Raw genomic sequence first — 144,179 nt, 5'->3', positions numbered from 1 at the left:
AGTTTGCTTTTTTTTTTTTAACCATTTATTATTTTTATTTTATGCATCTGTGTTTTGCCTGCGTGTATGTCTGCACGAGGGTGTCAGATCCCCTGGAACTGGAGTTACAGACAGTTGTGAGCTGCTATGTGGGTGCCAGGAAATGAACCCGGGTCCTGTGGAGGAGCAGCTAGCTCTTAACCACCGGGCTCCTCCATTTCCAATCTGTATAAAACCTGGAATGGGACTCCTCAGAGGTCCAGGGTCATCTCACCTTGAAGTGGGCAGGGAAGCCAGGCATGGGATGGTGGTGTGCATTCCTAATCGGAGCACTTGGGGAGTGGAGGGAGGAAGATCAGGAGTTCAAGATCATCTTTGGCTACATAGCAAGGCCAGTCTGGGTAACATGAGACCCTGTTGAGGAGAGGGAGCGGGAAGGGAAGGGGAGCAGGGGGAGGGGAGAGGGCAGGGAGGGGAGGGGGAAGGGAGGGGAGGGGGCAGGGAGGGGAGGAGGCAAGAAAGATTTGAGTCATGTTTTTTTTTTCCCCCTTTCTTTTTATACCTTCTTTTAAAAAGTCTTCTTTTACTGATACCTCTTTTTGGCTTGTCATGTATGTCCTACCTTGGTAACTCTGTGAGAATGTCTTATTTAATATTCTGAAATGTGTCATATAGAAAATAACTAGCTAAAAGCTTTTAGAGTTTTCTTGAGAAGTAACTGATTATGACAACTATCTGAGGACATATATAGCAATGAAATGAGGACATTTTAGATAAAATTTGAAAATATTTCAAAGAGAAAAATTACTTTCAAAGAGATGCAAATTTTTATCTCTGCTCTGCCAGAGACTCCTAAATCCCTCCATTTTGTCAGAGCCTCATTCTGTCATCTATGATATAAAGGGTTTAGCCTAAATAAACCTTCAGGTCCTTTCCAAACTCTTACCATGAATGTGTAAGACCTGGAAAGAAGCAGGGGTCTGTTTCTGTCAACAACAGGATAAGACTGGCGATATGGTCAGGAAGACAACAGTGCTTGACCCCACTAACATGCAGGAACACGGACCTTCGTCCACACCACCTGCTAAGCCACTCGGTTAAGGGATGTGTGTTTGTATAGTAAGAAGTACCTGAGTACATGAGTGGTAACTTACAGATATGAAGAAGGTAGACACCATAAATATTGCTATTGCTAACTAAGCAGAATGTTTAACTTACCCAACAAACATTTGGGAAGGTCTCCCATTCTGTGTACAAATCATTGTGGAAGGGCCACAGGAATTGGGCCTGGAGTGGGGTGGGTATAGCGTTCTCTCTGAGCCCTGTGGCTACAAGTATGGGACAGTTCTAAAGAGAACTCACCAGGAAGAGGGTGGACAGCACAGAGGATACTGTGTGACAGTCAACAGTACCAAAGAGGGCCTTGCATCCTGGTCCTGGGAGTCTGGGAGCAACGGGCATTGCAGTTGAAAAATGATGGTTCTGTTTTTCTTCCATTTTCCTTCTTTCCTTTTTTTTTTTTTTAAAGGCGCTATTATCCATCAGGATTCATTGTTTATAGTTTGAGTGGTTCATAGAAAAACGTGTCTATAACACACCTGGTAGTTGTAAAAAGCTTGAGGAAGGCCCAGAGAGCCAGATAAATAAATATATGGTATTTATTCAGCTGTCCCAAGTCATTGCCAATTTCCTTACACCAAGGTCTGTCTGTCTGTCCTCTCTTAAATTCTGTATCTCCCATCATTCCTACAAGGTTAGCAACGAAAACAAGCGGAAAATCAAAGCCCTGCCCTCATGAAAATTATTCTCAAATATGAACATGCTCCTTGGCATCGAGGACATACTTTACGCTGTGCTAGAGATGGCTGTAAGTGCACTGACCAAGTGTGAATGTTATCTGCCAAAACAGGCCCACAAGCACCACCCGACACCCACGGTGCCCCTGTATACCTGCACTTAGTGGCATCTTAGAAAATACCCGTGATGCTGGCACATTCTCTGCTCTTGGCCTCAGAACCACAGTAACAGTGAGTTTACCCCTGAGCTCTGAAGTTCATCTTCACACTTCTCTGTTCTCGCAGGCTGAACCTAACCTGCCCTCTTCTCTTCAGGTACTTCCCCAAGACAAGCTCAGTCATAACTGCTTTATGATCATGGACATTTCATTCACTCAGAATTCTGATCAGGTAGCTTTTCATAAGGAGTTTGACTCCTGGCTTACTTCGTCTAATTTGAATATCTAATATTGACTAAGTTGAAATCCCTTCTCAGCAGGATCCCTGAAGAGGCGGTCTTTCTACTGAAGACACATGGGGAACTTTACCTGTAGGACTTAGGAGATGGGATGCCTCCTACAGAGATTATCAAAACGATGAGCATGTGGGGGAACCCTCCAAGGGAGCAGAGAAGTTGGGAGTCTCGGTGCTATAACCATTGTGATCAGACTTTCCTAATGAGACTCCAGGGCAGATGGTCTGACCCACGGTTTGACAATAGGGCGGATCGTTTGATATCTGGGGTTTATGATCACCATCTTCACAGTGAATGAAGCCAGCAAGAGCCAGTAACTGTTCAGAGTGAAAGTCATGAACAATGAATCTTTGTGAGGGAGCAACAGGGTGGGTGGGAGCCTCGCTGACGTCATCCGTTTATGAGCCAGTGTTTCCTCGCCCCACACAAAGAGGGTTTGTCTCCAGGGGTTTCCTGGAACCAGCGCTGTCATCACCCTGCTATCTGCAGGGACAAAGGTGTCATCCACTGACCACAGCACAATGAAGCCTTGCTTCCAGACAGCTCAGTCCAGGAAGGCAAAACTCCACAAACTAGAGCAAGAACGGGCAGATCGCCAGCTGTCCTAGACACGTTTGACTCTATGACTGCTTTTAGATTTCAAACATCATGCCAGACACAGACAGACAGGCAGGCAGGCAGGCACACAGGCGCGCACACACACAACTCATACATGCACAGGCACACATATGGCATCCAAAGGCTCCACCGCTGAGCTTCATCCACAGCCCACACCACGTTCTTTTTAATTTAGTCTTCATTTCTCAATGACTCTTGAACATTCAGTTCAAAACTCAGGCTGTTTCATTACAAGGGAGGAGACTCAGAAATTCCAATTCGCCTACTCAATGAGAATATTTGTCCAGCCGAATGCAATAGGAGAGAGTTTTTCTTACCAACACTCAAAATCAGCTCTATTATGTACTTGGAGAATAATTCTTGAAAAATATTTTGGTTCCAATACTTACTGCCAACATAGATAAACGATACTAAGCTGCCATCTCTGCTTGAGCTCGTGTGCATTTGGAAATCTGTATTCTACTCAGAGCTGATTTTATTAATATGAACACCACAAGGTTAATTTTGATGATTCAATGCTTTAGATTCTATTAGAATAGGAAACATTCTTATTTTTCCATATGTGTGTGTTAGTGGTATGCATCTATGTGGGTGCTCTATGTGCGTTCTTTTTTTTTTTGAGACAGGATTTCTCCGTGTAGTTTTGGTGCCTGTCCTGGATCTCACTCTGTAGACCAAGTTTGGCCTTGAACTCACAGAGATCCACCTACCTCTGCCTCCCGCATGCTGGGATTAAAGGCGTGGGCCACCGCCACCTGGCATGTGTGTTCTTTCAGTGGACATGTACAGTATGCATGCAACAGTACATGCACATACAGGTGGAGGCCTACGATTGATATGAAGAATCTCTTCGTCACTCTTCCGTCTTATTCTTGGAGGCAGGGCCTCTCAACCAAACCTAGAGCTCACCGATATGACCAGTCTCGCTAGGCAGCTTGCTCTGGGTAGATGGTTTCCACCTTCTAAGGCTGGATTACAGGTAGGTGCCGCACTTACACAGCATTTATGTGGGTTCTAAACCACAGTCTTCTTGCTTGTGCGGCAAACACTTTAACCGCTGAGCCATCTCCCAGGCCTTCTGGCTTCTTTTTGCAGAGTGGGTGAATGTCCCATAGCCTTGGGTATGCTAAGCAAATGCTCTCCCAGTCAGTTATTCAAAACCCCCAAAGAAAGATCCGTAGACTTCCTCTCCACGTAGTCAGGTTTTAAATAGCAAACATTAACATTAAAGAGATATAGTTGAGCTGGGCAGTGGGGGGGCACGCCTTTAATCCCCGCACTCGGGAGGTAGAGGCAGGCGGACCTCTGAGTTCAAGGCCAGCCTGGTCTACAGAGCAAATTCCAAGACATCAGGGATACACAGAGAAACTCTGTCTCGGGAAAGAGAGAGAGAGAGAGAGAGAGAGAGAGAGAGAGAGAGAGAGATTTGAATATCCCTAATGTGTTTGTGTCTGTAAATGATCACCTAGAAATGAATTAAACTCATAGTATTCTTCAATACGAAGAGGTAAGGTGTTTGCAGGTTGATGATACCTGGTAATCTTGTAAAAGCAATTTGAAATTTGGAGACTGTTTTTTCACAAAGGGGATTTGGATCCAGAAGTCTGAACAATTTTAGTTTGAGTTTTTGTTTGTTTGGGGCGGGGGTTCATTTGTTCGTTTCTTTGTTTTTTCTAGACAGGGTTTCTATAGCCTTGGTTGTCCTAGAACTCACTCTGTAGACCAGGCCAGCTTTGAACTCAGAGATCCACCTGCCTCTGCCTCTGGAGTGCTGGGATTAAAGTATGCACCACCACCACCACCACCAGGTCCAAACAATCTTAGTTAATAATTCCATCTTTTCACATCATCATCCTGACACATTGTTTTTTTTTTTTTAATTTTTTCTTAATTTTACATACCAACCACAGTTCCCCCTCCCATCCACTCCCTGGAAAGGGTAAGGCTCCCAGGGGAATCAACAGAGCCTGGCATATCAAGTTGAGGCAGGACCAAGCCCCTCCACCCTGCATCAAGGCTGGGCAAGGCATCCACCATAAAGAATAGGTTCCAAAAAGCCAGCTCATGCACTAGGGAAAAATCCTAGTCCCACTGCCAGGAGCCCCACAAACAGACAAAGCCACACACCTGTCACCCACATTCAGAGGGCCTAGTTCAATCCCCTGCAGGCTCCCCAGCTGTCAGTTCAAAGTCTGTGAGCTCCCACTAGCTGGGGTCAGCTGCCTCTGTGGGTTCCCTCATCATGATCTTGACCTTCCTTGCTCGTATAATCCCTCCTCCCTCTCTTTGACTGGTCTCCTGGAGCTGGGCCCAGTGCTTGGCTGTGGATCTCTGCATCTGCTTCCATCAGTTACTAGTGAAGGCTCTATGATGACAATTAGGATAGTCACCAATCTGATGACAGACAGGGAAGGGCCAGTTCAGGCACCCTCTCCACTATTGCTAGGAGGAGTCTTGGCTTGTGGATTCCCGGGAATTTCCCTAGCACCAGGTTTCTCCCTAACTCCATAATGGCTTCCTCTATCAAGATAACTCTTTTATTGCTTTCCCGCTCAGTCCCTCCCCCAACTTGACCATCAGGTTCCCTCAAGTTCTCATCCTCCATCCACTCCTCTCTTCCCCGCCCCTAGTTTTCCCAGGAGATCTTATCTCTTTCCCCTTCCTAGGGCAATCCATGCATGTCCCTCTTAGGGTCCTCCTTGTTACCTAGCTTTTCTGGGACTGTGGATTGTAGCATGGTTATCCTTTGCTTTAAATCTAATATCCACTTACAAGTGAGTAGATATCATATTTGTCTATCTGGGCCGGGGTTACCTCACTCAGGATGTTTTTTTCCAGTTCTGTCCATTTGCCTGCAAATTTCATGATGTCATTATTTTTTTACCGATGAGTAGTACTCCATCATGTAAATGTACCACATTTTCTATACCCATTCTTCGGTTAAGGGGCGTGTAGGTTGCTTCAAGGTTCTGGCTATTACGAAAAATGCTGCTATGAACATAGTTGAGCATGTGTCATCGTGGTATGTATGATTGAGCATCATTTGGGTCTATGTCCAAAAGTGGTATAGCTGGGTCTTGAGGCAGATTGATTTCCAAAGTGGCTGTACAAGTTTGCACTCCCACCAGCAGTGGAGGAGTGTTCTCCTTATTCCACATCCTCTCCAACATAAGCTGTCATCAGTGTTTTTGATCTTAGTCATTTTGACATTCAAATCATTTTGATTTGCATTTCCCTGATGACTGAGGATGTTGAGTAATTCCTTAAATGTCTTTCGGCCATTTGAGATTCTTCTGTTGAGAATTCTGTTTAGATCTGCACCCCATTTTTTAATTGGCTTATGTGGTATTTTGATGCCTAGTTTCTTGAGTTCTTTATATATTTTGGAGACCAGCCTTCTGTCAGAGAGGAGGTTGGTGAAGCTCTTTTCCCATTCCGTAGGCTGCTGTTCAGTCTGATTTACTGCTGACACGTTGATTTCAATCCTCAAGCTTGCCCTCTGTGGTCAACATGGCTGCTGCACCTCCAAATGTTCCCCACAGACCATCTACACTACATGGACAAGATGTGAATACTCCTGATAACAACAGGGGAGGCCTCCTAGAAACCATCAGAGCATCAAGGAGTGAGAGCTGCTGGGCCATCCTGGGAAGTGGGCTTTTCCAGAAAACAAAACAAAACAAAACTAAACAAAACAAAACAAAACAAAACAAAACAAAACAAAACAAAAAACAACAACCAACAACCGGGGGATGGGCGCAGTTAAATAAACACCACTAACAACATCTACCTGGAGTAGGAACTTAGACAAACTCTGCTTAGGTAAATGAAAGGTTAGAGAAGCCTTCTTACTGTTTTCCAATGAGACTATCTGGAAGATGAGTTTATAACCCAGGAACCATCTTCTCCTGTTACAACAATACAAGAAGAAGGAGTGTGAGAAAAGACAGGAAGGGGGCGGGGTCTGTAATTCTATGATCAGACCCAGGGTGGTCATCAGTAGAGAACGAATACACGATGCTAATTAGTTGCTGCAAACATCACGAAAGGGAAGTATGCAAGCATCATGGGCTTTCACGTGAAAGCCCAACATGTCACCTGTGATGGACTCCTAAGAGCCAAGTCTCACCGCACCCCAAATCAGATGAAACTTCTAGATCTTGTGAAAGCCAGTTAGAGGCAGCATAGGAAACAAGGAACTTACTAAATAGCATCACGGAGACGGTGAGCAAGCTTCCACCTCCACAGGAGTCGCACCTGGCAGAGCCCATCATGTCTCTCTTCCCAGACCCCCATCCAGGTCAGGTGTTTGCTGGTCTCCAGAAGCAGGTGAAGTGAAAACGGGAAACACACCAGTTAGGATTCTAAGCGTGGCAAACAGCTAGCTTTGTTTACTATTCCCAGCATCCCTATAAGGCTGGCAGCAGGTCTGGGCTGAACTGGCTAGAGAAGCGATTCTTGAACTCCTTGTGGTCTCCCCACGGTGATGTCATAGAGTGCGCTGTGGGCTCCACCACCCGGGACAGGGCCAGTCACTGGTGTCCCTGTTTTTGTTCTATGGGAAACTTACTGATAGGAAGAGAAACATGATGTCCTCTTCTTTTTCTTACTGGAAAGAAGCCTGTCTTGACTCCCTCATGTGCTTAGGTGGGGGAGTTTCAGGAGTGTCTGTGCTCCGAGAACTATCTTGAAAAAGCCTAAACTAGGAATTATAAGAGTTCTTGGATCTTCTAAAAAAAAAAAGATGATCCTAAGAAGGAAAACACAGAAGTCACTACAATGCTTCCAATGGGGGGGGGGGGGTCGACGGACAAGAAACAGACACACTCCAGAAATGGGATCCCCAAATGTGGGGGAGGCGTGGACTTCCTGTACCCACTTTGTAAGGCAACCCTGAGTGTTCCTGCCAACGGTGAGGAATGAGCCACCCTCGGCTCAACCCCAGTGGTCACCCCAGCTTACCATCTGACTCATGGGAACTACAGCAAGGCAAAAGGTACACCCAATCCCTGCACACCTGTAATGTTCCGAGACTGCTTTCCCTGGGGCCTGGGAGTCCCCAGAACCTCTGGGGTGTCAAGCAGATGACAGCCCTGCCCAGTCTGGTTTCTCTCCCAGTCTCCATCTCTCACTCACTGTCAAGAGGCGCTTGAGTCCAGTGCCTTTGGGCTTGGTCATCTGTCAACACATGGCTGGCCTGTTGGGCCCTGTTAGGTAAGAAAACAGAACAAACCAGGATGAGTGAATGAAACCAAACAGGAAGCAGCATAAACTCCGTTCCAGGTACACAGCAAGTCTGAAAACCAACTAAACTTGGGGCTGGAGGGACGGCTCAACAGTGAAGAGAACTTGTTATTCTTGCAGAGGACCTGGGTTCAATTCCCAGCGCCCACAGGACAGTTCACAGCCATCTGTAATGGCAATTCCGGGGGATTCAATACCCTCTTCTGGCCTCTAGGACACCGAGCATGCTAATAGTACACATACATACATGCAGCCAAAACACACATAAAATAACATGACTATGTCTTAAAAAAAAACAAAACAAACAAACAAAACCCTAAATTCACCTGTGAAAATCAAGATTAAGCCGGGCAGTGGTGGCGCACGCCTTTAATCCCAGCACTCAGGAGGCAGAGGCAGGAGGATCTCTGTGAGTTTGAGGCCATCCCGGGCTACAAAGTGAGTTCCAGAAAAGGTGTAAAGCTACACAGAGAAACCCTGTCTCGAAAAACAAAACAAAACAAAAGAAAATTGAGGTTAATAGAAAAGTTATCTTTGCCCAGGTATTGACTGGGAGCTGGCACAAGGGAGCCTTGCCTTGAGGTAAGTTGTATCTCATGACTGTGTTAGCAGGCCAGGTGTCCTTAGGGCACTACCTGGGAAAATCCCATCCTGGTCTTGTCAGCTTTCAGGGAGAAAAAAAAGGGGGGACATTTTTTAATTCACTAGGAAACCAAGCTTAAGGAGACAGAAGCCCAAGACTGAATCCCTTCCCCACAGAGTCTAGGGGTGTTTATGGGATGGAGTAAACAAAGTGGTCTGAGGTGTGAGAAAGGTAATTAGCGGTGAGGTGACGTCTGTCAGGTATAAACAACTGGCTCTTCACTTTCAGACAACAGCAGCCCTGATTTGATCCGACCAGCTTATTCTTGCCCCTCTGACATCAAAATGGGACCCACAGAACACTCTCTCTGCAGATGTTTCTGAAGACTGTGGTTTCAGCCCGTTTGAACCATTCCAAGGCCTCATTCTCTAGGTTGCTTTCAAAAGGCCTAAGACAGTCTCAGACTACAAGCCTGCAGTCACAGCTGAGGCAGGAGGATGACTTGAGCTGGAGGGTGCACAGGCCTCCTGGGGAGCATGTTCAGACTGCGACTGAGAAAGCAAACAGCCCTATCCAGCTGAGCACACTTCTGAGTTAGCAGGGTCCCCTCAGGTACTTCGCGGGTTGGTGTTCTTTGTGTTTCTTTGAGCCAGAGTCTTGGTAGGCTGACTTTGAACTCCAATCCTTCTGCCACAGAACTTCCAAATTCTGGGGTTCCAGGCACGGGCCGCCATGCCAACTCCCTGACTGAGTTTTAAAAGCAAGGATGTGCAATGAAAAATATTTTTAACTAGGAGGGGAGAATGACTGAAGCCTCTTAAAAGAGGAAAAAAAGTGAGGCTGGAGAGACGGCTCAGGGGTTAAGAGCACTGCGCTGGATCCTCTTCCAGAGGACCCGGGTTCAATTCCCAGCTCCCACAAAGGAGGATCTGACACCTTCACACAGATATACATGAGGGCAAAATACCAAAATGCACATAAAATAAAAATAAGTTGAAAAAAAGAAGAAAAGAAAATGTAAACTTCATTATGGGGACTAGGTGACCGTCACACAGGGGTGAGGATCCACTGGGCGCCATCCACACTTATGACCCGTATGCCTCAGTGTTATGGAAATGCTACCTTCACTAAAGCAAACACACTGTAAAAGAAAGCAAAACAATAAACAGACTCCGATTCTAAGTAGTAATAAACCTGCTGGCTCCAACTTGCCTATTACTGGGGCCACTTATCCCCCTCTGCTGACTCAATTGCATTGCAGCTCTGAAAATGAATCTAACGACGTACCGCAAAACTGCGTGGGAAATCCAAAAGGCGAGAGGAGTGCCATCAGCAGGAGAGGGCTCCTATGGACTCCTGCCGAGGGAGGGGAGCAGACGGCACGGCGTTGGTGTGCAGACATGGCAGCGCCGGGCTCCTGAGGTTCAAGTTCCTGCCTTGCCACTTCCAGTCATAATCCTAAGCAGCTTACTTCAGCTCTCCATTCCTGAGCTGTGTAATAGGATTAATGATGGGGATTAAACAAGATGAGTCCATGTACGTGCCCTCGGGAAATATCCAAAAGCAATGTACGCCAAGCTGGTGTGGCACTTGCTGGTATTTGCCCTATCCTCCTTGCAGGTGACCTGAGACACGCTCTCACCCCATCCCACAGGTGGGTGACCTGAGACACGCTCTCACCCCATCCCACAGGTGGGTGGCCTGAGACACGCTCTCACCCCATCCCACAGGTGGGTAGCCTGAGACATGCTCTCACCCCATCCCACAGGTGGAGAAACTGAAGCTCAGAGACCAGATGTACATAGTTGGCAATGGGCAAAAATCAGGATTTGAACTCAGACCCATCTTGCCTTTTCCTATTGAAAGGCTTCCCTGGTACTATCCAGGTGGCTCCGTTGGCAAAATGCTTGTCACAAAAGCATGAGGACCTGAGTTCAGAGGCCCCCCCCAATCCATGTAAGAGCCAAGTATGGTAGTTTGTACCTGTAATCCCGGCGCTGGAGACAGGAGGGTCCTTGAGGTTTGCTGGCTGCCTGTCTAGCTGAGTCGATGAGCTCTGGGTCAGTGAGAAACCTTGTCTCAAAAACTGAAGGGGAGCAAGACTGAGAGAGGCACTGGACATCCACCTCTAGCCTCCATGCACACATGCACATGTACACATGCACACAACACTCACACACACACATGCACATGGACACATGCATATGACACTCACACACACATGGACACATGCATACAACACTTACACACACATGCACATGGACACATGCATACAACACTCACACACACACATGCACATGGACACATGCATACAACACACACACACACATGCACATGGACACATGCATACAACACTCACACACACACACACACACACACACAAAGGCTTCCCTAAGAATAACTCAGATCCTCCCAAACCTCTGCTTTCTTTGATTGCCCTAGTGATAGTCCACTGACTGAGACTAGGTCACATGGCCCACTCTAGTGACAATGGTCTATTCCTTCGCATCTGTACGAGAACAACCAGTTTGAATAACAAACAATTGCCTCAAGATGGTGAGCCAAGGTTGTGTCCCTTTCCATCCTCATTTTTTAAAAAATAATAATAATAATAATATGGGGGAAAGAGCTGTTTTTAAATCCTAGCACTGGAGAACAGGAAAGAGTATCACGACCAGAAAAATTTGAAGTATCTGGTAGATAGACGTTAAATGCAATCAACATCAACCAGAGTGGAAGGGAAGAAACCTACATCCTAGACTCAATAGAAGAAAATATGTCTCATGAATGATTACCATAACCCCAGCACTCAGGAGGCTGAGGCAGGATTGTGAATTTGAAGCCACCCTGAACTACATAGTGAGACTCTGTCTTTTTTTTTTTTTTTTCTTTGGTTTTTCGAGACAGGGTTTCTCTGTGTAGCTTTGCGCCTTTCCTGGAACTCACTTGGTAGCCCAGGCTGGCCTCGAACTCACAAAGATCCGCCTGCCTCTGCCTCCCGAGTGCTGGGATTAAAGGCGTGCGCCACCACCGCCCGGCTGAGACTCTGTCTTTAAAAGTAAAATAAAAGAAAAAAGACAAAGAAATGATTAAACTAAAGGGAAGCAAAAACAAATCCAGAGAGGATCCAAACTCAGAAAGTCATTTCTGGTGACACCAAAGAAGAGTCTGGATGAGCCAGCAGAGTGTTAGTAGGAGGAGTTTGTGTATCCAGGATCTCCTAAACTTGCTAGATGAAGTCTGGGCGGGGAGAGACCTTGGGAGGCAAAGCTCAAACAAATGGCAAGTGTAGGAGCTTTCAACAACACACATTTGTTTTCTTAGAGACCTATGGTCAGAAGCACGACACAAGCCCGGGAGGCTAGATCGGTGTCAGAAAGAACTTTCTTCTCTGATGTTTCGAGGAAGCTTTTCTGGCCACCTGGTGCCCACCCACACTTAACTCACTTCTCCTTTTCCAGCTCCAAACCCAGCAGTGCTGTGGCTCTCTGACGCTTTTCTGTAGCCACATCTGTCCCTGGTCAGCTGGGAAAGAGCCTCTGTCCTTGCAAAAACCACGGATGCTTTCTTGTTCTCAAATTCCTCAACAGTCACATCTTCAAAGTCCCTTCTGCCAAGTACAGGGATGCATTTCCAGGCTTATGGGCTTAGGAGCATTGTCTTGCCCAGCTTATGTGACTGCGGGTGCCTGACAGAGGCTTCCACATCCTGGCTTGATGACTGTTTCTTGACAGCAGCCTGGACTGTGGCTCTTGTTCAGTGGTTCTCAACCTGTGGTTTTCAACCTCTTTGGGGTTCGCATATCAGATATTTACATTCTGGTTCATAACAGTAGTAAATTAGAGTTATGAAGTAGCAATGAAATATTTTTCTTGTTGTTGTTTCACTTTTTTAAAATTTATTTTTCTATTATCAGCTTGATACAGTATAAATTCTTAGCCTAATTGTGAAATGTTTCATTGAGGCTTGCCCAGTAATTGAGTGAGACCAAAACTTATTATAAGCCACAGTCATCCTAGGGTCCCCCTGCTATGTAGCCCCCCCTGGTTCTGTGGGTTGCAGTCTGATTGTTCTTTGCTTTATATCTAGAATCCACTTATGACAATGAAATAATTTTATGGTTGGGGATCACCACAACATGAGGAACTCTACCAAATGGTCGCAGCGTTAGAAAGATCGAGAACCACTGCTCTTATTGGTTTTCCAAGCTGGGTTCTCAACCTTCTGGCCAATTTTGTGAGCAGCCCCAAACCTGCCAATAAATTGTCTCCATAAACTAATAGGAATCAGTTTCTGTTGCTTATTGACAAGAATTCCGACTAATCTTTTGTTTGTTTCATACCTATTTATCTGTACATAAATGCTTCCTGTGGGCATCCCCATATACTCTCTACTGGAAACTTACTTTGCATCTGTAAGAAGAAGGCTATTAGGTACACACCCACACAAGAGATAAAAGGCCTTCCACACTGATGTCTAATCTTCAGGCTGTTTATTTGCAAATCTAGCTCTTCATTTGCAGTCAGGATTACCAGATAGTGTGGATGACAAAACCAAAATCCATAAGCAGCTCCGTGAGCATCATGGGACAGAGAACCTGACTTGGGAGAAAAAAAGAAATCAAACTAAAAATCTTGTCTCAACAACAAAGAACCCAGGTACAATAAGCATATTTTGCCCACGTACAAGAACACTTAGGTCATAAGAAAGTTCTGTAGCTCAGTGAGAGAGCAGTTGCGGAGCAAGTGAAGCCCTGGGAAAATAAAACCCCAATAAGAAATCTTTGTTCACCAACAAATACCCAACATTAGCATTGCGCCCGGTGTGTCCCGTATCAGAAAATCACTGGATGTCTGATGAATGATGAGTGGATCTTATACAACTGAAAGCTCAATTGGAGATCTGAAGAAATAAAGGTAAGAAACTCACAAAACTTAAGGGAAAAGCAAATGGGAAATATAAGGAAAACCTTGAGTAAAGTGGGGAATCAACCCAGATAATCAAACACATATCTCATGGCAGCTCAAGAAGGAATGTACAGAACGTTGAAGGTGGAATCGACAAGAAAGGCTTTAGATAAAACTTCCTGGAGCTGAAGAAATTGTGCATTTCATTTTATTTTATTGACTCGTTTCTTTGAGAGAGGGTCTTAAGTAGTCCAAACTGATCTCAAACTCACTGTGTAGCCAAAGATGACCTTGAACTTCTGATTCTCCTGTCTCCCCTTTCTAGTGCTAGGATTGCAGGTGAGTATCACACAGCCAGTTTATTCAGTGCTGGAGATCCAATTCAGGATTTTGAGTATACTAGGCAAGCACTCTACCAAACAAATACATCTCCTCTGAAAGCAAAAAAATTTAGATTGAAAGGGTCCTTTGACATATCCTGCTGAAACTTAAGAAATCTAACCCTTGAAGGAAGACAAGGAACAAACTCAAATTCATCAATTAAAAAAAAAAATAAAGGGCTGGAGAGATGGCTCAGAGGTTAAGAGCACTGGCTGTTCTTCCAGAGGTCCTGAGTTTAATTCCTATCACCCACATGGTGGCTCACAGCCATCTGTAATGAGATCTGGTGCCCTCTTCCAGCATACAGTCAGGACACTAAAATAAAATAAAAATAAATAAATATTTAAAAGAAGAAGAAGAGAAAAAAGAAACAAGAAAAAAATTGAATGGAAAAAATGTATCAACAAAAATATATTTAAACATACTCAGTAAAAACAATACAATAAATTAAGTTCCCATATTTAAAAACCTAGTCCTAATTTGAGTTTAAAATTACTATGTGTTGCTAAGTAAATAGGCACCTAAAACGTCAAAAGGAAAGCTGGCTATTTCCAAATGATAAAACCAGTCACAAGTCACCAAGACATGAAAATCAAGAGCCATACTGAATGCAATGGCGCATATCTACACATAGCCACACACAGTGGCACACGCCTATACATTCCTGTAATTCCAGCAGTCAAGGGGTCGATGTAGTCTGATTTTTCTTTGGGCCGCCAGCTCACAAATAATGACATAGAGACTTATTAATTATGAAAGTTTGGCCTTAGCTTAGGCTTGTTTTTAATTAGCTTTTATACCTTAAATTAATCCGTTTCTATTAATCTACATTCTGTCACATACCACCTATCCTGCTTCCTGTGTCTCCTCGAATGCCTAGATTCTTCCTCCTACTTGCTCTCTCTTCCCCAGAAGTCCCGTCTACACCTCCTGCCTAGCTATTGGCCATACAGCTTTTTACCACACCGATCACAACAATACACCTTCACACAGTATACAAATGTACAAATGTCCCACAACAGGCAGAAGCAGGAAGATCATGAGTTTCAAGCCAATCTGAGCCACAAGATTGTCTCAAAACAATTGTGTAGCTTGGTCTATTTAAGGCGCCCCTGGCAGTAGGATCAGGATCCATCCCTGGTGCATGAGCTGGCTTTTTGGAGCCCACCACCTATGGAAGGACACTTTGCACAGACTTGATGCAGGGGGAGGGGCTTGGACCTGCTTCAGCTGAATGTACCAATCTTTGCTGACTCCCCATGGGAGGCCTTATCTTTTCGGAGGAAGGAATGAGGAGTAGGTTAGGGGGAATGTTGGCGGGGGCGGGGGGGGGGGGGGGGGGAGATGAGGGAAGATCTGTGGTTGGTACGGAAAATTAATAAAAAATTTCTTAATAAAGAAAAAAATGTCTCAAAAGACAAAGAGGGAGCCAGGCAGACAGCTCAGCAGGTGAAGCACTGCCCTTCAGCTGGAGTTCAGTCTCCCACATCCATATAAAAAGACTGATCTGAAATCCCAGCTCTCCTACAGCAAGATGGGAGATGGAGACAGGAAAATTTGCCAAAATCTTTTTGGATGGCCAGTCTGGAATGTGTAGTGCAGATAAGGGAGTCAGCTGGGCCTTTAGTCCCGGCACTCAGAGAGCTGAGGCAAATGGATCTCTGTCAGCTTGAGACTGGGCCAGTCTATACAGTGAGTACCAAGGCTAGCTAAGGCTACACACTAAGATTCTGTCTCAAAACAAACACACAGCAAAAGCAAAACAAACTACAAAATCCAAGAGAGACCTTGCCTCAAAAAACAGGGTAGAAAGAGAGAACCAACTCTCCAAAATGTTGTCCTTCCCTCTTAATGCCACAGGTGTATATTCTCTCTCTCTCTCTCTCTCTCTCTCTCTCTCTCTCTCTCTCTCTCTCTCTCTTTCTCTCTCTCCCCCCTCTCTCTCTCTCTCTCACACACACACATACATGATAAAAACTTATTACCCACCTAATAGAGAACCTCAAATATTTTTAAAGTCAGAGATAAAACAAAAGGGTTTATCTATCTACAGTGATGATAGAAGACAGAAGTACAACTGATTCTGAAATTTTTGTATTAAAAATATTGCTTTCAGTCAACAAGTGTGTTTGAATAGTGAATTTAATTAAGCATGTTAAAGTGATAAATAGCTTTTGAGGATTGCAGGGACCTTTGTTGAACAAAATGCAACTATTTTGTATGTCTCATAAGATTAACTGCGTTTTGAGATTGTTCTGCCGCAGTTTTTTTGCAAGATTGAAACATTCTATTAGGAAGAGAAACTCCTTAAGCCAGAAGGTAAACAACTCAAAATAGATTCAGGAAGTCCCTGAAACAGACCAGATTCACTAGGCCCCTCCCTCCCAGAGTAAATTAGCCAAGCTACAAAGAAGACTCTGAGACCAGACCAGCTGCCCGGATTCAGAAACCAGCTGAGTTTGTGGACTTTGTGGAAGGGGTTTAACCCAACTGAAGCACCTGGGAAGGACACTCTCCAGCCTGTTGAGCTGCCTGCGTGCTTCGTGGTTTGCTCCAGGTTCCCAGATTTTGTAGGGTGTCACCATGCTGCGGTGGGTCTTGGTGATGCAGCTGTCTTGTGTCATTTCTGCCCCTATAAGTAACCCCTTACCTATATGCCTGTAAGTAACCCCTTACCTATATTCCTGTAGGTAACCCCTTACCTATATGCCTGTAGGTAACCCCAATAAAACTCATGGTTCACCAAGTTAGACTTTGGTGGTATTCATACTGTGGGATGTGTGTATAGTTTCTGCCCAGGAAAAGTTTTTCACACAACAGAGGTTATTACTCTGGTCCATAGTGATGAAGCAACCATGTACCTGTGTGGAAACATAAACAGCACAGGACTCTGAAGTGCTTTGTTGTGCCAAGGACTCTTACACCTTTGTTTGTCCATTATGTAAATGGAGAGGAGAGAGAGCCAAGATCCTGCTCTGATGTGACTGCACAACACTGCCCTATTGATAGCGCTTGGAAACCGCCGAGGTAGCTCCAACATCGCTGCCAGGCAACAAGTCAGCAACGTAAGTCAGAATTGCAGGTGTCACTGAGGGTTGCGCTCACACAACACCACAACAGTTTCTAAAACCGCCATCGTCTGAGAGCCTCTTTTGTTCCAGGCTTTTTCTTTTGGGCCCCCAATTTGCTCCCAAGTCATGACGCAGAGAGTTTTTATTAGTTATGAATGCTCAGCCTTAGCTTAGGCTTGTTTCTTGCTAGTTCTTATTGTTGTACCCAGAGTCCCCCAAAGACCATCAAGAGACCAAATTCGATGCAAAAGCAAAGAGTCTTTTTATTGTTGTGAGTTAACTCAGGCCGCTCCATCAGTCAGATGCAGCAGCAGAGCAGGAGAGATCCCGGGTAGCAATGGAGCAGGGTTTTTATAGGGGGTAAAGCAAGGGGGAGGTTCTTGGGGTCTACAGACTACATAGGAACAGACTCAGGATTGGTTTATGCAAGTGGCAATCATTTTAGTAATTTTTAATTGGCTAGGGTTAGTTGGGGTTACAGTTATTCTTTTTTGGGCTGGCATGGAGCTGCTATGGAGGCTGGCTGGCCTAGCACATACTGACTGTGGGGGCTGGCTCAGTGGCCCATCTTCCTGTCCTGGCTTGATGTGTCCTATCTTCCTGTCCCTGCTGACAGAGGCATCAGTGCTTAATTGTCTTTTGTTCATGGCCCTCTCAGAAACTGCTTTCTCAGTCTCAGGAAACTGATCTTGAGGCCTGATCTCTGAGAGAAGACTGAGTAGCCTGTTACAGTGTCTGCTTGGTCCTTTTATTATAGCCTAACCTGTTTATCTTTATCTATATTTTGCCTCAGGGCTTTTTACCTTTCTTTCCTTCTGTATATCTTACTTTCACTGCTTCCTTCTGTATATGTTCACTTCCTTCTGTATATGTTCACTTCCTTCTGTATATGCTCACTTCCTTCTGTATATGCTCACTTCCTTCTGTATATGCTCACTTCCTTCTGTATATGCTCACTTCCTTCTGTATATGCTCACTTCCTTCTGTATATGCTCACTTCCTTCTGTATATGCTCACTTCCCTCTGTATATGCTCACTTCCTTCTGTATATGCTCACTTCCTTCTGTATATGCTCACTTCCTTCTGTATATGCTCACTTCCTTCTGTATATGCTCACTTCCTTCTGTATATGCTCACTTCATTCTGTATATGATTACTTCTTCCTTCTGTATATGATCACTTCCTTATGTATATGATGATCACTTACTTCTGTATATGATCACTTCTTCCTTCTGTATATGCTCACTTCCTTCTGTATATGCTCACTTCCTTCTGTATATGCTCACTTCCTTCTGTATATGGATGCTTTCACTGGCTGACTGGCAGCTGCCCCAGGTATGTCTCTCTGTGTTGTTTGTTCTCTCCTTCTTGTCTCTCATTCTCTTCTTTCCTCCTACTTATTCTTTCTGCCTGTCAACCCCACCTATCCCTCTCCTGCCTAGCTATTGGCCATTCAGCTTTTTATTAGACCAATCAGGTGCCTTAGGAAGGCAAGGTGAAACAAATGCAACACATCTTTACATAATTCAACACACATCCTTACATCATTAAACAAATTTAGCATAAACAAATAAATGTAACACATCTTTACATAGTTAAAATAATTTCCACAACATTTCTTTGTTCAAATAATCATCTCACTGGTGGACACACAGACTAGAAGGAGCTGGTATCAGCTGTGAATATTTGCACAAGACTTCCTATTCCTGGGGAAATAAGGCCAGTGGGGGTGAGGGGTGGTGAACCTTCATACCTGATTTCACTGGATCCTTTTCTGAGTCTGAAGATGCAGAAGGAACTCTCTCCCTTTGCACATTCTGTGGAGAGGAAACTCCCCCTCCTCCGCCTCTTTATTAGACTTTAAAAAAATAACGAAGTTCTGTATTTTCAGAGCCAGGTTCTGAAATGTCATTCATTAACATTAAAAATAGAATGCCAAGGGGTGGGGCTTAATTTTAGAAACAGAAAATGGAGTGTTTGGATTTGACTTGGTAAAATGGAAATCGTCTGCTGTCTCCCAAAAAGGCAGTCTGATGGCGACAAGACTTCTACCAGAGCCGAGTGGCGGACCCCTCAACTGTTGTACAGCCTGCTGATGAGCCAGAACAGTCTCTGGATAAAGGGCTTCCGACGCATGCCCATTTGATGGTGAAGATGTTTGAAGGTGTTGTGCAGCAAAACAAAAGAAAACCCAGAAAAGGGGAGAGAAATGAGCCAGCAAACAGCCAAGCAAAGCCACAAAGCAAGAAGTTTGGGTCTGATTTAGTTTGTGGAGAGATGAAAGGTCGCCAGTGGAGACTGGTGGCAATTGGGATGCCCCTAGGTAAGAAAGGAAGCCTGGAGAAGGATGGCAGGGACAGAATGATGCAAAGAAACATCTGGAAAGTGGTAGAAATGTTATAAAGGGAAATGACCCAAAGATACAATAAAACAGGAAAAAAAAAATACCACACAAAACAAAGTTTTAAAACCACCAGAAGAAGCCCAGAGGTGGTAGCAGAGGCAGGTGGATCTCTATGAGTTTGAGGCCAGCCTGGTCTACAGAGTGAATTTCAAGACAGCGAGGAATGTTACAAAGAGAAACCTTGTCTCACAAAAACAAAAACAAAAACAAAAACAAAAACCCACCGCCAACAAAACAACAAGAAGGAAATCCCTACCATTTAAGACAGAAATGGAAGCTCAGTGCCCCTGTCTCTAGTGTGAGGTTTAGTCTTGGGGGGGGGGGGTTGATGTGGTGAGAGACCTGGGGCATGAACAGTTTGCATGGTTGAGGAAGTTTCTGGGAGCCAGACTCAGGTCCCTAGTCATTGTCTGATGAGCTCTGAGAACTCGCAGGTTCTCCAGGAAAAGGAAGGCAAGCTGAAGGCAGCTAGCTTTACAGAAAGCCTGCAGGGTAAGAGTGCAGCTGCTGCGATTCTCCTGGGAGGAGGAGAAGCTGACCCCACACCAGTCCTGGAGGCACCTGCAGAAGGTGGGGATGTGCCCAAAGCCTGCGTGAAGATGTATCTGGTCCCTTCACAGCAGAGAGACTAAAGCTCGTGCGCGTTTCCTCCACAGCAGCGCGCACCGCCTAGTGCTGGTGAGTGATAATTTTTTTGCCACCTGAAGGCCTCTCCATGGATGCAACAATCCAAATCAGACCAAATTAGGAAAAGGCCCTGTTTAATGGGTAAAGCATTCCGGGTGATTCCCCAGCCTCGCGGAGAGGAGACAGGGACGAGAGACCGGAAGAACCACACGTCTGTTTTCTGGGATGCAGCTTAATAACCCTGTGGGAGTGGTCTTGAGCCTCTCTGGGGGAGGAGCTGTGTTTGGCGGGCTTTGAAGGGGTAAGCTTGGGGAGGAGCTGTGATTGGTGGGCTTTGAACAGGCGGGTTTAGGAAAAGAGATAGGGAAGGGGAGTTGAGGTGAATCTTCCATCAGACCCCTTCCAAACATTCCAGACTGTTTGGTTATAGGGATGCCAGGGTGCCAGGGGTTTGGTAAAGATGCGGAGTCCCAACACAAGACGGTGATGGAGCTCGTGTGCTGGAAGAAATTCTGAAAAGGATGCTGCCACCCCTCCACCAAACACCTTGAAGTGTTCTTCCTTCAACATCCTCTCTATACAGCTCTTTACACTTATGTAGACCCCGGTAGTTCTGGGAGAGCTGAGTGGACTCAAGGGAAACCACACCTACATTTGGGTCAAAAGCTTCTTTGACAGGAAACAAACAGACCCACTTTTGGAAATGACTGCTCATTCCCTCTCTGGTCTGGGAGTGTTGAGCATCTTGAGTGTTCGACTTCCTGAAGGGGGAAAATGTTATTTTCAAAGAAAGCACTAGATGGCACTTTTGATGTGTTCAATAGTTGCCTTAGCTCCTTTTTGGAAAATGTTTGATGTGGGGGGGGGGATGCAATAAATATTAAAATGGGAAAATCATCATTACAATAATGAAGATCAGTATCTTATGATTGTGTTTACTGTGTTACTATGTATGAGCGATATCTTTATGCAGTGTTTGCATTTAAAATCTCGGCTTCACTTTACGAGAACTGCAAGAGGGAACTAACATCTCTATAATATATGGAGACCCTTCATCACTAAAATAATAAAATGAAAATAATGTTTGATTTATAAGCAGATTCACTACAGGGTTGTTGTGTTTTTAATGGCTGCCCTCCTCCACTCTCAATATTTCAATTTGCAAAAATGAGGTACAAAATATGTTTCCAATGCCCATCTACCATATAAAGCAAAATAAGTTATCATTAATTTAAAATAAAGCATTGCACCTTAAAGGATGTCTGGGTACTATTAACCAAAAAAAGAGGGGGAAAGAGGAGAGGAGGAGAGGGGAAGGGAAGAGAAGGGAAACAGCAGATGTCTCCTGAGTTTCACCATTTCAGCACTAACAAAGACTTGAGGCAGATATATCCTTTTGTGTAGTTCAGTAGTCAATTCACTAGGCCAGTTGCTTAATGATCTCACGGTCCCACTTTAATGTCGGGACTGTAAGCCTTTAACACAAACGCAGGTTGAAACAGTTCCTATTTAAAGTACAAAATGTTGCCAGATACCATGGCAACAAGTAGAGCCTGCAGCCCGCATTGTGGCGTCTTGCCTCTACCTGTCAGGGAGCCTTCAGAGTAAGAGTCACGGCCGCGTTAGAGACTCCAGTGGCTCTCGCTTTCCTCGCCTTATTTTCCCTGTGTCTCATTTTGTGGTGTTTGTTCCCTATTTTAAATGTACTTTTCTGGCCGTAGCTTTGTAGGCTGATTCAACACAATGGAATTCTTTGGGAACAAGACGGGTTATAAATACATTAACAATTGTGCTAATATGGTGGTTTGTGATTGCGTTCATTTGTAGGTCTGGGATGACATGGACATCCTGAAAGCCGTGTCTCGTGTAATAGTAAACTCAAGGTGTCAGAACTCGGAGCTAAATAGCAAAACAGCGACAATGAAACCGTCTTAGATTTGAGTAAGTCCATAGTCTGGATACAGGTGATAGAAATGAGTTCTGGATAACTTAAGCACAAAGGGACTTCAGGGATGCACTAGCCGGGAAGTCACAGGAGAGATAGGAGCCTGGGGCCAAGGCTGGACACCCCTGAATTCCAGACAGCAAGAGCAGCTCCAGGATCCTGTCTAGGCACTGCTTTCCCGTGTCCTCACCTTGTGTGCCTCTCCTCAGGAGGAAGGCTTTGGCCGTCCAGATTCTTCTGAAAAATCCTCAGAAAGACCAATTGGCCCTGACTCTGTGGGACTTTTCTTACACTAAATAGTGAAGTCACTTCAGTGTGTTCTGTTTATTCACAGATTTAGAGTCCTCCAATTATGGGGAATTTATTATGAAATAAAAGGGCATTGTAACACGAATTCTAACAGGTCTTTTAATTAAAAACAAAAACAGAAAACAAAAAATGGGGCCAGATATTGGGGTAAATGCTGAAAGATCAGAGAGACAAAGGAACAAGGCAACTCCACGAATCCTCTGACTGAAATTCTGAGTCCTCACCCGAAAGGCTCTCCAGCCGAAAAGCTTCAGTTCCTGTCTCCTCACGCCTTATATACCTTCCTCTGCCCAGCCATATCACTTCCTTCTTAGTGCTGGGATTAAAGGCGTGTGTGCTTCTCAAGCAAAAGCATGAGATCTCAAGTGCTGGGATTAAAGATGTGGGCCACCACTGCCTGGCTCTGTTTCTCTCCTGGACTGAGTCAATCTCATGTAGTCTAGGGTGGCTTTGAACTCACAGAGATCCAGATCTGCCTCCTGAGTGCTAGGATTAAAGGTGCACGCCACCACTGTCTGGCCTCTAAGTTCAATCTAGTGGTTTGTTCTGTTCTCTGATCTTCAGGCCAATTTTATTAGGGTACACAATCTATCACCACAAGGCATCTCTTGAAAGGTTGCCAAACTTAAGTAAACCAAATTATAAAAAGGAACAACCCAGAAGTTCCACTGTCTTAAGTTGTGTAAGATGCAACTCTGTAACTGTAGGGTGAGAAATCCCAATTTACATACTCATCCAGTCTACCTGTAGAGGCGGAGGGGAATTGAAAGCCACTGAAAGACGTTTTGGGAGTTCTATCACCCTAAAAACAGCCACGGGCACCAGAACACCAAGGGTAGGTTGCATGCTTCTGGGTTGTACTGCCAGACCCACACCCTGAAAAGACTCAGAACTTCGATGTGGTTTTGTTTGGCAAGAGTTACCACAGATGTACTTAGTCAAGGTTCAAGACGAGCTCTTGCCATGTCAAGTGAGGGGGGACCTGCAAATCCAGTGTGTGTCTAGGAAGAGACAACAGTACACACAGAGACACACAGGGCTACATGAAGATGGGAGCAGGGACTGGAGCATGTCCTTAGCTTATGTCTAAGCTAAGGAGTACCAAGGATGGCGGGCAGCCACTGGAAGCTAGGAGGAATGTGCGTTGCTATTCCCCTAAGAGTCTCCAGAGTAACGCACCCTGTTCACACTTTGGTTTTGGACTTCCGGCCTCCTGGGTGGTAAGAGAATATGTAACTTTTAAGCTACTCAGTCTGTGGATCTTTGTTATTGTCGTCCTTGGAAACAACTGTTAAGAGGTTTCCTTGTGTAACCTCTAACTGGTAAAGCCATGCAAGCAGGCACTTGGGGCCTTAGTAGGTTTTATGTTGCTATAACCAAACACTTGAATCTTGGGGAAGTCTGTCTGGAGTGAGAGGTAAAATAGAGAGGAGAGAGATGAGCTCTGAGTCATGAGGAGACATTCATGACCTGGGGGAAGAACATTCCAAGTAGTGGAAACTCAGAGGACCAGAGTGAAGCCTGAGAAGGGAAGGAGCCAAGCTGAGATTTAAAGAGAGACAGGTTATCGTGTGCAGGCAGAGGATGATGAGTAAGAGAGCAGACATCTTATCTAGTTAAACATGATGTCAGTAATGTTGTTCAGGCAAAAGGCGAAGTGGGGTACAGGGTGCTTCAGCAAGATGACAGGAGATGAGATGCATCTTGTGGGGCTGTGGAGAAGTGGGTAGTTCTGGCTATGTGTGAGGCAGGACTAGTAAGTGTTAGACATGCACCCTCTCTTGGTTCATTGTTATTCAAGATTTTATTAAAGCAACACACACAGGCGCGCACACATACCCTTCTTGCTTAGGTCCATGAGCCTCGCACTGGACAGAGAAACTGCCGTCATGTGCTTCTAACACAGACTCACAGTGCCTCCTAATGCAGATAGGAAATGTAGGAAAGGAAGACCCAGTGCAGTGAACGCGGGATGTGAGCTGGAGGTGGGTCTTTGAAGATGGGGTTGAAGAGTCGAATTCCAGGTTGGATAAAGAAAGCCTGAATGAAACAGAAAGGTGGATGAGGAATGTGCAATATTTAGACGAAGGAGCTCATCTGCATGGATTATAGCATGAATGTAAAGTGAAAATGCCAATGAAGTTAGCTCAGCAAAATGAAGGTGGATGATAGAGGGCTTTGAAATCCAAGGTTGTTTGTTTGTCTTCTGAGACAGGGTCTTCCTGTGTAACCTAGGCTAGCTTTGAACACACAGGGATCCGCCTACCTGTGCTTCCTGAGTGCTGGGATTAAAGGCACGAACCACAGGCCAGCAAACATTTTCGGGATGGGTGAGAAAGTTTAAGGGTTTTGTTCTGTTCTGTTCTATTGAGACAAAGTCTCACCCTCGCCCTAGAAGTCACTGTGGAGCCTAGGCTGGCACCCAGCTACGGCAATTCTTCTGCCTCCGTGGAGCATTAGGATTATAGGTGTGCACTACCACTCTGGCTGTAAAATGTTTTACAGACTGTACACATTCTCAAGTTGTCCATTGTATCATGAAAGCAGCCATAGATAATACTCTTAGGAATGAGCATGCTTGTTTCATTTAAACTTTATAAGATAATGATTTGGGCCTTAGGCTAGACAAGTGAGGCAACCCAATCAACGTGTCGCTAGGGTTATGAAGAAGCCCTGGACAGGCAGTGTGCTTTGTGTGACTCCTTAGTCCATCCCCACGTTCCTTTTCTGCCTCCTTCCTGATTTCCAGGCTTTCCATCTCACACCTACTTCTCTCATCTGAGCAGGGAGGAGAAGGACTCCCAGACCCAGGAGTCATCTCTGAGCCATCAGGCTCTCAGATTCTTCGCACAGCAACTGCTTGCTCAACCCGGTCTCCACAGCTACTACATGGTGCTTCTCAGGCATATATGTTGATTCAGGGAAGGTGCATGGTCTGATTCGGGTCCTACGTTCACTGGAGTGTCTGGGAAAGAGGTTTTCTCACTTTCTAGAACAATCAAATGGGATACTTCCTTGCCTTTGAGGGCTGGTGTACAGCTGTATGATCTGGGTTTCTGGATTTGTTTTTACTGTTCCTAGAGAAGCCATGTTCAGAATGAAGCTTGTTTTTGTTTTTTGTTTTGTTTTGTTTGGTGTGTGTGTGTGTGTGTGTGTGTGTGTGTGTGTGTATTTCCCTGAGACAGGGTTTCTCTGTAGCTTTGGAGCCTGACCTGGACTCACTCTGCAGACCAGGCTGGCCTCGAACTCACAGAGATCCGCCTGGCTCTGCCTCCCGAGTGCTGGGATTAAAGGCGTGCACCACCACCGCCCTTCTCAGAATGAAGCTTGTAAGACTGAAGGCAGAGCAGAAAATGGCAAAGCTGACAGATTTTTTTTGCTTGAGCTATTGACTCAAACCAACATACGATGGTCTTTTTATTTTGATTTATTTATTTGACTTTATGTGTGTGAATGTTTTGCCTGCATTTATGTGTACCACACTTGTGCCTGGTGTCCACCGAGGTCAATAGAGGGCAGTGGACTCTCTGGAACTGAAGTTAAGGTTGGTTGTGAGCTGCCATGTAGATGCTGAGAATCGAACCTTGGTCTTCTGTGAGAGCAACAAGTGCTCTAAACCCCAGAGCCACCTCTCCAGCCCTAAGATGTTTAGCTTTAATTATTTAACACAATTAAATTAAATATTTAATTATTTAACACAATCTATAATCACCTGAGAAGAGGATCTTAATGAGGGATTGCCTAGATGGGATTGGCCATGGATATGTCTGTGGGGACCTATCTTGATTATGTTAATTGATGTGGGAAAACCCAGTCCACTGTAGGCGTCACCATTCCCCAGGTTTGCGTCCTGAAATATTATGAATGGAGAAAGTGAGCTGAGTAGTATGCATACATGCATTAATTCTATCTCTGCTCTTGATTATTGGATGTGACTGGCTGTTCCAAGTTCCTGCCTTGATTTCCCTTTAGGGGTGGACTACAACCCCTATCTTTCTCTCTTAATGTTGCCTTTACCAGAGTATTTCATCACAGCAACAGAAACAAGACTGAAACACAACGTCAGGGCTGAGCTGCTTCAGTGGTTAAAGTGATCACCGTACAAGCGCGAGGACTGGAGTGAGTGGTTGTGGTGGCCTGTCTGTCATCCCAGCCTCTGAAGGCAGAGACGGGGGATCCCTAGAGCGAGCTGGCTAGCGAGACTAGACATATTGGCAATCTTTGTATTTGACGGAGGGGCCTTAGTTTAGTGAATGAGGCAAAAGAGTAATGGAGGTTTATTCCTAATATCAAGTGCAGCCGAAACATGCACACGGACACACATGCACAAAAACATGCATAAACACACACACACAAAAGGAAAACAAGCATAACCCTAACATCTATCCTACCTTGGACTTCCAGTTCTGTTAAGAGTTTTCTATTACTTCAAAATTAAATATTCCACTATCCCTGCAAAATAATACAGAGTGAGCAGACGGGGAGCTGGTGAAGACTAACTAGGTCTGAAGCGATAAAGGCTGACAGTGAGAAGAGAAAGAGTCGGACGGTCTGGATCATCAGAAAAGGTGACTTCATGTGGGCGGCTGCCCTGCATCACTCTGGCCAGCATTTCCACCCTGAAAATGAAAGGAACAGGGAAGTTGAGTCCACCCACAAGCAAATCTGTGTAAGAGTCAACCCAAAATGTCAAAAACAAAACAAACAGTTCCTTGGGGCTTATGCAATCCTAGCCCAACAGATGACCTCACACTTGCAAGGAAAGACGTGGACTAGCTCACCACAAAGTCTATAACCAAGTCCAGAAAACACCCCGTAAAACTGGAAGAGTACGGAAAAGGGAAAGAATAAATGTCTGTGAGGATAGGATGAGTGGGGAGAACTTGCTGCGTGTAGCTTGGCATGGAGGCGGGAATAGATTAAGAATAGAAAGGGAGAGGGAGGGCACCTAGATGATGGACCGTCAAGCTCTTCTTAGAGGCCAAGGTAGGACCAACTGACGTGAGCCAGTCCATTGATGTGAAACTTCTGAGAATCCCGGGGGGGGGGGGGCAACCCTGCAGGGGTCATAGATGAGAGCTGCTGGCGGAAAGGCCAGCCAGAGTTCGTGCAGACTCGCTGAGGTTCCTCAAACTGCACTGATCGGGAAGATGAGGACTATTGGAAAGAAGAGTGAAAATAGAAAAGGAGAGGTGTTGGGAAGAAGGAAGGGGCAACTGTGGAAAGGAAGAAGTCCGGGACCGTGAGAAGAAAGCCAAGTGTGATTTCCAAAGGAAGTGAGGAAGATTCACATGCAAAGGAAGGCCATTTCTCAGGGATGCAGGGGTCGGTGGGGGCACCATGATGGAGAGGACCTAATTTTCTGCATGTTTGTCTTTAGCATTCAGGCATCTGTACTGGCCTGTCCTTAGGGTCCTGACAGAATACGTCCTCAGCTGCACCACTAAGAGCACCCCCTGTGCGCCTTCCCTACATTCCCGCGTCTCTTTCTCTTCCACAGCACTTGTCCCCAGGAACCGGTCTCTGCTCCCTTCTCTGCCTCCTTCTCGGCCTCTTCTCTTCTTCCTCTTCTTCTCCCCTCAGCTCTTGTCTCCCCCAATAAACCATCCACGTGAGTTCTGTTGTATGGTGTAACTTTCTGCGGCCCCTTGGCTCCAACAAGCCAAGATCACCTTCCAGGGTTTTTAAATATATTGTAACACTGTCTCCATTATATATCCAATTAAACAAAGTGTTACTTTTAAATTATCTCAACCAGGTGATAGGCTATTATTGTTATCTTCAAGTTAAGAAACAGGAGGTAACACGGAGTTTCCGGAGTTTCGTAAGTTTAGAGTATCTCAAATGTCATAATGAAGAACTGTGGACAGAAAATGATGAAAACAAGAAAATTTCAAATGTGAAAAAGTTAGGAAGAACAAAGGTGGCTGGCAGTAAGCTTGACATAACTTCCTGCTTTGAACTTCTGAGCGCAAAGCAATGAGAGGTGAGACATTAAAAAGGGCAGCTGGAGACACCTGGTTCCTTTCAACAAATAAGGGAGGAGCTTGGAGGGTTCGAGGGCGGGGCGGGTGGGGGGATGAATAGACCCAAAAAATCAACAACTTCACTAGATCCATCAGAGAAGCAGAGTCTCGGAGTAGTGCTGCCCCTGAAACAGAAGAGACAGACAGGCGGAGACAGAAAACAGCTTACAAGGACAGAAACCCTTGATGTGTGTGATACGTCTCCAGAGCTTGTGAACTTACAGGGCAATGTGTCTCAGAAGAAACACTCAAAGCGGATGTGTGATGAAATCAGTACCTTGAGATGGAGAGTGTTTGGGATCACCCAGGTGAACCCAACCTAATCAGTGAAAGCGGAGAAAAGGTCCAGACTGCGGTCACAGGAACATGATTCCGGGGAAGCAAAGCCACGGAGGCGCAGCATGGCTGGTTTTGAAAATTGAGGAAGAGGGTCACAGGCCAAGGACTGTGGGTGGCCCCAACCCTGGGCTGCAATGCTTCCCAAAACCTTGGGAAGAAACAAGCCCTGCTCGCACTTTGTCTTTAACCCAGATGTGGGGCTGCTAACTTCCAGAGTTGCAAAACCGTAAGTTCATACGGCAATCCATCACGTCAATCACAGAAGTTAAACGAACACAATACACAGTATGCCGTAAGATTTTTCTCAGTCCCCCTCATCCCCCAATGCCTACCAAAGAGTCCAGCAGTCCTGAGGAATATATGCGGGCTACCTGAAGTCAGGATCTCTGGAGGATATACATCATCTAGGAATCCTCAGTGGATACTCCACTAGAACTGATCAGTTTTCCAGTAGGCAGATGGCCTGTTCACCTGGGTCAGGGGCACATCCTGGCTCCTGGCATAAGATGCGTAAAACTACTGAAGAAGTCCTCAGACTGAGTTTGCCACCCAGGATACATTGCCTAAGGAATGCAGTGTGTATGCTCAGGATGGAACTGCAACCTGCCACTGCAGTGTCTCACGAGGCTTGCAGGGAAACAGCTTGGGCTGACTGGGTCCAGGTTTACCTGAAAAGAGGAAAGACTGAGCAGTCCGCCTGTGGCTGTGAAGAAAGCGGAAGAAAACTCCTGACCCACAATTAAATCTCCTTCCCTCCCTCCCTCCCTCCCTCCCTCCCTCCCTCCCTCTCTCCCTCCCTCCCCTCTCTCTTTTTCCCTCCCTTCCTTCCTTTCAAAGACAAGGTCTTATAGTTGCTCCATAGCCAATGATGACCCTTGAACTTCTAATCTTCCCGCCTTTACTTCCCAATGGATGAGGTTGTAGGTATATACCACTACACCCGATTTATGCAGTCCTGGGGATAGACCCCATAGCTTCACGCATGTGAGGCCAGCATTCTAGCAGATGAGCTACATCCGCAGCCGCTCAATTCTCAATGCTGCTCCAGGCACTTCTGTGGTGGCCAGCACTCTGTGGCAGGTGGGATCTAGATGGCCTGAGATCTTTCAGATCATAAACTGTGCCTCCATGCAGAATGATGCTGCAAAGGGTTTCCAAGGACTCAGGGGTCTGGAATCCACGATCTTAGGGCAGTGGATTCCTGGGCTATTCCCTTGTGGCTAGATTGGCAGGAATATGTATTTTTTTTTCTTTTTTCTGCAGAAGCTGACTTGGAGAAACAGGTTACTGAGGCAAGGAAGAGTCACCTGCCGTTTGCCAGCAGCCAAGGCAGCCCTTTCCACCCCTCATTCAGGCCTCTTCCCATCCCCTTCCTCTGGGAGGGGTGGAATGGAGCTTCTTATAGTGGGGAGAAGGGAAGGGTGCTGGGAAGAAGTCATCACTTGGTCCTACCCAGCTACCAGTCACTTGGAAAGAGGAAAACAGGCCCAACACAAGGCTGGGTATTGAGTACAGGTGGTCTCGCTTTCAAGGAGATGGCTCTTTTGCTAAGATGACTGTGGGTCAGATGGTTGGAGCAGCTGGAGAGAGAGTACTGTAAGCCTGGCAGTGCTGGTCTGGGATGGTCTCCAGAAGGCAGCAGCTGGAAACTTATGGCTGGCAGCTGATTTTTGCCTGCTTGAGATGGGGCTGAGGAGCTGACACAGAGGCCTTCTGATTCTGATGGGTTAGAGCACAGTGCACAATCGAGCCAAGTCAATAGCAGATGGACACAACAGGGGACCTGAAGCGACCCTTGGGGGCAGGTAAAAGATGGCAGGGTTAAATGATCACAAAGCTTTTTAAGACCTGGAGCCCCAAATCCAACGACTAGCTCCAAATTTGAGCCAAGAACTGGGGAGAGCAGGTGGATATGAGAAGCTATGGAAACACCTTCCAGGAATTTCATCCAAAGATTTCTTTCTGTGAGACAGTTGGTTCTCCATTAGACCTAAAATGGAACTGTGGAGTGACGTGTACAAGAGCATCTTCAAGGCCCTGACAGACATTATAAGCACTGTACTAGACATTTGACAAACATGTAAGTCACCTACCCATAGTGGAAGCCTTTGGGTCACACATGCTATCGGCCTTGTCTTTCCAGTACGGGAGAAAATATGTTGACTTTAAGATAACGTGTATTTCCACTCTATTACCTTCCTTGAATACCTTTTGTTGGTTTTTAAATCTCTTTGTACTTGATTTTCTGTTGTGGGCCTTTGATGTTGATTATATCAGGAGTCCCTGAAGTGGCCCCGGGGTCTAGAATGGGCTAGAGTGACAGATGGGAATTTGAACAATGGCACCAAGTATAACAATTTTAAAAGGCACAACTTCTAAGGGACAGATGGGAATTTGAACAACAACATCAAGTATAACAATTTTAAAAGGCACAACTTTTAAGGGGAAAAAATGTAAGTGAAGGCTGTCATACACACCATACAGAAAGGATTTCTTACATAAAACAACAAAAACACAAGCCACAAAGGAGAAGATTAGCCAAGAGCCATATTTTAGAAGAAAAAAAAAATCTCTGGGGAAAAATAAGCGGAATTATAACTATTTCTTAGAAGCCAACGTTTTAAGAAATGGTGAAATGATTGCACTGGAGTCTGCTGCATAACCCACAGTACACCCCACGGATCAGAAAATCACTCCACCCAGTTGTGCCTATAACATGCACTTTCGGAGTGGGATGTAGAAATGGCACCACACTGAAGACATGCTCTAGACCCTGCAAAAAGTATGGACAATAGTTGTTTTGTTTTGCTTTTCCACACAAAGGAGAAGCCAAAAAGAACTAGCAACAGCCACTGATAAAGAGTTCTGAAGGAAGACACTAGATTCAGTGTGCCCTCTTCCTATCCTGACAATATGTTTCTCCCCCAGAGAGTCTGATGTCCTAGAAAAACCTTCTGCCTTCTTCTTATACAAATAGTCCTGCTTGCTCATGAGCATGTTTGTAATTTCTAGAATCTGCATTAGAACCATCTGTAGAGGCTGAAGTATACTGTATAAAACTATATACGTGTACATAATATGTATGTATATACACATATCACATCCTAGACATGATGTCAATGACATTAATTTAGAAAGTCTGCCTGGGGCCCTGGCATGTATATTTTTTGGGGAATTATGTTCTACAAGTGATCTTGGTCTGAAGGCTTGGATGAGAACCAGCAGGGCAGATTTTAGATTTCTGGCTGTGATTACAGAGTGCTCAATCCTATGATTGCTCACCACCACCACTATGTTCTTCTTTATCTTCATTCATTTGACTTTTCTAGGTGTTAATTAAACCAACACACTGGAAATGTTCTGAACAAGTCATGTGGGGAACGGGTAACCTGGTTGTACCAAATTACTACCAGCATGTAACAATAAAGAAATAAGAAAACTGAGATGCTGGGAACAAAGGGAGCCCTGAGTGAGTGAAGTTCTGAGTGTATTGTAGACATGGGCACAGCCACAACAAGGGCCCATGAGAAATTGACAAAGCCTTTCCCCATATGGGTCAAGCTCAAAATTGGTAAAGCTGCCTTCTTCTAGACCAAGTATGAGTGTTTATGAACAATTGATCAATGTATGCGAAGACTAGCAACTGCAGCTTCTTCCTGCCAGATGTTTATAGTCTGAGACTGCGGGTCTACAGACATCTCCTATGGAGACCGACCACACCGGCTATAAGTAATAAACACCATGAAGCTCCAGGTTGCCTGCCACAGTGGGTTCTCTCCCTCAGAGTGCACACACCCAACCTGACCCCGGCTTTTCTGTCTGTGTACCTGTGTGTCTATAATCTCTTCATTCCCTCAATGTCCCTAGTCAGGGTTCCAGACCCAAGCCTTGGGCGTCACAGCATTGAGACATATGAAAAGACGCCGAGAAAGAAAACAATGATAGAAAAACTGCAAGCTCACCAGGGCTGAGATGTATGGAGGAAACAACGGAAGTGCTGTTTGTTTGCTAAAGCCGTCCCCACAAGCGTGATCTAAGCCCCGCCCCAGCGATCTGTTCACAGCAGCTTCCTGTGAGTAGATTAGCTCCAGTGAGACTGTCCCAACGCCCTTCTTTCCCTTTCCAAAAGCTGAGGAGACAGGCTTCTCTTGAGTTGTTCTGTAATTATTTTCAGTGATGTGCCCTACCACTTGAAGTGTCTAGCTAGTTCCATGAAAACACTCTCTTCTCCTGTCTCCTCATAGGCTAGGCACCCTGTAGTGGAAGTCATGTTCTGCTCCTTCCTGGCTTCGCACTTCCAACAGGAGCAGAGGGATGGTAGATAGACTAGGAAAGTGGCAGTTCTCTCTGAACTCAGAAACCTCACACTGAACAGGTAAAGGGAAAGAGGACATCTCCATTTTATGTTATGTTATTTTTGCAGTCTCTGCTTGTGGTTTGAAGACAAATAGTTCCCCAATTCTCACCATAACATGAGTGACAAACTTCCAAAATATGCACGGATGGAATGCCCCCTTCCAGTTGCCGGTCTACCTCAAGCCTCTAGCACCTTTCTCAGACTGTATGTAGAGTTGCATAAGATTATATGCAACTAGAGGTTGAGGTGAGTTCCAGGACAGGAGGCGTGGCTGTGATCTCAGATGAGGGTCAGTGACCCTTCCCCTCCCTCCTTCCACCAGCTCAACATTGTGAGGGGTTGGGTAATCACATCTTCTCTGATTTTGAGACAGCCATGTCATACCCAGAGAACAGATTTGTTCATCATATACTTTCTGTGTCACAGCCCATGATGAGTTCTCATTCGTTGTTTCAGCTATTGTGAGTTCCAAAAAACATCTGGTTACTCTTCTGCCAAACCGAGAGTCAAGTCTGGATAACTCCCACTCTGCCACTTTCGTTTACAGTCAAGGAGGCAGCCATGAAAGAGCAGGTGTTTCCGTTCCTAAGTGACTCTAAATACAGAGCATTCACGGTCTTGTCTAGGTTGGATCTAGCCCACGAGTCAGAATGCAGCAAGTATTTATCAAGTGCCTATTGGATGGCAAGTGTTGTCATGGTGAGAGCGATGTGGATACATCTACCTGAAAGAGAAGGACCTGCCCCTTCTAGCAGAGGAGACGGACCCCCTAAAATATATTCTTGACATTCTGGTTTTATTTATTTTTTGTTTGGTTGGGTTTTGTTTTTTTCAAGACAAGGTTTCTCTATGTGTGGCCTTGGCTGTCCTGGACCTCACTCTGTAGATCAGGCTGGCTTCAAACTCACAGAGATATGTCTGCTTCTGCCTCCCGAGTTCTGGGATTAAAGGTATGTGCCACCACTGCCCATCGACATTGACGTCTTAATTAGGTGATTCTGGGGCTTAAGTAAGGTGAGCTGAGGTTTGAAATCTCCCTCTCTCCCTCCTTCATTCCCCGTGCTATTTACCACCTAGAGCAGTTCTACCTAGAAGCTGCCAAATAAAAACTAAAAAACAATCTCGCTCCAAAGTAAAGGTTAAACCTGAAGTTTCCTCCACTGCTGCTTACTGGCTAGTTTTAGTATTTGACCTTGGACACCATATAAATTTAAATATGCTTTTCAGATCCTTTTAAAACTGCCCGTTTAACTAGTCAGTAAGCCCCCTTGCAGGCTAGAAGAGGAGACAAGTGCATTTCTTTCTTTTTCATAGTCTTTCAAAATAAAGTGGTCAAAAGAAAACCACAAATATGGAGAAGCTAAATCTTGAAACAGATCATCTGTGCCCCCAAGGTTCTATTTTATGGTTTCTGCATCCTGTCTTATCTGATTCACTGATTTTACTTGTAATTTCACAATGCAGCTTTGTTTTTATAGTTTTTCTGCTCGACTTCTTCAATTCTGGTCCAGACAATGGCCCCTGTTTATTTATCCATATTTGAACCTTACCTTTGCTCAATAACAAAATCAGTAGCCAGGTGAGATGGTCAGGCTCTGCCTCCTCTCACTGCTTTTGTGTGAATATTTCAGTACCAGCTTGAAAGGGAGAGGGGGAAATAACCTCTTAGGTGCGTGTCAAAGCACACACACCTGTAAGCATAGGCAAAGATAATTTTCAGGGCCTTAAAATGCCCTGAAATTAAGTTGAGTTACAGTATTTACACCAAAGAAGTAAGCCATTTAGATGAATATTAAAATTGGCTACAAAATTAAGCCAAGTGGAAAGCAGGGAAAAATAAAAAACCGGTTACTGAAATGAAACAGCCACATGACAGTTCTTTATAGCAATGAACTCACAATGAATAGAACACTTCAACCTTCTGGCTAGCTGGTAGGCAAGGTAGGCAATTATAATTTATCCAGCCATCCCAAAGCCTTTTATAGGATGCCTATCAGATGCCACAGAAAGCACTAGTCTAAGCTCTAAGGATAAGAGATTAACAAACATAGGCCTTTGCCTTCTCTACGTTTATGTACTCCACTGTGCCAATGCTCTTACATTGTTCTAGTTTATGGTGGGTTTTTCACACTTACCTGTTTTTAACAAATAGTAGTTGAATACAAGAGTTATGATTGAGTCTTGTTCACCATTTCCTTATAACCAAAATATGTACCTTACAACTTATTGTAGATTTTTGCTCTTTTTTTAATTTTCAAAGTCTAATTTTTATTCAGACCGAATGTACAAGCAGAAAAGTGAGAACTAGCGATAAGCAGACACTGATGTATCAAATTCAAAGTGATGGACTGTTAACATATCCTTTTACATTCATATGTACGTGTGCTGATGCCTTCTGGAGAATTGTCAGCTCACAGGATAGTGAAGGATTTTTCATTCTTTCATCCAGGAGTGGCATATGGGAGTTTTAAAACCAAATATCTAGGCCGGGCGTTGGTGGCGCACGCCTTTAATCCCAGCACTCGGGAGGCAGAGGCAGGCGGATCTCTGTGAGTTCGAGGCCAGCCTGGGCTACCAAGTGAGCTCCAGGAAAGGCGCAAAGCTACACAGAGAAACCCTGTCTCGAAAAACAAAAAAAAAAAAAAAAAAAAAAAAAAAAAAAAAAAAAAAAAAAAAACCAAATATCTAAACTCCCGGGGCCTCAGCTGGAAAGAATAACTTCAAGAAGACCATTTCAGATAATGCCTCAAGATTTCAGTTTTAGGTCTAGAACCAATTCACTCCTTGTACCTTCTTCCTCCTTTGAGATAGTTCTTCCTTTCACTTCCAGGTAACGGAAGTTGAGAGCTGGGAAATGCATGAGAGACTCTCTATTCTGATTCCTTCTCTTTATTGCAGTGGATGAGGAAATACTTAACGTTCACTGTCTGCTCTTCTTTACCTTACCAGCAATCAAGTGCTACAGTTCTTCTGAACTGCCTCTCCAGCTTACTTCATCTGTACTGCCATCAGCCCAGAGCGGGTTATCTCCTTTTGTCTTGACTGGTCCCAAAGTCACCATACGGTTGTTCTTACCTTTCTCTTCTAACTTCTCCGGAGAAAATCCATAGAGCAGATCACATAGCATTAAATACGCTGACATGTTCCCGTGTGGGGAAAAATGTACCAATCTTGCTGTGTGGTCAAAGGATAAGGTTCAAAACCCAGATAACGTGAGAAATTCCTACAGGTTGGCCCTAACTTACCTTTCTAGACTTATCTTTCAGTAGTCGTCTAATGGTCAAAGTTCATTAAATATTTAGTTTAACTAATCTTCATATTTTCTAAGCAGAAATCTAGCCTTGAGATAACTGAGGTATTATTTATTTATTTATTTTTAGTAGCTAGGTTCATGGTTAAAAGTGAAAAAGACAAAGAATAAACCAAAAAGAAGTGAGTAGGCTGCATTTAAAAAAAAAAAAGTTTCAATTCTGTTCACCTTCTCTTAAGTTTCATATCCTTAAACCTACTCTTGGCTCATTATGATTTTTCTTAGTAAACTGTATAGTATTGTACTTGTGCACTAAAGTTGCATAGACAGAACAGTTAAATTGGCAAAGCAAGATTTTTTTTTGAAAAAAGAAATGCTTATAAAGACACTGAGATCAGGCTTTAAATTTGAAATAATTTGGCTCCAGAAAGTTGATTTAATTACAAAGCCTCTTTAGTTTCATACTTCGACTTCAAGACGCCTCGGTAGATTCCTACGAATACTAGTAGATTCCTAAGAGAATATATATGCCCAGGGTTTCCTCCACAGTAGAAAGAGAAGCAGTCGTCGCTGACCGTTTATTCTAAATCAAGCACACAACTTGAAGCTTACATTTTAATCTCTTTTGATTTAGGAGGGTCAAGGTCAGTGCCACTTTGGGAAAGGTAGAAGGCAGGGTTTGGACTCACATCCTTAAGTCCTCGCTTTTTGTACTCTATACTATCAAATGACGAGGCTGACCCAGAGAGGAACTGACAGGATTCCTGGAGGCTGGGGTTAACCGAAAGGATGATAGGCATCCCTGATTCTGAGCAGGGAAAAAACACTGGCAAGCCCCAGCCGGGAAGCCATCTTGTGGGAGGAGGAAAGCCGGAAGTACTCAGCCTGGACGAGGCCTGAGGGCGGGAAAGGGGCTGCGTGGGAGGGCTGGGGGGGGGGGGGGACCTGGGGTGCGGGAGCAGGGCGGAGCCGTGTCTCCTGGGCTTGGGGGCGGGGCCTGACGGCGGGGTGGAGACCGACAGCTGGGCTCTCCAGGCTAGGGGCGGGGCCTTAGGGTGGGGCCCTAGGGTTGGACGGGGTGTGTCACTGGAGCTTGGGGGCGGGGCCTGGGGCGGGGCGGAGCCGGGTCGCGCGCTTTCGGGGCGGGGTCTCGCGGCAGGGCGGAGACCCGCATCTCCGACCTTCAGGCCAGGGGCGGGGCCTGAGGGCGGGGCGGAGGCGGGGAGGAGGTACCCGGGCCGCAGACGGCCGAGGTAGCTGACAGGGCCGCAGCGGCTCACCCCTCCCTTTCTCGGAACGTGGTTAGGCAGCTGGCGCTGGCACACGCCGCTGGGAAGAGAGGGCTGGGGGCGGGAGATGACGGTGGAGTGCTCGCTGCCTGGCCCTCTGCGAGCACCGGCTTCCTTCTCCTCGTAGCCCGGGCTGCGGACCTAGCAGGTGAGATGAGCGCCGGGAGCGTGGACCTGCTGGGTTTTACTCCTGTCCCTGCCCCTGGGGTCCGGATCAGTGGGCAGCGCCAGGCTCTGGTGTGTGTCCCCGGCCTCGGCCCGTTGCTGCGCCTGTCTGCCTCTGCCCCGCAGCGCCTACGCCTGAAACCTGCGGGAACACTTGGGACGGTCCGCGCAGAAAGGGGCGATTTGTCCCCTGGGTGCCAGAGCTGCATCCCCAGGGTGCAGAGCGCCCCGTTGCACGTGCGCCTGCCTACCCTGTCATCTGGGACTTCTCACTTTATCCCAAGGTGGCCTCAGTTATCTGCCCTTTCTGAGCGCCTCTGCCCAGGTACCTGGTGCTTTGCGCCAAATTTTCTCCCTTCTTTACGGAGCACCTAACGTGACTCCCATGCCCTGACTTTATACTTCCACAGATGCCAGTTGCCCTCGGGGCCATCTATTCGCTTAGGGACTCTGCACTCTTTATCTTGGCGGGCCAAAGTCTGTCCCTTGCAGACAGACAAGGGAAAAAGTCGGTGAATGGGGTGCCTGTTGATGTTTAAGTGTTCTTTTATAGTGAGTGCCACACGGCATTAGGTTTTTCTCATGGAGAAAGGATATTGGGTGTTTGAGAAAAGAACAGCCTAAGAGTTTAAAGCCTTCTCTTTCAAGTTAACACTGCACCACGTTTTAACTTAATAGCAATTACCCTACAATTCCAGTGCTTTGGTGATGTTATCTAAGTCAAATATAAAGTGACTAGACCGTTTGATCACTTCATTTTCTGGTGTCTGCCCCAGTGAAGTCACGTTTACAGTGGCGCATCAACTTGTTTGTTCTGTAACAAGCCTTGTTTTTGTAGATTAAAAGGCTGGATGTCATTTTTTAAAAACTTCCTTTCTTGTGGTGCTTGCTCATCTTAAAATGTGCTTTGGAAGCGGTTTTTTTTTTTTTCCACGTTTAAAATGGTATGAGATAAAACTTCAGGTTTGTTTTTATTTTTTTCCCTTCCTTATTTTAAAACAACCGCTAGTGTAAGTCCCGACTGGCTTTACTTTGTGGCTGAGGCTGAGTTTGAACTCATCATCTTCCCACCTTTGCCTGCCTAGTGCTGGGATTACAGGTGTGTGATATGATGTCAGGCTAGAAGTCGTTTTAATTTTCATTTGCCTTAGGAACTGTTGCTTGTATAACGCTGGAAAAATTAAAGGGGGAAGGGCAGATTATTTTTTAAAGTTTTTTTTTAAATTTTCAATTAATTGAAAGTTGAACCTGGGTGTTGCTTTACCTATTGGCCATCCCCTTGATGAAGAGGTCTTTGTTCACTGTCAATAGCCACTTAAAACCAAACCAAATTCAACTCTTCTTAGTTGGTGGGTATAAAACAGAGCCTGGTAACTTTAAAACACATCCCAAACTGGTAACTTTACAGAGGATCTAGTGCTTCTGTTACTGGGGATCTGTAATGGCAGGTGTGTTTGTAGAGCTACTTAGGACAGGGAATGCTCTTTGCTCTGTTACCATTCTAGACATTACCAGTAGGTCCGCAGTCTCTCTGCTCCCACCCCTCACCTCACCCTCCGGTTTATTCCTTGACCGTTAGGTTTGTGTTTGTTTCTCTGTCTGTTGAGGCAGGGTCTCAGTGTGTAGCCCCAGCTAGCTTTGAACTTGTGACCGTGGTGCCTCTGTCTTCCAGGGCTGTCTTCCAGCATGGCACACCACCCTTGGTGCTAGGACGGTTGCTGCCATTTCTTGAAGGCCTATTCTGTGATACGCTGTGCATGAAATGCCCTTTCTGTACAGTATCGCTCCAAGGAGGTTTCTCCACTCATTTTACACAGTTAGGCATGATTAAAGAAACCGACCGAGGGAGGCAAGGTACTTGGCCCAAAGAGAGTTGATAAAGGTGAAGCCTCGAAGTCGTCTCTTTTCACTTAACTGTTGCTAATTAAGATTGTTGTTTTAAAAAAATATACAACTACGCTGTTGTTCTTATGTTGTCCAAATAAGAGGTTGTGAGTTATCCAAGTAATGAAATATAGGGAACTTTGAAAAAGCATCAGAAGTCTGGGCCAGTTTCTTACCTCCTTTCCCACTCATTACCTTTCTAAGAGCACTTTTCTTAGGGGCTCCAGAGTTTAATACTCATGTCTGATTGTTGATCAGATCCTTCAAGGATGGCCATGTGTAGGTCCAGAACCTGGCTATGTGTCCAGACCAGAATCTAGCTATATGTCCCGACCAGAACCTCTCTGTGTGTACCAACAGAATCTGGCTATGTATCCCAACCAGAACTTCCTATGTGTCCCAACCAGAACCTTTCTATGTGTTCCAACCAGAATCTGGCTATGTGTCCCAACCAGAACCTTTCTATGTGTCCCAACCAGAATCTAGCTATGTGTCCCAACCAGAACTTCTCTATGTGTACCAACATAACCTGGCTATGTGTCCCAACCAATACCTGGCTATGTGTCCCAACCAGAACTTCTTGGTGTACCTTTCAGCATAATTTGGCGCTTATTTGGTAAAACTCAAGTATGTGAACATTGTGGGATTGGTTTCTATTGGCCACTCCTGTTTAATCCTGGTAGAAAAAAAAGAAATACTTGTCTTAATCCCAATTAAATATAGGTTTTTTTTTTTTAAAGGGTTTGGTTTATAGAGAGCAGCACAGGGACTATTCTCTTATACAACCCCGTGTGTCAGCTGGTGACCTTTGGCTTGTCACCTGGGTCTTTTGAATGTGATGTAGGTATTTGAGAATTTAACCAAGCTTTGCAAATTGCAGGAAACACCAGATTTTTCCCCCTGTTTTAGGTAAGGTCACTTTAGATGGTAAACCTAGGATGATCACTTACTTAGAAACTGGCATGCTATTATATTAATTCCAAATTGCTAATAAAAACTGATCCATCTCGGAATTATCTAAAGTTTGTGCTGATTGCGTCTCTGGCAGCAGGAGGAGGGGCCTGTCAGTTGCCACCTTAGCACACAGAGCGTGCTCCTCAAAACTTCTTGAACATCTTTATAACGCTTTAGGATGCAGTTTGTGTGTGAGGGGCTGTTACTGCTGTGAGAAATGTTTCTCATTTAGAAAGAGGGATCATCCACTCACGAACTAGATAATACCTAAGAGAGAACTGACCGCGAGAGAAGAGGCTGATTTAAGAACAGGTTGTTATTTGATGAATTTGGTGAAAATTTTAATGAATCAAGTTTTTTTTTTTCTCAGTGCTTCCTATGTGCTAGATGTTAGGGACACAGGAGTGTGTAAAGACATGCATGGTCTTTGCTTTTGTGACATTTAACGTCTGGGAAAGGAGTCGGGCATAAGGCAGTCATTTCAAGGCATTGGGATAAACAAACGGAGAAAAGCAGACTAAAGGAAAGGATCATGATTTTCTCTGAGGAAGAATCATGCCTAACTCTGTGATTAAAGAACCCTCACCTGATGAAATGATTCCTGAACCTTATGGTTGAGTTTGGAGAATGGGTAAGTGCTAATTATGTGGGTAGCGCAGACGGCAGAGAAAATGTTAGCGTGAAGTACACGTGTAAAGGGGCTGAGGAACTGTAGGCCAGTGCGTGTGCTTACGTAAAAGGAACCAGGAGGAGGCTGGTGGAATGCCACTTCTAAAAATCACTTTTTTCTTTCCTAGGTTTCCTTATACTCCACCAAAAGCTTTATTTTGCCTTGGTTAGGTGGTTACTGTGTGCTGGGTGTGATTAGAGCGTAAGGACTCCACTGAGCTTGCCACTTCACAGACGATAAAGTGAAGCATAAAAAGTTAAGTTTTGGGTTCAAGTTGGTAAGTGACACCCTGTTATGATTCTCCCTTATGCTCAAGCATGGCCACAGGCTAGAAGGGACCTCTGGTTCCAGTGTGGCTCCTTAAACTGTCCCTGAGGACCTCTGAAGTTTCTAGAGAATCTGGGTGCAAGCCAGTCCTTTGCAGACACTGGGCCTCCTCCTCTTGTCCACTAGATGGAGGTGGATTGTGGATCCCTGGAGAGAACCACAGGGCGTCACTGCTGCTGTGACATCTGTGGATCTTATTTTCCTCATGTCTGACACTAAAATAGAATGGGAACATAAATATTTGGAGCTGGCCCACCTTTGAGAGTGAAACACCTCCCCCACCTCCTCTCCATTGCATTTCCCCCTGGTGGACGTTGAAGAGAGTATGAACATTTATTTGGTCATTTAGTATGTAAATAAGTCCAGGTTTGCAGCGTTCCATTTCAATCTGAACCCTGGCTGGTCGTAACACTGAATTTTCTTTTCTTTTTTCTTTCTTCCTTTTTTTCCCCCCAGAGGCCTTGCTGGAGGGGGAAGAAGATAGAAAATGGATTCTTATATTTCAGCAAAGAACTCAACTCTTGCCGTTAGTGTGAATGAGACTTGGTCTGCAACCGTAACTCATGGATTTAATTCCACCAATGACCCTCCTTCAATGTCAATAACAAGGCTCTTCCCGGCCTTGCTAGAATGCTTTGGCATTGTCCTTTGTGGCTACATAGCAGGAAGGGCCAATATCATCACATCAACACAGGCCAAGGGACTGGGGAATTTCGTCTCCAGATTTGCCCTTCCAGCTTTACTCTTCAAAAATATGGTTGTGCTTAATTTTTCCAATGTGGATTGGGCTTTCCTATATAGTATCTTAATTGGCAAAGCCTCTGTGTTTTTCATTGTATGTGTATTAACCTTATTGGTTGCCAGTCCCGAGAGTCGATTTAGCAAAGCTGGACTGTTCCCTATTTTTGCTACACAAAGTAATGACTTTGCATTGGGATATCCTATAGGTAAGTTATTTTTATTCTTCAACTTTAAAAAAACTCAAGCGTTTTATGTGGTAACATAAGCTTTTGATTTATCTAAGCATTTGTTAGTGACATTCTTATTCTTGTCTCTAGGAAATCATTCATTATTTGTTTACTTGAAATTTTTTTTCACACAATATATTCTGATCACAATTTTCCCCTGCTCCAACTCCTCCTGGACCCTCCCCACCAACCCATCATTTTTTTCTTAAGGCTGTCTGAAATTAGAATATTTTTTCTTTGATTTCAGAGTTTTAAGGATTATTAAATTACCTACCTAAAATAAATGGCCATATTCTAATACCTTTAGGGGATAATCTTTCTCATAGTATTCTATTTCTTCTCAATTATCTCATATAAAGAAATCTAATTTCTAGAAGGGATCATATTCTGATTTAAATTATGTTTAAAAAATCCTTATGTCCCTCTGAAAGTACTCACCATCTCATGCCTGCAGTGGGGATTTATGGCATTAATAGCTTTCCCACACCATCCTTGTTCGTATGCTCTAGAATATTTAGATTATTTTACATTGAAATTTGTTTATGAGCTTGTTATTTGAATTTTCAGTGTATTTATGTTGAAGTGAAATCCTTGTTTAAGGACAGCAGTGGAGAGGAAACTATTGCTTCTGCAGTTCTGTACACAGCCTGATTTTACATTTTCTGGTAAAACAATAAACACACTAATTTGGGATGCTGTGGTTTCTTGAGAGGAAATATGTTTTGTTTTTCAGAATATACCACCATTCCTAGAAACTACTTTTTAATATTTAAAAATGCAGGTTGTGTGTATTTTAACCACACACCACAGCATGGGGACTGTTGTGTCTGTGCCTTTTCATTCACTTATTGGAAAGTGCTATGTGCCAGTGCTGGGAAGAGACCTGGGAACAAAGTTCCCAAACATACTGAGTTCATATTTTAATGAAGAAATACAGTTATGACTGAAACTAAAATCCTATCAGACCTTGTCAGAAGAGTAAGGAAGGGCCGGATGTGAGGAGACAGCCCTGTGGCAGAGGGGTGGGTTGAGGCCTCTCTGATGATGTATCGTTAGAGCAGAGATTCAGTGGAGCATTACATTGTACAGTGGAAACCTGTCAGGAACTCTCAGGCCTCAGTCGTTTTATCCCATCCTCTTCCCACAAGCCATTTCACCACCGGCACCAAAAAGATTGTGGAGAGTCACACTTTTCACCTTTCCTTACTTTAGCCGTGGAAAACTACCAAGGAAATCAAATCGCTCTGAGTAGAGCAGGAGAGTGAAGAGGTCAGCGAGGTTCCCAGCCGAGCGCTCTGTAGGGAGACCGGACTGTAGGGAGACCGTCTGTAGGTATTCCTTTACGGCCACTAAACTTTAAGGTGACATTACAGAGCAGAAGTTAGTGTTTGTCCATGTCCTTAAGAGATCTGAGAATGTAGTCTGGTCAAGGATATGTAGGGTAAAGACTCCAGAAGTGTCTTTGTCACCATAGTGTTAAGTATTAAATAAATATTGTTTTTATTTTAGACACGAACTAGATATATAGTGTCAGACTTTTATAGACTAGTGAGCTCATAAAGGGAACTAACATTTGTAACTTTATAGTTTACCGGGGATTTTATTATTTCAATAGGGCAGATGTTATCACTTTCAAATAAGGAGACAGGGTTACAGGATTGTTTTAACCTGGGTCACGCAGCTGCCATGTGCCTGAGACCCAACTCTAGGCTTTCTGGTTCTAAATCCCAGGCACTCTCTTATGCCACATGCTTGCATAACAGGCTAAGTAAGTCTGTTTTAGAAGACCTGACCACCCTCTGTAATTTAGCAGTTTCAGAACAGAATCAGTTGTTTTCATCTTTAAATTATGTTGGGGGGGCAGGGGCGGGGCTAGAGAGGTGGCTTAGTAAGAGTGTGCTGATAAAGCAAGAGGACCTGAGTTCAAACCCCCAGCATCCACGTAAAGACCAGGCGTGAGGGCTTTAGCTTCCTGAGGCCCCCTCTGCCTTGTGAAAGGTCTTCCACTCTGTGTGCTTGCTTTATGTGTGTGTTCCCTCGCCCTCAATAAAAGCCATTTTTTACCAGCTTGAAGGAAAAAAAAGAAAGTCAGGGACAGGCTTTTCCTACCTCTAACCCCAGTGCTGGGAGGTAGGGACAGCTGGACCCTGGAACTCACTGGCCAGTCAGCCTAACTGAAACGAGCTTCGGGTTCAGTGGGAGAGCCATCTCTAAAATATGGTGGAGAGATGGAGAAAGACTCCAGGCCTCCTCCTCTTGTCTCTGGATGCACACACAGATGCATGAACCCACAAAGGGGATGAAAGGGCAGGTACGGAAAACAGCTATTGGATGAATTACTTTTCCTACTAAGACACTTTCCAAATTTAAAGTATATATACCCAGCCATTTCATCACCGTTTTTCTTACATCCACATTATGTCAGTAAATGTGGTAATAATCAAGCTCCTTAGTGGTATAGCAACCTGAATTTCCTTGATGAATGTGTTGTGCAATTTGGGGTTATAATTTCTGTTGTTTGTTTTACTCATAGACAATAACTCTCGTAATACCAGGCTGTAGACTATAGCTTTATTAGAAACCGGTCCTATAGACGGCCTTCTCATCTACTTGTAAAATGGAAGATGTGTTCAGAACATTATGTCATGTGTCTGCTCCCTAGTGGGTTACTCGTTAGTGCAGTATCCATCTGTCCTCCACTCTTGTGCATGGTGAGCAGAGAAGACAGTCTCTGGGAAGACCTTTCTTTTGGGTTTTTCACAACTTCTCCTAGGAATTCCCACTGTCGTTCAGAGGGAAGTATTGATAATGAATTAGAAGAAACATCCTTCTTAGGGCTGCATGTGCTCCTCATCTGCCCAGTTTACAGGTGACTTGGGAAATGCTGGCATGGAGAGAAGACAGATAAGTTAGTGAATGAAGAAAAAGATAGCTATGTATCTTTTCTGTATACTATGACTGTGGTATATAGAAAATAAATCATGTTATGTTACTATGTAGCTTTTACATTAAAGTCAAGTGAATTACAGACTAAAAAGAGTCTCCTGTCTTTTAGAACAATTCTCTTCAAAGGTGCTTTTAAAAAATCCAGGTGTGAGAAGAAACCAAGAGTCTATCTACCAAGGTGACATGCCAATTCCAGCAGATCAGAATGCCTCCCTGCCTCTGTCATTAAAAGATACTAATAGGGCATAGTTAAGTCCTATAATTTATTCTTCAAACAATGCTGATAGCATAAGTGCCCTGACTAATCATAATTATGCTCCAGTGCTTGAGCTGTAAACACAATGGAGATGAAGCCATTTAACTAGATGCCATTAAATAATGGAATGGTCTTGTCAGGGTCTGTGTGTTCCTCGCTAGAGATTGAAACCCTGCAGGAATCAAAATAGGAGTCACAGCGGGTGGCTAATTTTATCTTAGTTCTTCCAAGCTATATAATAACTCCTCATAATGGGATTCCCCCTCCCTCTAAGAGCCTTATTTATAATCATTAATTAATTAGGACTTAATAGTTGATGTAGTGATTATAAATCTAATTTTAGTTGCTATAGGTCACTGTATTCATGTGTATTTTCCTTTCCAATTTGAAAGACTGTCTTCAAGTTGCTAACTGCCAGTTTATAAAGAGGGACTGTTAAGTAATTATGGAAGTGAGTGGCAAAAGAGACTAAAATCCGCGTGTTGAACCCCTTTCTACTGGTATTTACTAAGTATTTATTTGATCGCGATTATTTGCTCTCCCACTAGTCGTAACTTCTTTTGCCCTTATGCACTTGTTCAGCTGAGTTAAAAGTCTCCAATTGTAACCTGCTTTATAAATATTCACAATGTGTGAAAAGGAAAAAAAACCATGAAATTTCAGTCAGATAGGAGGACTAAGTTCAAGAGAGCTATTGTACAACATAGTGAATACAGTTAATAACAATGTAAGTATTCACATCATTAAAAGTACATAAGAAATATGTATACTGGTGAGCTTAATTTAACCATTCTAAAACATGTAAATTTCAAAATAACATGTATATAACACATGTGATTTTTTATTGGCCAATTTAAAATAAATTGTTAAACCTGTTATTCAGGAGGCCTAAGCAGAAGGGCTGCTGGGAGTTCAAAGCCAGCCTAGGCTACAGTGTGAGATACTGCATCAAAAACCAAAATGAAGGGCTAGGTTCGTGAAGAGCTTGATTTGTAAGTACGAGCCCCGTGTGGACTTAAAATCCCTGTGCTGGGGGCGGCGTAGAGAAAAGATGCCTGCAGTGTGCTGGTAGCCAGGCTAGTCCAATCGGTGAGCTCGGGTCCAATGAGAGGCCCTTCAAAGAGTAAGGTAGAGAGTGCTTGAGAAAGACGTTCAGCATCACCTCCGGCCTCCATACACAAGTGCACACACACACATGCATCAAAAACCGCTAATGAAAGTGGTAATTTTAAAAGTAAAATATAGATCCAAAAAAGCTAGATTGACCAATAGCAGATATAAATTGTGGTATGATACAAAATACATTTTCACTATATCTGAAACCCTTAGCATTAGTTGATGAAGTAGTTCATTCTGTCCATCAGATCTGGTCAGTACTGTGTTGGGTGGGGTCTGTGGGTTCCACAATGACTCCTTCAGGGGACTTAGAATTTCTTGAAGTGGCATTGCTATAAGACAGAGTATCACAGTATTCCAGAGAGGGAGAGATTTACGGACGCAGGTTGGAGACTTGGTAGAGTGAGTCCAGAGACTGGCCTTAGATATTAGGCAGGCTTGAGAAAGGGACAAATTCAAGAGGTCAGAGCATGAAGTCACGATCAGCAAGTGGAGCTCGTGGTTCTGAATGTAGTGTTTGTCTGCCGCGGCGGCGACATGGATCTGGCAGAGGGAGTCTGCTTTATAGTGTGGTGAAAGATGTCTTCGATAAATAGGAGGACAATCGCGGGGACTGGCTGTGCTCATTAAAAGAAAGCCACGAGAGCTGTTCCAGTAAGTGGTGGAAACGGTAGAAAAATATTAATTTTGGAAAGTTTTGACTCTGTGTAGTTGTGATTTAGATGGCACTCTTTGGAGATGATGATGTGGATGGAAGGGGTGGTGGGGAAAACACAGAAGGAGACTGGTTAGTGGGTATACCAGATAACCTAATTTCCAGACTTTTAACTAATAGGAGTAAGCATCAAGAGGAGAGAATACAAAAGCCCCTGTAAAGGGGGGAGGGAGGGAGGGAGGGAGGGAGGGAGGAAGGAAGGAAGGAAGGAAGGAAGGAAGGAAGGAAGGAAGGAAGGAAGGAAGGAAGGAAGGAAGGAAGGAAGGACAGTAGTCATTCATATTTGACAAGAGCGTGTGTCTTTTCTGACTCCTATAAATAGTAGACCGTGAACTCCCAGCAGCAGTTAGTTCTTGCCTCAGCATCCTGAGTGATGAGATTCTCAATTATGCATCTATACAATAAATGTTGTCTAATCCATATCTACCTAGGATCAGGTTTAATGTATAAATTTGGTACCCTGAGAGCTTGACAATAGCCAGGAAGACAGAACAGTAAGACACTGTAAAAATGATGGGGTGGAAGTCCTCCCAGGCCGTCCCCTGCACTATGTTTACTGTTCTCGTTACCCGTGGATAACTGGGCACGTAGGAAGCCAAAGGAAGGATGGGGCTGTTGCCTAGCAATGGCAATGGAAAACTGCTGCTCGGACTTGCATTGAATCCTTGAGAAAGAGAGGGAGGGAGAGGCAGACTTCATTATGTGGTAGTGATCAATGATGTGCCAGGAATGGATATTTCTGGACACAAGTGATCGATTGGTATAAGGGGCTTTGAGGAGAGTGTGGAGTTGGAGATGAAGGTTGCCACAGAAAACACTTTTGCATTGCCTTGTGGCCAATTAGGAAAAATTCTTAAAACCAGGCTGAAAATGTAAGACATTCCCCAAATATATACTCCATTCAAGGAACTGAAGTGATAGGTAGGTATGGATACCCTTTCCTAGAGGTGAAATACCTAAGAAGTGTAGCTGCCTAAGAATGATTATCAAGATGGGCTTTTACTTAAACAAGTAAAGCGGGAGAAAACATGGAAGCCATAGAGCCCACACATCTAATTTGGAAATCAGTGAAGGGAACTGATCAAGTTTTATGCAATCAGATGCTTTTAACCTCTGCTCTATTTTGGAGATATTACAGACCTATGTGTGTGCTTAACTGGGAGAGAAATGATTTGAATCTTATAAAAAAGTAAGAGTAGCTAATGAGATCAAGGTGAAGTTCTGAGGTTATATAACCTATTACATAACTTTAACGGGACACGTGTCTGACATTAACTGAACTTATGAATCCCGAGTAGGTAAACAACTGTATTTTCCTGTCTGGATCACTTTATCTTAGTGTAAATGTAACTCAATCTACGTTCCTTTCACATGATTGCCTCTCTCTTTGGAATGATTGTGGCAGTTCATTTTATTTCTCAACTTCCATTATGAATGAGAGCTTTTGTATACTTCCAGTTGGATAGGTTCAAGTTCTGTGTCCAGAACGAGCCCAAGGACCAAGTTGTGTATTTGGCGGCTTTAAGTTGCCTTGTTCCACCCCGGGTCAGTTCCCCAGTCTTCACCTTCTAGAACTGCTAGAAGTGTGATCCCAACCACTTAGGAAGGTCTTCTGTAGCATTAGCTTCTCAAGCCATTGTGTCTTCTAAGCTCTCGAAAAACTTCTTCCATCACCCACAAAATATAGCGTGTGTGCTGCGTAACGCGCCATTTCTTGTTAACCTCGCGGCATGTTTTGTTTTTGTTTTTTGTTTTATCCAGCCTCATTCTTCAGTAAGTAACAGGCTCTTTGGGGGGCATGCTGAGGAAAAGTGATTGCTTTATTTTCTTAAGAAAGTGTAGTTACAGCCGGGCGGCAGTGGCGTATACCTTTAATCCCAGGTGGATCTCTTTGAGTTCGAGGCCAGCCTGGTCTACAGAGTGAGATCCAGGACAGGCACCAAAGCTACACAGAGAAACCCTGTCTTGAAAAATGAAAAAAAAAAAAAAAAGACTGTGCAGTTACTAGTCAGGTGGTGGTGGCACAGTGGCACACTCCTTTAATCCCAGCATTCAGGAGGCAGAGGCAGGCGGATCTCTGTGAGTTTGAGGCCAGCCTGGTCTACAGAGTGAGTTCCAGGACAGCTCAGACTACACTGAGAAACCCTGTCTCAAACAACAAAAACAAACAAACAAAAACAGGTAGTTATATTTGCAAGAGTTAAATACACTGTGTGTCTCCATGCTATTCTCCTCTGAAATGCTTTCCAGGTCCTTCCTTGAGCATCTTCTCTGGTCTTGCCTGGAAGCATCCATTGCTTTCATTTCCTCATAGCCCATGTGCCCCCTAAGCAAGGGTAGGGATGACTGGCGCCCTCTTCCTCATAGTTACCTGGTGCTATCATGACGTTGCTCGCTGCTTTCTTGCTGACAGCTGTTACAGGTGATGTTTTCTGGCTCAGTCACTCCTCTCCATTCTCGTCATTTCCTCCCGTCCACTGCAGACCTCAATGGCTGACTCTCACCTTCTTTTTCATGTGACCTTAGCATCCTCCTCAGCTACCCACTGAGTTCTCTGCCCTTTCAGTTCCGTGACCTCCTCATCTCCAGGGAAGCCTCTCCTCCCTGTCAGCTGACAGACATGTGGGCCACATCCTAGACCACATCTGGAAAATACTAACTTGATAGCTCACAGTCTGACGAGAACTTAATTCATAAGTGCCTCTGGTCCTGACCTGCTTCCTGTCAGCTGTCTCTCGTCGCTCCATCTTTCCCTGTGGAGTGTGGTCTCCATCAGGGCAGTGCTGTTGAGCTCCTGACTCCACCCTCCCCGATCTGCTGCTACCTGACTCCTGCCTAGCCTTCGGTAGCACCAATGAAGATGTTTACTCCATGAGCTCGAGCAAATATCTTCTTGCTATCATTACTTATACAGATTATACTTAATTGCTCCTTTAAAAACTTTACTGCTCTGCCCTCTTCTTAGAGATTCATTTTTAAGCACCTTTATGGGAAAATAGGTAGTTTTATTTTATAAAAAATAATTTAAAGTTGATTGATATTTTATAAACTGGATGGTACTTAATATAGTAAGTTTTTCTTCCTTGTCAGTTTTATTACTAAAATTTGCCTTTCTAAAAATAAGTGAATGGGGTTATGCATCACTATTTAGAGTAATTTTCAATGGAATAAACAAGCACAGAAAACGTTATACACATATTTGTATAATTCTGTGGAAATACTTTAAACCAGTATTCTTGTTTTACAGTTGAAGCTCTGTATGAAACCACATACCCAGAATACCTCCAGTACATTTATTTGGTGGCACCAATATCTCTTATGATGTTAAACCCTATAGGGTTTATCTTCTGTGAAATCCAGAAGTCGAAAGACACTCAAAATGCTTCTCAAAATAAAGTAAAAATTGTGGGACTTGGATTTCTGCGTGTGTTACAGAACCCGATAGTATTTATGGTCTTCGTTGGCATTGCCTTCAATTTTATTCTTGATAAAAAGATCCCTGTGTACATGGAAAATTTCCTGGATGGACTCGCGAATTCCTTCTCTGGGTCGGCCCTGTTTTACCTCGGCCTGACAATGGTGGGGAAGATAAAGCGCCTGAAGAAGTCGGCCTTCGTGGTGCTCACACTTCTCATCACCGCTAAACTGTGAGTTTCGCTTATCTGATTTGGGAATGGTAGTTTGGGGGAAAAGCCTATTTAACCAATTCATTGGGTTGTATTGCACCTACTTTTTTCCCTTTAAACATTAATTTTTACTTATATGGTTGTGATTTTAAGGAAAACAGGCTATTTGTATATTGTAAAAAAGTTATTTCGTATTCCCCCCCCCCCCCTCGAAGCTGAGGACTGAACCCAGGGCCTTGCGCTTGCTAGGCAAACACTCTACCACCAAGCTAAATCCCCAACCCCAAAAGTTATTTCCTTACTAAGGCATGCAGGTTATTTTTTCTACTTTACAGTCAGAATACAAAGATGATTGGTTTTACTTCAGGCTCTCTTTTTTCCATTTGACTTTTGTGTAAGGTTTACTTAATATTTTCAATGTCTGAGTAAAATCATACTTAGTTAATCAATTTTTATAGTTCTAGGCATCAAACTCAGGACCTTGTACATGCTAGGTAACTGTTCTATCACTGAGCTATACCGCACCCCTAGATCATGTTTTTAAAATAAATTTTGCAAAATCTCTAAGTCCATTAAAAATCATAAAGTAAAAGCATATTATTGTTTAATAATAATAATTCTTAATATGCACTATTTTTAAGAATTTTGGAAACTATTCAGTGACAGTGAGTTTGGTTGAATGTTCAAAACATAGGTAAGCCAATATAAACATTTTTAGATTATCATTATTGGAACAGCATTGCAGTGGAAATGCTTTTTAGTTAATAGTCCTTCGGCTTAGTGGCTTGTGAGCCATTGAGTTAATTTTACTGCAATATTACCCAAAATACTTAGGGAATCCTTAAATGTGGAATTCAACTCTTATATAAGAGTTAAATTCGCCGGGCGGTGGTGGCGCACACCTTTAATCCCGGCACTCGGGAGGCAGAGGTAGGCAGATCTCTGTGAGTTTGAGGCCAGCCTGGGCTACCAAGTGAGTTCCAGGAAAGGCGCAAAACTACACATGGAGAAACCCTGTCTCGAAAAACAAAACAAAACAAAACAAAAAAAAAAAAAAAAAGAGTTAAATTCATGGGACTAGGACAATGCTATATGTTTATATTTCCAAAATAAATAAAAATAAATTCTGAAAAATATTTTTGGTGGTAATATGTTTTTCAGAATGCATGAGTTAGTATTTCCACCGTAGTGTTGTTTCAATAATGATAATATTGTAATTTCAATGTTAGTTAAATTTTTTCAAGGTCTTTTATTCTTATTAGATATTTGATTTTTTTTTTAATTAAAAAAATATGTCTCAGCATTGACTCTTGTTTCAGACAACCAGGGTTTGATTCCCAGGACCCACATGGTAGCTGACAACCGTCTGTTAACTCCAATTCCAGGGAGATCTACCTCCCTCTTCTGGCCTCTGTGGGCACTGCAAGCACATGATGCACAGGAATACAAGCAGGCACCACACCCCCACTCATAAAATAAACATGTACATACATAAATGTGTAAAGGAATTGCAGTGCCTTAGCTGCATGAATTCTCTGTTAAAACTAATAGCCAAGGGTGACTCCTGGCTGGGGAGGCGGTTCCGTATGCACAGCGCTTGTTGCACAAGCTGGAGAACATGAGTTTGGTTCCGCAGCAGACATGTAAAAAGCCAGACATCGTGGCGCTTGTCTATAATTTCAACACTGGGAGGGCGGAGACCGGAAGATTCCCTGGGGCTTCCTGGCCAGCCAGCCGCGCCCAAGTGGTGAACTGCAGGTTCAGTGGGCGGTCTTGTCTCAAAAGATAAGGTAGAGAGAGCAATGGAGGAGGGCATCCACTGTCAGCCTTTGGCCTTGGATGTGTGCATGGACACACACTCACAACCCTAGTGTACCTCCCTAGGCGCTGCTGTGACAGGGTGTCAGCTTGTTCATTCTGAAGGCGAGCCTGCGGGCTTGGTGACTGTGCTCTGTTCTTTCCGCAGAGTTGTGAAGACTCTAATAATAGATTCCTCACCAGACCCGGCTTCCCTTTGTTTTTCCGGTTCCACGTGGGTGTTTCAGTTCCCTCTGCTGAACCTTTTTTTTTTTTTTTTTTTCAATTTACAAATACCAAGAACTAATGATTAAGATGCCGACTTTTCTAGTTTTTAGAATTTTATTAGGCTGCATTGTTACTATTAATTGAACCATTTAAATACTTAATCACAAAGTTCAGCTTTTTTTCCAAAAAGTTTAGAAATTTTCTTGAAAGAAGTGACTAAGATTTTCAACCTCTTTTTCATTTAACGTTTCAATTCACCAATAGAAGAAGCAAGAAAGCAGCTATAATTATAATGTTCACTTCTTTTTTTGCAAAAAATATTTGTGAAAATCTATTTTCCCCTTTATATTCCCTAATGTTTGAAATATTCCAGGACATTGATCTTAAAATGGCTCCTAGCTGAATTCCTGACTTTCAACAAAATGTCCAGCAGAACAGAATATATGAAAATATAAATTCCCACTGCGCAGGAGGGAAGCAGTAACAAAATTCCAGATTCACGAGTGCAATTACTCGCAGGGACAGCCAGGCACTGGTGTTAAGTCCATTCTCCATCTCTTCTTTCTCCAGCCTGGTGCTGCCCCTTCTGTGCAGAGAAATGGTAGAACTGCTGGACAAGGGTACCAGTGTCGTGAACCACACAAGTCTGTCGAATTACGCCTTTCTCTATGGCGTCTTTCCTGTAGCCCCCGGAGTGGCGATCTTTGCGACGCAGTTCAACATGGAAGTAGAGATTGTATGTATGCACTGGTTTCTGTGGTGAAGAGAAAAATGAAGTCATAAAATGCAGAAAGCAACATTCTTTAAATGAGAATTTGAGCTTTCTAAGCTGTCACACTGTAAATAAAGAGATATTCTGTAACATTATGCAACCATAGTTATTTAATATGGGAACCTTATTCATCTATGCTGTTCTTTTATTTTTTTTAAACCCATGCTTTTTTATTCGTCTTTGTTTTGTTTTGTTTCAAGTACTTTGCATCTATGCTTAGACTTAAGCTTTAAAGTTGTTTACAGAGGGGTTACTTTTGGAATTTTGAGGGGAAAAATTTCGTTCACTGTAATTCAGTCACCACAAGAAAATACTCCACAATAAACTAGATAAAATTGGTAAATTAATGGTGTGTATGTATATTGTATTAAGGAGTTCTGAAATGTAATATAAGGGACAGTCCCATTAATTAATCTATATCATGTTTGGTAATTATTTTCTGTTGGTTTTCCCCCATAGTTTATGAAGTAGCATGGAAGAAAACTGTTCATAGATTTAATTAGACCATTGGAAGGGTGCTCCTCCCAGAACCTAGAAGATAATTAACAGCCTAATTTGTAGTATTTTTATATGTAAATATCATTTGAACCTAGATTGGAAAGGGGCCAATGGAGCTTACTCTCAGAAAGGAGAAGTGTGGCATCAGATCGTATGCTGGATTCTCTTGTCCTTACTGGTTTTCATTTTCATTTTAAAATGCATTAGTGTATTATGGGTATTTAAATTTGAAGCAATTGTTTAGGTAAGATTATGATTCCTTAATTTGATTTCATTTTTGCAGATAACGTCAGGGATGGTAATAAGTACATTTGTGTCTGCTCCAATCATGTATGTTTCTGCCTGGTTATTGACCTTTCCCACCATGGATGCTAAGCCATTGGCGTATGCCATTCAGAATGTTAGTTTTGATATAAGTATTATCAGCCTGGTCTCCTTGGTAAGTATGTTTCGGTGTCAAATTGAATAGAAACTACAAAATAAGTTTGATAATAACTACTAAGAGAAAACGATTTTTTTAAAAAAAAACTTTTTCTTAAAAAAACAAAAGGGAAAACTAAAGTCTATCTGAAAAACAAAATGCAATATCAACTTCCTAATTAACTAAGTTTGTCTTTCCAATCAGAAGTTTTGAGTTGTCTAGTGGGCAGTGTGTGTAACTTAGTCAAACTTGATTTGATTCCTTATCCTGTATCAAGTTATCTATGTGTCTCTTTGGAGTTATTTAGCCTCTCTTAAGCTTAATTTTCTTAGCTATAAAGATAATCATTTTACCTAGTTCAATGAATTGTTTTAAGGTTTGAGATAATGAGATAATGAATAATGATCACCACACAAATACTAGCTATTCTAGAATCATAGGATCAACAAAGGTCTTTGGGATCAAGATTAACCATTTATTTAAATGGAACCAGATAACTTTTCAAATTTGATTCTGCTAGCTCAAATATGTAGCTTTAATGAGAGTATCGTATAAGTCAGATTGCCTGCTGAATTCAGTCAGAATTATTCTAGATTTGAAAAAGACAATGTTTATTCTTAAAGGGAATGGATATGAGAATGGGTATGTATATTAACAATAAATAAATATATGATTAGTATGATTATTAGGAAATCCCAAAGGAGACAGGGTTTCTCTGTGTGTAGTCTTGGCTGTCCTGGAACTCTCTTTGTAGATTAGGGTGGCCTTGAACTCACAGAGATCCATCTGCCTCTGCCTCCTAAGTGCTGGGATTAAAGGTGTGTGCCACCACCACCCAGCCTATCACATACTCTTAAAAATCTATGTTCCTCGATAAGAAGGTAATTTGGGGAGACAGAAGGTATCAATGTCTTTTGGCAATTAGGGACAAGAAGAAAATTAACCAGCATACTTTCCTGGGCAGTATGAAGGTAGAATAGAAACTCAGTCTTCAGGTTGGGGTGTAGCTTAGTTTAGAACATGTACTTAGCATGCATGAGGCACTAGGTCCAATCCTAGTACTAGCCAGAAAAGAAGGAAGAGGAGGAGGAGGATGAGAAGGAGAAACCTAATCCTTTTAAATACCAGGAATACAAGATTAATCTTGGTGTGGGAGGCATGTGTTGTTTGAAATAAGACCACCTGGAATTTAGATTCCTCAGGAGCTAGGGTCAGAAAATTCAGAAAGGAAAACAATTTAGAAAAGTTCTTTCCTGAATAATTGGCTGTGACATTGTGTCCTAGCCCAGACGCTGAAGGTAGGCAAACTTAGAATATGACCTTTGTCAAGCCCCTAGTTCTTAAAGAACTAATTTGTTAACCATGCATCTCCTCATGCCTTTATTTCACTTTGGATACAGTAATTTATATTAATAACCTTCTTTTTTTGTTTGTTTGTTTGTTTGTTTGTTTGTTTTTCAAGACAGGGTTTCTCTGTGTAGTTTTGGTGCCTGTCCTGGATCTCGCTCTGTAGACCAGGCTGGCCTCAAACTCACAAAGATCTGCCTGTCTCTGCCTCCCGAGTTCTGGGATTAAAGGCGGGCGCCACCATCACCTGGCAATAACCTTCAATTTTAATGAAACCTTAAAATTTCTTCTGGAATGAGGATAAAGAGAATTTTCTAAAAATACTAATCATGGGGACCAGATATAGTGGCACACACCCGTTACTTAAGCATTGGGAGGCTCAGTAAGGAGGATCTGGAGTTCAAGGCAGGTCTAAGTTATACAGTGAGATCCTGTCCTAAAGAAACCAAGGGCTAGGATGTAGCTCAGTGGTTGGATGCTTGTCTAGTATATAGGAGGCCCTGAGTTCAATCTAGCCCACAACAAAAAAGAGTTCTAATATGCTATTTAGTAAGTAATTATAAAGATTGAGAAACATAAATAACTTGAAACTTTTATCTTCAAGATCTGGTCTCTGGCTATTCTTCTCTTGAGTAAGAAATACAAGCAGCTTCCTCATATGCTTACAACTAATTTGCTCGTCGCTCAGGTTAGTAGGTATTTAAGTGGTGCTTTCCCTAGGAATATTGTGCTATATGAGAGAAAATTACTTTCTTAAGAGTTTTTTTTTTCAGTTACAAAGTCCCAATTATTAGCAGATATAATCAATTATAATTTAATTACAACTAATTTATGCTTGCTATATTAAATGTTGCAATAGGTCTTAAACTTTAAGATTAATAATGGCAATTAGTGATAACGTTACATTTTTTAAAATACAAATGATTGAATCATTAAAAATTGAACTCTCACCTGGGTGTGGTGACTCACACTTACAATTCTGAGCATTTAGGAGGCGGAAGCAGGAAGCCCGCTGTGAGTTTGAAATCAGCCTGTGTTACAAAGTAAGACTCCATCTTGAAGATGAAAACAGTAATAAAAAGAGTGCTCGTGTGACCTTACTTTACACTTAGGTCTTGGCATAGTGTCATTAACGGAAAGAAGTTTAACATTTTCTATGTAAATCATTACTAAATAAGGCTAAAATTTAGAATATGGTCTTCATTTTCATTTAATATGTACATTGTTGAAGGCTCTATGGAAAAGAGGTTTTTAATCATAAAGCTTGAAATTTTAGTAAAACCAATATATAGTAGTTGATGGTTAGCGATAATTTTAAATAAATGATTATTTTCTGTGAATGAAACTTCAATGGGTATGATTAGAGTAATAGTTTTTTTTCCCTGTTATATTGAGTCATACAATTTACTTTTAACTACTTACAAAATCTTTTAACAATTTTTTCTTTAGTCTATTGTTTGTGCTGGAATGATGATATGGAATTTTGTTAAGGAAAAAAATTTTGTTGGACAAATTTTGGTGTTTGTTCTATTGTACAGCTCCCTGTACAGCACCTATTTGTGGACAGGTAAGTTGTCTCATGAAAGGACTGTTACAGTCTGCCCCCCCCCTCTCCCTCTGAAAGACCTCAGCATCCATGATCCACCCGAAGTCTGTTAGCACAGGTCAAGGTGTTTACTCTGTTACACACACACACACACACACACACACACACACACACACACACCTGCAGAGCTGAGTTATCTGCTGAGTGCATTATTTCTGCCTGGCTCAAAGCCGTCTTCAGTCACGTGGTTCTTTTCATTGGGCGGCCATTGGCTCTAGGCCGGTCTCAGTGTAGCACCCTCGTGGAGACCCCAGGTGGAAAAGGACAGAGGTGTCCCAGAGCTCACTTCTGGAATCCTACTGAACTGCAAACTGTGCTTTTGCCTCATAGAAATTAACTGCCTTTGGGTCTTATGGGGTTTTCTTGTGATTTGTTTGTTTGTTTGTTTGTTTTTTTATGTGCATTGGTGTTTTGTCTGCATGTATGTCTTTGAGGGTGTCAGAAGCCCTGGAACTGGAGTTACAGACAGGTGTGAGCTGTCATGTGGGTGCTGGGAATTGAACCTGAGTCCTCTGGAAGAGCAGCCGGTACTCTTAACCTCTGAGCCATCTCCCCAGCCCCTGGGTCTTCTGTTTTACTACTTCTAAAGCCGGCTTGCAGCACATTACACAGATATTCTGAGGATGAAAAGTATCGGTATTTACGTCTGGTACATAGCACACATTCAAGAAATGAGAATCTATCAATCATTTAATAGAGAGAAAAGAGGCAATAAGAGAACAAGAAAAGTGGGTAAGAGGATGTAGAGGGGCTGTGAAGATGACTTAAAGTGGGCGAGAGCACTGCCTGCTCCAGAGGACCTAGGTTCAATTCCCAGCACCTACATGGAGGCTCACAACCATCTGTAACTCCAGTTCCAGGGAATCCAAAGTCCTTTTCTAGCCTCCCTGGGCACCAGGCATGCATGTGGTGCACAGACATACATGCAAGCAAAACACTCATATAGGTTAAATAAAATCAATTTTAATAGAGGACCCAATGATAAAGAATACTCTTTCAATTGACTCCAAAAACCATGGCAAAATGTGTAAGCTAACATTGCTATTTTGAAATGTGTCCTTCATTTAGAAGCAGACATTCTGGTATGTTTGTGAAAAGTCCTGTCTGGTTTGGTTGTCTTTGTACTTATATCACAAATTTGACATTGTAAAATGGTACCAGAAGGGAAATCATACAGTGGTTAATAAGCAGGGGCCAGGAAGTGACCATTGGGAAGACCTTTGGTTTCACGCCCTGAGGGTCAAGCTGGTCCCCCCTAAGTCCATGGCCTTTTGGAGTGAGGCAGCAATGTGGAGAGGGATGACAGAATGACAGAAACACAAGACAGTCTGTGCTTCTTCGAGGCAAGTCTCCCTGTCATAGCATGTGACTTGTCGTGAAATGTCACATTAAAGGAACCTAGAGACTGTAATTCCAAACACAGGTGGCCGGCCCCAGCTGATCTCCATACTCAAGCTTAACCAGGTAGATTTGTAATGAGAGTGGGAGAGGCGCAAATAGATTTGTCAAAAGGCCTCGCTGCCTCCAAACCCTGCAAACATGCATGCGGAGATCTGTCTAGAGCACTCATGAGTTCACTGGTACAGTCAAGGTGTCCTGTGATCATCAGATTATTATACATCTAGCATGATTTTATGGTTCAGTTGCCAAAGGCTAGGCTTACAACCAAAGAGTCAAAATCACAGACCCATTCCGTGTATCTTAAAATCTCATGCTCAGTCCTTTTCAGATTGGTTTACAAACCACCTTTGCCATTTCTGTCCTTACCTGCACAACCATTTGCTTTGTTTTTTCCTTTGAAATCAACTGCTTTTGTTTGTTTGTTTGTTTGTTTTTTGTTTTTCGAGACAGGGTTTCTCTGTGTAGTTTTGGTGCCTGTCCTGGATCTCGCTCCGTAGACCAGGCTGGCCTCGAACTCACAGAGATCCACCTGTCTCTGCCTCCCGAGTGCTGGGATTACAGGCGTGCGCCACCACCGCCCGGCTAATCAGTTGCTAACACATCCGGTAAACCCAGTACCAGTGATGCCGAGCTTCACTCGCTAATCAAACAGTTTCAAATGTACACTGAATGCATAAATAGTCCATTTCTATACCTTTTTGCTGGTCCAGTTAAGATATTTCATTATGCAAATTATGAAAGCAAGCCCAAAGACCTGCCAGTACCAGCTGTCATTGCACAGCTCTGGTTCTTGACAGAGCGAGAAGAATCCAAATTTCAGAGTGCCAATTCCTTCTCAAGGACCTCAGTATCGGCTTATGTTAACTCTAGTTTAAAGTGTTAATTATCCATGCCTATTTATGTTAATTCTAACTTACAGTGTTGGTTATAAGAAAGGATCTTATTTGGGTAATGTAGATCACAGCTTGGAATGTAAAGTAGAACTCTGCTCCCTGTTTTTGTTAGGTTAGCTTCAGTTACTTACACATACAAGGTTATGATCTGGTTATCTCACGGCCTCTCTTTCTTCAAACTCCTAGACAGTCTTCATTTAACTGTAAGTTGTGACACCATCTGGCTTTCACTTGGCTCAAACTTAATATATAAAGTGAAATCTAAGTGCTGACTGATGAGACTCCTTAATTGTAAGGTGGACACGAGGTGATTATCATTGAAAATATGCCAAATAGACTGAAAATTTTTTTTCTCAATTTCTTTTTTTTTATTTTATAATTTGATTTAATTTTACATATGAGAAAATTTCTTATAGATATATTATTTCCAGACCCTGAAAATACATCGTAGGAACCCCAGGACAGTTTCAGAACTTCTCATGCTCCTCAGAAGGCTGGATTTCTACACCACTCTGTCCTCTGCTGTGTGGCTTGGGCATGCCCTTGTTTCTTCCATCCCTATGAAATTGAAGTCTTCATTTGGAATGGAGGTTTCTTCCACCTCCTGTATTCAGATTCTGTACCCCTGTGGAGTTTATTAAGTGCCACATGTGTAAGTGACAGGTGCAGGCATAAGGAAAATTCAAGAACTTGAAAACAAGCTAGCGTCATGGCGCCGGTCTCATTTCAGCACTCAGAAGACTGAGGCAGGAGGATGGAGAGTTTAAGGACAGCTGAGCCACATAGCAACCCAGTCTCAAGAAACAAACCAAACCAAACCAAAGAATAACAACAAAAAAATCTTGAAATATTTATGTCTGTATTAAGTTTGTGGCACATCTGTATTAAGTTTGTGTCATATTTATATGAAGCTTCAGCCCTACATTTGAGGCACTTTCCAAAACCTAACCTGGCTAAGAAATATAGATACTTCTTAGCACCAACAAAAGGGAGTCACTCTTGGAAATGTGCTGTATATAGTTAACTTTTCCAACTCTACTAAATTCTAATCAAATAAATGAAAAAATAAAAAACCACTATGCTTTTGAAAAGAAACCCTTCAGTAAAACAAGATTTGAGTAAAGAAACGATTCTAGGAAGGGAAATGAAAGTATTTCAAATTTAGAAAAATGGCTTCTAACAGCAGTTATTTATAAAGAGGAAAATTGGGAGCAAAACCCAGACTACTGTTTAAAAAAAAAAACAGCATGGCAGTGCACACTTGTAACCCCAGGACTTGGGAAGTGGAGGATGGATGTCAGGAGTTCAGCTGGTACCTGATACCCAAACCAGCCAAAGCCACAAAGCAAAAGGCAAACTGGACCACCAGGATATCCAAATCAACACGGTGTTTTACAAAGTGCAGGGCTGCAGCTTCTGTTTGTGTCAAGGGTAATCGTTTCTTTTACAATCCTGCTTTCTTGTTTCCAGGCCTTCTAGCCGTTTCTTTGTTTCTTTTAAAAAAGCGTGAGAACATGCAGATCCCTGTGGGAATCATCATAATATCCGGCTGGGGGTAAGTGGTCTTTTTCTGTTTTCTTACTGGTTCCCACACACAGCCACTGTTCATTCACGCTTTCTTTCTCAATGACTCTGGTTACAGGATCCCTGCTCTCCTTGTTGGCGTGCTCTTGATAACTGGGAAACACAATGGAGACAGCATTGACTCCGCCTTCTTTTATGGAAAAGAGCAGGTGGGACGAGTTTATTGGCAGTTCCCTTCTTAGGAATTTCTTTTTAGCTAGTTTATGTACCTTGATATTCTTATATTAAAATTAAATTGAAAAAAATATGTATTTTATTTTTATTTATTTATTTTTGATTTTTTGAGACAGGGTTTCTTTGTGTGGCTTTACAGCCTTTCCTGGAACTTACTCTGTAGCCCAGGCTGGCCTCAAACTCACCAAGATCCTCCTGGCTCTGCCTCCTGAGTACTGGGATTAAAGGCGTGTACCACCACCGCCGCCTGGCACTTGAAAATATATTTTAATTTATTGGATAGGACTCTGGTGATTTTATAACACGGTATGACACCTCAAGATATGAACATTTTTAGCTGAAGATTTCTAAATGCTTATAACTTGACTTTTTAAATTTTTGGGTTTTTTTTTTAAAGATTTATTTATTTTTATTTTGTGTATGTGTGTTTTGCCTGAATATATGTACATACACAATGTGTGTGCAGAAACTGTTGAGGCCAGCAGAGGGAGTTGGATCCTCTGGAACTGGAGTTATAGACTGTTCTGAGCTGCCATGTGGGTTCTAGGAATCCAACCCAGCCAGGGCCTTTGTAGGAGCAGAAAGTGCTCTTAACCACTGAGCTATCTATCTAGCCCCTTAACTGATTTTCATTAAGATGCATTTATGAGCTAGGGCGGTGGTGGCGCACGCCTTTAATCCCAGCACTTGGGAGGCAGAGGCAGGTGGATCTTTGCGAGTTCGAGGCCAGCCTGATCTTCAGAGCAAGATCCAGGAAATGTGCAAAGCTACACAGAGAAACCCTGTCTCAAAAAAACAAACAAACAACCCCCCCCCAAAAAAAACCCAAAAACCACAAAAACAAAACAAAACAAAACAAACATTTATGAGCTATGTTTTCTCTGCTGAAGGGGAAAAAAAAGTAAACATCTTGGCAGTAATGTCAAATATGTTACTCTTATGAGAAGTACAAAGTGTATTTGAGCAAAGCGTGCTTGCAAATGTATAGTCCAGGAGGCTTATGGGACTTGCTGGATTCTTCAGGGGTAGGATCCACCAGCATATGTTTTAAAAAGCTTCCACCAAAGATTTTTAATTCTTACCTTTTGTTTTGTAATTTTGAACTTAATTCAGTTTTGTGAGAATAAACAAGATTATGTATAAAAAGGTCTTACACTAATACATCCAGCTGGTGCTCATAAATATTAGCTATAATTTTTATAATCATTACTATAAGCAAGCCTCCATTCACTGAAGTATGGTTGAACTAAATGCAGCATTCAGAAGTAAATAAAGAGTCTGTAAGAAATCATTTCGTTACTTAAAGGAAAGCAATGGCTGTATTGTTAACCACTTGCTATACATGAAACATCTAAGAAACCTGTATGATTAAAGACAAACCATGATTTCTTTACAAGTAAATCATGTTCCTTCCATAACCATTTTAAAGAAACATTGTCCTGTAGTATTTAAAGCTATGGGGGGTGGGGGGATCTGTGGTTGGTATGTAAAATGAATAAAAAATTTCTTAATAAAAAAGCTATATAGATATATTTTCTATCAAATTTTTTTATTTTAAATGATTTATTTTTATTTTATATGCATTGGTATTTTGCCTGCATGTATGTCTGTGTGAGGGTGTCAGATCTCCTGGAACTGGAATTACAGGCAGGTATGAGTTGTCATGTGAGTGCTGGGAACTGAACCCAGGTCCTCTGGAAGAGCAGCCAGTGTTCTTAACCACGGAGCCATCTCTCCAAAAAAGTTTTCTTAAACCTACTGTGCTAAGATTATTAAGATGAGATTGTGAAAACTGGCCTAACATCTTTTTCTGATACTGGCAGATGATCACCACAGCAGTCACCCTGTTCTGCAGCATTCTGATGGCTGGTGTGTCACTCATGTGCATGAACCGTACCACCCAAGCTGGTCACTATGAAGGTTTCGGCCAATCTCAGAACCACAAACCAGTAGAGCCTGGAAGCACTTCATTTGAGGAGAGCCTAGCACCAACAAATGAACCAGAACTCTTTACAAGTTCTATTCCAGAAACAAGTATGAGCTCTACATATATATATAATTTTATTTTTGATTTTTCAAAACAGGCTTTCACTGTGTAGCCCTGGCTATCTTGGAACTCACTCTGTAGACCAGGCTGGCCTAGAACTCACAGAGATCCGCCTGCCTCTGCCTCCTGAGTGCTGGGATTAAAGGTGTGTGCCACCACTGCCCAGCTGCATATATTTGAAAACAAACAGTCACATGTATCCTAGATGTTTTTGCTCAATATAGATTCACTCTACTACTCTGAATATTATAGGTATTTGTCAATTGAACAACTTGATTAATTCTATTAGAACTTCATTCCTGAACACACGAATCTGAGATAATGTTTTGTTGAATTCTAAGACTTCTGAGTGAGTTGGTTAGTTGGTTGTTTGGTTGGCTGGCTGGCTGTTTGAAACAGGGTCTTATTCTGAATCCAAGGCTGGCCTCAAACTGTTGATCTTCCTGCTTAAGCCTCCTGAGTGCTGGGAGGACAGTCCTGAGCCGCTGTGCCAGTTTTCAGTGCTGGGGACTGAACTCAGAACCTTACACACTCTCTGCAAGTGTTCTACCTCTAAGCCATGTCCCCAGCTTTGATCTGAGAATTTTGGAAGGAATTGGAAGGTCCTTCTTAGGAAACTAAACACACACATTTCCAACTTTAGCAACATTTCATCAGGCAAGTGCCATCAATAAGATGAATTTTAAGGAAAGACCTAACTGAATTTAAGGTTAATTATAGAAATTATAAGCCAAGTCGACTTACCACCTAATTTTTATATAGTTTCTCAGTTAAGAATTTTTCTTTTACACCTTTAAAATATTGAAGTTAAGAGATTTTTTAATTATTTTTATGACTCTTACAAGTTCTATGAAACATTTCCCATCCACAGTGTCGTGGGACACAGTCACAACCATTCACTTGTGTGTTGTTAGTGGCTGTGTTCATACTGGAATGGCAGAGTTGAATCACTGCCACAGAGCCCAGATGGCTTTTGTGGAAAATGCTCGGTTATTCTATCTTACCGCTTGTAGTCCATCAGCCTCCAAACCCTTCGGCATCCAGTCCAGCTTATGTGAAATTAACTAACCTTCCTTACGGAGCTGTGGTCACACCAGACTCCTGTTGCGGTGCAGGTCAAGACTCTCTAGTGTCGTCCCCGTCCCCCCAGTCCCCGATTGTCCCTGCTGAACACCGGCTCCTCCTCCTCTCCCTGTGCACACTCCCCACACTTTGCCCCAGACTGGCCCCTGTGTGGTCTCACCTCTCTTCTTGCTGTTGCTGCAAAGCCCTTCAGCCTGGGCCCACTGACGATTTGTGATGACATCATCAGACTTTTATTCTTTCAAGCTCCTTGACTGTGTTCCTTTTAAAACGGAAGTTCAATGGTGCCTTTACTAAAACGTTCGACTGTTTTCCGTAAGCCCGGCATACTTCTCAGATCATGCCCTACCTCCTTCCCTTCCTCACTTTCTTTGCCCTTTGCGGTTATCCTCTAACCGGGTCTGGGGCAGCCCTAGAAGACTCCCACCTCCAGGTCGCCTGCCCCGTAGTCTTCCTCCGTGAATGTTCTAGATGGCTGCCAAACGCTAACATCTCGGGGAAGCCCTGAACAAGGGACTTGAGACCCTCGCGAGACTTACGCATTTCTCTCTCAACTTGACTTTGAGAAAGAGCAAAAACCTGAGCCGTGGGCTTTAATCCTTGTTGAGATCATCCCCAGCAAGAAAACTAATGTGAGTCAACGTTATAAACGGGGCAGCGAGCTGCTTTGTCCGTAGGAAACCTGCCGTATTCCTGCTTTTGTGTCCTTGGTTATGATCCTAACTTTGTTGCAGTTTTTTTTTTTTTTTTGTTTTTTGTTTTTTGTTTTTGTGGGACTGAAATTGAATGCTAGGGGAGAGCTCTCCCCTTGAGCTGTATCCACAGCCTCCTCCCTCGTCTCACTGTTTCATAACTGCTCTTGTTTATTTGGCCCGCTCTCCTGTAAATGCCATTTCTGATTTGTCTTTATAGCCTCGGTTCCTCGTGAGATATCGGGCTTACTGTATACACTTAGTAACGTTATTTTTATGTGGAGTGTAGTTGGGTGGGTGTCATGAGTCCCTGACACTATCATGAAGACTGCTTCAGGAAAATACTTGCTTAATTACGGTTCACCCGTGTTCTAAGGAAAAAGGTTTCAAAATCTGTCTGGTTATGTTTCTCCCCTAAATCCTGTTTTCTTCTGCTTTATTGAAAGTATAAGCACATAACACCTCAGATGACCATCCTGGTCTCTTGTGTAGTTTGGTAATTCAATATAGCTCACCTATCTCTGTTTCCCATTGCATATTTGTTACAGACCTATGACTTTTGTGTTATGAATAGTGTGAAATTGGGGTCACATTTTATTATGTGATTAAGAGTCTAGTTAATATGGCTGGAATGATGGCTCAGTGATTAAGAACACTTGCTGCTCCTGCAGTGGGCCTGGACTCAGTTCCCAGGGCCTATATGGTGGCTCACATTCCAGTGCATCAGATGCCCTCTTCTGGCTTCCCTGGACACCAGGCACACACATTGTACACATACATACATGTAAGCAAAACACTCATGCACATAAAACAGAAATATATGAATCTTAAAACAAATAAATCTTGAAAATAAATAAAAACAGTATGCTTAACAAAAAAATGTTTGTCTAACAAAGAGAAAGCTGATGGCTACTGATAAGCCCTTATATTTGAAGGAAGAAACTGCAAAGTAGTTTCCTACAGAGGCCATGATTGCCTATTTATGTACACATTTGTGTGCATGCAGGTGTTCATCCCCTGAAGGTATGTTATTGGAATGTGCTGGCCTTACATGTTTTCTTCATTTTTATTTCTTTTTGTGTAATTTCATTATTTAAACCTTCATATTTCTGAAGAGAGCTGGACGAGATAATTTATTTTCTTTTCTGTTATTCTGTGGTTCTGTTTTTAACCTTAAGGTGGCATTATTATCTTAAAATTCAAAAGACATTTGTAATGGCTTGTAGATAATAGCTTTTGTACTTTGAAATCCTTTTGTTTTTAAGACTATCACAGGAGGACTTAAGTACATTATCAATGAGAGGTTAAGCCTAAGTATTACTCATTTTTCTAGCATGTGCATTTTAATAGTTTACCACTGAAGCTATAATTCTATTCATATTGCAATCCATGTCAGGAAGCACCATGCCTATATGACTGTAAAAAAATTTAAAGGTCACTGTGTGCAGTTATCAGAGGAAATAAACATAAGGAAATAAACATATAAACAAACAAACAAATAAATAAATACGGAGGGAAATTACCACTATGCAGCATGTCTCCCTGTGACTTGCGTGGAGCAGCCTGCCTGTGAGCCAGCTGGAGATTCAGCCATGTGTGCTTGTAGGGAAGAATGGAGTACTGCTTTGCCCGAATCTTCCAGACTCCTGAGGTGGAAGAGCTTGAAAGAAGTGACTGCAGAGATGAGCCTGGAAGAGGACTCTATCAGCCATGCCCAGACACGCGCGGGCTTCCGACTGACTGTAAAGAATTATCCAGAAAGAAGGGAATGCCTTTTGTCCAATCGCTGGGCCAGGCAGACAGCGAATCCAAGTCACAGGCGGCTTTTATTTAGGCCAACATTGGTCATCAGCAGAGCAGTTTTATTTAGGAAAGTGATGAATGAAAGTCTTGTTTTAGGAAATGATTGAATTCTTAGTTTCTGAAGTACAGTGTCTCCAGGAAGCAGCCTGGATAAAAACCTTTCTCTGTCTCATGCAGTGAGGGGACAACATAAGGAGCTGATCACTTGTCTGACACCGTTTAATCGCTCACCTCTGTATAGGCACACCTAGATGCGTACCCGTACAGAAAATGTTTCCACGGAGACAACCTGAGTGGCTTGGCATGGCTTGGCATCTTTTGAACTTGGGCATTTCTGTTGTGGTTGGGCCCCCCTTCACATCCTATTTCCTGTGTCTAGGTTGCTGTTCTTGCTCCTTGGGAAACGGTGATGTACACTGTCCATCAATAGAGCCAGTAACAACCGCAAGTGCCAGTGGGCCTGTGCCGCCTTCCTTTGAGAAAAGTAAGTGCCCTGGGGCCGTGAGGGGAGGCTTAAGGGTGAAAAAGAAACCTTTGTATCCTTATATGTTAAAAGAACACTGCACAGGCTTCCTGTTGAGGCTATACACTGTAAAACGTGGCTTGAGAATATGTTTCCAGTAAGATGGGGGCAAGTGATAATAAGATCATAATCATAGAAACAACTCATTTTGAAAAAATAAATTTCTTAAAGATAGTATTAAAATTGATTTCCCAATAAATTTAACTCACATGCCTGAGGTGGGTATAGCTCAGTGGTAAGTACTTGCCCAACATAAAATCCTATGTTTCATCCCCAGAATTTTTAAAACAAAAAACAAAGGTTAATTGAAGTGAGAAATCCAGGAAACCTATTGAATTTTGGCCTTTTTTCTTCTCTTGAAAGCTGAGACTGTCCCCCGGCTTTATTTTCTAGGACCAGGACTAATTAATTAGTTAGGCTCTTTATAAAATGCAAGAGGTAATAGTACCTTTGCTTCATGGTTTGTCAAAATAGAACATAATAGGGTATGTGTGGCTCATGTGGATTCATCACAGATAAAACTATTAATTCAACCTTTAAAATTATATGTAAACTATATGAAGTATGTCTAAGTTGTGTATCATAATTATATACCATAAATTGTGTAGACAGAGACCCTTGTTAAGTAGGCAGAAGGAACTACCGCATACTGCTTGTGCATCTCCAGAGAGACTCTGCACCGTAACACGAGGGCGTTCTCCAGGGCCACCGACAGTGAGCCCCCGAGTCTGGGCTGAGCGCGCTTTGGTGCTGTTTCTCTTGGGAAGTCACGGTGGGTCTGGAATAATTAAACCCTGCTCACTATTTCGTAGCGGACCGCTGTGTGAGTCACTGTGACTCCCGAAGCTGCATCCTAGCCCAGGAGGAAGAGCAGCACCTGCAGACAGGAGACCCTCAGCTGACCCGACACGTCCTGCTGTGTTTACTGCTCATCATCGGCCTGTTTGCCGTAAATGCTTCTTCTGCTTCTGTTGGGGTGGGGGGGGGGTATTTCTTTAAACAGGCGGCTTCGCTCAGAGAAGCTTCACTGCTACTTTGCAGACGTATGGTGGCTAGGCCATCTGAATTTTAACATGTAGCTAAATGTTTGAGGCATGAGGATAGGGACAGGGAATGAATGGTTTACTCCGTGGCCCAATCACTCCAACGGTCTGTTCTTTGTACAGTCACGTATTCAGTCTATACGCTGGAGCCCAGAATTTGTCAAAACCAAGTATTCCCATGATATATGCAGGACTGCTTACTTCTGACAGTGAACAAATACCTAAATTAGCTCTCTAAAGATATTTTTCAAGGCTGGAGAGATGGCTCAGCGGTTAAGAGCACTGGCTGTTCTTCCAGAAGTCCTGAGTTCAATTCCCAGCAACCACATGGTGGCTCACAACCGTCTGTAAGGAGATCTGGTGCCCTCTTCTGGCCTGCAAGGATACATGCAGACATTACACTGTAAAATAAAGAAATAAATCTTTAAAAAAAAAAAAAAAAAAAAAAAGATATTTTCCAAATAAACTTTTCAAATAATTTTTAGGGCCTAGAGAGGTGGCTCAACAGTTAAAAGCGCTTGCTGCTCTTGCAGAGAACCAAAGATTCTCATCATCTCTAACCACTGTCTATAACTGCAGTTCAGGGGATCTGATGCCCTCTTCTGGCCTCTGTGGGCGCCAGGCAAACACATGGGAACAACAGATGTATGTACACAGGAAAACACTCAGACATATACATCTTTAAAATTTTTAAATTATGAAAATCTCCATACTATAGAGAACAAGAAAAATATCTATCATACTAATGCCTTCTAATTTTTCTTTTTCATTATTATTTAATTCTTTTGTGTGGAGATTGAACCCAGGGCCTCAGGAATGTGAATCACAAGCTTAAGTACTGACCTGTAGCCTCAGCCCTGCCTGCTAACTGTTCAGCACACTCTGCATGGTTCTATAGTCCATCCAGGCCTCTGTGTTGCTTTTTCCCACCTATATCAAACAAGGCTATTTGACCAAAGTGTTCAAAGCCATTGTTTTAAATTATTTCCCAATAATCACAAAAAAGCAACATCATAATTTATTCAAGTACTTCTTTATTCAAAATGCCCTAATAAACACCTCCAGACATTGTGTTTTCTATTGGTAGATTCCTGAGGTGGAGAACCCTGCATCAAAGTCTAGAAGCATTTCTATGACACAGATGTATTCTATTGATTCTTTTCCAGAGGGGTAGTGCACATTCATAGAGCCTTCATGCCAGCATAAAATATTGAAAGATTTTCGGTGTTATAATTTATAAATACAGTACTTAATTTTATTGTGTACATTTCTTTAACTATAGAAGGGCTTTCCTTTGTTATTCTCATTTGTGAATTATCAGTTGTTACACATGATCCCTTCCCATGCTTCGAGTGTGACCCCCAGAGATGGGAGGTGGGCCAAAAGCCTCTGCAGCCGCCTCACACTGGATGCTCGTTATACATAGCGTGGATTAGGCAGCAACACTTAACGGCCCTCCAAGAACAAGAGTCCAAAACAAGAACTGCTGCCAGGAACTGCTGCTTGGTGATAGAACTGTTTTCTTGTGTCAAACTAATTTTAAAATCCATCCTGTGTAGGCTAGTCGGCAGTCCTGATCTATTATGTAAGCTTCTGTATTATGGCTCATGTCTTCTTGCTTCCAAGTTGATCAGAATAGACAGTTTGAGTGGCATCTGTCAAGAGGAAGGTTGAAACCTCTTGTTTGAAAGACAAAGCTTCGACATTCTCTCGGTGTTTTTCCCTGTAGTCTTTTCCCCCTAATTATTAGCTAGAGAAGTTATCATACTGTGCGCTGGATGGGGAGAAATGATTCTCTGCTTCATTTTCAAGTGGCTTTTTCTTCCCTTTACAGAATCTCTCTAGTTGTTTGTGGTGGCTGTTCAACCACGAGACTGGACGACTCTATGTTGAATTACAGTTTTTCTGTGCCGTGTTTAACTTTGGCCAGGTATTTATTGACTGAGAACGAGAGGGTTGTTTTCTCGGGTGAGGTGATTGGGGGAGGGTGGTGCAGACGGTGTTTTCTTTTACATCAAAAGGGTTCAGTTTGTTTATCAGCTGCTGGTACGCATGACAGCTGACAGCTGCTGCCTGTCTCCCCATAGAGATGAATTATTATATTGGTTGAAGTCATCAGAATGTACGCTGATGCTTCAACCAGAAATACCAAAGACTTTTTTTTTTTTGCTTTGGCATTGAGATGAAGAATAATGATTTAAGCAGGAACAAGATGTCCCCAAATTTTTCTTAAACTTATGATCTTCCTAACTCACTTTGGAAGATAACCTGCTTCTCTGAGCCTTAGTTTGGCTACTTAACACTACTAAATATCTCAGGTTTTTTGAATGACAGCTCCTTAAATCAGTATTTTAAAAATCATGTGATATATAAATACATTTTAGCAGAAACAGTAGTAGTGTTCCTCCAGAGGTTACCCTGTACCAACCCTTGTTAAGGATTTTATGTTCATTATCTCATGTAAATACCAAGATACCTACAAAATAGACACTATCATCCCCCTCTCATGTTACTATTAAAATTTATATTTAATGTCTGGCATTTAGAAGGCCTTGGGTTTAATCCCTAACACTGGGACAAAAAGGAGGATATTTAAAGAAAAATAACATTTTAAATTTTGGGAAATATTTTATATGCAAAGTTCAAAATTTGATCTTTTCATCAACCTGCTTTTCTTATCTCTTCTTTTTTAAGGTGCCAGGGATTGAATTTTCACTTGTACACACTAGGCATACTAGTGACCACATGTAACCACACTGAACCACATCCCCAACTCAACCCCTTACTTTTTCATTAGAGAATAGTCAGTCATCCATAAACTGAATATCAACTTGAAAAATACTGTGTTGGAAATCACTGCCTATTAAATTTGAAATATTTTGCCATATAAGGTAGTTAAAATTTGTCAGTTTCTGCTTCTACATATTTTCGCCTTCCACTAACCACTCAGAGTGTTTCCTGCTTGTTTTGACATTGTTATTGGAAGAAAACCAGCAAAGTATAAAGGAACACATTATATAATAAGTTCATTACAGACAAACATGGGTGCCCCAGAGCCATCTGATACCAGTTTCACTTGTGATACTATTTTAAGATCTGACATTACCCAACTATAGAATACGAGGCTGAAAATTCACAGCCCCACTAAGCATTTTGCATTCAGAAAGCCTACTCCAGATTGAGCCATGTTAGGACGGGAACCAAGCAAGCTCCATGCCACAGGGCTTTGTCAAGAACAGAACTAATGGCAGGAATGTTGTACTTCAAATGCTATCCATACAGCTTATGTCTCAAGTGGCTCAAAGGCATGAGAAGACACAATCTCACTCCAATCCTATTTTCCTTTTAAAGATCTAGTGTAGTGAGATGTTCCCTTCTGACTATTTGTACTTAAGACAATCAAGTCCTTCATGTAATATTTTGTATTTACAAATTTTTAATTATGTGTATGTCTGTCTTATTGGTGTGTCTGGGAAAGGTGGGGTATGTGCATGTGAGTACAGTTGCCTGTGGAGGCCAGCAGAGGGCGTCAGATCCTCTGGAAGAAGTTTTGAGCCACTCAGCATGAGTGCTGGGAACTGAGCTCAGCTTTTCCAGAAGAGAACTCTGGACTCCCCGCTGCTAAGCCCACCCTCTAGCTTCATGTAACGGCACATGAAGAACCATGCTTGCAATGCATAAGTCTTTGGGGGACCTTTCATATCTACAACATAATGCTAACTGTATTACAATTAGATATTATAGGTCTTGTTAATTATATTTCAACAGAAAAATAATAAGTACTTGGGCACTCACTGAGAGATTTTCTTTTAGAAAAAAGAGGGAAACACAAACATGTAGGCTTTAAATGATTTTGTTTTTCTTCAGGAGCTGACATGCAAATGCAGTTCTTCAACACTGGCTTTTAGCACCCATCATAATTACTAGGACAGAATGATTGGGAAGCGGGTGTCGTGTGCCTGCAGACACTGAACTTCAGTCTGCTTTGAATGCTGAATTAAAATGTTGCTCCCATCACTATCGGCTGCTTCCTCACACACTAACTGCCTTAATTTCTTAAGGTTGTATTGTTGAATCAAACAGAGTAACTGTTTTCTCTCCTAGGGATTTATTTCCTTTGGAATCTTTGGGCTGGACAAACATTTAATCATCCTACCTTTCAAAAGAAGGTAAATTCAGTTTTGAAATAAGCCTTTGTGATGACAAGGCCATTCTATTAAAATATTGATACTTTTTATACTTTTATATCTGCTAGGAGACCATAAATACCACACAAAGGTTATCTGTGAAATCACATATTTGTTGCAGATAATTGCAGAGAAAGTATTGGAAGAAGTATTATAAATCCAGCAATGTAATTTGCATTTTAACAAGAATTGATGGGCACTGACTTCTAGCAATGCTATTAACTATATATAGTGGAATGAAACTTGGAAATGGAAGTCGTAGGTGCTGGATTCCTCATCAAAGTCTACATCTGATTCTTCTTCTCCTTTGACAATAAGCTTTCTCTTTCTATCAAACTGAGTGTTTACAGAAAATTCAAGGATTCTCTCAACTTTGGGGGTTTTGTTGGCTTCTAGGAAGGTTTCTTTTAAGGAAGATCAAGGTTTCTTTGTGAAAAATAACAAGGTAAAGGTTTCAACATGGGGTGGAGAGAGAGGCAGGGAAAAATGTTTGTTCTCCACTTGCTCTCGAGGGAAAATTCATAGACACTAGAAGGGCTAGTGGAATTCAGCCTACTTACTCTATAAGGAGTGCCAGTTGAGAGTGTCTGCCCCTTCTCCACCATCATCACCGTCAGTATTTTCATTAAGATGTCATTGCTAAGGGACATCAGCATTCCTTAAAGAAAAGTATAAAAGAAAAGCCAGTCAGCGTAGTCGCCAGCTTCATAATGCCAGGTCAGTGGTCAGCAGTTGTCTTGCCTGGATGGACAGAATGGATTGTTTTATACTCCAGACCCTGGCGCTTGTTTCTGTGCTACTAATGTTGGAGATGGTGAAATAAAATGCCTATCCATAAGTTACCTTGGTTGGCTTAGTTTTGGTTTTAGTCTCTGAGGAAGTGTGAGACATCCGGCCTAGTGTCTAAGCTAGGTCTGGGCTGCAAAAAGGTCAGAGACAGCCGGGCGGTGGTGGCGCACGCCTTTAATCCCAGCACTCGGGAGGCAGAGCCAGGCGGATCTTTGTGAGTTCGAGGCCAGCCTGGGCTACCAAGTGAGTCCCAGGAAAGGCGCAAAGCTACACAGAGAAACCCTGTCTCGAAAAACCAAAAAAAAAAAAAAAAAAAAAAAAAAGGTCAGAGACAGAAGGAATATCTTAGTACAAACTGAAGTGGGTCAAACGTATCTGCAGCGTGTATAAAGGGTCAGCCCCGCCCCAGCCTGCTCCAAGAGCGGGTGAGGACAGGGGCCTTTCTGGTTCAGAGATTAATGACATCTGGTTATTGATGACAGCTTTGGTGATGGATTTTGAATAGCTACTTGGTGAGGCAGTTTGGATCTTCTCACACCTGTTTTCTTTAAGAAACAGCCCGCTTAAATTTTGGTTTTCAGGCTTGAATTCCTGTGGAACAATAAGGAAACAGCAGAAAACAGAGACTCCCCTGTTTCTGAGGAAATAAAAATGACCTGTCAGCAATTTGTCCATTATCACCGTGACCTGTGCATCCGAAACATCGTCAGAGAAAGAAGGTAAAGCCAGTACAGGGTTCAGAAACATAGATTCCAGATTATTAACATTAGGTTTTAACAAGCTAATAACTGTGGGTAAGTTTTTAGTTTAAGAAATAAGATATAAAAATGACATATCACTTTGATTTTTACATTTAATGTCAGGTAGCTTCTGATTCCTATATAAAATGTGAGCTGTTGGGCAGGGTATTAACATTCTCTTCATGTTGGCCATTAGTGTCTCTCATAAAGCACTGAAAAACACTAGGTTTAGAAGGGATTTTATATTCTCATCTCCTAGTACTATGTCATTTCATGATGCTGTCAAGAGAATGAAATGAAATTTCTCCCTCTTAATTAATTCTATGATATTTATTTCACCCCCAGTCCTAGTCATTATTTTGTGACATGATATTTATTCTTCTAATCCCCAAGGTACAGAATGTGCTGCAGCAGGAAATGATGGACTATGAGTAATCAAATATTACAGTGTGCTGATAGTTCTAGTTGTCATCAAAGAGGAAATAAAACAAAGCAAAAAGTAAAGAACCTAATACCTTTATGTGTATTTCTAAAGATGTGGGGATTACTATTCAAGATGGTTCATTTCTAAGGACTCTGACACTATGCTCAACATGCATGCCACTGACAATCGGAAGAATAGAGCCTAGTTGAGGGAGTGGGAAGGGGACTCTCTGAGTGTTAATACTAGAACTTCTGAGCTGGTACCCCTTGGCAAGTTCAGTTCTCAAAACCTCACATTTCCTTTCCTTAAGGGAAAAAAAAAAAAAAGTCCTCCTTTGGGGCCGGGAGAGATGGCTCAGCATTTGAATGCACTTGTTCTTACAGAGCCCCGGGTTTCCAGCACCACATGGTGACTCACAACCTTCTTCTGTAACTGCAGTTTCAGGATCCGACTCCCTCTACTGGCCTCCTTGGGCACCAGGCATGCACATGATGCACATATACATAGGCAAAACACTCACACACATAAAATAATAATAAATAAACCACAGAGAAAAATCTTACTTTAATGGCCAAATGTCTGATGAGCCTTGCCTAATTAATAACAATGATAAACTCTGGAGAAAAGTGACTTTTCTACCTAGAGAGGCTAAGCACAATTTCAGGATACTGCCTATGGATAGTTTGAACAATTTAACATTGCTTTAAAATTTTCTCTTAAGAAAATCCACAGTTTCCGTCAGGTTACTGCGCTTGCCAACTGTCAGGAAGCAGAACTCTTAGCATTTGCTGAGCTACCAGGTCCCAGATGGCTGAATGGGCACCAGCTGGTATAAACCAGCCTGATTCCTGCTCCTTTCCAGATCTGCAGCCTGTCCCATGTCACATTCTCTGACACTCTGTACTATTGCTTAGGCTTTTGGGACAGCAGCCTGCTCACAGCAATCAGGAAATAATATCTTCAGTTACTGACCGGGACAGAAGGTATCACCTCTACATCGAAAAGACCCAGACACTAACACTGATATTTCAGATACTAGAGAACAATTTTATGTTATTAACTTTCTTCTAATTCTTACATGTGAAACTTTGTATTTATGGTAAAATGCTTGAATTTTTTGACCCCCGTTTGTCATTTCATCCTGCTCTTCACCTCTATTTCCTGTTGTCAGGCACTCCAGATTTCACAGCTTGATTGATGCTTGTGGAGGTTCTTGCTGTCTAGTGCACATTTGTGAGAAAATGTTCATAATTCATGTAATTGGTTCTCTTGTTTGGCATTTCTTTCTCTTTATCTGCTCATACTTAAGCAATCCAGATTTGCATTAGGAAGACAAATATTAAACATTCCGGAAGCAAATAAAAATCAAAGCATGCTTCCTAAAGATTGCTTTTTATTATTTTATGAATGCGCATGTGTCTGTGTGCATGGCTTTGGAGGTCAGAAGAGGGTGTCAGATCCCCTGGAGCTGGAGTTACAGGCACTTCTGAGCTGCCTGATGTAGCTGCTGGGAACTGAACCGGGGGCCTCTGGAAGGACACTGAGCCCTAACCACTGTGCCATCTCTCCCGCCCCAAAGCACACTTTTAAAATCTTGGCTTTGCTGTAGGACAGATCTCACTTGTTTGCTCCGATTCCTAATGAAGCAAATGATTGTCCTGGCTACTGAGGGAAAGAGCCTGCGGGTGCTATAAGCTGAACATGAAAGTTTGATTTCAGCAGGTTAATAAAGCAATAGAACAAAAAGAAGTTTTACTTTTGTTCTTTGAGACACAATCTCCTCATGTAACCCACGGCTCAAACCCGCTCTGCTGTCTCAACCTCTCGGGAGCTGGAATTACAGGCATGCATCCCAGACACAACTGTAACAGTTACACACGAGTCATCTGTGGACAGGTACGAGGCCACCCTGGGAGCTGTGACAGTCAATGATGTGCCTGCCACGTAAGCACAAGAGCCTGAGTTGGGTCTTTAAAACCCAAGAGAGAGCTGGACTGGTGACGTGTGCCTGTCAGCTCAGGCCTGGGGGGAGAGAAAGCAGCCAAATCCACGAGCTTTAAGTTCAGTGAGACTCTGTCCCGACCAAGATGGAGAGCCATGGAGGAAAGAGGCAGACTGTGACCTCAGATCCCCACATACATGTGCACACATTACGTGCATGCAAGTGCACATAACACACACAGGCCATGCTGCTATTAAAAGATACTTCTGGAGGGGGTGTAGACAGATGGCTCAGCAGTTCAAGTGCACAGGCAGCTCTTCCAGAGGACCTGGGTTTGATTCCACATGGTGGCTCATAACCATCTGTTAACTCCAGTTCCAAGGGATCTGATGCCCTCTTCTGGCCTTGGGTACTGCATGCACATGGTGTCCACCAGACATAAATGCAGATAAAACTCCCATACACATAAAAAATGTAAATAAAAATGTAAAAACTATTGTCAAAAATTGTCTTAATCTACACTGCTCAGTATAATATCCACATGCCATACATAACTTTTTAAATTCTTGAAAATTAAATCAAGTTTTCAAAAAAAAAAGAAAAACTTCTTGGGGGCTAGGGAGACGGCTCAGTAGTCAGAGTGCTTGCCTCACAGCATGAGAACTGGATTTGGGATCTCCAGAACCCACATAAAAGCTGGGCAGGTGGGGTGGCTTGCCGGTCATCCCACAGGAGGTCGACAGGCAGGGGATCTGTCTGGAATGGGCAAGCTCCAGGTCCAGTAAGAGACCCTGCCTCAGTAAATAAAGTGGGGAGGAATCAAAGTCAACCGTTGTCAACTTCAGGCTTCCACATGTACGTGTACATACATGTACCCCACACACAATACATTCAAACATGCACAAACACAGAGACACATGCCACACACATACACACGTGCTCCCCTCCTGAAAGAATTTTTCTCAGGCAATACACTTATCTATGCCATTTTTAAAAAGTGTTTGTTTTCACAAGTATTACTGGCATTTTTTTTTTTCACCAGAGTCTTTCTAGGGTCAGGAAAGGTAACAAATCCTTCATGTTTAGAACAGTTCCATTTCTGTCCTGCTCTTAACTATCACATTGTCTTTCCTCATTCCCTGTACATTTTTCTTTGCTCATCCTCTGTCATGCAGTGCCGATACCAGAGTTACAGAGCATATGGCTGAATCATTCCTTTGACATACAGGTGTGGCGCAAAGACTTCTGCTGGGACCTTCTGTGGCTCTGACCTGGTGAACTGGCTAATTGAAGTGGGCCTTGCCTCGGACCGTGGTGAAGCTGTCATCTACGGAGACCGGCTGGTGCAGGGGGGAGTCATCCAACATATCACCAACGATTATGAATTCCGGGACGAGTATTTGTTTTACAGATTCCTTCAGAAGAGCCCTGAACAGAGTCCTGCCGCTACTGTGAGCAACCCCCAACAGGAAAGCTATAAAGAAATTGGCCACTCATCTCCATCCTCACTTTCCCCTAAGACTTAAATTATGAAGGCGAGAGCCCCACGTGGAATCGTACCCTCTAGGCTCACGTCTGGCACTTTTAGCTGTGAGGCCTCGGGCAGGTTACCTTCCTGAGCCTCAGTCATCTCGCCTGCAAATGCATTCCTACCCTGCACTGACACGCTCTAACCTTACGTGCATGTAAAGCACACGGGAAACTGACGAGAGAAAGCCTAGAGTTCAACGTTCTGATAATGAACACAGTAATTGCTATAGGTACCACTGTCGTACCGATATTTGAAAATCATTTCTTTCTGCGACCGTTTGTTATAATTTCAAAGTCAGTATCTAACTGGCTGTTATTTTTAAATTGCCAAAGCTGGCAGGCTTGCTGCTCTAAAAATGAACCTTAAGACAACTTTACATTTACCAATAACACTTCCCCCGACAGATTTTTATTTTTTCTAGTAAAAGGTTTTATTTTTCTTTCCACTTCTTTGACAAATACTACCCATTTAAAAATTAAAACTTCTGTTTTATTTTTTAGATAAGGTCTCATGTAGCCAGGCTGGCCTCAAATTCCCTCTGTAGCCAAGGATGGCTTTGAACTCCTGATCTCCCTATCTCTGTCTCCTGAGTTCAGGGCTTATTGGTGGGTGCCACCATGCCTGGCTAACCCCACTATTTTTTAAAAGTAATTTTTAAATTTATTTTTGATAAAACACCGATTTTAAAGCTTTGTCTTGTCTTCTATCTAAAGTACTAATGTGTGCCAATAAGAAGAGACTAAGAACATTAATATTATCTCTATAATTTTCAAGTTAAAAATTTAATTTGAGCATATTCATTCAAATGCTATCAAAAGTATTGCCATGACATGACTATTTCTGGCACTTTCAAAGTATCCTCTTGTAGAAGGAAAATCTATTTTATTTCCTGCATTGACACAGTATATAGTCAGAAGTTTCAAATTCTAAACCTAGCGGAATCCTACCTTTAGAATTCAGTCTTTAAATGTGTCCATGTCTAAAAATGTGTAAGTTTAAAAATGACCAAATGCTGCTTAGTCCACTGAGACCTTCTTGGAAAAGGACTGGAACTAGATAGCTCACAAGCAGCAGGAAGTCTTCCTTCCAGGGCTGGAGGCTGGTAGTGCAGGATCATGGTGGCGGCGGCGGCGGCACACTCAGCATCTGGTGAGGCCCTGGTACAGGTTCACAGATGGAGCCACACATGGTGGAGGGAAGGGCTCTGGTCTCTTCACCCGTAGAAAGGCAAATCCCATTTCAACACCTCTTCTCTCACAAGCCAGTCTTCTCCAAGGCCCCCACACTGCGGCTGGGTTTTCATAACAAGACCGTAACACCTTCAGATAAAGCTTTACCTTCAGTTAATTTGCACATCCTTTGAACAGCCAGTTAATTGTTAGATATCAGTGATGGTTTAATTTATTTTAAACGTTATTTATCTCCTAGTGTTTAATATATAAAAGCCACCTAGAAAATTATTTATGGGGTTAGTGCCCTGACCCTTTTAATGTAGCAAATACATAATTAAAAAAAACTTGCATGGAAGCCTTGTATATTTAAAAAGAAATGATACTTAGTTATGTTCTGATCGTGGAACTGGGATGTTTAGGTGGAAGGGAAAGACACGCCCACAGTCACTCCCTATGCCCATATGCCCACAGTCACTCCCTATGCCCATATGCCCACAGTCACTCCCTATGCCCACACGCCCACACTGTCACTCCCTATGCCCATATGCCCACAGTCACTCCCTATGCCCACACGCCCACACTGTCACTCCCTATGCCCACACGCCCACACTGTCACTCCCTATGCCCACACGCCCACACTGTCACTCCCTATGCCCACACGCCCACACTGTCACTCCCTATGCCCACACGCCCACACTGTCACTCCGGGGCTATGCAGAAGCACCTGCTCTAGCGGCCTCTGGTGACACAAGACAGAACTCACATGCATGCAAGCAACCCAGATTCAAGGGCGGGAATTTGTTTTGTTTGTGAGTAAACCTTACTAAGTCTGCTCTTTCATTTGCACAAATGGAATCTGAAACATTATTTTCCATGGGAGGTTCTAAAATAAAACCACAGATCAGAGTGATTTGCAGTTTCAGATGATAAAGGCCTTTAAGGGATGTTTCTAGGATTAAGGGATAAGCTAATTTTATTAAATGAAAATATTTGTATGTTACTTTCTCACTGACAGCACGTTTCTCAATAAAATACTTATTTTAACTTGCATGGTCAACATCTTTTCCTTGAATAATCCAAATAATGCTGACTCTGCCCCACAAGTCTTGTCTGTAAATTCTCCATGCTTTCTTAAGTGATTTTCCTGGGGCTATCTCATGACCTTGTGGTTCTGCAGAATCTGGAGTAATCAGGCTGTCAGTAAGCACCTTTTATAAAGTACCTTTTAATAACTGGGCACAAGTGGTCAGGTGATGAGTGACAGGGGAAGCACTGTCCAGGATCATAAAATGTTCTTCAGGAAAAGATGGGCTTTACATTTCTGCAGTCACCTGATGAAAACCTCAACCAGTTAATTTTGTTGTTGTTTTTCGAGACAGGTTTCTCTGTGCAGCCCTGACTGTCCTGGAACTCGCTCTGTAGACCAGGCTGGCCTCGAACTCACAGATCCACCTGCCTCTGCTTCCTGAGTGCTGGGATTAAAGGTGTGGGCCAGCATTGTAAAAGTATTTTGTAAAATTCTGTTTAGAATTAGTCAGGCGATTGTGGCACATGCTTTTGATCCCAGCACTCAAGAGGCAGAGCCAGGCAGATCTCTTGAGTTTGAGACCAGCCTGGACTACAGAGAGAGTTTCAGGACAGCCAGCGCTACACAGAGAAACCCCATCTCAAATAAACTCAACCAAATAATACTTCTACAAAACCAATACTTTTACAAAAAACAAACAAACAAAAAACTGTTTCCAAAATTTCACTCTGTGTAATTATTTTTAAGGAAATGTATTGGAGACTAATATATAAACTCTTTTCATCAAAGATCAAACAAATCAAATTTATGTAAAATAATTAAGTTTATTATTTTTTACTCTTACAACAGATAAAATTTAAGAAAACACTAAAATTCCTAAAATACACCCCAAGGCATTAATTACCAACATGAGCATTCACATCAAATATTCTGTTGTCTATACACAGTGAAAATCTCTACAAATTAACTCACATATCCTAATAATCCTCGAAGTTTTTTAGGGCTCAAACTTATGAGGCTACCAAGTTATTCAGGTAAATTATCCAGCTAATTTATTTAACTTTACATTTCTGTAGAAAGGTCTGTATAAATTCTTTTCACCAGTATTTGGATGTTCCTTTAACAAATACTATATAATAGCAAAGCATCCAAGTATAATACTGAACAATGGGCCATCATGGAATGTCTGTTCCACTGTGAAATATTAAATGTATGATTAATTTGGAGCCACATATAATCCTGAGTATATGGAAGGAAAATGCCTAAGAAACTCATTTGTTAGCAAGCTCTAAGGATGAAAAGAACTACTTACATAAGAGGGAGGTACATGCAGAGGGTACAGCCATGAGGCTGGAATGTGCACACTGGGCACATTTAAGGACTTAAAAGACCACCATCGTTGAAAGAAAAATCAAGAACAAATGTGCACTACTATATAAAAGGGGCACAAAATCAACAGCATCTCTTGCTGGCATTTGTTAAGGAGTAAGGCTTTACCCTAAGAACAACGAGCTTGAAGAGGTTTGATTTGGGGGTGGGAGGGACTGCAGAGATGGCTCATGGTTAAGAGTCGCTTGCTATTCTTGCAAAGGACCTGGGTTTGGTCCTCAGCACCCACGTGGTGGCTCACAGCCATCTGAAGCTCTAGGTGTAGAGGATCTCATACCCTCTGAGGGCCCCAGGCATTTGTGTGGTGTGCACAGACATACATGCACCAAAACCCTCATACACACAAGATACAATTTTAAAAGCTAAGAAAAATGAAGTGTAGACTCCCTAGTAAAATAAATGAATAATAAATAAAAAGCACCTGATTATAGAATGGGCCAAGATCTAGATACCTCATCAAAGAAGATGCACAAGTGGCAATAAGCTTTCAAAATGAAGCTCAGCATCATACGCCATTTGGAATTACAAATTAAAAAAAGAGAAAGTGTGAGGTCATGGGTTCAATCCCTGTTACCTAAAAAATGATTAGAATGACCAAATTCTTGAACACGGCCAGGACAGAGCAATGGGCTAGAGGGGGTAGGACTGGCAGCTTCTGGCAGACGGCTCGGCAGTTCCTCACTCACACCACAGGATCTGCAGTTCCCCCAGTTTTCAGCCAAAATGGGTTGGACACTTAGAACGACACAGCAACTTGCACCTGGATGTTTGCTCACAATTGCCAAAGTCTGGAAGCAGCCAAGACGCCCTTTAGTAGTGACACACCCCACAGAAGGCATTACTCCATGCTAAGAAGAAATGAGCTATGGCAGCACAGAGGCATGGGGTGGAAGCTGTGTGTCGAAGAAGCCAAACTGAAAAGTCTGTAAGATTCCAGTTACCCAGATAACAAACAGACTGACAGTTCTGAGGGGATGCAGCATTAGCCTTAGATACTTTTCTAATTTTTCTAAAGTTGGTTAGTATTTGCCTAAAGCACAAAAACTCACTTGACATACTTTCCATTGCTTTAAAAAAAGGGGGGGGGGCTCTGAGCTTTCTTAATTGAGAAAATGACTTAAGGGCACTATGGAATATAATAAACACAGCCCATGCATCATGTTAATGTTTCATGCTTGAAATACTGAACACTAATTACTGTGGTTTTAACAGTCAAAATATCACTTAATATTATGAGGGAATAATCAGATCTCCTTAAAGTAGCTTTGTATCATTTATCTGGGCAGTGAGGAAGATTTTTGACCACCTACATATCATTAAGAACTAATATTTGACTGATAAATTTTAATTTCATCTTTCACACATTGAGGAAAGAGATTAACAATTTTATCCACGTCAAGATGTTTGTTTTGGAGGATTGATTCCATCTCTTCAAATACTTCTTTTTCCAGCTTCCTCATGTGGTCCAACATTGTCTTGCTGTTTTCCTAATTAAAATAATAAAATTAAACACACATACATGAATCTTAACAAAACTCCAATCCACTGCCAAGGTTTATTTATTCTGGTTTCTACTGGTTTGGTTATTCTCCTATTCTGTATATGCAAAAGGAATGAAAAGAGAAAAAAAACAATGGTTTTCTTTGGGGAAAAACGTTGCTCTAGATGCAGTTAATGCACAAATACCAACATTAGCTATTTTTAGCTGAAAATATAAGAACAATCATACAATATTAATAAACAAGAACAGCAACACAGTATTAATAAACAAGAAACTGAGAACAAGACAGGTGGAAATCTGCCTTAACTGTGTATGAAGAAGTTTACTGAAAATCAAGACTGGGGTGTTTTTGTGGATTTACAGCTTGTATATTTAAAGCCAATTTCATCCGATTAAGGAAATGGGCCTGCAGGTACACCTCGGTGGCAGAATGTCTGCTAGCATGCTTGAGGACCTGGGTTCAAGCCCTAGCACCGGGAAAACAGGATAGCAATGAATTCCTTCACACTAAGGAAACAAAACAGTTACGTTCAAGAGGGAAAGGAATAAAAAGATAGTTCTCTTTGTTTCAAGGAAGTGGGGGTGGTGTCCATGACTCTTTGAGAAATCGGCATTTTTCCTATGTGGACTGCTGAGGATTGAACTCAGGACCTTGTGCATGCTAGGCAAATGCTCTACCTCTGAACCCACGTTTCCAGCCTAAGAAGAAATGGTTTTTAAATAGTTGAGAAGTCATCATCCTTTGGATCGAGAGGAAGAACGGAACACTGTGTAAGTCAGCACCACTGCGAACTTCTGAAGAACTATGGGACAGAGCACCCCAAAATGCTGATTCCCAACATGAAAGGGCATGCATACCCTCCCGAAGGAGCAATGCGTTTCGTAATAATGGGGAAAAAGAATTTCGTAAATAAACAGTATTTAAATAATTGACCACCTTTTTGAAAAACAAGCTCAGAATCCTTGCCTTCATGACATATAAAACAGATTCAGGATGCATTATAGAACTAAATGTTGTTAAATTTTATTTATTCATTTGTGTGCATTTGTGTGTGTGCATGTGAATGTGCCACCATGCTTTGCCTGGAAGTCAGAGGACAACTTGGAGGAACTGATTTTTTCTTCACCAGGTAGGTCCTGGGGACTGAACCCAGGTCATTAGTCTTAGTGGTAGGTGCCTTTACCTGCTGAGCCATTTCAACCAGTCCTAGAGAACTCAATATTGTTTAAAAGCACACATATGTGGGCCGGTCAGATGGCTCAGTGGGTAGAAGTGCTTGCCACCAAGCCTGACAATGACCTGAGTTCGATCCCCAGGACCTAAATGGTCAAAGGAGAGAACCAGCTGCAGACACGTGAGTGCTATCATGAGCAATGAAGGATTTGTGGAGGTGGCTCGAGGGACCAGACAGACGCTCCTGCAGGTGTTGCTAAGGAGAATGAACGGAGGCACGAAGGACCGGACAGCCTGTAGTCTCAGTGGCTTTGGAGATGAGGCAAGAGGACCATAAATTCAAGCTCTGCCTGGGTTGTAGAGAGACTTCAAGACTAGTCTGGGCAACTTTAATGAGCCCCTGCCTCAGAAAGTACAAAGGGGGTCGGGGATAGCTTAGTGGTGGAAAGGACAGTCAACAGGTAGTAGGGACCAACGAGAAACATACAAAATGGCTGATCTTTTTCACGGGGGTGGGGTGGGGTGGAAGGGTGGGTGACTGGATGCCTGACTTTAGATAGCCCTTCCATTTCCTTTTTAATCTTTTTTTTTTTTTTTCCTCTCTCCAGGGTTGGGAGGAAAGGCTAGGGAGAAGTGAAGAGGTATGGTATATTATAAAATTATCTTTCTATCTGTTCCACAAAATAAGTACATGTCTATTTCTAGACATGCTATTTCAAGTGATATATTGCTTTTCTAAAATGCTTCAAGTTTTAAAATAATGAGCATCTATCATTCTTGTAACAAAAAACCAAACTAAAACAAAACAACAACAAAACACTAGCTGGGCATGGTGGCACACGCCTTTAACCCCAGCACTTGGGAGGCAGAGGCAGGTGGATCTCTGTGAGTTCAAGTCCAGCCTGGTCTACAATGCAAATTCCAGGCTAGTCAGGAATATACAGTGAGACCTTGTCCCTAGACTAAACAATAAACCAAACCCCCCCAAAAAAACAAACAAACAAACAAAAAAAAAACCCAGCTCGTTATTTTAAGTCTACAAAATCTTGATCACTATTTGTTTTTTGGCAGTCAAGGTATTGGGTCTAGGGACTTTGACATGCCACATAATCACTCTCTCACTAACCCACAGCCCCTTAAATCACTTTCAATTCTAACGCGAGGCTGCAAGATTCAGAACGTTATAGAAAAAGACCAGGTTAACTGCCCTTCAGAGACTTTTCTGGTGTGGAATATGTACTGAGCAAACTCTGCAACTTCACTGGGTCTCAGAATCTTTATCAGAACAATATCTTCCTCTTATAACTAATACAAATAAGGAATAATACATATAAAATACATTAAACAGTACATATAAAACTATATATAGTAAGTGTTCTGTAACTGTTAGCTGTTGTTATTATGTTCAACACTAAATTTTTCTAAAAGAATCACAACATACATACTCTTTTTGTTGGTTGAAACAGGGTTTCTCTGTGTAGTCCTGGCTCTACTGGAACTTGCTCTGTAGACCAGGCTGGCCTCAAACTCACAGAGATCTGCCTGCCTCTGCCTCCCCAGTTCTGGGATTAAAGATGTGCGCCACCACTGCCTGGCCCACAACATACACATTCTTTTTTTTTTTTTTTTTTTTTTTTTTGGTTTTTCGAGACAGGGTTTCTCTGCGTAGCTTTGCGCCTTTCCTGAAGCTCACTTGGTAGCCCAGGCTGGCCTCGAACTCACAGAGATCCGCCTGGCTCTGCCTCCCGAGTGCTGGGATTAAAGGCGTGCGCCACCACCGCCCGGCAACATACACATTCTTAAACAAAGGTCAACACCATATAGCTTCATCAGCCACTATTTCTAACCCTATTTTTTATGAAGGAAAGAAAGAAAGATAATGCTCCACAATTCAAAATATGAATTGAGTTACACCTTCAACTATTCTTACTGTCACAACAAAGACTATAACCTAACCATACCTTACTGTTACTCATCACCTCCAAGGCCTGTTGATGTTTTTGGTAGAGTAGGTGTCTTCTGTCAGGCTTGATATATGGCTTCTTTGCCATGAGCCTTTCAAGTTCAAATGTCGGGGATTTCGTATCCAACAGTTGTGAAACATGTGGTACAAATATGAAAGGCTTAAAAACAGATCTAGAAGAAAGGGTTTTTATTGAATTTGCATGTCAAATATAAAAAAATTAACAATTATTGTGTCTTCCTAGATTCCTTCTAATTGAGGTTTCTAATAATAATGTGTATACTCTAATTGGTTCCTCCTGTTGTGGAATATTATTTTAAGGTGTGTTACATTTGTTTATGCTGTGGAACATTTGTTTAATGATACAAAGATGTGTTGCATTCTTTTATGTTGCATTTTTTAACTCTGTGAAGCTGTGTTACTTTGCCTGTCTAAAACACCTGATGGTCTAATAAAGAGCTGAATGGCCAATAGTGAGGCCGGAGAAAGGATAGGTGGGGCTGGCAGGCAGAGAGAATAAATAGGAGGAGAAATCTGGGAGATGATATCCAAGAAAAGGAGGAGAGGACACCAAGGGCCAGACACACAGCCAGCCACAGAGTAAGAAGGAAAGAAAAGTATAAACTAGAGAAAGGTAAGAGCCCAGAAGCAAAAGGCAGACAGGATAATTTAAGTTAGAAAAGCTGGCTAGACTCCCAAGGCCAGGTATTCATAAGTAAGAATAAGTCTCTGTGTATTTACTTGGGAGCTGGGTGGTGGACCCCCAAAGAGTAAAAAAACCATAACCAACTACACTTGCTACGTTAGTTATTCTCAGCATCATCTTGTACATTTAGGCAAGAATGCAATGTTTTATTTAGCTCTCTATCCCCAAAGGTCTATCCGATGGCCTGGCACACTAAGAATATTAGAAAACTAAAAGTTTGTCATTTGCCAGGGTGACAGCAATCCTAAGTGTCACAGATGGTAGCTATTACTTAAAGTAAAAAATTAGCACCAGAGTTTATGAGACATGGGTTTCGTCCTAGCTACCAAAAGATATCATTAATAATATGAAAAGCTGTAACACTGGAGAAGTGAATATAAAATTGCTTGTAATGTAACATACATTAAGTTTTATATGAGATACTAATAAATTAACTCAAGATATGTTATGAAAGCCCTAAGGACACATAACTTGAATTGATAATATTTTACACTGTACAGGTATTTTCTAAATAGGGTGCATAAGTGTATCTGGTATAAGATCACTTAAGCTGTTTACTGTTATTATCACTTAATATTATAAAGTTGGAAATCAGTAAGAAAAGTGATCTACTGTCTTGACAATGTTAAATATGCTTGTGGGAAAAGGAATCAGCATAACTGCATATAAGAACTCATTAACCTTTTCTTCTCATAAAAATGAGAACCATTATACACACAGAGAAACTGCAAACTAAAATCCAAACAGGCAATGCATTAAAAGTTATAGCCTCAAGAGATGACTCAGTGGTAGTGCACTGTAGAAGACAGGGGTTCAATTCACAGCACCCAAATCAGGCAGCTCACAACTACCTGTCAATCCAACTCGAGAGCATCGTGTCTCTACAGTCACCTGCACATTCATCTCACACACACACACACACACACACACACACACACACACACACACACACACACTTTAAAATAATAAAACTTTAAAAGGAAGTAATTGCTTAAACAAACTGTACTGACAAAATCATCTACACACTAATGACTGTACCCCATCCCCCGACCTCTGGGTGGTTTACAGTATTTGGGGACCTCACCTCTCAGGATGTGGAGTCCCTGTAAAGAAGTGAATGCAAGGAAGGCTGGAATCTTGAGGTAAAACAGAAACCATACTTGCAGTGGTTAGGAATTCCCCCTTCATATTGATGCCACTTGGTTTATCTCGAAGAATTTCCGCCATTGTTTCAAAAGTTATGTTTCCTGAGGAAATAATCGTAAAACTCATCAAACAATGCATATATTTTACAAACCTAAGCTTCTTTTGCTATTGATAAGATAAAACAATACATTTGGGTATTGATTCTCCAGCACCAAAATGGTGTGTGTGTGTGTGTGTGTGTGTGTGTGTGTGTGTGTGTGTGTGTGTGTGTGTACGCGCGCGTGAAGAGTATGAGAGTACGATCATTACTGACCTGTGCCTCGACTCAGCATTTGTATCAGCCACAAATTCACACATCCAATCCGTCGTGGATGCTACTGTGTCATGACGTCTGTTCTGGCACAGAGCAAATACTGACTGACTGTTTAACAACAAAATAAAAAGTCAGTGTGGGGAACACGGCGGTGAAGAAAGCTATGAAACCTATTCAGGGCGCTGGAGGGATGGCTCAGCGGTTAAGAGCACTTGCTGCTCTTGCAGGGGACCTGGGTTTGGTTGCCAGCACCCAAGGTGACTCCCAAGCATCCAGAACTTCCTCAGCCTCCAGGGTGCTGGGATTCAGCAAGCGCCACCATATAAAAAGCACATTAGGAAAAACGCCTCTGAGGGACGGTGGAGAAATAGGAGAGGACCAAGAAACCTCCAGACTGATCCAAGTCTGAACCTGAGTTTAGCAGAAGACAAGGAAGACTTTTGTCTCAGTAGCCCTGGCTGCCTTTTCTAAGGACATCTCAGCAAAGCTGTCACAAGTGAATCCTTGAATTAAAAAGTCAGCCCTGCCGGGCGGCGGCAGCACTCACCTTTAATCCCAGCACTTGGGAGGCAGAGGCAGGCAGATCTCTGTAAATTCGAGGCTAGCCCTGTCTACAAAGCAAGTCCCAGGACAGCCAGGGCTACACAGAGAAACCCTGCCTCGAAAAACAACACAAACAAACAAAACAAGTCAATCTTTGGGGGATGTGTAGTTCCGAAATAGCCCTGCCTGAGTCTCCCTATGGCTCTGCCACTGAGCTATGGGAAATGCAGTCCCACCACCATGGAGCATCTGTGGATTTCAACTGCCTCTGTGGCCACAGAACAAAAGTATTATTTTGAAGTCCATTTGCATTTATTTTGCCCCAGGTACTCCCCGCTTCTTTCTCTTCACCCTCTCCCGCAAACCCTGCTTCTATCTGGGAGCCGCTCCTTCCCCTCCCTAACTCCCACTCTCCTTTCTTCCTTCCCACTTTCCTCACTTCTCTCCACAGGGTGCCATGCTAACCGTGACCCATGCCCCACCACACACACTCCTTCCTTTCTTTTTAATACTGAGATAGAGATTTGCTAAGTTATCCAGGCTAGTTCTCAAACTCACAATCCTCCTGCCTCAGTCTTCTAATAGCTTTGGCTATAGGCATGCAATACGACACTTGACTGGGATTTACGTATTTACTTATTGCCTAAAGAATGTTTTTAGTGCCCAGTGGTGAGTGATGCAATCTCTCAGTTTTGTTTCAACTTTGTATTTGGAGAATATTGTCACTAAGTTGAAATTCAAAAATGTAGATACAGGGCTGGAGAGATGATGGCTCAGCGGTTAAGAGCTGCTTTTCTAGAGGTCCTGAGTTCAATTCCCAGCACCCACATGGTGGCTCACAACCGTCCATAATGAGATCTGGTGCCCTCTTCTGACCTGCAAGCATATATGTGGGTAGAACACTATATACATAATAAATAAATAAATAAATAAATAAATAAATAAATAAATAAATAAATAAATAAATAAATCTTTTTAAAAAATGTAGATACTATTTCTCCACCTTAAGGATGTCATTTTCCTATCTTCTGGGTTCCATCCTTTCTGCTGAAAATTAGCTGTCAGTTTTATATCTTCTTGTGCAAATATTATTTTCTTTAGATGCTTTACAAATTTTTCTGGTTTCTCTCTGAAATATTATGATTATGTGCCCAGTTAGTGTCCGCTTTGTGATCTGTAGAGCTGCTTTGTAGCTTTGATGGCTTTTATTAATTAGAAAAAATTCTCAGCCAGTATCTTTCAAATACTGCTTCTGTGTCTCTCTATTCTCTCCTTTTCTGCTGAGACTGTAGCAAGCTTTCCTGTCAGACTATCTTTGGACTACCAGCCCGCAATTAGCGATCTGAAGACTTATTACTAATTATGAAAGCTTGGTTTTTAGCTTAGACTTGTCTCTACTAGCTCTTATAACTTAAATTAACCCATATTTTTTAATCTACCATGTGGCATTCTTCCTTCTTACACCTCCTGTCTCCTCTCTGTGTCTGGCTGGCAACTCTGCCTTTCTTCTTCCCAGAGTCCTCTTTGTCTCCAGAAGTCCGGCCTAACCTTTTCCTGCCTAGCTATTGGCCGGTTAGCTATTTATTAAACCAACCAGAAGGCATCTTGGCAAAGACACATCTTCACAGTGTAAACAAACATTCCACTACATGAGACACCACACACACACACACACACACACACACACACACACACACACACACTTGAGAGATGTTTTCTCTGGATCCATACCCCTCTCATTTTTTCTTTATTTTCTAACTTTTCTCTTTTTCAATTAGGGTATTTTCTACTGACCTTTTATTTGCTATCTTTCTTCTCTGCTGTGGATGATTGATTGACAAAAAAAACTGATTGGCCAGTAGCCAGACAGGAAGTATAGGCAGGACAAGGAGAGAGAATTGTGGGAAGTGGAAGGCTGAGGCAGAGAGACACTGCCAGCCGCCAAGATGAGAACAGATGTTAAAATACCGGTAAGCCACAAGCTACATGGCAACTTATAGATTAATAGAAATGGGTTAATTTAAGATATAAAAACAGAAGAAACCTGCCATGGTCATACAGTTTATAAGTAATGTAAGTCTCTGTGTGTTTACTTGGTTGGGTCTGAGCAGCTGCGGGACTGGTGGGTGACAAAGATTTGTCCTGACCATGGGCAAGGCGGGACTGGAGAAAACTCCAGCTACACTTCTCTGTTTAATTTGTTGTTAAATCAATCTGATGAACTCTTAGCTTCAGTTACATTGTTTTTCTGTTCTATCATTTCCACTTGGTTCCCTAGTCAACAGATTAAATTCTCCATTTTCTCTTTCTCATTGCTTTTTATTTCCTTCAAGACAGGGTCTCACTATGTTACCCTGGCTGGTCTAGATCTGAATATGTAGACATACAGGCCTTGACCTTGAGGCCATCCTCTCGCCTTCTGAGTGCCCAGACAGTAATGTGCCACCATACCCAGCTCGATCCATTTTCTTCATCTAATTCTCAAACATATTTTTTGTTGTTAAGAAAAAGTTTTAAAGTAATTTTAACTTTAAATTCTGTTTCTAATAAAGTTAGTATGTGAATAGCCTGAGAATTTGTTTCTAATGTCCACTTTTTTTTTCTCTTGGTTTTCAGTCATTTGGTCCTATTTCTTGGCAAACTTGATAATTTTTTTTTTCCATTTTCATGTGTGTTTATACACATTTCACATGTGATTACATGTGGTCATGCACATGCATATGAATTCATGTGGAGTCTTGAGGGTGATGTCTAGAATCACCCTAATTCCTCTTCCACCTTATTTACTGAAGGGCCTCTTAAGCAACCCAGCTTGCCAGTATAGCTAGCTAGTGTCAGGAGTCAGCTTGTCCCAGGGATCGTGTCCCTTGCCTTCCAGGGCTGGCATAAAGGCAGGCACCACACTCATCTGACATTTACTGTGGTTCTGGGGATCTGAACTTGGGTCCTCATGCTTACACAGCATGTACTTTAACTGAGGTCCCCGCAGATGGTTTCTGACTGAATGCAGAATATGACAAATGAAAATTTGTAAAGGCTTTGCATGGACTTTTCTTTTTTAAAAGATTTATTTATTTATTCAGTTTAAGTATATGGGTGTTTTGTCTGCATGCACATCTGCACACCAGAAGAGGGCACCAGATCCCATGGAACCACTGTTATGAATGGTTGTGAGCCACCATGTGGTTGCTGGGAATTGAACTCAGGACCTCTGGAAGCGCAGCCAGTGCTTTTAACCACTGAACCATCTCTTCAGTCCCCAAATTTGGATTCTCTTTTCGTTTTGTTTTTGCATGGAGTTTTCTTACATCGGGATTTAATAATCATCTGGAAATAAATAGGATACATAGAGATGACCCATCTCAACTGAATCTACTCTGTTTGTTCCCACCTCTGAAGAGTAGCAGAATTCTGGGATCTCAACTGGACACTAGGGCCACTCTCCACTCCTGTCTCTCAGCTGATCCTCAAATAGAGTCATCTTAAGGCCCACAACACTCCTAGGAGCTCTGGTTAGCATTTGATGGCCTTAAGAATTACTTTCTGCCTAATTACTCTGTGTTTCACACTACCTTTAAATTATAACAGAGAAAGTTGGGTTGTTGGGCTAGGATATGTCTCATTGTCTAACAGGTCCAAGGTCCTGGATTCCCTATCCAACACGAAAGACTGAAAAGTAAGGGAATGGGAAGGCCCACCTACAGCATTATGCTTTTATCTGAGCTGTCTGGGGTGCTGATTCATGCCTTCAAGCAGTGGGCTTTCCTTCTCAGGTCCTAAGCGTTATTCTTAGGAGGCAACCAGTCTAGTTAATGCCAAGTACTTCTTTACAGGCAGCAGTAAGCTTTTACTCATTCCACCACTGTGCTTCTCATTCATCAAGTATGTCAGCATCCTGTTACCCTAAAGCAATACTAGTTTCCTAGTCACAGCAATGAACATGTAACAATGATACCTCTACAGAAATGTAAAACATCCCCCCTCCCACCCCATCCCACCCCACAAGAGCCAAAGACTATCTAACGAACCCCATACCAGTCACCGGTATGAAAGAGAGACCTCCTTTCAAGTTGTTTTCAGGGGATTACAAGAGATTCCTCAAACAATACAACTATTGCTGCTGCCATTGGTTGCCTCCCCCAAACTGAAGATCAAGTCTTTATTGCCGAAGACCACATTTTGGACAAAGGACTCAGCAAATGTGAGCTGGAACTAACGCAAAAGCCTCCTCCCTGGAGCCAGCTTCCATATTACCAGAAGCTCCTATGCAGGCTGCTAAGGTAGCAAAGCATTCAAATGTCTCACTCAGCTATGATGCCTCTGAACCTCACGGACCAGCAGGGCAAGATCCCTAACGGGGCGGTGATGGCGACTGTCTAATTAGACTCAAGTCCTACTTAGCAGGAGGGAAGCCATGCCTTCTACTATAAATCTAGCCAATCTCACATGACTAGTGAGGCAATGGATGTTAAAGAACCGACCAGCACCACTTTCCTAACCCAGTACAGATCCTGACTGCAGTCTACACACTTCTCTTTATATCACAGATAAGTATAGATTTCTCCCCTCATCAGAGAAGCTTTTTTGCAGCAAGAGCCCACACCAGAAAGCCACAACTAGTCAGAATACGGAGAAGAACAGAATGTGGGGCGCCCAGCCCCAGCTGATGTATCTACAACACAGCTCTTGCAACCAAGGCTCAGGGGACATCACAAAAGAAGAAAGATCACAAGGACCAGTTGTGAGACTGTGCCCTCTATCAACAATATGGCTGCCTAAACGAGACAAGTAATTCCAACAACAGTTGACAGGTACAGGTGGAAGAAATCTAATGGCACCCGACCCCCAAGATGAAGAGTTCCAGGTAATTAATGACTGCTGAGAGATGGAGACTTAAGCCTTCCCCGGGGATGAACCCCAACTGGTTATCCAATAGTAAGCGGTCAGTCCTAGAAACATACACATGGAGGCAACATGGAATGGACTCAGCAGGTTATACTCTTATGTAGGTTTACATGTAACAACAATGACTAAACAGGAGGAGGCCCATAAAGTTGGGAGAGGTGGCCATACATAGGAAGGGTAGGAGACAAATAATGAAATTATATTGTAATTAAATTGGAAAAAAGTAAAATATGATTGCTGCCATTGTGTACGCTAGGATATCTTATGTGGAAATGTTTGGTTATTATATTAAAATGGTATCAGTTCTAAAATAATCTTCATTTCCCTATGGGTGACTGACTACAGGTTTTTCTTTCCTCACAAACCCTACAATACTTGGCCCTGGAAGCACAATTTAATATAGTGTGTGTGCTTAGTATACACCAGGCCCTGGATTATCTCACAAAGACACTCTAAAAGACTAAAAAGACTCCCCTTCCTCTTCTCTAATATGAGGGCCGAAAGGCAAGTTCACAGCGAGTCTGGATCCAAATTATGATTTTTTGATGCTTCAATGAAAAAGGAAATTAACTTTCATATGAACGAATCTAATGTTCTGTTGTTAAAGATGCAGCTACCAACCGTTTTATATTCATGGCAACAGATTTTATACACACATACATGCTCTTACCTAGTTTCTTCCTAATATAGCTATAATTTCAAGTTCAGAAAATACCCTACTGAATGTACAGATAACTTGTTAGGGAAGCTGTGCCATATCTTTTCAGTAAATCTTGAATAATACTGGGGAGAAAAGAGGGATACATCTATATTCAGCCCTTGATATTAAACTCAACAATAAAGCAAAACCCTACCATTCACACCTATCTATCAGGCACAGTCTTCAACATCTAGTGCGATTTAAAAATGATTCAGGTCTAAATTCCTATAAATGGCAAGTTTTAATAAAAAAAAAAAAACAATGTCAGAACTGTAACACCGTGATAATATAGGTATTATGAAAATGTTTTCAGGATTCAAAACCTACAATTCTCAAAATGAAAGGAGGATTTACGTGATCACTTGAGTACGATAGCTGTAAGTAATCCACTAGCAAGCATTGAATAAGTACTGGACTGCAGTGGAAGGTTCAGCAGAGCGAATGTAAAACACAGGGTGCAATTTCATAGCAATCTCAGCTGGTTACTTAAAATACACGCATGAATATAGACACAATTTGGATATACATCAGCACACTTAATAGCCATCAGGTAAGGACAGATGGAAAGAAGAGAAGTAGGCTCTTTTATCTAGAAAAATCACAGCAAATTTTAAACATAATATATCAGTAGACAATTTCATATGGAACTATTGGAGAGACATTTATTCTTTTGGCAAAGCATAGAAAACTGGGTACATTGCACTTGAAAAAATGAAGTCTGTGTCAGATGCATTCAATACTATAGTCATGCGTGCATTTCAGTCTGTGATTCCCTGTTATTTTATAGTTAAATATGACAATTATTCCAATGTGGTAGCTAATTAATGTATAACATTCTATTTGGGTTTTCTTCCTTTTGTCCAATTACCCGCAACCTCGGGATTCTTGACATTTTCCTTCTATCATGTTTGTCTAAGACACAGTCTTACTAGACAGTCCAGGGTGGTATTGAACCTGCTTGGTTCTTCCTGCTTCTGCTACCAAATGCTGAGCCCTCGGACATCAGGCATGAGTCCTCACAGCTGGTTCATTCCTTTCCATTTGGATCATGCACTGCTGACCTCCGCTGTTGTGAGGTTGGGTGGTTGTGCATGGTGTGCACGCCTCAGAGGCCAGAGGTGAACATCAGGTCCCTTCCTGTTCTTCCCCACCTCATGATCTGATGGATTCAGCTGGACCAGCTGGCCACTGAGCCCCCAGATCCCCACCACTGGGATGTCAGGCACCTATTACCACATCTGACTTTTTTTTTTTTTTTTTTTTTTTTTGGTTTTTCGAGACAGGGTTTCTCTGTGTAGCTTTGCGCCTTTCCTGGAACTCACTTGGTAGCCCAGGCTGGCCTCGAACTCACAGAGATCCGCCTGGCTCTGCCTCCCGAGTGCTGGGATTAAAGGCGTGCGCCACCAACGCCCGGCCCACATCTGACTTTTATGTGTGGTGCTGGGGATCTAAATTCATGCCCTCCTGAATTTATCAAGCACTTTACCAACAAGGTCATCTCATCAGCGCGCACGCGCGCACACACACACACACACACACACACACACACACACACACACACACACTTTGAGACAGGGTATCGTGTAGCCCAGGCTGGCCTTGAGCTAATGATGACCCTCCTGCTTCTACTTCCCAAGGGCTGGAATTCAGCATGTGTCACCTGGTTTTATGTGGTACTAGGGATTGAACCCAGGGACTTATGCGTGTAGGGAAAGCATTTTATCAGCTAGGCCACACCCCATGCCCCGGTCTTCATTGTTTTAAGATTATCTGTTAATTTTTAGTTTCTTAAAAATTATTGCCAGGAAAAAGTATGAAATAGTAAACTGTTAAATTATTGTCAAGTTGCAATTAATCAACACTTCTTCATTAACCTATTATGTACACACAACTGACTAGTACAAAACAATGAACTAAAAAACAACAACAAAAAAACTAAGAGTGAGTAAGAAAGCTGGTTTTCATCCAGTTTCACAGAGAAGATAAATGAAGGCCACAGCTTTCTTGCTTATAAAAATGAAGATGCTATCTATTTCTCACGGCTGCCTGTGGGACACAGGGTAAGAAAAATCACTTTGCAGAGTAGCCTTGACAAGCCTGGAAGACAGCTGAGTGGCAGGTGTTACTGTAATGGCTACTCTTGGGTTACTTTTACAGTAATAATAATGGCTAAAATAAAGATCCTTAATGTAACATGCTGTGCCATTTTTAACAGACCTGCCACAGGGGTGGTGGGGGGTCGGGGGGTGGGGGAGGAGGTGTGTGTTAAATATTTGTAAAATGTCAAACTAACATTGAAAAACTTTATAGGAAACTTTAAATTAGAAGACATTATTTTGGATGTTAAAGTATCCTAAGATAAAATTTAAGTTGTTCTAAGAATGTTCTGCCACAAACCTTATTTTACCATACCAAATAGCCAACATAAGCTTAATCTATTTAATAAATACTTAAAGGCAAATATCGATCACTGAATTATCCATCTCTCAGTAGTTGCTTTCTGATTACTTATAGAAACATTTTATACGGGTTGGGCATGGTGATCCAGACCTTTAATCCCAGCACTTGGGAGGAAGAGGCAGGCAGGTCTCTGTGAGGTCCAGTCTAGCCCAGTCTACAGAGCCAGTCCTAGTCCAGCTGAAAATACACAGTGAGAGCTGGTCTCCCGCCCCCCCCCCCCCCCCCGCCCCGCCACCCTAACACACACACACACACACACACACACACACACACACACACACACACAATCATTATTACTATTCTTTAAGCGAAGAAGGTAGATCAGTTACATATTTTCATTACAATTACCCTTTTGGAAATTATCTGCCACTTAGTAATCTAAATTAAAAGCACTTTGCTGAAATTATTTGGTAACAAGTGAAGAAAGGTATACTGGAAGTTCTTTTCTTTCTTTCCTTTTTCTTTTGAGACACAGTCTCACTATGTAGCCCCAGCTGGACATGGAACTGAGATCAGTTTGTTGTCAAAATCAGAGACCCTTGGTCTCTGCCTCCTGAGCACTAAGCTTAAAAGATCGCACAACCATGCCTGGCTAGAGGCTATTTTTTAAGAGTCAGTAGTAATCCAAAGTAAAAATGGGGAAAATAACATAATAAATAAGCAATTCATAGAAAATTACAAATTCTTAATAAATAAAAAAGTGTCTAGTCTCATTAATAAATGACATTTCTAAATAATATGCTAATTTTGCCTATAAATTTGCATGAGTAGAAAAAAGTAATGTTCTAACCAATAAGCATATTAGATACTGGCATTTGGGGCTGGAGAGATGGCTCAGTGGTTCAATTCCCAGCACCCACATGGCAGCTCACAACTTGTCTGTAACTCCTGTTCTAGGGGATCTGATACCCTCACACAGACATACATGCATATAAACCACCAATGTACATAAAATACAAATAAATAAATTATATTTTTAAAAAAAGAAACTGGCATTCAAATATTGTTGGTGTAAATCTGAATTAATGAAACTTTCTGACCTTCCCAACAAATTTCAAGTCTTAAAATATAATGATCAGTGAATAAATACATAATACACATACCCACTTATATTCTTCCTTCAGAAACTCATTCTAGAATAGAAATCATGGATATAATATAAATAACTACAAGCAGGTTATATAATTTCCAGCAATGAAAACTAAAACCTATTTTTAAAAACAGGGCTAGCTGAAGTCTGGGTCAGACAATCTTTACTATATAATGATTAAAATATCACTACAGAGAAATAAAGGAGGTTGTCAAAATACTAGAATAATACACCTGTTTTTAAAAGTTTTGCATATTTAAAACTAAACAATTTATATTATGCTGTGGGATAATGCTTTTGTACACTGGTTTAATAAAATGCTGATTGGCCAGTAGCCAGACAGGAAGTATAGGCAGGATAAACAGACGAGGAGAATTCTGGGAAGAGGAAGGCTGAGTCAAGAGACCCCAGCGAGCCACCCAAGGAACAACATGTAACGGGACACAGGTGAAGCCACAGAACATGTGGTGATACATAGATTAATAGTTATGGGCTAATTTAAGATAAAAGAGCTAGCTAGCAAAAGGCTTGAGCCATGGTCATACAGTTATAATTAATACAAGCCTCTGTGTGTTTACTTGGGGGACATGAATGGGACAGATTTTTCCCGACCACCAGCAGGCCAGGACACAGGAAATCTTCCGACTACAAAATTATGTATTGCTAACTAAAGAAAAAAATCATGCCAGATGCAATGACACTTGCTTGTATTCCCAGGACACAGGAGGCAGAAGCAGGAGGTTCATGAGTTTGAGGTCAACCTTGGCTATATGTCAAGACCTTGTTTCAAAGACAGTCAAGTCATGGGGGCTGGAGAGACAGCTCAATGGTTAAGAACACTGGCTGCTGTTCCAGGGGACCCAGGTTTCATTCCCAGCACCCATATGACAGTTCATAGTCATCTGTAACTCAAGATGCTCTCTGTGGGCTTCCAATGCCCTCCTTGGGCATCCGGCATGCAAGCAGTGCACAGACACATGATGCAGGCAAAACATATGAAAACAGAATATTTTAAATTAAGAAAATAAAGTTATATGCAAAACACTCTGAGTGCATGCTACTCTTTCAGAGAGAGAATGAATGCATACGCAAGCCTGTCTCATTAAGCGTCATCTCTAGGGACCACATATGGGAAAAGGAACCCAATGTGGAAGGTAGGAGAGAGACTTCTGTTTGCTCTTGTGTACTTTAGTTGTGAATCCTGTAAATACATGTTCTGAGTAGAAAAGAAGCACAAACTATTAAAGACACAGGCATGAGTTCTCTTCCACTGTGACTATGTACATAGCACCCAGACCAACCTTGTTTGATCCAGCTGTAAACTTGAGACAACACTGTAAGCAGCTGCTGGAAATCTTTGTCCAGTTAACAAAAATGAGACAATCTGGAGGACCTGATACAGCACAGGGTATTTCCCCGTTTTGTTGTGACTGCAGTCTGGGTAAACCCCATGCTGTGCCATGCTGTGCAAGCAACAGTAGGAATCCTTGGTCTTTCTGGTCTGAAGAACCAGAAGTCAGCCACAGACACTGGAAACCGAGGGAGAAGTTCCATGAAGCTAAGACCGGAACTCTAAATTACTTGTTCTTGTTTTGTTTTTGTTTTTGTTTGTTTGTTTGCTTTTGAGACAGAGTTTTGACATGTAGTCCAGGCTTGTCTTAGATGCTTGGATTATATATAGGTAGGTACCGGCACCTAGCAGAACCCACGAGTGGGTGTGGGGTGCTGCAACTCTCCACTTGACTCCTGAATAATCTATGAGGCAGACTGGAAAAGCTGAGTATGAACAAACTGACCTGAACCAACTAAAGTGTCTACTCAAACAGGACTTGCCTATTCCTTATTATGTAAGTTTTTAGTGATCTGTGGCTTGCAGGGAATTGGACCATTTCATCTGAGTTACAGAATTTCTGCGCACAGAACTGTCTATGGTGTTCCTTTACTGTCTCCTAGAAAACTCTTTTATTCCAACTTGGAAGCTTGTGTTTTCTCATTTTGTCAACCAGGTAAACCTTATTGAAGAATCACTGTTTTATTAGTCCATTTTCTCTATTAGTTTGTTGTTTTCAATTCTGTTGATGTGGGCTCTTTAATTAATTTTCTTGCTTTTCTTTTGTAATTTATTTTTGCCTATTTTTCTTTTGAGTTCTTAAGGTAAAATTTGCAACATTGAGGGTTTTTTTTGTTTAGTGTATGTATTTAACACTATAAATTTAATCATAAACATTAGTTTCATTGTAGTCCATACATTTTTGTATACTGATTTTCATTTCCATTTTGCTCAAAAAAACTTCCTCATTTCCCTTGAAACTTTTTTGACCAACAGATGAAAGGAATGCATTGGTGATTTTCCAGATATTCCTTTGTAACTGATTTCAAATTTAACTTTGTTATAGGGACAGGCTGCATTTGTTACATTTCTTTTAAAATTTTAAGATTGGTGTATGTTCCATGTATACTTGAAGAGTATTTTATTATTGCTAGATAACATTCTATAAACCTCAGTCAGATCCAGTGACTATGAGATTATTCAATTCTATAGTGTTCCAAACAACCAAGTGCCATTGTACGAGACACAGCTCCAATGTGCCATGAAACTGAATAAAGAGGCAGACATATCCAGGACGGCACAGAATGCAATTAATTCACAATCTACTGAGAGAAATGTGGTCCGGGGTGGATTTAGGGTCAGAAGAGGGGACATAGAGAGGGGTCAGAACTACTCTAGAGCTGCCCTAGGAAAGCTCTGTGAAAACAAGCCTAAAGGGGCTGGAACCTACTTCCTAAGTAACTTAGCTGAATACAACACAGTCCAAACTGTTTAAAAGAATACCAAACCAAACCAAACCACCTAGCACTCGACAAACAAGATTACAACACTATTTCCAATCAAGTTCCTGCAGGGCTAGAGTCCATCTTCACAGCAGAGTGAGTGCCTGTCTAACCCGAGGCCCTTGGCTTCATCCCCCAATACACACAGAATCACTAGATACTTGAATAAGCAGAAGAATATGACTCCAAGCCAGAAGATGATTACATCAACAAAAAGACTCAATCCTCTCAGAGATGATGGCATCAGCAGATTAGAACACTAAAGAAGAAGTTATAAATATGATAAATATTCTCGGGGATTCAAGGACAAACAGGAAGGCAGTGAGAGAAGACATGGAGAGACACAAAAGAAGCCAAATGGAATTTGTAGAAATGTAAAGCACAGTATCTGAAATGAAAGTCCCACTAAATGAGATGGAGCTTAGATGACGCAGAAAGGAAGGCCCGTAAACCATCATAGTAGATACACAACCTCCGTGTGACTTACACAGCTTCACTGGCAGCAACATCTATCACTAGAGTATATTCCCCACTGGGACAGGAGTTGAGTATGTATCATATCAAAGATCCACACAATAAGCATAGACGTACACACACACTGGGATCCTGATTACAAACCCATGTCTGACTTTACAACCACAAGCTCTAGATGCTGTTCTCACAAAAAGATAACAACTATGGTGTGGTGGCCTCAGTGACAATGGCCCTTTAGGCTCATACATTTGCATTCTCAGTCCCCAGTGAATGAGCTGTTGGAGGAGACGTGGCATTCTGAGTGGGATCTGACGTGTCAAGAGCCTTCACCAGTGCCAGTGTCTCACTCTTCCTTCTTGCTACCTGGGGATTAGGATGTCAAGTTCTCAGCTACTTCTCCAGCACCATGCCTGCTTACATGCCACCCTGCTGCCCACCATGATCACCATGGATTAACCTCTCTGAATCTGTAAGCAAGTCCCCAATTAAACACTTTCTTTTGTAAGACTTGCCTTGATCATGGTGTCTCTTCACAGCAACAACATTGACTAAGACACATGAGCCGCTAAGAAACAGCTCAATGGGAAAGCACTTGCTACAAGCTTTGAGTTTGGATCCCCAGCACCCAAATAAAAGCCAGGGGTGGCAGCTCACACCTGTAACCCCAGTGCTGGGGGTGTAGAGGCAAGTTCTCAGGAGCTGTCTGGCCAGCCAGCCTAGCTAAAAACATAAGCTCCAAGTTCAATGAGAGACTCTGCCTCAAAAAGTCAGGTGAAGAGCAACTGAGAAAGACATTGAACATCAAACCTCAGGCCTCCAAATGCGCAACTGAGGGTGTGCACACCTGAGCACACATGTGAGCATATACAAAGCCACACACAAACAAAATAAGACAAAACATATACACAAACAAAGATGCTACTGTTACAAGATAACTAAAAGAAGTAGCAGTATGGACGGGGTGATGGTCATAACCCCAGCACTCGGAAAACAGAGACAGGTAGATCTCTGTGAGTTCCGAGGCCAGCCTTGTCTACACAGTGAATACCAGGCCAGTCAGAGCCGTATAGTGATATCCTGGTTCAAATTTTTTTAAAAGAAGAAAAATGTTTCTGAGGATTGAGAATCTGAACTTGACCCTCAAAAAGAATCAGTACTTTCTCATAATGGTTTAATACTTCACACATAACAAAAAATAGCTTACACTATCTTAGTGCTTTTTGTTTTATTCAAACTATATTTTTATTGAGTATAAGATTATATCACTCCCATATTTGCACCAAGTTCAATTTTTTGTTACGTGAATGCCAAGATTACCTTTATGCTTACTCAGAAGCTCGTATCCCTGACAGTATCTGCTTGACGAAGTCATCATTGAAGCTGTGTTAATGTAAGAATATGCTGCAGTAAAGTCAAAGTCTTCCCTGCCATCCCACCAGCCTTTCTGCTTAGCATAGTTTCTCATGTCAGGGTGCTCCCGGTCAATCTTGGTTGTGATGGAGAACTGATTGGAAATATTACGAACTCCTGTTTCTAAAGGATGAGAAGGAGAAGAAAAGTTACCTTTAATATAAGAATCCATCTCTATATTACGATTTTTAAATCACTATTTAAACTTAATGTAAGTTCTCTGCCATGTACATCTACTACATATTCTAAACAATCAAATTTTAAAATTAAGCTTTGAGATAACTGTAGACTCAAATTTAGCTATGTGAAATAACCCAGAGAGATAGTATACACTTCATTCAGTCTCCACCTATCACAGTTTATGAAACTATAGAATAATATCACAACCAGAACATTGGTATTGATAATGTCAAGAAAAATAATATTTGTACTATGTCACCCTTTCATACCAAAGTCATGCATCTCCCAATCCTAAGAGCCCATTAACTCCAGGTACCCAGTATATGCTTTTTCACTCTAATTTAACTCCGTGTCACACAGTATAGAGTGTAGGAGCTGGTCAGATAGCCCAGTGGGTAAAGACTTGCCACAAACCTGACCACCTGAGTTCAACCTCCAGAGCCCACATGATGGAAACAGAGAACTAATTCTCAAAAGTTGTCCTCTGACCTCCACACGTGTACCACAGCACACATGTCCACATACACACAAATACATTTTTTAAAGAATGTTATGTAAGTGGAATTGTGCAGTAAATCCTTCTGGCTTTTAAAAAAATCACCTAAAAGTTTTTTTTAAATGTACATTTGTTTTCTTGTGTGCATGTGTGCAGAGGCACCCTTTCACTGTGTGTTTTCTGGGGATCAAACTCAGGTTGTCAGGGTGGCGGCAAGCACCATTACCTGCTGAACCATCTTGCTGCCCTGCCTTCTGGCTTTTTTACCTCAGCATGATTCTACTCATCATGCTATCAACAGTTCATTACTTCTTTATTACTGAGTAGTATCTCATGGTATGACGTATGACACTTTGCTTAGCATTTCGATACATGTATATACTTCGCAGTGACCAGATGCAGGTGATTAGCTACCTATCAGAGATGTATCACTTCTGTGCTGGAGATACTCAAAATAACAATCTAGTTCTTGAGATCATTTAGTAAGAGAAAGAGAAAGCAACAGCAAGGTGATCTCAACAGGATAATCAGACCCAGGAAGGCGTTCATTTTCCACGACCAGGTAAGACTTTTTTCAATGGTATCCATTCCTTTGTCTTTCACATAGCATGTTCAATAAAAGAAAAAGTAGTCAATGATATAATCTGTTCAATTATCGTAACAATAAAACACATTAAATATAATTTTTATATAGTTTATGTAAACATAGAAAATGTCAAACATAAAAATATACAAACAGTATTTCTAAAGCCCATGAAAATAACTGGCAATGACCTAGTTGAAAAATAACAGCCAAATCTCCCACAGAAGGCTCCTTCATGAAGTCTTCTGAACTCCTCCAGAAGTTCACAATGACTCTTCCTTCCTTAAATGTTCACAGCACCCATGGCTCCACATCATTCACTCAATCGATTAATTAATTAATGTTAATTATCTACTGGGTGCCTGGAGTTAACTAATTAATTAATTAATTGAGGCAAGTTACCTAGAGCCTAGGCAGGATTCAAACTCTGTATGAAGTGGACAGTGAGCTTTGTTATGGTTTTTGGTTTTTGAGACAGGGTTTCTCCGTGTAGCCCTGGCTGTCCTGGAACTCACTCTGTAGAGCCGGCTGGCTTCGCACTCAGAGGTTTGCTTGCCTCTGCCTCTTGAGTGCTGGGATCAAAGGTGTGCGCTGCCACTGCAAGGTAACAACAATATTGAACTTCTGAGCTCCCTGCCTGCATAGCTCCCAGATGCTGGGATTATAGGATGTGCTACCTACCAGTCTCAGCTTTATGCAATACTGGTGATTAAAGCAGGACTTTGTATATGCTGGCCAATACCAACTGAGCTACGTCCATTTAGTCTTTTTCCACGTGTCTCCTATCTCTTGTAAACTAGGAGATTCAAGAGATGCGCACACAAGAAGCATATGATTATGTTTCGACATAAGGCGAGCCTCTAACTCTAAGACAATAAACTGAGACTAGGGATGGGAAGATCCACTCACTACTTTAAGTGGCTTTCCATCTCTGGATTTCAGCAGAGAGCTTAATGGGTTATCTGAATTCAAATCTGCAGGGCTCATGTAAAGTTGGGAATGGTGGCAGTGTCTGTAATCCCAGAGCTTCTGTGGTGAGATGGAAGACAATGCCCGGAAAATCCCCAGAAGCACCTGGGTCATATAGCCAGGCATACACGGGGGCAGCAACAGCAGGAACTCTGCCACCAAGAGGACAGTGAGTCACCAGAGGGGTGGTCCTCTGACCTTCACTCGTACACAGTGGCCATGCATGTCTCCCCCACTATATACACACACCACACACGCACACACCTGCACACACACACACACACACACACATACACACACACACACAGGAAGAAATAAAAGGCATATCTGACCACAAACAAATCATGAGGGGGTTCGGAATGAACTCCGAAGCAATCAGGCCGCATTGATGTCATCAATGACATCCAATTTTGTCTTACGTCTGTGTCAATACACTCTTTCCAAACACGGCCCAAAGCCACATCCCCCTTTCATTTACCTCCATACTTACACATGATCCAGTTCTGGAATTCAATCCAAAGTTAGAAAAGTAGTTGTTAAAAAAGAGAAAAAATGCTATAAACAGCCAAAAGCTGCTGTGGAGATAATGCTACCTGCTTATTTTTCATAAGCATGCTCATCATCGTTCTTTTCCCTTTATGTGCTTCCTAATTTTAACTTTGCTCTGCAATTTATCCTTTAATGCAATGGATTATAAATCTTGAAAGGCAAGTAAATGCATTAGCTACGGTTAAGGATAGATTTTATTAATTATATAACTATATAAATCAAATTGCAAACAGTTGTTCATACCTTGGACTTTTTCTGCTGCCCAGTACTTCCCTGAAGTCTCCAGAATCCAGGCTTCATTCCTATCAGCTATCAGGAAACTGTTATAATAGCTAAATTCTTCACCCTCTGCACAATTTCCACCTTGGCCATATTTTTCTAATAAGTCAACAATGACATCGAGAGCTTTTTCAGCTGTATCAGCTCTTTCAAGGCCAAGTCTAAAATAAAAATATTGAAGATCTCAAATTAAAAATAATTTCCTTTACTCATCTTAACTTCATGTTCAAGAAACACCATGTTTACTATACTCAAAGTAAAAAAAAAATGCAAGTTAATAGGTAAAATAAAATCTTTTAAAGTCTTACTTCTGAAGGCATTGGGACAATAAAAACATTCTTGGAGTCAACTTCCATCTTGGTAACTTACTGCAAAGTTATTTTATCTCTAAGACTGAGATATTGCTTTGTAAATTGAAGGTATTAATCAACCATGTAGTAAAGCAATGCAGTCATTTCTGGTGAGATATAATTTCTAATTTTGGCCCCTCTCCCAATTAATAATGCGCATGGGTGTGCATAAGTGTCAGTAGGTGTTCACGTGGTGCATATACATGTTTATGTGGGTGTGTCTAGGGTATGCATTCATGCAAGCATGCATGGAGAAGCCAGAGCTTGATGTCTGACAGCTTTCTCCATTGCACTCCACCTTATTTTATGAGACAGAGTTTCTCAGTGAGCTGGAATTTACCAACTAAGCTAGACTAGCTACCCAGCAAGCCCCAGGAACCTGCCTGCTTCTGCTTCTCCAATGCAGGGCTTATGAGCGACGCACATGAGTGCTCGTGATCAAACTCAGGTCCTCATGCTTGAGCAGTAAACACTGTATGGATCGAGCCATCCACCCTAGACTAATCAATAATATTTAAGAGTCGTAAAATTGCATGCTGGTGTGAAAATGGATGCTGGTTGGTATTCGACCACTTCTCCCATAATCTCTAGTGAGGAAACAACGTAATAGCTACCTGACAAGGTCCATGCCCAAAAGTGCTTCCTCCTTAGAAACATTTTCTCTTCCCCATACAGCTTCATTCCCAATGCAGACTCCATGCTCGTTGGCTCCCATTTCTGCCCCCCACAACCAAGCTGGGCGACTAAGGACAACAGCATAAGTTTCAGGAACTTGATCAATTTCTATATAAGTACACTGTAAAAAGAAAAAGTCATATAACTAAAAAAATCAAAAATGGAAAATTACCAAATTGTAGAATTTAAAACACCAATTGGAAGACATGATCACTATGAAGATAGATGAAATGGAACCAAATTGAAATTTTCAATAATAAAAGCATTAACTTTAAAACTCATTCAGAATTGGCTCTAAAGCATTTATTGTTTAAATACTTCCTGAGTATGTCTTATTATAACACACATGAGACATGTTAGTTACAAAGACAAAGGAACACAAAGCTTCATTTCAAGAAACAAAGCCTTCTCCATTGACTAAGAAAAAACAAATGCTAAGTATGAAGGCCAGAAGAGAATGAACGGAGTTGCTATGGCATCTTAGCAATGATGGGTATTAATCTTCAAACTGTTTCATGGAGAATAATTAATATGAGTTGAAGATTAAGAAAGCAGTTCTCAAGTTCAATGTCTAGTATGTCCTGACTAGTGATCTATATACCCATAGGTACTTGAACCCTTAGTCAGATGAGCAAGACCTGCCACAGAGACCCACATTTAATGTGTAAGTGACCTGAGGATTCTTCACAGCAATGGACAGAGTGGGAACTTGACTTCCACAATGGGCTAGATTTAAACTCACATGTACAGAATAGAAATAATATCCCAGACGAATAAACAGTTGCAGCAAAAGAAAACTATAGCCTAATATACAAAAAAGTCTTCTATTTAATGCCTATTAGTGTTAGAACATCCAGAATCCACAAAGTTCAGAACAATAGAAGATAATATAAACCTCTGAGTTCCATGTAAATAGACTATTTAAATAAAAAATTTAAAGGACATTTTATTTAATGTGCATGTAAGAGGTGAGGGAAAATACATAAAATGTATGTTGTTGGTATTATCAGATGCCTAATAAACCTTTTTTGATGGACCACAAAACATATTTATAGTGCTGAAAATGTGGTTCAATTGGTAGACTATGTGCCCAACATACAAGAGGCCCTAGGTTTGATCCCCAGCACCAGAGGAAAAAAACCAAAAACCTGTTATTTATAAAATCTGAAATATTTTTTCTTATTCTACACCAAGAAGAATCCCTTTGATCTGTCAGCTGAAACCCCAGCTCTAACTAAATAATCCTTTTTTTTAAAGATTTATTTATTTTACTTTATGAGTGTTTTGCTTGTATGTTATTTCTGTGCATATGTGTACCTGATGTCCACAGAGGTCAGAAGAGAGCACTGGATATCATGGAACTGGAGTTATGGATGGTTTTGAACCACCATGTGGGTACTGGGAATCAAACCTGGGTCCTCTGTAAGAACAAGTGCTCTGAACCACCAAGCCAACTCTCCAGTCCCATTCTTTAATCCACAGTATAATCGAGCTGTTCCTTCTCTGCCGCCACAGCCTGCTACCCTTACCTAAGGTCAGCGTTTAAGCCACCCTGCTCTACCCACACTCTACTGGGCTGTCAGTTACATCCACCGTCCATTCTTGTCCAGGTTTTAATAACCGACTTTAAATCCCTTAGCGCAACTAACATATATAACATATAAAAAAAAAGCATTCATCTATTTAACCAAAGAGATAGCATTTTTATTATTTTAGCAGCTTCTTCTAAATTATTGAAATAAATGACCAGAAGTCTATTTTTGATGCAAACCATTTTCAACCTTAAATTCTTGAATTTTAACTTCAGTGGTCTTCTGTCAATTGGTAGCTATTGGAAGAAATAACCACTTATGGGTCTGGAGAAGTGGCTCACTGGCTAAGAACACCTGCTGCTCTTGCAGAGGAGCAGGGCTCCGTTCCGGGCACTCACATAACAGCTCACAACTGTCTGGAACTGAGCTGCAGGGATCTTACACCCTCTTCTGACCTCTTTGGGCACTAGGCACACATGCTGTGCACATACATACACACAGGTAAAATATTCAGACATATCCAATAAAATTCAATTGTTTTTTAAAGAAATATCCATTATTAGCATGTTTAAAGATAGATACTGCTAACACAACATATATTTTTTACCTACCTTAAGACGTTTTCCCAAGTCATTATGAACTGCCGCTGGACAATAAATGACTTCTTGTACTTCATCGAAGAGTCTGTCTGAATTTTTTCCAAAAATTACTCTATTACCAACTGTAGCTGGAGGTAATGCCACAAAAGTGTCACAGGAATAGGGTTCCATTTCTTTAAAAAAAAATGAAAGCATACAGAAGTTTCAAAATAAAACAAAACAAAACATTTTTAAGTACACATAAAACAAAGAGCTTTTCTCTATGACATGGGATATTCCTTAAGAAGGGTACATATTAAAGTCTTAAATGTCATATTATTTCTGTGCATCCCAAGGCAGCAAGGGGTATATGGTAAGACCTGTCTTAAATAAATAACATAAACTATAAAAATTAGGATATGATTTAGTAATTAACCAAGTGCTACTATAATACAACAGCATGGCTACTGTACGTGTCTTAGTCTGCTGTATTAGTGTATGCGTGAGGCTCCTTACTCGACAGTGAGAGCCTAGAGAACGTCTTGTTAATCCATCACTACTGGAAAGTATGTAAGGCCGGGCATGGTGGTGACACCTTTAATCCCAGCACTCGGGAGGCAGAGGCAGGAGGATCTCTGAGTTTGAGGCCAGCCTGGGCTACACAGAGAAACTCTGTTTCAAAAAACCAGAAAACAAACAAACAAAATCCCAACCGTTAAGGTTTCCAGGTGGGAGTCTGTATTTGTACTTTATAAATCTGGGTTGTAGAACTACCATACAAATTGTCTTCATTTGTGATTTGGAAAATCCTCTATTTTTATTTTGCTTTCAGAACAGACATGGTTTTAGTTTCCTTCTTTTATTTTAAATGTCTTAAGATTTGTTTTTACTATTTATGTGTATGTCTTACGTGTCTGTCTGCCATAAGTATGGGGGTGCCCAAGAAGGTGGAGTTACAGGAGATTGTGATGCATGTCAAGTGCGTGTTGGGAACTGAACTCGAGTCTTCTGGAAAATCGTCCAGCTATCTTAATTGCTCAGCTTCCTTCCCAGCCCAGTTTCCTTCTTTTATAAGAACCAAATCTTAGCATGGTTTTATACACAAGCATTCTGACCATATTAAAACTGAACAAAAATATAATAACTATAAATAAAATCAATATATTTTACTGGAAGGAAAACGAAGCAGGGTATGGCAGCACACCTGTAATCTCGGCAGGATGAGCTAGAGTTTAAAGCTAGCCTGCGCTACGTAATTCAAGAACAACAGAATGAAACTCGTTTTCAAACTAACAAAATGAGTTCACCACGGAACACTGTAAAGGTTCTTCTGTTCTCAAAGATGGGAAGAAGTGACCACTGTTCTTCTTTTGTGTCTCCTCTCTGAAAGTTTTGATCTCCCATTTACAGAGCTCCAAAGTTAGCTACCGCAATACATAACTCAGGCAGGCTATTGATTCTCTTCCTCTTTTATTCCAGGCTCATCAGTAAAATAAAATAAAATACCATCTAGTAGTGCTATTCTGAGGATTGATTCAGCGTGACCCTGAAGGTGAAAGCCCAGCTTGATGGTGCATGCCTGTAATCCAAGTTTGAGAGGGTTATATGGACCGTGTCACAAATAAGACAAAATTGTCACAAAATTACCTGGAACACCCTGGACCCTCATACGAAAACTGTCACCTGTTTTAAGCTGGCTTATTCTTATCCTTGCTAGAGGTCAGTGGATTAACGGCCATACCCACACCAAACCTTAGGGCCATCAAGCCGCAGCGAGAGGCACACTAACCGGGATAGCGGCAGCAACTAAAAAAACAGCACCCGGGGAGGAAAGCGCTTGGCCCTAACGTGTTTTTATCATTCATGAACATCTTTCTGCATAGCTGGAAATAACCGACGGAAGCCGAGTCTAGTGGCTCACGCTTTTATTCCCACCCAGCTGTCGGGGAGGCAGAGGCAGGGAGGATCTATGAGTTCGAGGCCAGCCTGGTCTATTTAGTTCAAGGACAGCCAATGAATGCTAGATAGTGAGACCCTGTCTCAAAACAACAAAACAAAAACAAAAAACCATAATTAATAATAACAACAACTGGAAGTGAAGAGCCTCGGTTCTTTAGAGGCGCTAACAGTCTATTCCAGTGCTTTGGGCCACACTGATCTTTTGAGTCTCACCAACGTCCCACAGTCGGCACGAGGCTTACTGTGTCCATCAACTACATGGGAACTGCGCTGGAATTAAAAAAAAAAAAGTTTTTGCAACTGGAGTCGGCGCCGCCAGGAAGTGCTGGGCTCGAACTTCCAGACCTCGCCCGCTCCCGATGCCTGCGCTCGGAGCGAAGCTGGCGCAGCAGAGCCCCCGGCGGCCCGCGACCCCTCCGGCGGCGACGCTCGCGCACCGCCGGCTCCCCGCGCTTACCAGCAGCTGCGCACGCGCGGACGACGGGCCGGCCTCCGCCGCGGCCCAAAGCACTCACCGGAAACGAAGGGGCGGGCCCCGGGAGCGAGTCGTCGGAAGTAGGTCCCCTCGGACCTCGGAAGTTCTCTCCCCTGCTCGCCTTACAGTTCCTGTGACGTTCCCGGAGTTTGTTTACGTCCCTCGCAGACCTAGCGCCGCGCTGCTGCTCCCTCTCGGGCTCCAAGATGGGGAAGTCGTTCGCCAACTTCATGTGCAAAAAGGACTTCCATCCTGCGTCCAAATCCAACATCAAGAAGGTGAGGGAAGGGATCCGGAGAGGGCAGCGGTGGGCTGGGACCCTGGGACTGGCGTGGCCTCTGCGGGCCCGGAGGCGTCGCCCCGTCCTCCCTCCAGGCTAACCCAACCGGCCGAATGGTCCCCAGAGTCCAGCCCTGGCGGTCAGGGTGGAGGCTGACGCCGGAGCTCGGCGACACTGCCTCCGGCCCGTTCCGGGTCCGTCCCCTAGAGCCCTGCGACCGGACCCGTGAGCTCCCTGCGGGAGGACTCGCTGCCTCGCGGAGATCTCCCGAGAGAAAGCCGCCCCTGCCTTCGCGACTAGTCCCACATCTCCGTCCAGTAGTGTCGTGTCTGAGGGCCGCATTCAAGTTCAGCGTTTTTTTAAAAAAAATTACAAGTCAACCAAGACACTGGACATGGACCGAGGCGGGAATTATAGCGCGAAAGAACGGCGACGCAGAGTGTCCGAGCTTCGGAGTCAGAGCAGGAGTCTTCTTGGTTCAGTACAGTCACGTTTAGCCCCGAGGCCTCGCACCAAATAGTTAATGGCATCATGGTCGTTAGCCTCGTACATAAGGATGTACATCCTACATAAGGATGACAGTGTCGGTTGCCTTGATGTGTGTAAAATTATTAGGGAGATTAAATGAGGTGGTATGGGAAAAGAATAGAAACGGGAAAGGCTTAGTTAGCACTGTGCATCACGAAAAGTGCTCAAAAGTACACAAGCTTGTGAGACCAGATTAAGCTTTTAGTTGTTTCTAAGCCAGTTGTGGGTCCTGTATGTTACCATGCATGCTCGGGAGGCAGAGCCAGGCGGAGCTCTGTGAGTTCGAGGCCAGCCTGGTCTACAGAGTGAGTTCCAGGAAAGGTGCAAAGCTACACAGAGAAACTCTGTCTCGAAAAACAAAAAAACAAAAAAAAAAAAAAAAAAAAAAAACACAAAAAAAAGAATGTTTTACATATATATATATATATATATATATATGTACATTAACAATATCTGTGGAAGAATACAAGAAGTACTAACACTGGTTATCTGCGAATATAGTTACTTAATTTTTTTTTTCAAGACAGGGTCTCTTTGTGTAGACACGGCTGTCTTGGAACTCACTCTGTAGACCAGGCCGTTCTTGAATTTACAGAAATCCACCTGCCTCTGCCTCCTGAGTTCTGGGATTAAAGACTTGTTACATAATTTTTAAGTCACTTTCAAAAAAAAAACCCAACTTACTAGGTTTTTGCATCTCTGCCTTACCCCTTGACCCCTGCCCCCCAAAGTCTTGTTCTGTTTATTTTGTACATAATCCTATTCCCCACGTGTCTCTTACACATTTCATGGCCCCTTTTTTGAGGCAGGGTCTCCTGTAGTCTAGGCTGGCTTCCGACTTGCTAACTAGGGAAGATAGCCCTGAACTCCTGATCCTCCTGTTTCTGCCTCCCAAATGCCGAGATTCCAGGTGTAAGCCACTGCACTTGACTTCCATTTCTCCTTTTTAAGTCATAAAATAGTTTATAATGTGCAGAAGAATCATTATGAGCACTTTGGCAATGGACCTGTTTTATTTTTGTTTCAGTTAATGTAATAAAAATTCTTGAGCAGTTGAGACTAGTTAAATAACTATAAAATCTAAAGCTTGAGATACATGGTAAGTTTTCTGGATTTTGTGGGTGAGGGGCTTGTTTTCAGACAAGCAGGCTGGCCCGGAACTCTTAGTATGCCTCCCTCGGCCTCCTGAGTTCTGGGATTACAGACCTGAGCCAGCACGCCTGGCTCACCAGGTGTGGGTTGTTAAAGAAGCAAGCTTCTGGGCCTATCAAGACGGCTTGGTGGATGAAACACTTGATGGATAAGTGTGAGGTCAGAGTTTGGGTCCCCATAAAAGCCAGCTTGGCATGGTAGCCCATTTGTAATCCTAGCCTTCAGGGGATGAAGACAGGAGACCCTCCATGCAAGCTGGTAGCTAGACTGATGGAATTGTTAAACTCTGGGTTCAGTGGGAGACCCTGCCTCAGGAAGTAAAGTGGAAAGTGACTGAAGTCAAACCCTGGACTCCATATACACATGCATGTACACAAAACAGACTCCTTATTTAACCCAGTTGTTGAATTATATTTTGTTTCACTAATATAGGTATGGATGGCAGAACAGAAAATATCATATGATAAAAAGAAACAAGAAGAATTAATGCAACAGTACCTTAAAGAACAAGAGTCATATGATAACAGGTAAGTTATCACGTTATTAGTGATTTTAGAATAATCAGTTGCACGGGAATAATCACTATTGAGTCAGCTCCTCTCCCATAATTATATATGGTCACCTTTTCCAATTTTATCTATTCACATAAAGCACAGCTTCACTTGACTCATCCAGACTGTGAGCAAATCCTAAATGAGGCAGAGCTTGCAGAAATAATAAACGCTGCATGTTAACTCCTGAGCCTGATTAGAAAGGTTTCTCTTTAATACACTGGAGTGAAAGTATGCTCAGGACACTTAGAAGAAAAGCCGAGTGTCTTTGACCTGTGTGCTGTGGCTAGAGTCCATTGGCTTCTTCTAGAATGGCACCTGCTTTTTAGCTACTCTCATTGTATCTGTATTTGGTTAATTGACTTAGGAGTAGTGTTTTGATTATATGGACTGTACTCGGAAGCAACATTTGTTTTTGAAATATTTATATTTGAAACTTGAGACATTCATCAGTTTATGGATAATTGGAGCACACTGTTAACATTGGCATATAGGTATCTGTTCAAGACTATTTTCAGTTGCTTTGTTTGTGTGCTTAGGAGTAGGATTGTTAGATCCTAAGGTAATTCTTTAGTTAGCTTTTTAAAGAACCACCAAACTTTCCCATAGCCTAAGCTGGTCTTGAACTCCCTATGTAGTTGAGGATGACCTAAAACTCTTGATTCTCCTGCCTTGAACTCCCAAGTGCTGGCATGTGCTACTGTACCTGGTGTATATGATGCTAGTAATCAAACACGGGACTTCCTGTGTGCCAGGCCAGCACTCTACCAACTGAGTTACATCTCAGCTCATTTATTAATGACCGTGCTGATAAGTATGAAGTGGTGGCTTGTTGTAGTTTTAATTTGTATTTCTTGATGTCTAGTGAAGCTCAGCTTTTCATGTATTTGATTTACAACTTTTAAATGGTGTTAAGACAAAATTTACAGATTCGTTTAAAATATACTTAGGTTTTAAGTTTGTTTAGTGTTGCTAAGCTGTCACCATAACGAATTTCAAGACATTTCATCACTTGAGAAGGAAGTGTGTTCATTTGTGCCATTCCCCGTTTCCTAGTTTACCCCGTTTCTGCCTCTCACCGGGAGTCGCCATTTCACCTATGAATTTTTTAGAATTGTGGACACATGGCAGATGATCAAATGGTCCTTGGTGGCTGGTTAACTTTTTTAATTTTTAAAAATGTTTATTTGTGTATATGTATCTATATAGGAGCATATGAGGGCTACTTGGTAGGAGGCAGTTCTCTCTTCACTGTGTGGGTGGGTTCCATGGATTGGACTCAGGTCAGCAAGCTTGGGTGGCGGCAACTGGCCACTGATCCATGTTACTGGCCCCTGATTTCTTTCATGTACCATGTTTTTTTTTTCTTTTGGTTTTTTGAGACAGGGTTTCTCTGTGTAGTTTTGGTGCCTGTCCTGAATCTCGCTCTGTAGACCAGGCTGGCCTCAAACTCCCAGAGATCCGCCTGCCTCTGCCTCCTGAGTGATGGGATTAAAGGTGTACGGCACCGCTGCCCGGCTTCATTTAGCACGTTTTTGAAGTTCATCCACCGCATACGTTAGTATATGTTCCTTTTAATTAAAGAATAATGTTCCACAATAAAGATATATATTTATATGTCTTTCTGTTTTGTTTGTTTTTTTTTCTCTTTTCTTTTTCTTTTTTTGGGGGAGGGGTGGGGGGAGTATAGACTCCAATAGAGAAAAAAAGGAGAATTACATACAATAATGTAGCATTTCCTTTGTGATTGCTATTTCCAAATACAAAGACATTTCATACTTAAACTTTAGCTTTTTCTAATACTTAACTTGGATTTTACAGTGTAGCCATACTGTTTGTTGTGGGCCTTTTCCTTAAGAAGTGCAACAGCAGTGTGCTGTGCACAGAACCTGCAGCAGGAAGTTTCAGTCACTCCCTGAGGTGTTTGGTTTGTTTGTTTGTTTTGTTTTGTTTTTAGGGATAGTCATCTCTGGCTTTGTTGTATTAGCTATTGTAGAATTTTGTTAATTTTTTTCCTTGTTCTCATTAAAAAGCTTAGTTTTTGTGGCTGGGAAGTTAGCTCAGTTTGTAAAGTGTTTATCATCAAGGTATACGGGCCTGAGTCTGCATTCCAAGTCCCCTTATCTGTGACCCCAGTGCTCCAGAGGCAAACACAGGAAGGTCCTGGGGCTTGCTGGTTAGCTAGTGTAGTCTAGTCAGTGAGCCCCAGGTGAGAGCCCTTGTCTGAAAAGTAAGGTGGAGGGCTGGCCAGATAGTCAAGGTGAAGGCAATCCCTGAGACCAACATAGGGCTAGAAGCAGAGAACTGTCTGCACGAAGTTGTCCTTTGACACACACAATAATGAATTAAAAATAAGTGCATGGTTGAGAAAAACACCCCACTTCAGCCCCTTGCTTCCACGGGCTTTCTCTCTCTCTTTCTCTCTCTCTCTCTCTCTCTCTCTCTCTCTCTCTCTCTCTCTCTCTGTCACACACACACAGTCAAAAATACTAAGATAGGTGGTGGTGGTGGTGGTGGTGGTGGTGGTGGTGCACACCTTTTAAGTCCAGCACCCAGGAGGCAGAGGTAGGTGGATCTGTGAGTTCAAGGCCAGCCTGGTCTACACATCGAGTTCCAGGACAGCCAGGGATACACAGAGAAACCCTGTCTGGAAAAACCAAGAAAAAAAGATCTCAAATCATTTTAAAAAGAAAAGGTTGTGGCACCAAAATACCTGATGGCACATAGAATTTCAAAACTTAACTACTTCAGCAGCATTTCACAGTTTTTTAAAAAAATTCTATAAGAGTAATCACATCATCTTTTTTCCTATTTTACTGGGAGAATTAGAGAGAAGAAGGAAGGCTCAAATTTACAGCAGTCTCTAATAAGGCCGCACTTTTTGGGCTTTGTTTCTAATAAAAATGTCTTAATTCCTTTAGAGTTATTCTTTGAGTGATGGTATGCTATCATGGTCTTCCTTTTATTTAAAATTGTTCCGTTTATTTCATTTAGATTGCTTATGGGAGATGAGCGTGTAAAGAATGGCCTGAATTTCATGTATGAGGCCCCACCAGGAGTTAAAAAAGGTACTTACTTTTCCTTTAAGCTCTGATGGGATTATGTCTGAAGGTGGAGAAGAGCAGTCAGTATTTAAGGGTTATTCTTTGTCTTTCCTATTGCTTTACTCTGATGGTACCAGCTCCAATGCTGTCATCAACACGGAAGGATCAACACAAAATACTTTTCTTTTCTTTTCTTTTTTTTGGTTTTTCGAGATAGGGTTTCTCTGTGTAACAGTCCTGGCTGTCCTGGAACTCGCTTTGTAGACCTCCAGCTCACAGAGATCTACCTGCCTCTGCCTCCCAAGTGCTGGGATTAAAGGCGTGCGCCACCACCGCCCGGCTCACAAAATACTTTCCTACTGTAGTAGCTTATGTCCTCAATATTACAAAAGGATATTTATCCTTTAATAATGGACATATATGTAGTCCTTATTAAATGCATTTTTAAATGGAAAGTCCATTTGAAACATAAAAGCTTAAAAATTATGAGCATGCCTATTCTGAAGTCTAGTGCAAGGTTGTATTTTTTCCTTCAGTGATCTGGAGTTTTATCTTGTGAAGAAAGAAAAACCAGTTAGTTCTTGCAGGGTACAGTTAAGTAATACAGTGTAATAATAGTAGACGTTTCCACTGACGTTGCTAACTTGTCTTGCTTCCCCCTGTGCTTTGAATATGCAATCAAGAAAACAAAGAGGTGAGTGCTCTTCTCTTTTTGAATTGATTTATGGTTGATTGCGATTTTATGGGAAATTAAAGAATTTTTACTAACTCCTGTAGAAAGAAGAAACGGAAGGAGAGACAGAATACAAGTTTGAATGGCAGAAAGGTGCTCCAAGAGAAAAGTAAGCACTGGCTTGTTACTAGGAGAAGATGTGTATCGTTGTCTGCTGGCCTTCTTGCCTGATGGTTCATTTAACAGGGCAAATAACTAATGGGATTCACCTCAGACAACCAGTATGCTTCATTCTAGCCTTGATTTATGGACTTGTTCACTTTTTAAAACTGTACATTATCCGGTTATGTAGACCAGTGGTTCTCAACCTGTAAGTTGCAACCTCCAAAAGACCATCAAAAAACATAGATATTTACATTAGGATTAGTAACAATAGCAAAATTACAGTTACAAAGTAGCAACAAAGATAGTTTTATGGCTGGGGTCACCACATTAGGAATGCTGGAAACCACTGATACAGACACTTAAAAATTGATGTTGGTTTTACATTTCCATAGTAGTAATGTATTTTTTGTTGTAAGAACAAATTTGTTTTCAGGTTAACTGCCATTGAATTTATTAAGTTGTTCTTAATACATTTTATTTGTATTTAATAGATATGCCAAAGATGACATGAACATCAGAGATCAGCCCTTTGGTATTCAGGCAAGTGACATGTATTTTACTCTTTAAGAATGATTTTTATTTAGTACATATATCTCTACATTATTTTCCAGAAGATGTTTGTATTAGTTCTCTAAAGGAGCAGAACTGATGAGATGAATTTATATATCAAGGGGATGTGTTATGCTGGCCTTGAGGATCTGCTTCAGGCAGCGCAGCAGTGGCTGGCGCACAGTGGAACGGCTGAGGATGCAGTAGCTGTTCAGTCCCCGCGGCTGGACGTCTCTGCAGTCCTGGAGGGTCCTGCAGAGCTGCTGCTCTCTAGTCTGTGTCGGAGTCTTGAAGAAGTTGGATTTAATACCAGCAGCAACAGGAGAGAGAAACTTAAACTTGCCAGTGAGAGAGAGAGCAAGCAGGCAGAAAGTGAAGCTTCCTTCTTTGAGTTCTGTTTATGTGGGCTGTCACCAAGAGGTGTGGCCAGCTTTGATAACTGATCAAGAAAATCCCTCATAGGAGTGTCTTAGGTTGGGTCCTATGGCTGTGAAGAAACACCGTGACCAAGGTAACCCTTATAAGGAAAACATATAAGGAAAACAGCCCTGTCCCTCCAGGGCTGATCCTTGAATCAGGGCTGGCTTACAGGTCAGAGGTTCAGTCCATTATCATCATGGCGGGAAGCATGGTGGCATGTAGGCAGACGTGGTGCTGGGGAAGGAGCTGAGAGCTCCACATCTGGATCCCCAGGCATCAGGAAGAAACAGTGGATCTAGATTGAGCTTCTAACACCTCAAAGCCTGCCCCCAGTGATGCACTTCCTCCAACAACAGCACACCTACTCCAGGAAGGCCACACCTCCAAAGCATCACTCCCTGTGAGCCTCTGGGGACCATTTTCTTTCAAACCACCACACTGGAGTGTCCAGCAGCTTGGGTTTTAGTTAATTCCAGATGTAGTCAGGTTGCCAGGCCAAGGTTAGCATCACAATGTTTAAGCTAAAACAACTTTGTGATTTATATTTATATCAAATGATAGGAATGAGGAGAAAACATGAAATGTAGTAAGCAGATGGAAGATGAAAATCAAGTGAAGTGAAGGTATAATGATGTGGTCAATCCAGTTTTCAAATAATCTGGAAAACTAACTCGAGGTCAAGAAAAGATGTTAAAATGTTACTGATTTAGAAACAGTCAGCTGTCCCTCCAGGGCTGATCCTTGTGAAAAACATTGCTGTAGTCACCTGTGCGATTGTGTGGCAGCTCTCCTGACACATCTCCTGTCACAACAGCAGCCGAGGAGGTGCAAACACACACACACATATAAAATGAAAAACTTAAAATACTAGTTTTTTGTTTTTTGTTTTGTCGAGACAGGGTTTCTCTGTGTAGCTTGGGCACCTGTCCTGGCTCTTCCTCTATTGATCAGGCTGGCCTCGAACTCAGATCCGCCTGCCTCTGCCTCCCGAGTGCTGGGATTAATGCGCCACCACCCGGCATTAAAATACTGTTTTTACTTCACAGAGTAAATTTGCTAACCTGTGGTTTAGAAATGTGAAACTTGAGGGCTAGAGAGACTAGCTCAGTGAAAAAGCACTGTCATAGTGTGTTGTGAGGGCCTGCCTTCAGTCGGAGAAATGTACCTCTGTGGTGGCACAGGCCTGGATTTCCAACTTGTGAAAGGTAGAGGCGAGGCAGGAAGATTGGAAGCTCAGCCTGAGCTGTACAGAGACCCTATATATATAAAGGAGGGGAGTGGATACTCGGTGAGTGGATTAGAATTAGGGAACCTAAAATTAAACCGTGACATAATTCTTTGTGATATCTTACCATTTCTTTTTGAATGACATTGTTGTATTGTAGGAGGCACAGATAGGATTGACCTTGGATTTTAGGCAAATTTGTAGAAGAGTTTAGTATTTGTATTGACATACCCATCATTTACAGACACTTTCCCTGGAGATCTTTTTAAAAAGGAACTTAGCCAAGTATGGTGGTGTATATTTCAATCCCAGTATTCTGGAAGCAGAAGCAGGTGGATCTCTGAGTTCAAGGCCAACCTGATCTACATAGTAAGTTCTAAACCAGCCAGGGCTACATAGTGAGGCCCTGTCTCAAAAAAGAAAAAGGGATGGGGGGTGCTAAATAAAAATGCTAAGTTGAATGTTAGGCTATTGGTATTTTGAGAATCAAAATACTGTTTATTTCTCAGGTTCGAAATGTCAGGTGTATTAAATGTCACAAGTGGGGTCATGTGAACACAGATCGAGAATGCCCCTTGTTTGGTCTTTCTGGAATCAATGCAAGTTCTGTTCCTACTGATGGCTCAGGTAAGCATTAGATAAAATTTTTTCAAAGAAAGAAAGATAAAATAACATTTTGATTTAAACTGAACTCTTGTTGTACTTGAGTTTAATTTTTGTGGACTAAGACACATTCCCAGATTAGGATGATAGAGCTAAAGGTGTAACTCAGTGGTAGAGCTCTTTGCTTGTCAAATGTGTATGAGGTCTTGGGTTCAGTCCCTAGCATCCCACTCTCCTTCCTGCCTTCCCCCCAAAAAAGAGGGAAACTCTTCATTATCTATGTTAAAATTGAATGCTCTAAAATAGACATTAACTTTTCTAGCCAAGTTTCTGTGAACTTTATTTGTTTTTTGTTTGTTTGTTTGTTTAAAAGAAGGTCCCATAAAAGCCAGGCTGGTCCTAAACTCACTATGTAGCCAAAGATGGCCTTGAACTCCTGATCCTCATCCTCTACCTCTTGAGTGCTAAGATTATAGCTGTATGGAGACAGGGTCTGACTATGCAGCCCTGGCTGACCTGGAACACACTGTGTAGACCAGGCTGGTCTTGAACTCACAGAAATCTGCCTGCCTCTGCCTCCTAAGTGATGGAATTAAAGGTGTGCACCACCACCGTCCTTTTTAAAATATTTTTATTACGTGGTGTACATGGCACATGCACACTCCTGTGCAGATGGCCAAGGAGGCTAAAAGAGAGTTTCAAGTTAGCTGGAGCTGGCATCACAGGTGGTTGTGACATGAATGCTAGGACCCAAATGGGTCTTCTGGAAGGGCAGGAAGTATTCCTAACTACTGAGTCAGCTCTCCAGCCCCACTAATTTTGATTTAAAGTCAGACACATTAAATATTGATTATCATGTTAGTAGCCTGAAATTAGGAGAAGAAAGAGTGTGTGTGTGTATGTGTGTGTATGAATGTGCATGCATATGTTAATAATGCAAGTGTGTGTACACATTTGTGTATACAAATGCAAATGTGTGAATGCCAGGGGGAATGCAAGCCAGTGTGCAGATGTGGAAGCCAAAGGGCAGCCTCTGGTGTCATCCAGCCCTTGCCTTCCTCCTTGTTTGAGACAAGTTGTCCTTGTTGAATGCTGCATGTTCCCGGATCACTAGTTCATGAACTTCCAGGCAGTCTCCTGTCTCCACTTTTATCTTGTCGTAGGAGAACTAGTGTGTTACTTTCCTATTGCTGTGAAGAGATTCCATTACCAAGGGAACTTATAGAAGAAAGAGTTTATTTGGGCTTACAATTTCAGAATGTTAGAGTCCATGACCATTACATCGAGGAGCATGGCAGCAGGCAGGCAGGAATGCATGGTGCCAAGGCAGTAGCTAAGAGCTTTCATCCTTGTCTGCAAGTAGGAGACAGAGAGAAAGCTAACTCGGAATGGGCTAGATTTTTGAAACCTCAAAGCCCACCCCCTTGACACCTCCTCCAACAATGCCACGCCTCCTAATCCTTCCTGAACAGTTCCACCAGCTGGGGACCTCATATTTAAATATATGAGCCTGTGGGGGCTTTTTTCATTTAGACCACCACAATTAGGATCATAGATACGTGCTGTTGTACCTGGCTTTGCATGGCTTCTGGGGATTGGCTGCTGAGCCCCACACCTGAACAGGAAACACTATTCACTGAACCATCTCTTTAGTCCCAAGAAGTGGTTCTTAAATTTAGGTTCTCCTGATTGTAAAACTAGGCTGGACTGAAAACTTCATTTCTCGTTAGTTGAGAGATGAAACCTTAAGTCATTGAAGTCACTAAACATGGTAAGTGTCTTAGTTAGGGCTTCTGTTGCTGTGAAGAGACACCTTGACCATGACAACTCTTATAAAGGAAAACATTTAATTGGGTGGCTTACAGATTCAGAGGTTTAGTCCATTATCTTCATGGCTGGGGAAGGAGCTACTTCTTGATCTGAAGTCAACAGGAAGTGGACTGAATTAGGCCTAACTTGAGCATAGGAGACCTCAAATCCCCCCCCACAGTGACACACTTCCTCCAACAGGGCCACACCTACTTCAACAAGGCCACACCTCCTAATAGTGCCACTCCCTATGAGCTTAATGGGCAATTACATTCAAACTACCACAGCAAGTTGACTTTTACTTGAAAATTATTTACCTTCTGCATATTGCTTTATACTTAAGAAAATTTGATTTGGTTTGGAGTATAGCTATCATCTTGGTTCTTTTTATGAAAAAACTGAAAAACTTTCATTTAAATTTATTAGAACCTTCTTAGTATTTCATTGAGACAGACCACTAATCAAAGCCCAACTCGCAATAGATCATAGTGAAAATAACGTACTTAACTCAATAAGCTTAAGCAAGTCACATTACTTACATGAGTTTCAGCTCCTGATTTTAAAAATAAGGATAACCCAGGTGTGTGGTGCACACCTTTAATCTCAACTCAGGAGGCAGGTGAATCTCTGTGTTTGAGGCTAGCCTGGTCTACATAGAGAGTTCTAGGACAGGCAAGGCTACATAGAGATCCTGTCTCAAAAACAAACAAACAAAAAAGGCTGGTAGTATAACTTTGATTTCCATCTTTCTTTAAAGTAACTGTTACTACTTTTCCTCCTCCTTGTTCTCTTACTTCTATATAATTTAAAGCTACTTTATACCGAGTATTAGAGTAGTGGTAAAATAAACACTTGATAAACAGCCTTCCTAGAGGGCCATTTGAAAGTATGTATAAAAAAGAACCTTAAGAACAGGACCAGGGAGATGTCTTAGTGGGCAAAACCCTAGTATTAAAGAGTAGAAGCAACCCAAATGTTAAAGTAAGGGGTTAGTGAGATGAACATTGATCTGACAGATGTGCAGGGGTAATCATGAAGCTCCTTGGTAGAGCACATGTTCTATTTGAAAATTAATTACTGTGGTGGTGGCCAGTGTTGAGATAGTTTTGCCATATAAGTTTAGCCCAGGCTGGCATCAAACTTGTGGCAGTCCTCCTGCCTCAGTGCTAGGATTACAGGCTGAGCCACATGCCTACCTTTGAAAATTAATTACTTTTTGGTTTTTTGAGACAGGATTTCTCTGTGTAGCCTTGGCTGTCCTGGACCTTGCTTTGTAGCCCAGGCTGGCCTCAAACTCACAGAGATCTGCCTGCCTCTGCCTCTCATGTGCTGGGATTAAAGGAGTGCATCATCACTGCCTGGCAAAAACTAATTCTTTTAAGACTATAGTTTATTTCCTTTTTCAAATAATTGTATCTCGGAACTTCATATTTAGCATTGTCCACATTATCCAGTAAATTTTATTTTGAACTTTGTATTTTAACTTACAGACGATAACATGTTCTACCCATACAGCCTAATTAAAATATTAACATGTCACATGAGAACACAGACAAGAGCTCCAAGTTTCCAGTCTAGCTAGGAACACAGACCTGACTATCTATGAATCTGCCTAAGAGAGAATGACTTAGGTAAGGCAGATCTTGTGTTGGGGAAAGCTTAAAAGACCAGAAATAAAACACAAGCACAAAAAAATTAACTTGAGTCACTTTAGATGATTAGTCTCAGATATAAATGGCTCTCATAAAAAGTGGGTCGGCCACTCATGCTGCAGCCTGTATAAATACTGACTTTCTGGGGCTAGAGAGGTGGCTCAGCAGTTGAGAGCACTTACCAGAAGACATGGGTTGGCTTCTAGCACCCACATAGTGGCTCACAATTGCCTGTAACTCCGTGTTCATGGGGACCCAGTGCCATCTTCTGACCTTCACTGTCATACATATAACATGATGCCCATAGATAGACCACACTCAGGTGCACATGTGCGCGTGCACATACACAGATAAGTAAGTAAATAGTTTAATGCTAACTTCCATGTCCCATCATAGAATGTGCCATAATGAGAGCATGCAGAGGGAGTCCTCTATGCATGCTCAGTGATACTTGTGATCCGGATATGGGAAAACTGTTGCAAGCGGAATTGATGTTTCAGCATAGTGCTTCTCTGCATGTTGCTTGTTTGTTTGGGAAGGGGAATAACTTAAAGGAAAATGAAAGTTATACTGAAGGAGCTTTCAAAAGGGGGCGTATTTTCAGCATTTCTCATTTTCACTTGTAACCTAATCTAGTACTAGGGAAATAGGCAGAATAGACTGTTAGTATGTTAGATAAGCTGAGGTGCACTGAGTGAATCTGGACTATGATTCTAATATAGAACAAGGCATGTCAGTTAGAACTGGAAGGATTTAGGGAGAATGAAATAGTCGATAAGTTAATTTGTAAGATTACAGGCAATTTTAATTTATATTATATATGATGAATTAAAATTAGAAAAGAAGCTTAAAATTTGAGCTTCTCAAATATTGAATGTCATATGATGGTCTTCTGATCACTAATATTTTCCTTTATATTCCCATATTAAACATAATTTCAAAATAATTGGAATAGCTAAAGAGAGCTTAGTTACTAGTGTGCTGTAAAGGCCGTGTTCATGATGAGAAATGGGTAGCAGACTGAACTAATTCTTGCCTCAGTCTTTATAGAAATACGGTGTTAGGGAAATTTCCATTTGCAGTTTTTCCTTCCAGATTGACAAGGTATAAGTACAAGAAAAGTACAAATAAAGACATAGGGATTTTGAATCTTTATATCATGTACACTAAGAGTGTCTGAAGGCACTGAACTCTGATTAAGTGAAGACAAAAATAGACCAGTACATTTTACCATCTGTGCCACTGTTACATGAGCTAATGCAAGTTCCCAATGTAGTCAGGCATGACTAGATTAATGCCAGTCCTTGAGAAGCTGAGGCAGGAAGATTGAACTACATAGTGAGATTCTTGAAGTCCTGATCTAAATTATATGCACCGTCAAGATTGAGAACTATCTGCTTAAATGGAAGAATAATTGAGATTCAACAGGATAGTGCTTATTTCTGTTTGCTTAAATTGTGGAACTTATAAAAGTCGTAAATTTTTGTCCTAAGGAAGTAATCATGGATATGTTGTTAAAGGACAAAAAATGGCTGACTATTTAATGGAAAGGTATAAATGAGTAAGTATAAACATTGTTACCATGGCATACTTAACTGTGCAGCAATTAAAATGATAGGAAGAAACTTGGCTTGGTGGTGCATACTTCTGATCTCTGTACTTAAGAGAGAATCAGATTTCAACCAGGGATGTACAGTGAGACCTGTCTCAATAATTAAATAAGATGATAGGAAAATTCCTTAGTGATATGGATGTTGTTTACAACATTTGGTCAAATAAAAAGACCAGTTATAACACATTAAGGCCAGAGCTCAGTGGTGGAGGCTTTGTTTACAATGCACGAGGCTCTGGATTTGAGCTCCAGCAGCACAACACTTTATCAATTAATTAATTAATTAAGCAGTAGTTAGACTTGTGTTTCTCTTTATCTCTAGGTAGACTTGGAGTGAAGCACATAATTTAGAAAAGGTATTGGAAGGAAGTAGACCAAAATATTCAAAGTGCTTTTATTTGGTAGGATTACCTACGATACTTTGCCCCATATTTTTACTTATCTGTATCTCCAACAGTGAAAGTAAATCACTTTTCAAATTTTTTAATGAACATTGTTTTAGGAGAATTAAAATTATACATAGGGGATCGGGTATTTTAAATCATGTTGCTCCATTAACAACGTCTTCAAAGTCCAACCTGAGTTTAACACTAGCACTTAATGAAAGCTAATAGGAACTCTTAAAAGCTTCTCAAAAACAAAATCAAAACACTGTTGTATCAAATAGGAAAGCAAACAATGGCAGTGTATTCTGAATTTGAATGCAGTAAAAAAATAAACTGACCAATTTCCTAATCCACTTGCTGATTCAAGCTAAAAACGTCTTTTCATTTAAAAAAAAAAATCACCTATTGAATAATGTCCTGCCAGTGAATAGAGATTATTTTTGCAATAAGGCAATTTCAGTGGATGTGGTTATCATGGGATAATCACACCCCTGGGGTACAGCCTTGTGCCTGTAATCTCCCAGGAGTGTAATTATTTCATGATAACCACACCCCCTGGTGTTACATTATTTCTATTATGAAATTCTTAGTATAGTGTATAAAGTAACTTACTTTGATCACTGGAAACTGCAAGGTGCTGTTAGACTATTCCAGCTGTGAGGTTTACAGAGACCAGCTATAAGATTTACTTCTCCTTTACAGAGTTAAATTAGGCAATCAAAATGCTTCTTTGGGCTAAGCTGGTTTAGAATATCTTTTCTGCTGATAAGATCATCTTAAGTTTGTAAGTTTCTATCCACTCCAGACACATCAAAATTACCTCCAAAACTTGTAAGCTTCAACCGTGAATGAATTTTTATAGAATAGCTTTCCTACAGTATAATTAAATGGCAGCCCACATGTCTTTTCTATACTGGGTAGCTTTTTTTTTTTTTTTCTTTCTAACAATGTGTCATGTGGCCCAAGCCTGGCTTTACCTCAATATGTAGCCAAGGATTTCCTTGAACTCTGATCCTTCTGCTTCCACCTCCTGAGTGCTGGGATTATAGGCTGGTGTGTGCAGTTCTAAGGATCAAACTCAGGGCTTCATGCCTACTGGGAAACACTGTACCATCTGAAGTTGTATCCCTAGCCCTGTCACCTTTATTTTTACTACTGACTCTTAACTTTTAATGAAGATTATAATTAAACTTCTTTTGACAAAGTAGAGTGGAAAATTTAAAAAGTTTTTTCATCAACTTTGTTGAGCTATAATTTCAAATGAACAATTCAATTCTGTGGGTTTGTCTATATAGTTTTGATGCCCCAGAACTTCTTTGTAGACTAGGCTGGCCTCAAACTCACAAAGATCTGCCTGCTCTGCCTCCTGAGCACTGGGATTAAAGTCATGCACCATCACCACCTGGCCTCAGTTCTGCAGTTTTGAATTCATTTGCAGAGTTGTATGTCCATAGCAGTCAATTTTAGGACATTTTTACCACCCCAAAAAGAAACTCCTCACCCTTGAGCTTTCATTTACCGGTTAGTTCCAAGGGGAAGGCAGGCGCTGATCTATTTACATCTGTAGATTTGCTGTTTGGGCTATTCTCCTCTTCCATAGAATAGTGTCCTGTTATGATAAAACACTTACACAGCAATGTGAATTGTTGTATAATAAACCTTCTAACCCACCAAGAAACAAATTAATATGTAGTTATCTAAAAAACAGTGTGCCAGGTTGTTTTCATGAAATAAAAAGTGAAACTCTATTTCCTAAATGCTTCCTTTTCCTGGATGAGATTTCTCATATCCATGCTTGTTTGGCTTCAGCCTTCTGTCTCGAAGACACTGATGCCAGCCCTCAGCAGTCCCTGTGTAGATGGTGGACTTGAGTTGCTGAAGCACTTTGAGTGGTTAATGACAACCTGCTTCAGCCTGCTTCTTAGCCAACCATCACCCACCCTTTAATTTTAGTTCTTCTCCAATACAGGAAGCACTTGAACCAATCCTAAAGCTCTGATAATGCCAGTTGTTGGTTTTCGGTATGGATCAAAAAAATGCACCATTTAGAAACATTCAACTTCATTATTTTTGTAAATGTTGTAAATGATCATATGGTTTTTCCTTTTTAGCCTGATAACATGATTTGTGGTTACATTAATTGAGTTTGTACATTTGGTTTTTTGACAGACTGGATTCAGAACTTACTTTGGAGTGCTGACTAATCTCAAATTTTGGATTCTCGTGCCTTAGCTCCCAAGTGCTGGGATTACAGGTGCAAGCCACCACACACAGATGTATGAATTGATTTTCAGATGTTGAACCAGCCTTGCATATCTTACTGCGATATAAGTTGTTTTTATACATTATTGGAATCAATTTGCTAATACATCGTTAAGAATTTCTACATCTGTGTTCATGAGAGATACTGGCCTGCAGTTTTTCTATCCTTTTATATTCTCTTTAGATGCTTGATAGATTTAGCTAGTAAATTCATCTGGGCCTGAAGCTTTCTAACGTCAAAGGTCATTATTATTGATTATTAAATTTCTTTAATTGCGGGAGTGTTTTAGTAAAACTCGAAGACACACGTTCTGTTATTCCCTTTCTAACACCTGGGGTCTGTAGTGATGTCTCTTCTCTCTTTCCTGTGGTTAGTCCTGTGCCCCTCTCTTCTCCATATCCGGCTGATGCATTTGCAGTTTTGTGGTCTTTGAAGAGAAGTAGTTTTCAGGGTGGGGAATTTTTCTCTCCTGTTCTCCATTTTATTTCTTTTTGGGTTTAATTTATTGTTCTTTCAGGTAAGATTTGGTGTTGGTTTTGGAGTGGGCTTTCTTTGAAATGCCTTAACACATGCTAGTCAACATTACCATTGAGCTATACCTCTAGCCCCAGAATTGATGTTAACATGTTTTACTGCATCCATTCATTTTGTGTGTGTGAGTGTGCACATATGTGGAGGTCAGAGGCCAAGTTTGGAGAGTCAGTCTGTCTCCTACTATGTGAATCCTGGGGTCAGCCTGAGTCATTAGGCTGCAAGGGCCTTTACCCACTCAGCAATCCCACCACCTCCTAGAATTAAATCTTTCGTATTTTCTGGAATGTCCATTAACTACTGTAATTATCTCTCTAAGTATGTGTTTTACTGTCTCCTATGATTTTTGATAAATTTTATTTTATTGGTTTGGGTCTTTTTTGCTTTTGTTTGTTTGTTTTTCTATTTAGTGATTTCTGGCACTAACCACCCAAAGTTAGGTCAGAACTTCTCAAAAAGACTGCCTTGATCTAAGAGAGCAGCTGCTACATGGTCAGGCATTCCCAGACTACTCACCAAAACCCCTGCAAATCAGGGCTTCCTCCAGCAGCCCAGGGCTATGGACTCCTAGAACTCAGGAAAGCACTATTCTTAGGCTTATAGTTTTATAGCCGAAAGAAAGGCTCCAGAGCAGGAGCAGCAACAAAAGAGCCACCTAGAACAAGGCTCAAGGACAGGCATGAGACTTCCTGCAGAAAGTCAACCACTGTGTCCTCCTGTACACTGATGGGAACAATGTGCTCCGTGTGATTGACCAGGGAAGCTTACTTAAACTGCTGAAAGTTCTTATTGATGCTTTAATAGCATAGATTAGATCCTGTACCATGGTTGGACTCAGTCTTCAGCCCCTCCATCCTTCCCAGAGCTCTGTTACCACCAGGCTCAAAGCCCAGGCCTCTGATCACATGGTTTGTCTTTTTGACATGTCCAGCCGCTGTGCTTAACCATTTCTTTAACCTGAGCTATCCTGGTTCATTGTTGGTTACCCTAATAACATAAACTTCCTGTCAGCTATGGTTGCTTAGCAGGCTGGTTGTTCTCTTTATATTATTATTTGTGGAGTTCTATCTCTCCTTCCACATTTATGTGGACTCCACTGGTCAAACTCAGATTGTCAAGCTTGCATAGCAAGTTGCCCCCACTGAACATCTCACCAGCCCAGGTATATATTTTTTCTATATTTAACACTTGACAAATTTCAAATATGGAGACACTCTCCAACTGGAGTGAAAAACCGACCACATTCTTTTAGTAAACAGCTGCTATGTTTTTATTTTCCTTAATTCAGAATACATTTTTAGTCTTTCCTGACACCTCCTTGCTGTGTGTTATTTAGAAGTGTGGATCTCCAACTATTGTGAGATATTCTAGCAAATTTTTGGTTTAAATCGGTGATCTGAGATCATGCCCTGTACAATTTCCATTCTTTCTCATTTGTTTAGCTGTGTGGTCCAGAATGTTTACTATTTGGTGAATACTATATATTAGTGTGAGAAAAGCATATATTTCAAGTATTAGTTTTCCCTCAAATATTTTGATACTCTGCCATTAGGTATGTACACATTTCAGATTATTGGATATTTTTGGAGAATTGCCCCTTTACCATTACAATGCCTCTCTTCATCCTTAATAATTGTCCTTGCTGTGGTGGTCTGAATGAGAATGGCCCCCATAGACTCATCCTTAGTCATCAGGGAGTTGCACTACTTGAGAAGGATTAGGAGGTGTGGCCTTAGAGGAAGTGTGCCACTCACTGTGACTGGGCTTTGAGGTTTCAAAAGCCCAAGCCAGGCCCAGTGTCTCTCTTCCTGCTGCCTGTGGAGCTGGATGTAGAACTCCAAGCTACTTCTTGAGGACCATGTCTGCCTGTGTGCTGCCATGCATCGCCATTATCCATAATGATAATGGACTAAACTTCTGAAACTGTAAGCAAGGCCAAAATAAATGCTTTCTTTTATAAGGGTTGCTGTGGTCATAGTGTCTCTTCACAGCAGTAATAACCCTAACTTAAGACACTTGCTTCGAACTCTGTTAGTGTCAAATTAACGTTAGTATGCTAACTTTTCTGATTACTGTCAATGTAGTATGTCCCTTTCTCCATCCTCCTCTCTGAAGAACTACTTTTAATATTTCCTATAATACAGGTCTAGCTTCCAACAAACTCTTCATTCATCTGAGGCTTTTGCTTCTTACTTACTTCTGAAACCCTTCATTGGATTTTGAATTCTTTATTGGTAGCTTTTTCTTTCAACACTTTAAATGTCTCTGTCCCCCTCTCCCCCTCCTCTTCCCATGCTGAAGATGAGACCCAAGGCTTTCTGTGTGCTCAGCATGTGCTCTGCTGTAGCCACACCCCCAGCCCCCCACTTGCTTCTCCCCTTGCGTGTTTTTTTATTGTAGTTTTTCTGTATTTAGATTTATTTTATTTTATGAATGTCTTGCCTGCACGTGTGTCTGGGCACCACATGTGTGCTTGGTGCCAGCAGAGGTCAGATGATGTGTTGGATCCCCTGGTACTGGCGTTACAGATGGTTAAAAGCCACCATGTGCTAGAAACCAAACCCAGGTCCTCTGCAAGAGCAACACGTGTTAACCTCTGAGCCATCTCTCCAGCCCCTAAATTATTTTTTAAGTGATTCTTTGAAATTCCACTGATGCCAACAAATTAATTATAGTCCTTTTCTGTCAATAAATGGCTCTGCTTTTTGTTAAGGCCATGTCTGATCCTAATGGAAGATCGAGCTCTCATAATCTCAAAGGGTATTCTGAGTCTCCAGTCACTGTCATAGTCTATATATGTGCCTGCACACACCTGGGTTGAGCCCCATGGATCCTCTTGTCTCCATCCTGGTGCTGGAATTACAGGCATTTAGCACCACAACTCAGCTTTTCCCTGAGTACTGGAGGTCTGAACTCATGTCATAGTGCTCGCTGGAGGCACTTTACTGACTGAGCCCTCTCTCCAGGCTCATAAGTCTCCTTTATGTGACTGTCTCAACTGTTCCATCTACTATTGTCAGCTTCAGTAGAGGAAATTAGCTTGTGCTTGTCTGGGTAAAGAATGAAATTTAGTTGGTCTTGTAAATACTAATTCTTCTACCCAAATCAAACTTGGGGAAGAATGTGAACCTTCATTGTGTTCCACTTAGAATGCTCTGCTTTTACTCTTTCCTAAACCTCTGAAAGTTTGAAAATGATACTCGGTTAATAGTTTCCTCCTGGAAACTTTTTCTGAACTAGGGACTTTATCTTAATGTTTTTGTATCCCCATTGCCTGTACAGTGTACATGTTTAGCAGATGATAGTTTACTTAGTAAGTGTGTGCCTGGAAAAGCTCCACTAACCATTCAAAACAGCAAAGGTTATCATTTCTTCTAAATATTTTATAATAGAAAGTTTATAATAGAAAGTTGTACTTTTCCTATGAACTGATTTTCTCAAAAATAATACAAGCTTGAAGACAAAAACAAGACTCCTAAAATGTTAGTAAGATAGATCTTAAAAATCATTTTCTATATTGTGTCTGATGTTCAAATTCTCCATGCATCTCTCCCCTTATAGTAAGATATATAATGTATAGATACAGTTTAGAGTCTGTAGTGCCACCATTCAGCAATCACTGTTGACTAGATGTATTGTTATAACTTTGTTTTTCTAAGATAGGGTCTCACTGTATGGTCCTGACTGACCTGGAACTTGCTGTGTAGACCAGGCTGGCCTCGAACTCACAGAGATCCGCCTGCCTCTGCCTCCCAAGTGCTGGGATTAAAGGCATACATCCACATTCCCAGCCTCTTACAACTTTTTTAAGTTAAAATGCACTGCCCTTGAGTTTGACAGATGTGTGCACTTGCCAACCACATCCTTGACAAGATGGAGACCATTACCTTCACTCTAGAGATTGCCTGTCTACCCTTTCCAGTTGGCCTCCTCCCATAAGCACTAACTTCTAATTCTGTTTTACTTGTTCCTGAACTTCATGGGTAGTATATTCTCCTCCCCTCCCTCAGGCTGACCTCAAATTCACTGTGTAACCATGGATAACCCTGAATTTATCCTGTTGCTTCAGCATCCCAAATGCTAGGATTACAGACATGCACCACCGTGTGTAGCTAGAGTTTTCCTGCCTTGCCCACAGTCAGGACAAATCTCTGTCACCCACCAGTCCCACAGCCGCTCAGACCCAACCAAGTAAACACAGAGACTTATATTGCTTACAAACTGTATGGCCATGGCAGGCTTCTTGCTAACTGTTCTTATAGCTTAAATTAATCCATTTCCATAAATCTATACCTTGCCACGTGGCTCGTGGCTTACCAGCGTCTTCACATGCAGTTTTTCATGGTGGCGCTGGTGGTGACTCCCTTTCCCTTCCTGTTCCCTTAATTCTCCTCTCTGTTAGTCCCGCCTATGCTTCCTGCCTGGCCACTGGCCAATCAGTGTTTTATTTATTGACCAATCAGATTTGACATACAGACCATCCCACAGCAACTGTGCCCAATTTATGGCATGCTAGGGATCACACCATACGTGCCAACTGAGTCACATCCCAGCCCTCCATGTGCCATGTTTGAGACTCATGGAGAGCCAGAGCATTTATATTTCTGTAACTAATTTACAGTGAATAGCAAGTTCTGATGCTTCGTGGTCTCACAACACAGAGGAGTCTCACAGTCCCTGCCGCAGATGAATTAGCTTTATTGTTGTATCACCATTTTCCATGTAAATTAGGTTGGAAACATAAGTAATAAAGATATGATCAAATATGTCATAGACCTTTATATTGATTCTGCAAGGCAAGGTTGTTTTTAACAAACAGTAATTTTGATTAGCATACAATAAGGATAGTTTCATATTTTCTTGTCTTTGTATTTTTCAGCCACATAGATGAAAATGAAATGTTTAATTTTCCTTTATGTTCTATGTCTTAATAGAGACCAGTTAGCTGTCTTCAGTATGAAGTTGGGGTAAGGCAATCAGGAGCCTTGTTGTCTCCCGCCTCCACTAAGTTGAACTGGCAGTGTGTCAGGAAAATCCTGAGGATGGCACAGTTTAATACAGTTAGTACAGTTGGGGCTTGCATAACCTTTAGAAAAATCATCCATAGAACATCCCCGTCTTTATAAATAAACATCACCCACACGCTTTATTAATAGCCTTGTTCACTTTTTCCTGGGACTTATGCTACATGTTTCTGCTTCATCCCCTGCTTTTTTTTTTTCCTTTCCTTTCCTTTTTCTTTTCCTTTTTCCTTTCCTTTCCTTTCCTTTCTTTTCTTTCAATTCCTTAAGTTAGCATACAGAGTAATGGGTTTCATTATGGTATTTTGTAACATGTCATTATACCTTGTTTTTATTCAATCTTTTTCTTTTTTTTTTTTTTTTTTTTTTTTTTTTTTTTGAGACAGGGTTTTTCTGTTTAGTCCGGAACTTGCTTGGTTAGACCAGGCTGGCCCCAAACTCAGAGAGCCATCTGCCTCTGCCTCCCAAGTGCCTAGATTAAAGGCATGAGTCACCACATCTGTCTTCCATTTTAGTCTTTTTTAAAAGACAATTTTTGATAAGCTTTCTAGATTTTTTTTAATATGTATGTGTGAGTGTGCCTGTGTATCACATTCGTGCCTAGTACCCATGGAGACCAGAAGAGAGTTACAAGCCTGTTGTAAGCCTCCATGTCATCTGCAAGAGCAGCCAATTTTCTGACCAGCTCAGCCATTTCTCCAGCCCCTCCCTCCATAAGTTTTCTTAAAGGCAAACTTGTTATGGTACAGTAAGGAATTGGATGTAAATATGAGATAGTTCGTGATGATTCCCACTGGCTCTCTCTTTGAATAGTGTACTAGTGTCCCTATGTGTCCTTGGAGTGAAGGGACAAACAGTGATTCCCTAGACATACAGTCAGTTTAACCTTAGGAAAGGACAAAAAGACCTCCAGGAGCCTGTAATCCCAGTACTTGGGAGATAGAAGCCAGAGGAGCAAGAGTTCCAGGTTATTCTCAAATGCATATCAGGTTCAAGACCAACCTGGGCTACAGGAGGCCTTGTCTCATTGCTCCTGCTCCCTCCCCCAAAAAGGTTCTGCTTCATGGAAATGGTGGTGCTGTGGACCCAGTTAATGTGTTAAACTGGGGGAAGGAAAGAAGGAAAGGCTTCTTTCTCGTGTGTGTGTGTGTGTGTGTGTGTGTGTGTGTGTGTGTGTGTGTGTGTGTACACACAACAATTTCGGATGTCATTCCTTGGGTGCCAGCTACCAGACCTGGAACTTGCCAAGTAGGCTAGGCTGGCTGGCGAGTGAGCTCCAGTTATCTGCCTATCTCAATCTCCTCAGTACTGGGATTCCAGACAGATGCTACTAGGCCAGGCATTGTGGTGCATGCATGTCTCAAAAAACAAAATAAACAAACCCCAAAAAAAGAAAAGAGCAAAACAAAAAACCAAATGCTTGCTAGCACACTTTTTCTTTTACATGGGTTCTGGAATTGAATTCGGGCCCCCGTGCTAACTGAGCTATCTCTCTGGCCCAGGAAAGTTTTGTCACACCAGTTTACTCCCCACAGCTCACCACCCTCTCTTCATTCAGTGCCACAAATTATAGACAGAAATGGTCATTTGACTCAGGAGGCTGAATCAGGAATATTCCTGAGCCATATTTGGGATACACACTGAGTTCTGTCTCAAGAAGGAAAAAAAGAAAAGCTTTCTTGGAAAGGAATGCTGAACTGCTGTGAACTGAGTGAAGGTAGCCTGTGCTAGTGGTGAAGTAGAGGTGTATGCCTTCCGCATTTGTCAGGGACTGCTGTCCCCTGACTGCTTCAGATGGGCGGCCTTTCCTCGTGAAGCCCCTTTACTTTCTATTGTCAGGTTTTGTGTTTGGCTTTTTGAGACAGGGTCTTTCTTGGGTTACTCGGGCTAGCCACTAACTGTGTAGCTAAGGGAGACCTTGAACTCTGTCTCCACTTCCTGCATACTGGGATTTAAGGCATATGTCATGCATGCATCCAGCTGAAAACTTCTGAGTCTCTGTGTGACTCTCTAATGTAATACCTGTTTTACTGTAGAGCACTTTACCTCCCATTGATTTTTGTCTTTCTAAAAAATAACAACCTTTAGTAAGCAGATTAAGCCCTTTGCAAATGTAATCTGTACAACATATTTCTCTTCAACATATTCCACTTTCTGGGATTTCTTCTCTGAGATGCAGTTGCATGAGTAGTTTTCCTAGGAGAAAAGTTTGTCTCTAGTCAGGACACAAACTAAAAACCATCATCAAAATCAGGATTTTGACCCAGTCCGTATCACAGTGAAGAAAGTCTGAGACTAAGGAATGTGTAGAGCAGTTGCTCAGTGGACTGGCTTTCCTGCTGTGGAGGAGGCCAAACCCGGTTGGCTTAGATGCCCTGCAGCCCTCACAGACACATTGCAGGACAGATTCCTAGACTGTAAATGCGGTTCCGTTGGCAGAGGGCTTGCTCAGCATGTGGAAGCCCTGGGTTTGCTTGTGACAGGTGGCTGTGCGTGCTTGTAATCCCAGCTCTCAGGAGCTGGAGGTATGGAGATCAGAAGTCCAAGGTCATCCTTGGCTACATGAGACCTGGTCTTGAAAATAAATAAACAGCACAGTTGGCCTTTTGAAAAATTCTTCAGTGAATTCTGGCATTGTAAATTTATGAAAAAAACAAAAACAAAAACAAAAAAACAAAACAAGCATTCCTATGACCCATATCCAGCTGTAATTTACCAGACATTAAAAGGTGCTTATTTTGTGTTTGAACATACTTGTGCAGTCTCTTTTATTGAGGTATCTATTTTGCCAGGGGTGATATCTCACACCTTTACTGCCTGTTCAGTATCCTGAACTGTAGTGTTGATACCCTATCTAGAGAGTGGTCAAGGGAGAGAACCTTGTATACACACATACAGGCTTATATGTGTATGATATATACACACACATGCATATATGTTTATTGTATTTGTTTTGACTTTTCAAAGAGCTGGAGTTAACTTTTGTCAGCATAATTCTACATAGCCTCTGTCACAGTGACATGGAAAGTATAAAAATGTCTTGCTAAATATATCTTAATTAAACCTGCCTTGTCACATCTTCTAAACCAAGAACTTTAAACCTTGAGCTTTTAACGGTAGGAGATTTAAGTACAAAAATATGGGAACAAAACTTGGCTCTGGATTGGTGAGATATACACAGTGGCAGAGTGGTTGATTAGCAAGTGTGAGGTTCAGTTCCTGGTGCAAAACATGTCTGGGGCCATCCAGATGCCACTCAACCTGATGGCTTGAGTTTGATTCCCCAGACCCACAGATAGAAGGACAGAACCAAGTCTCACAAGTTGTCCTCAGACCTCCATACCTGTACACACACCTAAAAATAATGTAATGAAATTCTTTAAAGAGCACTTTTTATCATTTAAAAAATATCATCCCAACCTGGTCTCCAAATCAAGTTCCAGGATAGGCACAAAACTACACAGAGAAACCCTGTCTCGAAAAAAAACAAAAAAAAGGCCGGGCAGTGGTGGCGCACACCTTTAATCCCAGCACTCGGGAGGCAGAGGCAGGCGGATCTCTATGAGTTCGAGGCCAGCCTGGGCTACCAAGTGAGTTCCAGGAAAGGCACAAAGCTACAGAGAAACCCTGTCTCGAAAAACCAAAAGAAAAAACAAATATATATATTTGTATATATATATATCGTAAAATAGTCATGAAAGTAGCCTGGATGCTATTGATAATAACGACTTTGTCAGGCATGCCACTTGAACACTGTGGAAGCTCGTGCTAAAACAGGAATGTTTGTTTCATAGTCTTAGTATCTGCCACACAGGAAAGACGATTTTCAAGTAGTTAGAATTAGTATAAAGACATTGTTTCTAAAATACTAAAACTACCCATCCTGTGATGAAGATAATGAAATTAAAAGTATCCTCTCACCCTAAGAGCCAGGCTTCTAATTCTATCATATTTTGCTTGGGGAGTATGTTTCTGGGCACCCAACACAGAATGCTGTTCAGGCTAGTCAGGTGCTCTAGCCCTGAGCTCCAGCCCAGCCACAGCATGTGTGCTTTCTGAGTTTGTCTGCTATCATTTGAAGTTGTTAATAGTAAGACCCATTTTATACTTCATAAAATTGTGTTCCTACATAGGAAACTTGAAAAACCACCGAAGTGGCTGTTGTTACTTATTTAAAATATTAGTTGTATGAGTACTTTTATGCCAGTCAGAGGCAACTAATACTTAAAATTCAAATTTTATTTAAGGTTTTATTAATGCTAGTAAGCTAATTATATAAAATAATCCATAGAAATTAGTTTTAATCCCCATGTTCCAATCATGGGCAATTCCCCCCACCATTGTGTGTCTCATAACTAGAACATAGAACAGGTTTACAGTTGTTGATAATTTTAATAGAATAGGAAGTCCTGGAAAACTCAGTAAGGTATTAGTTTATGCCTAAACTTTTTTCACCAAAATTGCTATTGACAAGTGAAGAGACTTAAACTGTATAACTTCTGCTTTTCAGAGTAATATGTAGCTGAACATTCAAATAAGGAGCAAAGGACCAAAAAGCAGAAGGAGAGAACTAAACTCTTTGATCAACAAACTAGAAATCTGCTCTGAATGTTTTTCTGCCCCTCTCCTCATATGAAGCCTTTGCTGGCAGCAGCTTTTCTCCTACCACACTGTACTGTAGCTGCGTCCCCTGGGCTGTTTGGTTTTGCCTAGTTTGTAACCACAGGAGAAGCAAAATGAGATGAGAAATTATAGCTGGGGAGGAAAGAGTTTCCTACCCTGACTAGGTCCCATGGTGAGCAAAGGAAGCCGGCCTTTAAATATTTTGTTAGTACATATTACGAGACCAAAAAGCAGCTTGATTTCCAGCTTAGGATACTGTTGCAAAAGTAAAAGCACCGGTTTGTGGAAAATAGAAAATATGCATACCTACAGCTAGCCTACACTGCTTGTCCCCAACCGTAATAACTAGAAGTTTCAGATTCCAGGTACACATATAAATGCAATAATAACTGAAGTGCCTGAGTATGGATGTATGGTATTGGTAATATCAAGCACATGGTAGTATATTCAGTATTGGTATTTGATTTTTTTAAAAACATACTCTAAAGTGAATTCTTACTGAGAATACCCATTAAAAATTTAATTGTAGTTTTTCATTATTTTGTTTTTATTTTATACTAAAAACTTTCAAGTAGACATTTCAAAAGACAAAGTTACATAAGCCAAGCATCCCCTTGCACGTAAGGAAAAATGCAATTATTTTCTATTCTGAATCTCCAGACTGCTGTTTTAGAAAATCATATCTGATTATTTGCTCAGCAGAAGATTATTGAGTTGATTTAGCTGTGATTTTACTTAACAAAGCTTCAACTGCATTCCTACTGTGGAGTCCAAAAAAGGTAGAGAGATATAAATGATACATTCAAACTGTGATTTTTGTGAACAGGGCCGTCGATGCACCCCTCGGAGCTAATAGCGGAGATGAGAAACAGTGGGTTTGCACTGAAACGAAATGTACTGGGGAGAAACTTGACCGCAAATGATCCATCACAGGTAATGATCTTTTTATCAGTAAGCTGAAAATGTCTGGAAATCTAAACGTGATTGCTTGTGAATTGCTACTTAATGTTTTCCAATATGCATATATCCATAGGAAAGTAAGATAGAGCAAAGAAAATGCTTTAAATGTATTTTGAATTTGCTACTTTATTACTTTAACCTAAATGAGAAATTGTTTATAAACCTATATTTTAATAAATGAAATGGCTCCTTTGGGTTTATGTGGATAAAATGAACTGGTGATAGGATTGTTTGCTCCTTCCTGCTAACACACCCTTGAAATGACATTAAATTGAGCCAACAGAAGTCTATAAACAGCTCCCTAAGCACTATAGAAAATGCTTTAAACTTATTTATTAAACTGTTCATAAATTCAGAAAGTTAGAAGTTTTCAAACTTACTGCATTTTGTGTGTGTAAGAGCCTGTGCATGTGTGTGCATGCAGGCATGCATATAAATGCATGTGCCGGTGCGAATCAAGAGGAAAAAGTGGAAGAGTCAATTCTCTCCACCATGGAGATTCCAGGGATTAAAACTCAGGTCATCAGACTTGGTGGCAAGTACCTTTATACACTGAGCCATTAGCCCTGGCTTGAGTTTTAAAGAATGTATAATTGCATATTTTATAATAAAGTTTAAAGTTACTGATATTTTGGTCTAAGTTTCATGGTCTTCAGATTTTTCAATGTTTGTGCAGATGGGGCTTGCAACCAGGGCCCTGTGCATGTTAGGCAAGTGTTCTGTTCTGGAGCTGTGGTCCCGGCCCTTCAAGATGCTCCTGGTTTTATATTCCATTAAACTAAAAGTGCTGTATTCAGATGGTAAGTCTTCAAGTGTTGAAGAGAGCAGCAGCCTACTGCACTTCTGTCTGGACTTACCTTCCCCGTCCCGATAGTCTCCACGACTTACAGAGCAGTTACATTAACCTTTGATCTAGCTTAGCAGGTGGGGCATAACTGTTGAAATACTCTAATCCCCACACACTTCAGTCCGGAGTACCACACCGGCAGTGGTATGTCCCTGACACGAACTCAGTTCCAGGTGTTCTTTCCTGTCTAGTCACTAGTCTAAATCTAGCAATTGGACTCTTTGTTGACTCAGGACTATGTTGCGAGTGACGGTGAAGAAGACCCTGAAGTTGAGTTCTTAAAGTCGCTGACAACCAAACAGAAGCAGAAGCTACTCAGGTAAGGAAAGAGTCCCTGTGGGACAGCCTTCTCTCCATTGACCCACCTGGGCTCTGCACTCAGCTCAGGGTGAGAGCTCATGGTGATGCGTCGACTGTGGGTCCCTCGTATTGATTTAGTCTTCAGCTAGAGTAAACAGTTTTATCTTTTCAATAATAAGAAAATTAGTGTTTGTGTCCTCAGACTGTACTACCAAGCTATTGTACCTTTCAGAACATTTAATTTGGAAGTAGACTTTTTTGTAGCTTGTATTTTTCTTAATAAAACTGTATATATCTTTGCATACCACTTGCTCTTAGAAAATATTTTTAATGTTTTTTTTTTTTTACATTTTGTGAAATTTTATGAGGAATATTGAAAGAATGTTTAAAATTATAGTAATGCTTAAATTTGTTAAACACACTCCCTGTGGGCTAAAGAATTAAGATCTACCAAGTCCAATAGAGGGCGCTCACCATGTTTCAGTACACGGAGAATGGCTGGCAGAACTAATGAAGAGGCTGGTGTCTCCTAGTAACTCAGAACGCCCATCTAAACAGCTTATGCTTCCCAAACTAAAAATTCAGAAATGAGTGGAATGCTCTGTTTCTAAAAGTAACCAGTTGCTGATAACTAGTAGGTAATTATTGTTTATAATATCAAAGTATATTCTAATCCTCAATTTTGATAATTTTTATTTGGTTTTTGTTTTTTGTTTGTATTTAGTTTTAGTTTTTGTTTTTTTCAAGACATGGTTTCCCTGTGTTGCCCTGGCTGTCCTGGAGCTCGTGCTATAGACCAGACTGGCCCCAAACAGAGAGATCCACCTGCCTTTGTCTCTGGAGTGCTGGGATTAAAGTAGTGCACCACCACCGCCCAGTGATAATTAATGTTAATTAATATTTCCACACTTAAAACTAGATACAAGATTAACCTTTCATCTAACTGCATAGGTCCAATTAATGCTGCATGTCTTTCCCAAGTTTTCTTTAAATCAAGAGAACCATTTTATTTAGAATGCTAAGTAATTTCAAGTTCTGAGTCATAGGAATGTTTTATCAAAAGAATAGTCATTCCCATTGAAGTATGGTCAGGAAGTTGGCTTAATTTAAATTCCTACTCAATGTCTACATGCCTGAATAATTTAAAAGGAAGAAAATGATTTATCATTAAATCAAGTAAATAATGTGTTTAGATGTGGACACCATTTTCAGTAGCTTCTAAGAAGATAGATTGTCTGCTGACAGCTTCTCTTTTGTGATGAAAGAACTGTGTCTTTCCAACCACAGGAAACTGGATAGACTTGAAAAGAAAAAAAAGAAAAGGAAATGTGATAAGAAAAAGAAGAAGCTACAGAAGAACAGAAGTAAACACAAAAAACATAAAAACAAATCCCCTTCCTCCTCCTCCTCTTCCTCCTCCTCTTCCTCCTCCTCTTCCTCCTCCTCTTCCTCTTCTTCCTCCTCCTCTTCCTCCGACACTTCAGAAAGCGGCAGTGAGAGCGACAGCAGGGAAAAGAAGGGAGAGAGGGAGAAGAGGAAGAAGAAGAAGAAAACCAAAAGTTCAGGAAGTAGAGCCAACGACTCTAAAGAGGATGCATCTAAGAACAAACTTCATGAAGAACTTTCTAGCAGTCACAGTGACAGAGGAAAAGCCAAGGAAAAAGTAAGCCTTCTAAGACAAGAGAGTTTGGGGGAGAATAGCAAAGATGTCCGCTCCGGTTCTGACCGAAAGTCCAGAAGCCATCGTCATAGTCCGGAGAAGAGAGGGTCTGACAGCAACGGGGGGGTCCGAAGTCACCGCGGGGCTGGGAGCAGCAGCAGGAGAAGCCGGAGCAGGAGTCCTGGTGGTCATAGGCAAAGGGAGACGAGGAACTGGCCACAGTGGAGTGCTAATGAAGAGCGGACCAGGAGAAGAGACACCAGAAACCATGGTGACGGTGAATACCGAAGAGACGGTGCACCATGAGCACCCAGGAGGAAGGGGGTGGCGGCGGCAGAGGGACAGCTACCTGGGAGAAAGGACTCCATTTCCTACTGAATGTCTTCAGGACGTTATTATCTAATAAAAAAGAGTCTCTTAATTTCCCATCTCCATAAACTGTCATTTCAAGTATGACAGCACCTGAGTACCGCAGGCTGAGTTCGCAGGTATTTGTAGGGACTCTGTTTAGAAGATAGAAAGTTGTCTCTGTTGGGAGCTGTTTCTTATACCTTGTACCAGATTTAAAATATGTGAGTCATTGTGATTTTGTTGTTTTGAAATGCCATTAAAACAGTGATAACCTTGAATGGCTATCAATTCAAATTTGTTATTTTAAGATTTGAATTTACTTGAAGCAAAATGTAACTGATGAAATTCAGTAGAGTAAATAAAACACTGGCTATCGACCAGCATTTCCTTAAGACTTAAAACTCTGTATTTTTTTCTGCAGAGTATGATATTTATAATTGAATGTCCTCTTACTTGTCCATGTTGGCATACAAAATTACTTTAAACTTAACAGTTGTGAAAATCAGAATTCTGACATAGGTCTCACTAGGATAAAATGAAATCATAAGCAGAACTGTCTCCCTTCTGTGCAGCCAGGCTTGGCATCTGACCCCCTTTTCTGTAGTTCAAGGCTACCAGAGGAGGCAAGTCTTTCCCACATCTGGTCACCCTGACACTGAGTCTGCATTCTTCTTCCACTTGGTGAGGACCCTTGGGAATACAGCGGGTCCACCTGACGAGTCCAGAATGATCTCCACATTTAAGATCAACTGATCTCAACCTGCATAATTTATCTGCACCTGCAATTTTCCTTTTCCATATAATGTAACATAT

At 41.9% G+C, this 144,179-nt stretch overlaps 3 protein-coding genes across 16 annotated transcripts; 2 read left to right on the top strand and 1 right to left on the bottom strand.

Annotated features, from left to right (window-relative positions):
• The first annotated feature begins 37,484 nt into the window (after positions 1 to 37,484).
• On the top strand, positions 37,485 to 80,951 carry Gpr155 (G protein-coupled receptor 155). 6 transcript variants are annotated; one of them, XM_076569674.1, is made up of 18 exons: positions 37,578 to 37,727; positions 40,953 to 41,213; positions 41,380 to 41,507; positions 42,036 to 42,526; positions 50,828 to 51,227; positions 53,802 to 53,967; positions 54,785 to 54,940; positions 56,874 to 56,957; positions 57,719 to 57,836; positions 61,640 to 61,724; positions 61,812 to 61,902; positions 63,751 to 63,961; positions 67,932 to 68,036; positions 68,888 to 69,024; positions 70,953 to 71,048; positions 73,223 to 73,287; positions 74,676 to 74,813; positions 78,429 to 80,951. In XM_076569674.1, the coding sequence occupies exons 4-18, from the start codon at positions 42,067 to 42,069 to the stop codon at positions 78,724 to 78,726; spliced, it is 2,610 nt and encodes an 869-aa protein (XP_076425789.1). In that variant the 5' UTR covers positions 37,578 to 37,727; positions 40,953 to 41,213; positions 41,380 to 41,507; positions 42,036 to 42,066; the 3' UTR covers positions 78,727 to 80,951. The 6 variants fall into 6 exon arrangements, with proteins under 6 accessions (XP_015843535.2, XP_006972495.2, XP_076425790.1 ...); XM_015988049.3 differs by lacking the exon at positions 40,953 to 41,213 and having other exon boundaries at positions 37,485 to 37,727; XM_006972433.4 differs by lacking the exon at positions 40,953 to 41,213 and having other exon boundaries at positions 37,494 to 37,727; positions 41,380 to 41,529.
• Positions 80,952 to 81,734: 783 nt separating this feature from the next.
• Scrn3 (secernin 3) lies at positions 81,735 to 112,255 on the bottom strand. 9 transcript variants are annotated; one of them, XR_013050516.1, is made up of 9 exons: positions 112,144 to 112,255; positions 109,761 to 109,921; positions 107,557 to 107,738; positions 106,557 to 106,753; positions 103,444 to 103,659; positions 89,123 to 89,230; positions 88,748 to 88,910; positions 86,956 to 87,130; positions 81,735 to 83,806 (listed from the first exon to the last, which is right to left on the bottom strand). XR_013050516.1 is itself a non-coding variant. In XM_006972436.4 (8 exons), exons 2-8 carry the CDS (start codon positions 109,917 to 109,919, stop codon positions 83,636 to 83,638), a joined length of 1,263 nt encoding a protein of 420 aa, XP_006972498.2. In that variant the 5' UTR covers positions 109,920 to 109,921; positions 112,144 to 112,244; the 3' UTR covers positions 81,735 to 83,635. The 9 variants fall into 9 exon arrangements, 7 of the variants coding, with proteins under 7 accessions (XP_006972498.2, XP_076425792.1, XP_042131402.2 ...); XR_013050517.1 differs by lacking the exon at positions 112,144 to 112,255 and adding an exon at positions 111,900 to 112,035; XM_006972436.4 differs by lacking the exon at positions 89,123 to 89,230 and having other exon boundaries at positions 112,144 to 112,244.
• On the top strand, positions 112,169 to 143,767 carry Cirsr (corepressor of RBPJ and splicing regulator). The gene is made up of 10 exons (XM_006972432.4): positions 112,169 to 112,439; positions 114,554 to 114,648; positions 117,667 to 117,740; positions 118,400 to 118,410; positions 118,494 to 118,558; positions 119,046 to 119,094; positions 121,258 to 121,375; positions 140,075 to 140,181; positions 141,289 to 141,374; positions 142,643 to 143,767. Exons 1-10 carry the CDS (start codon positions 112,368 to 112,370, stop codon positions 143,319 to 143,321), a joined length of 1,356 nt encoding a protein of 451 aa, XP_006972494.2. The 5' UTR covers positions 112,169 to 112,367; the 3' UTR covers positions 143,322 to 143,767.
• Positions 143,768 to 144,179: the final 412 nt, after the last annotated feature.

The sequence above is a fragment of the Peromyscus maniculatus genome, chromosome 4, assembly GCF_049852395.1.
Source record: "Peromyscus maniculatus bairdii isolate BWxNUB_F1_BW_parent chromosome 4, HU_Pman_BW_mat_3.1, whole genome shotgun sequence".
NCBI classification, from domain to species: domain Eukaryota; kingdom Metazoa; phylum Chordata; class Mammalia; order Rodentia; family Cricetidae; genus Peromyscus; species Peromyscus maniculatus.
Note: the sequence above shows the minus strand (reverse complement) of the source record. Positions and strands in the feature narration are given on the sequence as shown.

What these genes read in the sequence shown, in the direction of transcription:
- Gpr155 (XM_015988049.3), top strand. Translation starts at nt 42,067, where the DNA reads ATGGATTCTTATATTTCAGCAAAGAACTCAACTCTTGCCGTTAGTGTG. An exon ending in TCAACATGGAAGTAGAGATT is followed by an intron (nt 53,968 to 54,784) that starts GTATGTATGCAC and finishes TCATTTTTGCAG; the next exon opens with ATAACGTCAGGGATGGTAAT. An exon ending in ATCCTACCTTTCAAAAGAAG is followed by an intron (nt 73,288 to 74,675) that starts GTAAATTCAGTT and finishes TTTGGTTTTCAG; the next exon opens with GCTTGAATTCCTGTGGAACA.
- Scrn3 (XM_006972436.4), bottom strand. Translation starts at nt 109,919, where the DNA reads ATGGAACCCTATTCCTGTGACACTTTTGTGGCATTACCTCCAGCTACA. An exon ending in GGGACTCCACATCCTGAGAG is followed by an intron (nt 87,131 to 88,747) that starts GTGAGGTCCCCA and finishes CCTTTCTTCTAG; the next exon opens with ATCTGTTTTTAAGCCTTTCA. An exon ending in AGGTGATGAGTAACAGTAAG is followed by an intron (nt 83,807 to 86,955) that starts GTATGGTTAGGT and finishes TATTTTAATTAG; the next exon opens with GAAAACAGCAAGACAATGTT.
- Cirsr (XM_006972432.4), top strand. Translation starts at nt 112,368, where the DNA reads ATGGGGAAGTCGTTCGCCAACTTCATGTGCAAAAAGGACTTCCATCCT. An exon ending in CAAGAGTCATATGATAACAG is followed by an intron (nt 114,649 to 117,666) that starts GTAAGTTATCAC and finishes TATTTCATTTAG; the next exon opens with ATTGCTTATGGGAGATGAGC. An exon ending in AAAGGTGCTCCAAGAGAAAA is followed by an intron (nt 118,559 to 119,045) that starts GTAAGCACTGGC and finishes TGTATTTAATAG; the next exon opens with ATATGCCAAAGATGACATGA.